We start from the raw sequence: 144179 nt of genomic DNA, 5'->3' as shown, positions 1-144179 counted from the left end.
TTTAGTATAGTTACAGTTTTTATATATATCATAAAATAATAAATCAAGCCTTCTGAAACATGGAGTCAGATCCTCGTCTCTTCCCTCATCCTGGGACCCCTGTGAACATGGTCACAACATATCTGATAGCAGAATTTTTGGGTGCCTATGTTCAAACACACTATTCTGCCTCTTGGTACTGCCCAGTAACTGAAAACTTAGCTCACACTCAAATTACGTAAAGATTGAAGAATTAGATGTTTTCCATTGGCTTGATCAACAGAACCTGATCAAATACATATCAACTGGTTGTATGTTAAACAAGAAAAAAATGGACATCAGAGAGGAAAAAATAGTAAAAAGAGGTGGCAAGATCATAGTACTGTTCTTTCAACAGAGCACTCACCTTCCAAAGAAGAGTTCTGCTCTTCTATGAGCAGAACATACTCCCAAGGAGCTCACATACTCCCAGGAGTATGTCCATTCTGTGAGGAAAGGGCATTCTCTGGGATGGGTGTTTGCACTTTCCCTACGTGTTTGCACATAGGGAAAAGGGGAAAAAACTCTGTGGTGAAGGTGTTCAATTTTCTACAAAATAAATATTTTGTGTACATTATGTCTTTCATTTATACAGATGTGCATATAGATATGTATTTAAATTCTGTAGATATCCTCACACCCTTGCTCCCTCTCTCTGTCCCAGTGAACTTCGAATTAAAGGGGAAGTGTTTCATCAGAAGAGACTTACAACACCTTGGAGATAGAGTACTCTTAAGCTGTATCTACATTAGTAAATTAAACAGTTCCTAGGAACATTCCTGGGCATGGAACACAATTTCTCTCATAGGGTCAAGTCCTTTCAAAGAAATTAAACCAAATTCTCTCACATCTTAAGATAGTGACTACTATTATATATATTTTACTCTATCACAGTGTTAATTCAGCAGATAAAAGAAACATTAATTCTGAAATGTTATTTATGTAATTATGTCATTCATGAGCAAAGTACAGGTCTGTAACATCTTTGCATATTGCATACAGAAAAAGAAGAAATACAATTCAAAGCATATACTCTTACAATATGCTTTCTTTTTTAAAAGAGGGATTCTCTACTACAAATGGTGCAGCAGAAGGTGAATTACCTTATACACACAGAAGAGGTTCTACTTCTCATGGGATTTCAATTGTCTCATTTATGTTTCACAGGTCTCAATTAACTTTTAATTTGTCTCTCTTCCTGCTTTAGTGACACTGGAACTAAACCTCCTGAGAGCGGCGTCTTTGGTTTTATGATTAATATTTCAGCACTTCTAGGTATGTATAAGGTATTTGGGTTGAACAGAATGAAGAAATGAGAATTAGTGAAAAATTAGTGCCTGCTTTAATTACAGAACTGTATTTAATATTCTGCAGAAAAACTTCTCTGCAGTCAAACAGTAATATCAGATGGATGTAAGTAATACCTGGAGTGTTGGGTCCTTAGGACCAGTTAGTGCAGGCTCAGAGGCACTTGTGTCTCTTCAGAGCACCTTATCAAAGTAGTCAGCACACTGGAAATAAAAGTGAGCAAAGGTGCCATAATTACTCTTCAAAAACTCTGCTGCAGGGAAACTTCAGGTTCTGAGATGCTGCAGTAAAGGGAAGCACAGTGTTGAAGCAACACCTGGTTTTCTCCTCAGTGTGCCTCCTTCTCTACAAAATAACTGATGTGAATCATGAAGTTTGACATTTTCTATTACCTTTCAGAGGATGGAGGATCAAGAGCTGTGTATCTCTGTATGATGGCCTTAAGGCAAAGTAAACATATTTTACCTTTTACGAGAGCCTCGTTCAGTCACAGTCTTGTAGTGTTTCATGTAACCTCATAGTGCCTGGGCAAAGTTACCTGATTTCTTTTTCCAGCTGTTGATAGGCTGAAACTGTGTCCTGTGTTATGGAACTGTGGAATTCAGTCTACAGCTTATTACATCCTGAAGAACCATGATGTCCTAATTCAGTACAGGTGTTTGCCAGGAACAAAAAGGAACTAATTCTTCAGACCATCCATCAGGAGATGTAGTTCTGGCACAAGACTGCATCTCAGAGCAGAATAAGGCCTCCCACTTGCAGTTTATGGTTCTTATCTCCCTGTATCATCTGTTCCTAATGTGGAATGGCAATGCCTCTGTGCCCAAAACACCCAGAGGATTGGGATTTAAATTTGTGCTTTTCTTGAACTGATGTGCATTCAGTTCTAGATAGAAATAATATGCAATTTTAAGACAAAAATAATGAAGTTCCACCTGAAAGTTCATCTGAATTAACTTCTTCATTCCAGCAGAGTTAAAGGTGGTATTATTTATTGTGTTATGTTTATAATTTTGTTCTGCATGTCATGTATTACAAGAAAAGTTTGTTAAAATGTAATCAGTATGTGATCATTGAACAAAACTTTTTTTTGTTTTGCTTTTTTCAGCTTCAATTACAATGTACATCAGATATTTATTGATAGAGAAGCAAAATGAATCATCACACTTTGTTAGGTCTTCATGCAATATGTTTACATTATGTGTGGGATTGATGGGCTGCACTGGAATGGGCATAGTTGCAACTTTTCAGGTATGATCATAAATTTCATAACAAAAATGAAAATAAAATAAGATTGCTTTACCATTAAAATTTAAACTAGATAACAGTGATTAACATTTTCCCCATGTGGACCCTTGGAAAATGGAATAAGAATGCCTTTCCTGCTCTTGCCTTTTTTCAGTAACTTTTCAGAAATAGACTTGTTTCCTCCCTATACAACAGAATTTTTGCTTGTGCAGTTATGCCATTAAGGAGTTTTCTGTGTGCTTGTCTTGGAACATGTCTGTACTATATGGATTTTTCTGCTGTAAATTTTTTTCTGTGAGAACTTGAATGTAAAAAACTTTGCTATTCCAAGTTTAGTTTGCTTATAATCAGGTAGGGCAGAATAAATCAGACTAACAAAAGCATCAGCATTTTTGGCTGAATGATGGCATACTCACCAGGAGAATTTTCTACAAAATAAATTAATCTTATCTGACAGGTTAGAAAATTGGGCACAATATCAGCCTGTTAAACTTTTGAGTCTGTAGGAAATGGCATAACAACATGTTTTATCTTTTGATAGAGACATGTAGAACTACTTCTTACTTTGCCAGAAGTAAGGATCTCATTACAAACCAAAGTTCCCCCACTCAATGTCTGAAAGAAAATTCAATAGGGAGAAAAAATACTGAAGAAAAATATTAATTTCACCTTTTCTAGTGAGGAAGTATAATAAGGTAGATTCTGACACAAATATTAGGGCAATTGCACTGAAAGCTTCAGCCTAGAATCAAGTTAAATTTAATTGGCAGGTGGCTTGAGAGGTGGCCTTAAAATCTGGAAACAGCTGCATTATTTCTTTTAAAGGATGGTCTACCTTGAAGCATTTTGTTAAATACAATTGTGCTTATATAGTGACATGATGACATACACAGAAATTGAAAATAAAAATTGTTGGGCCTTCAACAGCCAGTACAGATTTACATGCAATGGAAACAGTGTTTTCAGACAAAAAACCCCTTGCCTTAGGATGATAACTCACCCTTTTTAGCTTTGCATCCAGGCAGTGTGTGTGGATTGCAAACACCAGAGGTACTGTAGTCTATTCTAATCATATTTTACTTTAAAATATCCCTGTTCTTATTGATAAGATTTATAGGTGGCACAAAAAATTGTTGGATGATGCCTGACTGAAATAGAAACCAAATTCAGCTTCCACAGGGAGAAGACAAATCAGTAATGCAAAATAATTTATGAATGGTGTAGTCTCTGTATGTTGCTTCTATAGAATATCTCAAAAGTTGTGTCAGTGCTTTGTGTTTTCAGTAGTCTTCCTTTTAGGCATCTCCTTCCTAAAAGGAAGATGATGGATGGGATGCAGAAACTATGATCCTAATGTTTCCAAAGGGATTCCTTGACAGTTATAACACTGGTTCTTATCTAATCTCTGTTGTGTCTCATTGCCAGTCCATAAACTCCTTCCTCACTTAATTTCTATTTCCTCTGCTTTGAGCCTGCTTTCCATGTTAAGGGCAGTTTGTAGAAAGGGTTCTGAGCATAATAAGGATCTAATCTAGCTAATAAGCATCTGATCTAGCAGATTTTCAAGCATCCTTAATTGCCTAAGAAGCTGGAAATGGTGGCTTGCAAGCCTTCAATCTTTTCACTGTATATGCAGTGAACAGTTCATTCTGATCCCTATTTCCCGATAGAATAACTGAAACATGAACAGGATGTGAGATTTGCTCATGGTCAGGTGATGTTTCAAGTCAGGAGACCAAACCAAAGCTGGAATTAGAAATTATTCCCTTAGTACTCAGTCTAGTTCCTCCAATCAGTGTGTCATGCAGAGAATTTACATTCATGTGCACTACCTGCCAGTTTCTTCAGGTCACAGCAGCTAACCATTGTGCTGATTCCCTTTCCAGGAGCTGGCTGTTCCCAGTGTCCATGACATAGGAGCTCTGGTGGCCTTTGGCTCGGGTGTTGTGTACATCACACTTCAGTCTATAATCTCCTACAAGTCCTGCCCACGATGGAACACTTACTTTGTGTGCCACATAAGGATGGCCATTTCTGCCATATCATGCATTGCTTTCATTCCCAGTATCCTTTACGGTGCATCACGTGGTTTTCCCTTTATGTGTTCATGGCTTTCCTTTCAAATTAAATCACTGCTGATAAAAAATAAAAACGAGGTCACACTCTTTACTTAGGGCTCTCTAAAGTGTATAATACAGCACGTTGAGACACCATCAATAGCATAAAGATGAGTTTTGGGAGCTTCTAAAAAGTTTTATCTCCTATGTCAGTGGTAGTTTTAAAATCAATGTCCCAGTGTTTTTCACAGAATCACGTGAAACCTAAGTTTGGAGTGTCTCCCTTACTGTCTATACTTTAAAAGAACCTACAGAAACCTTAATTTGTACAGAAATGTGTTTTGATTGCTATTACCACCTGCCTTGTAATAAGGTGACTCATTTAATTATGTTCTTAATACCTTGATTTGATATTCTGGCTGTTCAGGGTCTCCTGTGCTACAGAAGGGGTAGATTGCCTGAGTTTTGGTTGTTGTTTTTTTTTTAAGCAGACATTTTCATTTTTACTCACTGATATTGCATAGATTCCTTTACACTGTGTTTCCCAGTGATTGTGTTTGCTTCAAAAATTTCCATGACAAAAATTGATTGGACTCCAGGCGAAAAGGTAAAAATCTTACTAGGTAGCCAACTTACCTTGTGTGATATTATTTGGGAAATGCTGTTGTATTTATCTTAAAGCACTACAAACATGCCAGAGACTTCAAATAGCACATTATCATGAACAGATCTGTGCAATGCTGATTTCCAGTCACTTCTTCATTAGGAAGATGTCTGCGGTGTGGGTAAGAAAATTTGTCATAGTTGATCAATTTTGAAAGAGTTAGACTTTCATTTTGACCAGCAACTTGAGAGTTTCCCATAGAAAAAACTACCAAAAAAAATTTCTGGTAATTAGTTCTACTTCCTTTTATAGTCAATTTTCTTGAAAATTAACTTTTCACATGAAACAAAAAGTGGACCAATTTAATTCTGTAGTTTTTGAGGTTTTTTTCTCAGCTTTTTTATTATTCTTTATTAAATAATCTTTGATACTGTCATAAATATTTGGACTCTGAGCTAAAATATCCTAAAGTTAATTTTAGGTATTTGAATTCATTTCAGTGTTTTCAGAATGGCAACTGTTAAAACTAATTTTGCTTTTTGGGCCAATTTTGCTAAAAGGAGGCATTGAAATAAAAGAAGGTTAAATAATGCAGAGAGTATACCCTGCTTGAAGTGCTTAATAAGAGCACAATTAGCAAATGTACCACAACCAAACAGTGGCAAGGCAGCTTTGAGATAAATCTTTGCAAATTAGACAATCTTAGTCATATCTTTGGGGGTTTTGTGGTTTTTTATGTGATGCAAAGATGAAAAAATAATGTTACTGAAACAGATGGCATATTTGGTGATGGCATGTTAAGAAACACTTTGCTTTCTGTTTGTGTCATGTGACACTGGTTTACAATAACAGTTTAAAACAAAAGTCTTGTCAGGAACTGTCACTGAGGGTGGCCCTCTATTTCAAAACATGGTAAGGACTTGGTCAGAATTACTGAGCTCATTGGCTCTGAGTGAAGGCTTGGAGCATGGGCACATCAGTAATCCTAACATAATAACAATGTTTTCAGGTTTATATTACATTCAATCTCTCTTTATACTGTGCAATTGTAGTTTTCTTTTACTGCCTTTGATGGTACTGCACAAGACTTAATGTAACACATGCACCTTGATAAATTTACTCACCATTCTGGAAAAACAAAATGTGAATTGACTTCTATACAACAGGGATGAGCAGTCATAAATCTTACTTGTTGAATTTACTGAAGGAAATGTCTAGATCATTTCACCCACATTTTATTTATATAAAACAATAAATTAATAAATTTATTAATTAATTTAATTTAATTTAATAATTCTTTAATTATTATTAAAATACTGATAAATAATATATAAATATATAAATGTATTTATAAATAATATAATAGTTTTATTTGTTTATTTATTTAATTAATTTATTAATTTATTAATCTGAAAATTTGTTATCTATCTCATTCCATCAGGATTATACTTACCATTTTATGAGTGCAATCTGTGAATGGACAGTGGCCTTTGGTTTCATCTTCTTCTTTTTAACATTCATTAGAGATTTTCAGGTTGGTATCTACGTATTTTAGCAGTGACTAAGTGCTGTGAATTATATAACAATGTAATAGAAAATTACCATTCTTTACCTAGATAGATGCATCAAAACTAATCAGAAACAAATATTACCAAGCACAGAAATGATCTCTGTCTACATAAGGAATATTCTCCCCCTTGATTGTTAAACATAAAATTCAGTTTAATAGTTCAATGTGTTTGATCTTGAAAATTAATAGCAATTATTACCACTCTTTTTGTAGAAAGAGGCCCTCTAAAGGTGACATAATAACAAATTAAGTGATGCAACTCAAAACTTAATTTCTTTCTGCCTGAGGGATTTTATATAATAATCCAATCATTGATGTTTTGCACATTTTGCTCTATGTTTCCTCACAGTGCAAAAAAATATGAAATAATTTTTGGAAAAGTATTGACACAAAACCCTCTTGGTTTGAGTAGCTGGATTCAGAGTTAATATATATTTTGCTAACCAATAGCAAACATTTCCATGTCTGTTTAGTTTTGACTTAGTACTGAATAGACCATGGCTATAGGGCGTCTCCTTAATTAAAAACAAAAAATAAAAATAATAAAATAAAATAAACTAGGTTCACCAGAAAAAAACACTTCTTTCAGAAAAAAAATTTGTTCCAAATTACATAACACATGATCTTAAAGGTTTGTAATTGCCTTCTATAACTGATAGAATTATTGAAGAACCATTCCAAAATGTCTGTATCACTTAATGCATGATTTCTGGGGGGAGGTATTTATTGCCAGTCCAACACTCTCTGAATATCTGCCTATATGATGGCATCTCTTTCATCAAAGGTCAGACTCTTCCCTTGGAGACAGAGATTTGCAGGACAATGCAGTAATTCTCAGCATATTTATCAACAATCCTTAGTTGAGAATTCTGCTTCAGACACATAAAAAACTTTTACTAAATATAAATATTATGAAAATAAGAGAAAGTTATTAAATTAAACAAAATGGAATTGTGGCCATTTTAAATTACAGGCTATGAAATTAATCCAATGTTAGTGTTTTACAATGACAGAAAGATTTTTTAGATTCTTTTTGTCATAACCAGTGCTCAGAGAAAACCAAATTATTAATTTGGTAAAACAGTCCTGCCACACTCAAAGAAAAATAAGATTTTTTCCTAATTTTCCCCCAGTATTTATTTCACTTTAACACTTTTTTCTTTTGTGTTGTTTCATCTCCTTGTACTTTATATCACAGAACTGTAAAACTAAATTATCCTAAGCTGATCTTGCTTTGTTTTTCTTTTAGAGATTTTCTTTAAGGATATCAACAGAAATACATGAAGAATCCTGATAGTGAAAGAACAATATTTTATATCTATAAATATTCTAGGTTTCTTTTTACTTATAGAAAAAGTAAAAGATGCACAAGGATTGATGAGGTTGTATTAAGAGTCCATGCCATTAACTCTGCACCAGCAACCACTAAAAGATTTTAAAAACTTGGAGCAAGGTTCCTCCTGACTTTTTGCAATATTTTGTAATTTTTATATGGTTTGGTATATTAAAAATACTGTAATAAAAGCAATATCTAGAAGCACCAGAAAATCACTCAAGGACTTGATCTCCTCAGCTCTTCCATTTAGGACATATCTGTACTTTTTAATTTGCTTTAGTGTGATCAGTGGCATTAGTTTTAAACTTGAGAAAGTACATTTTGCAAAGAGAGAAGTGTAAAGGAAATGAATTGGACTGTGACTGAATTCCTACTCTGCTAAGTTGCAAGGGCTGGAGAAGATGGTGAGAGCAAGAGTGGGCATCTTTGTTTGAAGAAATTTTAGTAGATGGCAACACTATGCTACATATTTCTGATACTGGGCACTGCAATGCAAATGCAAATCCTAAGAGAAATTTAAACTATATTGCTTGAAAAATGTTTTCTAATCATCACTGCAGTACATGTTGTAAAAATCCACCCCTTTTTCCCTTTTATGCACTGATGGCCACAGAAAACAAAAGATGGAAGTGGGAATAGAAAGTAGATTTACATTTAAGCATGATGTAATAAACAGAACTCGTATTGCATTTTCGTTAATATAAAGCAGAATTTTCCAGCCTGTGGTTTAATCTACAATGGAGTGAAGAGGGTGTCAAAAAAAGTATTGGGAATGAATGGAAAATAAGAAGAGGCAGTAGTTTTCAGGTACTTAGAAATAAATGTATTAGTATTAGATACATAAAAGTAAATTTAAAAACAAACCTGGAGAGCATCTGGAATGAGGATATTTGCTGCTATAGACTTTCTTCTGTAATGAAAGACATGGAAAGGAACTAGTTGAGAAGTCAGATGTTACAAGTATCTGCAGGCAAAATGTTCCTTCATGTACTGATTCACCACCTCTATTCAGTGCATTAATCACTTGGTTGTGAGTTACGTTCTCTGAAAATGACATTTTCCACACTCTATCACAGTTTATGCAGAAATATTGATGATTTTCAGTTGCTAATATCCACTAACTAATGTGTGTTTGGAGAGTGATGTTTTAAAATTAGTCATCTGTTAATATTTCTTTTAATGTGTATTTTAAACTATTAAATTCAGCTGTTTCACAACTTTAAGAGTTGATGTTTTGTTTATAAATTCTTCCAGATAAAAACAGTAAAAGTGTTTGTTCTTCACTGGAAGATTTGCTTTCCATATTATTCAGGTTATCTTGCAGAGGTTTATAGCTACAACCAAGTTTAAAATCAAATCTAGTACTGATTAAAGGAAGGACCTTATGTCTTGCTGCTTTGCTATCTTGTAAGGGACGCATATTCCTTCAAGTGAAGATCATAAAGGAAATGTGTATCAACCACAAAAAGTGACATCATTTTATTTTCAAGGCTCTGTTAAGAAAAGACTATGTTTCCTAGTGCATTGTGTATTGATTCTTTTATTGCTTTTTATTCTTAGCTTTCATAAAGTAAAGTATAAGAAGCAAGAAGTTGTTATTTTAAATGATAGCCAGCCTTTACAGTGCTTACAGTATCCTACAGGGAAGAAAAAAAAATTCAGAGAAAGTGGCTGAATCAGGATCAACTTAGCCCCTGAAGTCAAGAGGTAAATTCAACTACTGAATTAAATCATTCCCATTTTCTTGAGCTTTATTGTGATACATTTTTAATATGTGTTATATTCATGACCAAAAGAATGCACCAATAGTGCACTTTTTATTAAATCTGTTAGGCCTAGGACCTCAACTTGCATTGACATGCAGACAGAAGTACTGCACATTTTATTTGTGCAGTGAAGAACTATTGAAAACACTTTGATTATTCTCTGGTTCCAAGCAGATTTTCAGTCAATTATTTTTTTCAGCTGAAACGTGTGTTGAAAAGTTGCAAGCAATTGCCAAAATAATATTCTAGCAAGGTATAATTTAGCTGTGGCTGACTCTTGTTAAATACTGCATTTTAAGATTTACAGGCAAGTGATCTCTAGAGGTTAGCACAGATAATGTCACAGCACATTTCTATTGCTTTGCTATGGGTCCTTTTTACCATATTTTTATATTTCTTAGCAACAAGAAATAGCTTTTTTTTGTTGGAAGCTATGCTAGAAATATTTTCATCATCTACTCTGCATGATGTTCTCTATTTGTCAGCCCATCAGGAGTGATTGAGAAATTCCTTTTGCATAAACTCCAGTAAATCACATGATACTTGCTGTTATTTTTAGTGGTTATGCTAAATCATTCTACTGCTTCCAGAAGTGCAAAAGCTGATTTTTCTAGGTTGTGCAGCTTGATCTGCAGATGAAATACCACTGTTGTGGTATATCTGCAGATATACCACTGTTGTGGTCTCTGTCACAGTTCCAGATCATGTAAGGATTAAATTCTACCAACTCAAAATACCTAAAACCCCCTTTTTCTTAGGACACTGTTACTTGCTCTGCTTTGCCTTCAAGTGTGCACTAAGCTAGTGATGACCTTATCACTGGCTCTTCTCATAAGTCAAACTAAATTTTCATTTCTGGCCTGCTCAGTTTGCATGCTGCCTTACCTGTGACAGCAACATCTGTTTGACAGTAGTACGATAATCTTGATGGCAAGGCATTTATTTCTTGATCTTAACACTGGTAGCAAAACTTCCAAGCAGATTAGAGGGATTATGGCAACACTTCAGAGAATTTTGGACATTCCAGCATGAATTTTATAAAGAGGTTCAAGAGCTTGGTGTTTTAAACTCCTCTGCAAATACAGTTTTAGCCTCAATATTGACCACATTCTCACAAGCCTTCAGGCTTTAGAGCATCTGTTTGAAGATTGCAGTGGTGTCAGGTTGGTTCCCAATGGTTTGCAATGTCCACTGGAAATATTGTCTCTGGAAGAGGTTGGAAGAGCTGCTCTCCTCCAAGAAGCAGTGAAAGGCATCATGGTCCATGTATTTTAAGAAGGGATAATATGTGTTTCCTTGGAAGATGAGTTAATATCCATTTATTTGGGAGAAATGTGGGCAAGTAGCAATAGGCTTTAATGTATAAAATCTCTGTAGTTTTGACTAAAAACTGTCAGAGCTGGGTCTCTCTTTCACTGCATTTGTGTGAGTGCCAGTGCCCATATGGTCACACCTGCAGACACAAGCAGTCCTGTCATGATGAGGCCTGGCAGTAGTTGCAATACACAGAAATAAAAATACATGTTACATTTTATAAACAATCACAGTTATTTAATGAGCTTTGGCTATATCTTGGATTGGTAATAAAATTTAGAAAGTGTGTTTCTCCCATCTTAAGGAGAAATTAGGCAAGTCCTACATGTGGTATCTGTATTTTTCCCCATACACAATAGATGGCACTAGCAGCCCACATGATTTGGGTTTATTTCCCACGTTCAGGCAAGCAAGTGCAGTAGTTTTGTAGGTAGCTTCAGCTGATTTTAATAGTCGTCTGGAGGCCCAGTTAAATGAGTTTTGTATTGTGCCTTTGTGGAAAACAAGTCAGATCTGAGTTTCTTTGCCATCCCTTCCTGCCTTCATCTAAGTAAATATGTTTTGCTACTGCCATGTGTAGTCTCACAATTTGTCTAAGTCAAAGGAGCCACTTGCTGCAGTTGTCTCTGGCACATGCTGACATCCAGCTCTCATTGCCACACCACTTCTCCTGGGAAGCTTTTCCTACCCTATCACAAAGAAGGTACATTTCACTCAGTTGCTTCAGTAGAATCCTGTTAGTTTGCAGTTGGGCTTCAGAAAACAATATAGACTTTGTTTTCATGAGACAACAATATAGAAAGAACAAGAGTTTAACATTTCAAAATTGCAGCCAGTCTGCATCCAGAAAAAGTGACATGCCTGGTTGTAAAAAAATTCAAAAGTAGCTTCTATATCTATTTTAAAATGCACTTTGTATGTAAAATGTCTTTTTTCCAGTTATTTCCATGCCTGACAAAATAGTTAGCTTTGTCTTCTAGGAAGTGTAGCAATAATGCAGGCTTTAAAACATTATCTTACCTGGAATGATATAAGTTTAGCATTCACAGTCCTAAATAAACCATGCTGAGCAGCATGGATGTTTCTCTAGAAACTCCCACCAAATTTTGTATGGATTTAAAAAAAAAAGTATAGAAAGTACTCTGACAAAGTATGGGTGATTCATTATTGATAGAAATTTTTAGAAGAACATACTCCACCACCACTCTCCCAAAGCACACTCATAAAATTCATTATAGGTACATTTCAAAGAAGATTTCTCTGATGAACATTTAGACTTCCATCATGAGACCTGCAGGAACATTCTCTGTAGCTCTGCTTCTATTAGAGATGTTAACAGCTGATGGATCTCCATGCAAAGAGGCGTCTTTCCTTCCTCTCACACTGCATCAGGTGGCTGAAACATTAGATGGTTTGCAGGGAGGTTTTTCTTCTGGTTTGAATAATTCAAGAGGATTTTTTTGATAATAAAATAATTTGTGGGCATTTTTCCATTTAAAAATTATAAACAGAACTTTGCGCTCATTTGAAATTTCAACAGGATTACACATAAAATCTTGTCTACTACTTAGAAAGGATTTTGACATAGGTCTTGCTCATCAGGAAAAATGTAATGTTCAGAAATTCCAACAGATGAAATATCCCTCTTTTCTTATCTATTAGCCTTTCAGATCTATTTAGTCTTTGATGATACAAATTCAAAAGGAGATAAGAACCTTCACTTGAAGGAAAAGTGATCTTGATTTTAACCAACTAAAATCAAATTACAAGACTTCTACTGACTGTAAATGTTGGTATTTCTTCCTCTGCTGAGCAAGTGCATATGTTGTTCACAGAGCCTGGGGATGTTTCCTGGATAGATTCTGGTGTCAGCAGAATAATCTCAGGGATGAATTTGGAAAACAAGTTATCTCCCTGCAAGCAGCTTAAAGGAGACATCAAGCTCTAAGAGTCTGCTTGCTCTGCCTCTGCTCCTTAAACCCAGCTTGTTTTTTTACTGAAGAAACACAAATTGAGAGTTCAAAGTGAAGCATTTAGACCTGAGTTCTCAGAACCAATATCACAAGTACAACAGGATATAGTTCTGATTAAGCCTCCAAGGACATCTAATTTGAAATTCAGTGCAACTGTGTGAAGATGGAACTGTGACAAGGTCTGAGACATCCCCAACTAGCTGTAAGAGTCTTAGAAGCAAGTGAGGAAGCAGGATCCAAGCTTCAGCAAGCACTTGTTTTCTCAGGATTGTGGAAGCTTTCCATTGGCTTGGCTTCCTCTGGGTTTTGGGGGCACGGAGATGGCGCCATTTCTTATTTCTCCCTTTGTCCTCTGTCCTTCTGTGTTACCTAATACTCAATTCACACAAATTGTGTTGGCAAACAGCTCTCCCAGCATGTTAGTATTAGGATGTGGTTTCTGTGATTCTGTTCCAGAAATCATCTTTCTTCATGACAGTCAACAAATTAGCCTTGCTTTCCTCCATTTTGTGGTCTCAATTTGATGTCTGGGGAATTTGAATGTATGCAGGTAGTAACTCATGGGTGCTCTCTGACCTGACTGCAGACCAAAATCAACCCTCAACTGAGATCCTGCCTACAGCTGGCATGGCTGGTTAGCTTAAAAGTGTTTAAACCAAATATTTGGGGTAATTATAGTATTATAGCAGATTTTAAAGGGTGATTGCCAGTGCTGTCAAAGGGTGAAGCTGACATTTTTTCAGTACCCCTCCTTGCCAAACAGCTTTAAAATTTGAAGGCTATTACTGTATCAGCATAGTTCTTTAGTCTTGAACTGAATTTAAAACATGCTTACTGTTTAGGGTATGCAATACAAAATCCTGATCGCTACTTTCCTGGAATTTCAACCAAAAGGAATGGTACAACATTATATAATCATGTTTTTTAAAAATCAACTTGCAGTTTTACATGGCATCTTGTGTCTGCTCGTGGCAGCCAGAACTGAGCGTTGCCATTGAAAACAGAGAGTCATGGCAGTATATTCACTCCAAAAATACCTTCTGGTTGCAAAAATATTTAACAATGTTAAGACTAAAGAGGAGCGAGAGGAAACTAAAGAAAGACAGGATTGGAAACTGTTCATTGCACTGTCAGATAAAAATTCAGCATGGAAAAATGCACAAACAGACAAACAAAAAACAATTTCTGGAGTAAAAATGCAATCCAGCAGATGACCGAGTCTTCTTGAGTAGGGTCGAAGGATGAAAGGGGGTTGACCCTCAAACCACCCATTTAAATTCAAGACTGGGGACAGATAAGTCTCTCATGGATTTCTAGGAAGAGCAGAAACTCTGCCTTTGCGCGTAACTCTTTTGGAAAAGAGGTTTAGGAAAAACCAGAAGTCTCGGAAACCAAAATCCTCGCAATACCGTGGATGGGTTATTGAAACTATCCCATAAATCACAGTAGCAGCTAGGCAGCAAGGCAAAATGGGAATTAGTGATTCTTTTACTTCGAGGGCAGCTGGAGATGGGTCTTCATCTGGATTGTGTAATGGTGTTGCAGAAGCAGCAGTTCCTGTGTGTTTGGGGCAGTTTTGGCACACAGACTCAGAAACAGGGCAAAAGAATGGAAGCTGAGAGAAAGGGTAAGATGAGAGGAGTCCCTGCATAACAAAAGAGGGGAAGGAAAAGGCAGGATTTTGCCTCAAAGTCTGTGGAAAAAAACATGACACTTATCTCTGGTCTCAGTGGAAATAAAGAAACACAGAGAGAGACCCCTTTATTACCCCATAAAGAATTACATTAAATGACATCAAATTACACAGAGGAATCAGGAAGCACTTTTCTGCCATTTTCTGGACACTAAGGATCAATACTTTGATAGGTTTCTTGGGAGTCAAGTCATATTGAAACCACAGTCCCAGGACCTGGAGAAGAGGTTCCTGCTCACAGAATGCAGCATGAGGAGTTCCCCTTTCTGTGGATTTTCAGTGTGGAATTTGGAATAACAGGAGGTTGTTCTTGCTTGTAAAGGTCCCCACATAGCTTCTGGTGGGAAGACACCAGATTGTTTGGCAGTCCCAGAGGGAACACAGGGGAGAATTTTTGCCAGCAAAATCACAGACTAGAAGAGGAACAGAGTCTCTGTAATGAAACAGGGAGGGGTGAGCTACACAAGATGGTTGTGGTTATCTGCTTTTGTCCCCAGGGTGTCACTGTGGGTGCAAGGAGGGTTTGCTTGATTGAGATGGGTTCTCCATTCCCAGCAGCTAAGTGATGGCTGAAATACATGTCAAATAAGCATGGGAAGACTGAAACCTAAGTGAGGAGCCCTGTGCTTGTCACTGAGATAAAAAAAAAAAAATAAAGAAAAAAAAAGAAAACCAGTGAAATCGGAAATACAGCAGATGCAGATCTACAAACCTCTGGTCAGTCCAATGGACAGGTACTGATCTGGGGACACATAAAGGGAAGAGGACCATGCTGATGCAACAGGAAGAGCCTCAAGCTAAATGATCACCCACCAAATAATATGTAATGCAGTCTTAAAACATCTGTTGATGATCAGGAGGACAGAGATTCCAGCAGAAAAGGGTGAAGACAGCTCTTCTTACCAGTGTTTATACTGGCCTGCGTTAGGATCAATCAAATGTGCAGTGATACTTCACCCAACCAAGCCTATGGATTTAATGCTCATCTATGAAATATTCCACACAGGAGACTGTTCTGTTGGTCTACTGCTAAACCACTGTTTAACAGAAAATATTGCTAATCTGAACCCACTCCCTAGCGTATGTTTGTTGCTGCCCTTATAATTTCTTTTTGGGTTGTTGTGAATTTTCAGCATCATTTTCTTTAAACAACAGAACACATTATTCAGAAAGTGCCAAACAACATCTTTATAATGATTATGAAATCTCCTATAGAGAGTTTCCTGTTAATTTTCATAGTGTTTTGAAGAAAATTCTTTTGAAGGCTTTTATAGGCTCTTGTCCAACATATCTGGGGAGTCTGTTTTTCAACATCTAGTTTTACTCTTTAACATTTATTTATGGCCACTTCAGTGCCTTTAACTTCCTAGGATTGTAAAATATTTTTTTAACCACCTTACTGATCTTAGATTTGCACAAATTTGGACAAAGGCCAGCTGATTCACTGGTAATTAAGGTATTGTTCCTAAAACAACTTCATTTACTGCTGGTGTTCTGCTTTGCAATGCTGAGTGTGAAGAGGCACACAGAGCTGGCTTTGTCTGGGCTGCCTACAGCTACACCAGATATTCTTTGTGCAGGGTACAGGCAGGAAGCTATAGAGGCTGAACTTCACAGCAGAAATTGCAAACAGGATGTGAATTCCAGTGCAAGTTCCTTTCATAAACCTAGTCATTTTTGTCACCTTTTTCCTCACCATTTTTTTAAACTTTGTTTTCATACCTGCTTATTTTTAAAGAATTCCATTTGGTGTCATCTTTTTCCCCACACCCTTAGATGTGAGCACTTATTAGGGCTGCAATGTAAGATTTAGAACAAACTGGAATGATTTAGGTAGTTCTGGTACTTCTTGGCTGCTTATAAAAGTCAAAGTAACTGGGAATTACTTCTATCTGTATTTACAGTGATGGGAGCAACTTTTTTTATAATGGATCCTCTTAAACTTGAAATACAAATGGAAGTGTCTATTCCCTTGAGATTATGTCCTGTTTGCTGCTTTTCATTCTACATATTGTTCATGATAATTCTTCTGCTGGTGCAGTGAAAACTAGTTCTCCTTTGCCTTTCAACTCTGCCCATGACACACTTGCTTTGTGCACAGCTCATTATTTCTTCACATCTACTTCTACAAAGGGACAGTGCTGTTTCAAATAGGGCAGGGATGGCTAAGCCCATCATCCTACTGCCCAGGTGTCCCCAATACAGTGTGTCTTTCTGCAGCTGACATCTGGCATCCCACACAGAAAGAGAGGATTCTTTGGGTGAAATGTTCTCAAATCAGTAAATACTTAAAGGTAGCTGGAAATTGGAGGAATATGAGGGGTGTCCTGCTAAGCAGGACATCTGTCTGTGGGACATTCCAAAATAAGGCCCTAAGAAAGAAAATTATGAAGTGAGAAACTGTTTGTGTAAAGGATGAATTGTTCAAAAATTAGGTTTTGTTATTAGTTCTGAATTAGCTCCTCTGATGTTACATCAAGCCTTATTAGCCTTCTTTTAGCAAAAAACTGAGGCTGTTGCTTAACTTTCTGGAACAAGACATGAATTCCTGAATTCCATTGTTTTTCAGAGGCTGTGGTTTGATTCCCAGAACCAAAATGAATCTGATTCTTGAGCTGGCATATACCCTGAAAGCATTCCTAGATCAGGGCTCTGAAAAGAGAGGCTTTGGCTTCAAAACCCCTTCCACATTAATGGGTTCCTTATGCATGATAATGGTGCAATTATGAGAGATGGAGAACCAGACTGAGCAGTTGCCTTTTTCATGTTCATTGGAGGGGAAGGAGTAGACATTGGGGGTCATGGGGGAGGGAAATTTGGCCTAAGGAGGAAAACAAAAACTTCTGACCATGTTACATGGCATCTACCATGTTAAGAAGGTTGTTTACAAGAGGACGCATTCAACAACATCAAAATCTTGTGGAATCTTCCCATGCTGCTTGAATTTAAACCACATTCTGTTCCTGTCATGCTCATCTGCTCAATGCCTTAGAGGGACATTTGCAGAAAAAGCCCTAATTCTTACTGGTTTGGGTTGAGAGCCACTTGTGAGGCAGGTAATCAGTCGTCACCAACCCTACTTTTATCTGCTGAGGACTGGAGTTCTCAATGCACCTGTAATTTCTGTTTCCTCTTCGTCATCACCTGTCAAGCAGTTGAATGCATCAATGAAAATTTGGCTCCAGTTGTACAAATTTATGTGGGTTTATCACTGCCCCTGCATGTGTTTGAATGGCTGGCCATGAGTTCTGTACTTGGCTGTGAAACACAAATAAACATGAGCTTCTCCTGGAAAGAATAAACTACCTGTACTATACAATGACATAACAGTGAGGGTATCAGAGATCAGCTTAGTTGGCACCATCTCCCTGAGCTATTCACCCTGACACACTGGGTTAATTAGCAAATTACAACTGGCACTTCATTTATCATTGTATCCAACCTCTTATCCAGAAATGGTGCTCCAGGTACAGCAAGACCAATGACAAGTATTCATGTGCAAGAAGACCCAGAGCCAAAGCCAAAAAATGTTTTGTGTTCATTTACACTCTGCCAAAAACTATAGGCTTCCCTAAAGAGCTTGCTGATATCTTCATGGCAACAGTGTGGAAATGCCCAGCAAAGCTGGCAGGACAAGGGTTCAGCATTCATAAAGTTGCAGATTTGTTAGTCTGGGACAGCTCTCTTTGCCATTCCAGCTGCACATGTGACTCCTTATTTGGCTTGGCTGTTGGAGCAGTGTCAAAAAACATATCTTACCTCATAGGTACCTATCAGAACTATGTAAATATGGGCTGGACCACGTATCCAGATTCAACAGTAAGGACTCCTGGATGGAAAATTTCAAAGCTATATAATGAATCCTCTTAAACTGGAAATATAAATGGAAGGGTCTATCCGCTTGAGATCATGTCCTGTTTGCTGCTGCTTTTCATTCTACATATTGTTCATTGTAATTCTTCTGCTGGTGCAGTAAAAACTGGTTGTCCTTTGCCTTTCTGCTCATGACACACTGCTTTGTACACAGCTCATTACTTCTTTACATCTACTTCTACTTTTTGTGAGTGATACTGCTCCATCACATGTAATCTAATTAGTAGAAGCTTGTCTTGGTTTCATAAACTGAAATCTCCAAATGGTTGTTTTCTCCCTTTTTAATTTTTTTTTAAATCAGCCCTGTGTTTAAAATTATACTGGATGGAGGCAGAAAACTAGAGAACAGATAGCGAAAATCCAGTGTATATCAGCTTTGATGGCATACCCGAACTCCACAGACCAACACTGTGATTGCATTAGATTGGGAAAATTCTTTTATCTGGCGGGATGAAAACTGCTAAGTTCCTGTCTTCTGAAGCTGTTTGGGGCAGCAAGTCTTCAATATTCTTCTGGAAGAAGCCTTGGAAGGTTGCTAAGCAGGTGGGCTTCAAATCTTGTCTTTTTTTAGGGGGAATCCTGAAAAGTAGAGCTGCCTTTCTCCTTTACCCAGCACTTAAGCTTTCTTGCAGTCTCAGAAGAGAGTCATGAGGCACAGGTATCCCCTGTGAACAGAGTAACTCATGCCCCCATTCACAAAACAGATCTTGCAGTCTTCTTGCACAAGGGTGGAAGTAGAAGAGAAAAAATTCTCAATGTTGTTGTGTTTCATGTTGTTATGTTGCAATGCCATTCAGTGCCAAACCTTCTGTTCTTTCACAAAGAAGCAAAATAATGCAGACTTTTCTGATGGAAATCTGCACCATCAGCCACCAGCATTTTATTTCCCTAGAATAGAAAAGTACTGCATATGAGTTTTTAATAAAGCCAAGGAAAGTCTTCCCTTGGCATGAGGGAGGATTTTTTGGGGTGATAACACAAGGATACACCTCATGAGATGAAAAAGGAAAGATGTCCTTGCAGGAATCACTTTGGGCTTTTTGAGGAACAAGTGGCACCAATCTGGGCAGAAACATCAATTAATTCTGAGAGAATACACCTAAACCCAAGAACTTTTCTGGAGACAGGCCAGCCAAATGAAGAAAATCGAACTATAAACTCTGTGAACTCTGTATGATGCTGAGATTTGTTTATTTATAACAAAATGGAGAAAAAAGAGGCAGGAACACCTATCTGGTAACATGAACTTCAAAGTGCAAACTAAATATAAAGCTAAGAATCAGTCAAGCCCAGGAATCCAAAACAAAGTTTGTTCAAAACGTGAGCAGAGGCACAGCTGTCACAATGCTGACTTAGCATTCTTCAGGTTTCAAAGGAAAGCCAAGCCCATCAATATTTCCATATCCAAGTAAATCCATACCTAGTCTTAGCTGCAGACACTGCTCTCATTCACCAGAGAAAAACACAGAATGTCAGTTGTCCTCAGAGATAAAAAAACCCCAACAAAGCCAAATCAACCAAACAACATGTGAATAATTGCACAGTGATATCATATTTCTGCCTGCTATATAGAAAGCAAATTGGACATAAAAGTTGTCACAATTTCATTTATGATTTGCAAAAGTGATTCCCAAGGAGAATTTGTGAAGCACCAGTCATCACAGCAATCCTCAGAACCACTGATAGTCCAGGCTCCTGACAAGATCTGCAGTTTGGCAATAATTCATTGCTTACTTTTTAAAACTATTAATGACTTGGAAAATTTTTTTCTCTCAATTTTTTTTTCATAAGAGCAAATTTTTTTCTGCAGTCAGTTAAGTTTTGTGTTCATTTACACTGAGTATTTCACTGAGTTTGATCCACAGCATGCAGTTCAGGGATCGCATTCTTTTGTCCTTGCTGCCTAATTGACTGCTGCAAATTACCTGCAGGAAACTTACAGAAATAACACAGGTTTTTCATAGGTGAGTAATGCTTTACCTGGAGAAAACAGGGGGTTTTTTTGCACTGTGTATGTAATTTCTTTTAAAAAATGGGTGAAAGTCTACAGAGTGTATTCCCAAAATGTTAATATGCTGACAGATCAGCAAATACAAGAGTTGAGAAATGGGAATTTGAGCGATTCACTCCATTTAACTGGAAAGAGAATTTGGTCCCTGAGTCTCTTTGAAGTTAGAGGTCAGCGGGGTTGTTTTCCACAGGCTTGCTGACACATGGAGCAGGACAGGTGTTTCCATGGCTGGCCAGGCCGGCAGCGGCAGGAAGGATGGAACCACGCTACATTGACTTCATCTTAGCTCACCCAAACAAGGCTTCAGCTGCGGTTTTGGAGAAGCAGAAAACCTGAATGGCCAGTGTGTTTTGCAGAGATAGCCAAAAACTCCACAACTTTGTGAAAGTTGTAAAACCAGTGTGTTTATTACAGCACTGGACGCATGCGGAGATTGCCCTCCTTAAAAGGCATACGTACCTCTGGGAACTTCAGGTCTCTTTTTATCCCCCTCTCAAATACCTATGCATACAGTTTCACAATAGGTTCATACATACTCATTTTTGTGAATTTCACGTGACATTTGCCATTAGTTCTTCTTTATCAGAATGAATTCCTAGGTCAGGCTGACCTGCTTTCACAGCAGTCTCTGTCTCTCTTTATCACACTCTCTGTCGCTCTTTATCACACTCTGTCTCCTGTCCCTTATCTCTGTCCTTCATTGAAGCAGTTTCTTTTGAGCCTAGGCCTTGCAGTCAGGCTACACAGACTTAAAGATGTACATTTCACCTAAATCAAAATGGATTTCTACTCTGGAGAATTTCTGCTCTGTCTCAAGTGGCAGCAGCAGAGCAGAGAGCAGCCTGCTGTGAGATGGATGGATGAATGGATGGATGGATGAATGGATGGATGGATGGATGGATGGATGGATATGTATACATGGATATGTGGGGCTGTCTCCAGTGGAATCTCATAAAGCTGTGGCTGGGACAGACACCTGTGGGCTCCCAGCTGTCAGAAAGGTTCATGCCACTTGGGAAAGCTGAGCACAGGAAGGACAAAACTCCAAAGGGGGGCCACTCTTGGGCACCATGAATAAATAGCCATTCTCCCTCACTGCTGCCTCCATCCTCACTTCAGTTCACCACCATAGCAGTCCTGGCATGGGAGGCTGTTACAAGACTTGGCATTAATTCCCCTCTCAACTCCCATTCTTGCCCCTTATTGCTGTTTCCAGTGTCTTCCTGACAACACTCAGTAAACTTGCACAACTGCTCTATAAATCTCAGGTACAGCTCTGCTGTCTGCAAGCTAGACCAAATGGCAGCTCAAAATCTGGCAATTCCCTGCAGCCTGCTTGCAGGAGGACTCCAACTTCTCCTGCCTTTGGTGGATTAAAATCAGTGGGAGGTAATTATTGTTATTTTTAGCAGAAGGCTGAAGTACAGGAACCATAAACTGGCTGGAAAAGTCTGAAATGTGGAAAATCTGAAATTATTCAAAGGCTTGTTTCCAGTCTCCAGTTATTATCATAAAGCAGCAAAATCTGATTCTCTATCACTAAAGTTTCCCTACTGACTTGTCTGCCACATTTCTGCTGGCCCCTCTCAGCACACGTGTCCTTGATCCAGCATTTGTATCTCTGATTCAAAGAGTAACAAAGGAATGCAAGTATTTAAAATTCGAATTAGTTTGGATTGAATGTGAATTTTTGAATACTTTTGGACAGATTGCCCTCTAAAAGAAACAACATAGAAAAAAGGAGAGAAAAAACCCCAGAAAAACATCTTTTAAATTTAGTTTTCTGAGGTGGTTGCCTATCTTCCATCCCACTCCCCCAGTCACCCTGTGTATTCACTCTAGTATTTGTAGCACACTTTGAGAGTGAGTTCCTTATGATTTTGCTTTGTGGAAAACTCCATGCCAGCTTTAAAGCTTCTACAGTAAGTTTTTATTTATGAGTCATTTGTACCAAAACCAGACACTTTTGGAACTGAATGCTGCCCAGTTAGAACATTTAAGGAAAACAAAAATGAATATTTAATATTATAACTTTTTAAAGTTCCTTATAATGATCTGACAGCAGGAAAGCCCCTGCCTCACATGACATCTAGAATTTCATATTTTGTCATATACTCACCTAACTATATTGAAGCTGCCAGACGTGGTAATTTCTATTTAGGCAGCATATCTGCACTTCTGCCGCAGCTCAGGCATTATTATACTTGCTATTTTAAAACAGGTGATACAAAGAACATTGTTGGAGCAGTCACAGGTGATACCAAAAACATTTTTGGCCACAGGTCCACAGGTGCTGGTGTAGGACAAAGGTTTGGTCAGCTGGATCTCACACTTTCTGCTCCACCCTTACCTACTGGGGACCTCACAGAACTTTTATCCTGCTGGTCTGGGTTTCTCTCTCTCCTCCTCTCTTGCCATGATGGGTATATGACCAGAGCAAGTGATGGAAAGGATGAAAAGGTTCATACCTGCAACACACAGGGCTCCAATTTTTTCTGGAGCCTTTCTCTCCACATGGCAAAAAATCTTTTACGTAGATGAGAAAAGGAATGAACAGGATTATCAGCAGAACTTTGTCACTCAGAAATGCCTTCCATGTACAATCCAAGCCATCCTTTTGCAAGTACATGCTTTTTTTTTACTGTGAAGGTGCTGGGGAAGTCAATAAGCAGATATTGGAGATCTTGGGCTGATGGTGTTAACAAAGATTAGAAAGACTTGCAGCTTTTAGAACAGGGAAAATCACATGAGATGAATGGCACAGCAATTCCATCTCTGGCAGAGTTCAAGGCCAGGCTGGATGGGGCTCTCAGCAACCTGGTCTGGTGAAAGGCATCCCTAACCACAGCAGGGACAGTGGAACTGGGTGATCTTAAAGGTTCCTTGCAGCACAAACCATTCTGTGATTCTGTGACTAGATATTTCCTACATGCATGTTTTAAATACGAGATGAAGTATGGGCTCTCTTCATCATTCAGTTCCTCTTTGGTAATAAGATGCTTCTGGATTAAGTGTGAATTATTACAAAAAGTTACATATGTAGAACAAATATGAGCATCTCTACTCCTATTTTTGAATTTAAGACAGGATTGGGATGAAAAAGAAAGCCAAACCAACTCACGGTATAGAATAAAGAGAATAAAAGACATGTTATCTTAATTAAAATGCTATTAACAGCTTTACATAAATATTTCTGACTGACCATAAAGATTTTCAAAAGGGAATGTGACAAAAATATTCTAAAGAGAATATGACAAAAAAAATTGTTTTAAAGTTTCATATATATCAGTTACACCTCCTTGCAAGTAGCTTTAAGTCTTTCAAACCCAGAAGACTGGTTAAAAATTGGGGTTTTTTTCCAGAGCTTTCCATTAATTTTTTCCATCAAATCTTTGAAACTCACTATACACAAAATAGCTGCACAAACATAAATGAACATCTTCACAGTTGTGGAACTCAGGCTATTCCCCCCATAGTGCTCAGACAAATGATGCAGAATCATGCTGAGTTTTGGTAGACCTCTTGTTTGTTTGTTTGTGTGTTTTGTTATAAGGGAAACACTAATTTCTCATATCTCCATGGTTCCACCTAACCAATTGGAGAAAACTTTCTACCATATAGGGCATATGTCACCATTTCTGTGTTTAATTATTTGCTACTATCTCTTTTTCCTCATCAGGAATCCAAGTCACTAACCATGTCAGATGGAAAAGTACAAGTTTACTGACGGCTGCAACTGAGTTTTGCCTCTGAGGAAATGCAGTTCTAACACATTGCCTCAAATGCCTGCCTATATGTTTGGAGATGGCCAAGATACACAATTTATACCATTCAGGCACTCTCCAGACATTCAGAATGGAATAGAATTTTCTTTAATCCTAAATTTGCCCATTTTTCCACTTCACCAGCCAAAAACATGCGTTTAGAGGATGCTCTGTAGGTGCCTGTGGTAACTGGGTATATTTATCAGGGCACCTTTTTACTGCTCTGTCAGAAAAATATTTCCTTTTATTACAATTGGAGTTTTCAGTTTTCTGTCAAGAAACCCCTCCAATACTCAGACAGCCTTTTGGGGTGTACTACTGGTGCCAGAAAATAAAGTTTTACCAGACCTCTTCCCAACATCTAGTTTATATGCATCACTGCCTATTTTTATTAGGTGCTATTTGGTGTCTTTTCCACACTATCCCTGCTCACACAAGAAGAGTGAGTCAACCCTTTTCTCTCAGTCTCTGCTGCATATACGTATTACACTTTCAAGCCAAAACTGGGCTTTGAGACCATTATGTGTTTTTTCCCCTAAAATGCAAGCTGGAAATTGTCAGTTTTAAAGCTACCTGTGCAACATTATAATCTGAGATTCCTCTGCAAGTGCAGTGCCATTTGTGCTTTGATTTTGCAGTTATGCTCTATATTCCATAGGGAAGCTCCAATTTTGTTATCTTTTTGGGTGGCGGTGCAGGGCAGCTATTACTTCCACAATTCTTGGACATGGCATTTTGATGTTTTTAAGCTGAGAGGAGCTCAGCAGAAAATGCTGTACCAGAAATGGACAGAGAAATCCCTGCTGTGGGCAGGTCCTGTCCCCCTCTCACCCTTGCTGCTGTGGGGCTACCAGGGGCACCCTGCTCACTGCACAATGGGAAAAGTTGAGTTTACAAAGATTTTACCAAATGTTGTAAAGTCCTGGTGGGGCTGGACCTCTCTGGGAGGAGAGATATAGCTGAGAGGCCAATCACCAGTCTTGAAATTCTTTGAGAAAACCCTCTGGTCTGGTTTTCTAGCTCTGCTCCCTCCACACAACAAGAATGCATGGTGATCAGAGTGCAATGGCCGGGTGTTCTCTGGGCTGGAATGTGAATTGCAAAGTCAACTTCACTTCAAACCTTCCTCACCACTATGGATCTGGACTTTTGGCTCAACTTGGGCAGGTCTAAAAATCTGCTTTAAGTGGATCTGAATTTTTTATAAGTACTTTTCTGACCTTTTGCAGGAAATGGATGCAGGGATTGAGGAGAAGCATAGAAAGAGGGGAATAAGCAAGTCAGAGGCAAGTCAGTGGGGCATCAAGAAGGAGCTGGAGGAAGCAAAAGGAGCAGGTCAGTCTTTCCTCTCCAGAGGCCTCCAGTCATTCCTGGGATAGAAAAAATAATTGAAAATTGAGTAAAGCTGCTGCAACCAGCTCAGATTCACCACCACAGTGTAAGGGCTGGCAGGAACCACAAGTGGCATCTTGACCAGCTGTGCTCAGAGCTGACATGCTTTTGGGAAGTATGGACAAAAGCTCTGGTTTAGAGACCTAAATATTATTCCTGCTATTGCCATGGGACTGTTTATGCAAATTAAAGTCATGCTGAAAGGGTTTAGAAGGAATGAAAAATGTGACAGCCTGTAAGACAAAACACTAGGAGTAGTAGAAATGAAAGAGACTCTTAAGTAAGACCCCTGAACTTTAGCCTTTGTTTCGTCTCAGTGACCCATTTAATTATGGGGAAAATGAAGCATTTGCTCATGATGTATTCTTTATCTTTTACTGAAAAAGCTTCTACAAATAAGACACAAAAACCATAGAGAAACACTGAGAAATAGTAGCACTGGTGTTTCTCATATTTGCAGTCAACTATAAATTCAATTTTTAAGTGTGTCATCTTGGGAGTAAAATGGAGCTGATGGTGGTTAAAGCAGCTGTAACTTTCCCCTCCTCATGCACTAGAGGACCAAGAACTGGAGATGTCCCTCCTTGAAAATCAAACATTTTCAAAAGTACTGACTTTATTGGGTCTTGTTCAACAATTTTTGTTGTTGTTTTATTTTTTTCCCCCATTTCTTGCTTCCTTGTTTCACATGCAGCACAGGCAATTTACAAGGATAATTACAGGTGGCTTCTTGAGAATAATGATCCAGGAGAAGAGGAAAGGGACAGCAGCCCTAGGATACTTTATATTTACAAATCCTAACCAAGAGGCTTCTGTTCCCTCTCATGCAACTTTACAAAGATGTCTTGTCTTGAAAACAACAACCAAACCACAAAATTGTTCTGCTACTGCTTTCCCAACACTACCATGCAATAATTCAGATATGGAACACCCTAGTGCTTTGGGTCTTGTTTTGTTCTTTTTACTTGTGTTTTGTTAAAGAACAATTTTTGTAAGGCTGACCTAACATATCTGTGATTTCTTCTGGGAATCTTCAATGGAGGAGAAAAGCTTTTAAGTGGTTTCTTCCCCATTTCTTCTTTCCTGATCTAGAACCATCTATTCTTGGCTTGTGCCTTAAGGCGAATAGACCAAAGCTGTAACTGCAGTGGGATGCTGTCAGTGATTTTACAGAAGGTTTCATCACAATGTACCCCCTTCTTCCCAAATCTTGAGTAAAAAACCAAAGGAAAAACCGCTTCAGAGCAAGGTGAGGAGAAGCCAGAAAATGGTTTGTGATGGCAGGAATTATGAAGAATAGTAATGTGTATTGCCATCACTGCCTGACTTAATGAACTTCAACTCAGTATTGTTAAAGACCCTTGGGAAGGCAGCAAGAAATTTTCTGATCTCTGAAAACGCCAAAGAAGTTTACTGGGGATGGTTTCCATTAAATTATCAGCTGCTATTGTTAAAAACCAAACCTGCCATAATCTATTTTGTTAATTCTTTGTTTTTAAAGAAAAAGAGTAGTCCTTGTGGACAAAAAACCTCATGTAGGTCACTAAGGTTGCAAAAAAATACTGTGTAAATGCTGCCATAAAACCAAAAAAAGCAAAATTATTCTGCTGTGAATAACATGTGGTTACCATTTGTTTACAATTTAGTCCAGCTATCAAAACAAGCTAAACATTTTGCTGAACAGTTCACAGTCATTTTTACAAGGAACACAGATTAGGGGAGGTAAATGCAGGGTTTGCTCTGCTGAAGCTCTGGTCCCTGAGCCTGGGCATCAGAGGAGGTGCACGGGCTGATTGAGTTTGCTGCTCACTGCGCTGTCCACCGAGCTGCAGCCACCCCAGCATCTTAAAGCAAAAGAAAGAAGTGCAAAGAATTCATTCCCTCTTCTTTTAATTCCATTCTTTACGAAAGAAAGGGTCTAGAAAGATGAGTGGGGTCTGGGGTTGACAACACATCATTTTTTTCTTAGTACACAGATGACTTAAGAGCAGCAATTGTAATTTGTCTGGAGGATAAATGGGGAAATGTTTTGCATGAAAGAGCTGTTGGAAGAGATGTGCAGAAGGGGAATGTCTGGTTGCCTGTGGAGGCTGAAGGGAGGCCTGCTTCAAAGCCAAGTTTCAAATATCATCTGTTTTCACTATAACACCATGTAACAAAACAAGCCTCAGTAAAATTTTCATATAAATGGGGGACAATTTAATTGTTTTGCTTTTTTTCACTGTCATTCCTTCTCTGATTCAGAAAGATGTTCGAAGGAATTTTGTTTGCTTGGATCTTGAACATAAATAGAGAATGTGCACTGCTCAAGAACAGATGAAGTGTTGCAAATTGGAACTGAAAATATAGACATGTTGGGAAGTTAGGAGTGTGCATGTGAGAATGCACATGTGTGGATGCATTTTCTTTGTGACATGAAAGAGCTCATGTAATAAAAACTTTCAAAATCTGACTATAAATATTCTGTCCATAATGAAGTTAAGCATCAATTAATGTTTATTTTTCTCCCCAGTTCACTCTGTTTGCTTATGTAAGCTAGAGAGAAAAAGACCAAGCAAAACTATTAAGTGAAGGCTGCCTGCCACTAAAGTGAATTTGCTATGAAATCTAAAATCAGAAATGCTGAGGTGCATTGAAGAAAGGACATGAAATGCACTGGTGAGGACTGCTTGCAACTGACAGATACAAAACCTGGACCAGATAAGCAAATGACTGCTGATCCTAAATTTCTCTTGTATGACAGGGCATTCCTCTTGGCAGGTGATTCCTGTGTGATAAGGAAGATATCTGCTGGAAAATGGCCAAAGTATGGCATCCAAAATGGCATGGCTCAGCTGATTGTGTGGCATTAATTGTGGCACACACACAAACCATAACCTCTTTTCAGAAAGGAAGCCCTTTCAGGGGAAGGTGGGGCTCACAGCTCCTGAAGTGAAGATTTTGGGTCAGCAGAGCCCCATTGTGTGTCATCTGGCACAGCCTGCTCCTGACAGCCTGTCCATTCCCTACTTATCACACTGTCCCGGCAAAGGCATCTGACAAAAGAATCCAGTGTCAAATACTTGGGCAAGATTGAGCAATTCAGCCCCCAGGAGCGGTGAGATTAGCAACACAGGGAGCAGCAGCCAGCTGGGGCCAGCCATGGGTAGCTGTGCTTGGTGCTGCTGCTGGCTGAGGCTCACTGCAATGCCAGGACATCCTGCCGAGAGTCACAGCATGGCATGGAGCAAAGGGATGGATGCCCAGGAGGGTCAAGTCCTGGAAAAAACAGCCAGTGCAGGGTGGGCTGCTGTGTGTGACGATATAGACACATAACTGAAATGGAAAAATCATCCCTAAGAACAGAAAGACAAGTTCAGTTATGCAACACACTCTGTTTATACGGCACAGGGAAAGTTTGTACTCCCACCTGATTTCCTGAGGATTGCCTTACACAACACCAGCACAACATGGCCCACTTGTGAGCACAATATAAATAAGTCCCAAAAAGAACTGTCCTATTGTTCCTGCCCTCCCTGCCAAGGCTTCAGTCACCACAAAAGCATGGCATCTCTCCTGATCCAAGCTGGTCACATTTTGAAATGTTTTCTGGTAACTTAGAGCAAGAAGTTCAGGGAAACGAACAGAATTTGACTTCCTAGGAAGCTTAAGCATGTGCCTGGCTGGCTTTGGTCTCTAAGAGGCAAGTTCACCTGTGCATTTCCTACAGCAGGGCAACAGTCCACACAGACTAATGCTCATAAAACGTTACTGGAAAAAAGGAAGCTCTGTTTGCTGCGCCTCAGGTTCCACCTGCTAGTCAGACCTCACTGAGGATGAATCAGTGTTGTGGTGTTCTGCTGATTGAAACATGGCTTGAATAAAGAAAATCTAGGTGACAATCCTATAGTTGGGTTTAGGGCTGTAACCAGAGGGGGTTAAAGGCCCAGTCTCAGGGGAAAAGCATGAATGGGGTGCTGGGTAACACCTCTTGTGGCAAGGACCACTCGGGGTATAAGAAAGCTTCAGCTAGGGATGTTTCAGCTCAAATGCTGTTACACAATCTCTCCTTTTTACTTGGTTATTTTTTATCAAATCCATAAGAACCCCACTCTTTGGGATGCCTTCCTCTCATCCCTACCCAAATGTGACTGAAATTAGCCAACAGGTTCTGAAAGTTGAGGGAAACTAAGGACAGATGTGTATAAAGTGATGGTTTTTCCACAGTAAATCAAGCTAAACACTTTTCACAATTGAAATATGCAGAAAGCATCACAGAGTTATCCTGTAAAATGGGAGAGCTCAAAAGACAGCTTGGTTACAAATATGGCAATAGGCCAGCTCAACAATTATTGAAGAGCAAGGATGCCAGGAGGCTGAAAGAACAGCAACAAAACCTCACACTTACAACAGAAGAGGAAACAAATACAAAGGCCAAGTAAGAGGCAGGGAGAAGCTACAGTAATAAAAATACTACTAATAAACTCCCACCCTTGATAATCTAACTGAATTCAGCTGTTTTGAAATTATCTTCTTGACATATATTTTTGTGCAGGCAGTCAAGCTTCTAACATCAGTTTCCTAAATCACAACAAACACATGATAAAGCATTATGAACCATTTTTCACCTAATCCATTTTTTACAAAAATACTGGCTGTCCTCTGAGGGAAAAGCAAATGATGAAACAGCTGAGAAAAAGACAACTCATTTGCTTTGTTTATTTCCCTCACTACTTCTGATCTACTTTAAAAATAGGTGAACTGGATCCAGAAGACCAAAGGATTGTCCCAGCATGCAGAACTGTTCTTTTTCAAAGAGTTGTTGGGAAGTTGTAAAGAGAAATCAATACAATCAATTGTGAACAGTTTGGTTCTCACTGAGGAAGGATTCCCCAGGTCCTGGATTGTGATATAGGAAATCACACCAGGATTATGCAACCTGCTGGGAGCATGGACTGAACACTAGAGATAGTTTGCTCGAAAGCAAAAAGGATCATCACAGTTTTTAGGAGAGCTATTATTTAAAACAGGCCTTGGAAGTTTATTTCCACTGTCCAATTCTTCACAGCAGGTTGGTTCACATGTACTCAACTTTTCACCACTACAAGTGACTTTAAGGATGAGGTTTACCAAAAAATTGATGGTAATATAAAAATAACTGGTAATATAAAAATAATTATTCATATAAATGTAAAAAGTTACTCTCAGATCCCTTTGTTCTGCCTTGTATTTTCAGCACTTGGATACATGCTCCTTCCAGTGAAAGACTGGGCTAGCATTTTACTACAGCTTCTGATTTCATAGACCAGGGCATGAGGCCATATTGAAACCCAGGAAGGGATTTCTAGTCCATATTTTAGAATATACAAGAGCTTGAGAGGCAAAGGGTGTGCTATCTAAATACTATTATTCACCATTTCATTCCTTCAGGGAGAGGGCACCAGTTTTGAAATCTGAAGCAAAGAAAACCAACTGTCTGCAAAGTGAATGTTTATTCAGAATTTTCCTTTCCACCCATTAACCTGAAAATGGGAAATATAATGAATGAGAAAACAATCCATTAGTTTAAGGTCAAAACACAGACCTATTTCTTAAAAAAAAAGTAAATAAAAGGGGAGTGCTTTGTGCTGCATCTGTCCTTGCCCAATGATGTGCATTTTAATTTATGGCTATTCAGACTTGTTTCTTCAGAATGTGACATATCCAATGCTAAGCTTGTTTTTGTCACTCATTTTTTGTATGGCATGAGGAATATTATTTTAATTTTTTGCTTCATTACCCTCATAATGAACAAGTCCATGGAACTCCCTTAAAACAATATTGTATTAGCAACGTTAGTGAGTCAAACACTAGGCAGGAATACCCACAGCTTCCCAAATTAATGAAATTATATTTGGAAGCACCAACAAACTTGAAATTTTGTACTGAACATCAATCTCTGCTTGTGACTGGAGTGAAGTCTTGGTGGCAGGAGAAGGGACTGCAGGAACACTGTGGTGCTCCTCACTCCTTCCCTTAAGGCACTCAGAACTGACTTTGAGCACAGACTGGGTGCTGCACAATTAGACAAGCCACGGGCCCCAGTTAATGTGGCAGTTCCTGTTTGGCCTGTGCTTTGCAAAGTGCCCTGAATGGAGACACCAGCACATGAAGCATCAGGAGAGTAACACTCTGGATGCCAGTGCAGGCATTTCAGACAGCGGGATGCCAAATTTTCAGAAGCATAAGAAAATACATGTCCCGTTCTGCAGACAAACCCATTGTAAGACTGTTTCCTCTGTTTGGCTTTCAGAGAGAAAACTGGATCTCCAGACAGACTGAGCCCACGATGAATTTAAGCTTCTTGCTATGTATGGAAAGCAAAACTGACCTGATCACACACAGCTCAAAGTGCTGATCTTAGTGATATTCTCTTTTTCCAAGTACAGGCTATAGTTTGTTACATTTTTTTTTTTCACAGAACGTCAAACTGTACACTTACTCACTGGTGTAAATAACACACACTGGAAAGAAAAACAAGAGAGAGGAAGAGACTCAGCTTGGAAAAAGAACCACCAATTTTCGTTTCAAATGTAGCTGAACAGAAGACTTGAGAGGGAACAGATTAATGATTACAACTGCTAAACCAGGACTTCACTGTAAAGTTATCATGTCCAGATGTTCTTTTTGCCTTTGACAGGTTTTGAGGTTTTACTTACAAAAATACAGACATGCATCTATTCTGAGGGCATCTACATGCATTTAAAATGCCTGTAATACCATTAAGAAACTGACCTTTATGTATTCTGCACTCCCATTTGCCTGCAAAATGAGGAATATGGTGATGGGGCTAAAAATGTTTGTTTAAACAAAGAATATATAGTTTACCAGTAGTATTAACATATGCATTCTGTTTATGCATTATAGTTTACAAGTAGTATTAACAGATGCATTCAGTGGTTATTCCAGCAACACTGCAGTAGTTTTTTTGCCTACAAGTTGTAATACTGTCCCAGATGATGAGTTGAAATCCACACAAAATTTGTGCATATTAGATGTGTATTATTGACACTTCTTAATGTACACCGTATCTTTTAAAAGTTCATTGCTGTTGGAAGCTTTTAAAAATAAAAGTCTTAAAAATGGACTTCTTCCCTTGAAAGTATTACATATATCTGATTACTGTGCTGCCAAGCTGAAATAGTCCCTCCATTTTCTGTTCCAAAACAGATGGCAAATAATGAGCACCTTGGAATATTCTCCGCTCGCGGTATTCAGCTTGCGGTTCAGGACTTTCCAGCCTTCTGGGTTAGCACACATCTCTAGAAAACTGCTGCACATCAAGGAGCACCAGCACAGCTGACATAATTCAGCCTCAAACCAACCTTCCCACACTTAAAAGCTCCTCGTGTCAGCTGAAGCATCTGGGATTTGACTTTGGCTTAAGAGTAAAGGGATGTGTTTAGGAGTAGAAGAGCCTAAAGTGTTCAGAGGTTCAAAGGCAGCAGAAGCACTATGGGTGCTGAGATACTGAATGTAAAAAGGGATGGTTTTAGCTTTTTTCCCCCCAGTTCCTCACAATTCAGACATTTAGATTTAGTTACCACTCAACTGGGAGAGGAGACAAAGTGGCAAGATTTTTCTTAATGTTTCTGCAAGTTTACCAACACTGCAGTGCTCCACAGTAAACAGCGATCCTGAAAAGATCATCCAATTCCTAAGCAGTTAAACTCATAATTAATGAAACTGTTATTCTGTGACATAATTACTGACTAATTATCCCTTATTTTAGCAAGTGTCTGTAGGTCAGAGGCTTTCTTTTCCATTCCACATAAAAGTGCATCTGCAGTGGTGTAAAAGACAATTGATATTAGAATTTTTTTTCAAAGTTTCTTCAGAATGCTAAACAACTGACGCTATACCTTCTTTAATGTCTTTTGTTAACCCTGCTCGTTTCTTTAGAAAAACAATAAACTACTATGTCTCAATTCAACTCTTTAAATCATGCTACTTCCTTACATAGGTCTCTTTCAGTTCAAATGTATCAAACATACAATTCACATTAATTTCAGCCTTCTTTAGATTTGCTTCTTAGAACAGTGGCTATGGGGTACTCAGTTCTCCTGTAGTCACAGTGCCACCATGGGTTAACTTTAACTCCAAACCTCAATTTCCAAAACTCTCCCCTTAGGCTAGCAGGGTGATACAACTTCAGCAAAGTTAGTTCTGGAGAAAACATGAATTGCAGAGGCTTTGAAAGAATTTTCATTTTGTTTAGGACAAGATATAGGAATAAAATGAAACCATAACTTTGGTTTACAAAGTATAGCTTTTATTTTACAGACTGCTTAAATGAGTTTTCAAATATAGATTTTAAAAAGTCATGAGTCTTTCAATATATACATTCTGAAATAACATTATCACATTTACATTTGAAATACTTATTGCTAATATGTTAATATTTTTGTATTTTACCAAGTGTTACCTATGAAGAACATTTTTAAGTGTTCAATAGTAATTAACCCATCATTGAAATACCATCTCTCAACATTCTCTAGTGCATAAATGCTTTTGTAGGGATTCAGGAATTATTCTGATTTACAGGTTATGGAGAGCATAAATATGTCTGCTAGGCTGAAATGGGAGCCACGTTTAAGTCACAGGAAAAAAAAAAGCATTAACCTAATTAACCTACTGAAGTGGCACAAATAACTAAGAGAGAAGGTATTGATTCAGTCATAAAGGCTAACAAACTTACACATTTGGAGATTCAGTTTTAGTCTTCTCTTGGTCACAGCAAGAATGTGAAACACCAGAAAGTTAATGACTGCATGGCTCACAGCATTCTGGTATAATCACAACAATCTGGGGAATTCAAACAGATTGCAAAGGATTTCATGTGGAACAAACGGCATTAAAGAAGATTCTTTAATGAAATGTAATTTTTGAGTCACAGAGTACATCAAGTAATTTTGAGGGGAATCTTCAGGGCACATCTTCAGGCATTTTTTTATATTGTTCTCAATGAGTGCCTCAAGAGGTGCCAAGGTAGTTTTATCCTTATACAACCTGAATTTCAGCTTCTTTGCTGAAATTATCAGCAAAGGCACCAAACTGGAGGCGATTTCTCACCCTAAGCAAACTGTTCAGCCACAGCTTCTTTCGAGTAAGGCCAATGAAGTCAGAAAATGGTTTCAACTGACCCACATAGCAGAATCTCACAATCTCATACTCCATTAATGATCTCCCAGTCCCTTGCCTTTTTCTTTTCCCAGTGTCATTTTCAAACCAGCCTTGTCACGTTTGTACCTTTCTACAACACTGCAACCTGAACTGGATAAATCAACCCTTCAAGAGTAGGAGTTCCTTTAACAGCTTCATACAGACTCTAATGTGGCACTGAATAGCAGTATATGCTTTGAAAATAGATTCAAAATGGGGTTTAATATATTTTACACTTGTATTTTAGTTCTTCTCAAATCTGAGTATCACTGATTTGCAATCACCATAAGAGAGCTGACTTATTTGTAATTCTTGTTGCACCACTGCAAACACAGGATATTGCCAAAAAGGTACAGTTTATCAGTGAAACGCTTTCATTTTCCAAAGTTAATTTACCTTTAAGTTATGAGGCAGAAAGAAGGCAATGTAGGTTAAATGTGTTACTCAGAAAATATAACAATGACCAGAAAGGAGTTTTAGAGAAATGGAGGTTTAGAGTTGTGGAATTCTTAGAGCCCTATGGAATAATTTCAGCAGAACCAGAAATGAATCCGACATGATGCAGCATAAAAACTGCAAGGATCTCATGATTCATTTTCATGGGGGAAGGGTTCAGGTCAAAATATGCTGCCTGTTCAAACTTTCCAGATCAGAACATGGAGGATCTTAGTTCTTAAAAACGCCATCAGACAAACCATGTCATCCGTGTGATCCACACAAAACTATTGTCTGCCAAAGCTCCAAACACATGAGCACTTAACAAAGGTTTCCAAAGGCTGGAATCAGTCTCTTCAGTCACTGAATGAAGATTCACTATCAGAACTCTCTTCTGCTTTGCCATCATCTCCCCAGGCAGGCACAGGGGCATCTGGGGTCCTGCAGGAACAAAAACATTCTGTGCTGTAAATCCAGCTGACAGCACAAGCGGCTCAGCACGTAATACGGCCGTCCTTGCACGACAACCGCAGGCACTTTATTGCCACAACATTTAACACATCAACTGTTTATGGCTCACAAACTCACACCTTGGTGGTATTGCTTCACCTACAACTGGAAGGCAAACACTAGAAACTGTAACTCACTGGACATCAAAACTCTGCAGACACCAGAGTGAATGCACGCCTTTGATGCCATCAGAAATGATGACAGATCGTTAAGAAGTGGCAAACACTTGTAGAAAGAGTTGAAAGCAGGCAATAATGATTAATTCAATTTTTTTTTCAATCTTCAGAGGTTGTTGGGCTGAAAGGAACATTCTGTACACTACTGAGCAGTGTAAATAGTACATGAAAAAAATAAGACAGGAAATGAACAATATTGTATCCAACTAAAACTGCAGGGATAATTTAGTGAAGCAAAAAAGAATTACTCAGAGTGGAATTTGGCTAGAACATTGGGTTAAATTTGACATGCAAGAGCAGCCATGGGATTTTTATTGACTACAAATGATCAGACCTCTTGTATTTAGTTTTAAAGAAATTGTTTAGGATGGATCTTAACACTGTGGCAAAATGTTTGCTTGGGGAATCTACTGGAAATGAAGTTGAGAGAGCAAGCCATCTAAAGACTAACTAACATTACTGTCTGAAGATGCTGGCTCTCCATGGACTCTCCCTCCAAGTATGTAATGAATTTGACATTCAAGCAATACAGAGCCTGATAAAGGCTGAAAGAGAGGTATAAAATACAAACATAATTATACTTGGGGGAAAATGACATTCAGAGAACCTCACTTCCTGTATGATAGTTAACATCTCTTGGATAAAATATTGCATTTTAAAGTAAGCTGACAGTTGTATTAATCATACTCTTCTTATTTATCTTGGGAGTATAGAATTTCTTTTCCAATATTAGTTCTGTTTAGTGTAATTTCTCTGTTGGGAATCCCTTAGGTAACTTTAAAGTGTTCCTAAACATTTTTGGTGCAAAGATGAGAAGTGTGTGAAAGAGCTGCAGAAGAGCCTTCTCCCTCCCCACTGCACACCTCTAAAACAAGTGAAGAAAGCATTTGCTTTCTCATGCAAATACCACTTCACAATATTATTCCTTGTTGCTGTGGTAATGACAAAACAGAAGAGCTGTGCAAAGACGTGATTTGCAGAGACCAGTGCAAAACCTCTCATTTGTCAAGAAGAGGAAGATGATGCTGAATTCCTTTAGCTCATGAGAGCAGGACAAACTCTTCTGGAACTGAAGATAGGCAAGAGAGGAAGAAACAAAGTAAGAAATAACAAAATAAGAAACAAAATACGAAACAAAAATTGAAGATAGGTAAATTGGGAGCTTGATAGAACAGGCAGTTACAAATGCTGTAGAAAGTTGAGAGGTGGAAAAGCCAAGAGGAGAGTGTAGAAACAATACTGTAATCATTAGAATTAGCACACCCACAGCCACAAATAACCCATGCTCAGCCAATGGCAAGGAGCTGGGGCAGTCTGCAGTGAGTGACTGAGCACACAGCCATGTGCACATTTTCCTAATTTTCTCTGGGACTGAGTGAGCAGGCCCAAGGAAGCTGAAGACCCAAGAAATGCAGTGTGGATGGCAAGACACATATAAAAGAAGGCCACAGAAGAAGCCTACAATCAAGAATATTGAAAAGTCACCTCTGATACCTTAACATGTTCCACATTATGCACCTTGCCAAATAATTAGCTTTCTGTAACTAGTTTTCAAACCAGTAACATTTTAAAGAAAATTTGACTAAGCGTTACTGTTGCACAGATCTTTGAAGATGGATTTTGAGATCTAACCCCAAATATATTCTGTGAGCCTCAATCCACAATAATAATGTTTCTGTCTTAACACAAAATAGGCAATCCAAAAGCAGACACTTTTTAAAAACAGCTTTTCAAATTTTAACATATTATCTTTTTGTTTTATCTACTATAAAAATCCACCCAAACATGAAGAAATAGCAGCATTTATAGAAAGGTATGGACAGCAAAAAATACAATACATTTAACACACATATAGAAAACCCACATTTGCTAAACTTATCTCCAACTTGCACTGGGTCTTTTTTTTATTTCTCATTCAATCAGTAAAGAAAACAACTGAGGAATAACTAATTTAGGCTTATCTAGACCAGGAAATAACTGGGAGCTAAAGTGACTCATGATATGATGATACTTCAGGTTTATTTTATTTAACAAGTAGCTAGTTTCAGAATAAATAAATGTATAAAATGTATAAATAAATTTATAAAATGTAAAAGGACTTAATTGGAAATGAAAAATGGACTTTTTAATACCTTGACAGTTTCTGAAAATAATGCAAAAATACTTCACACATTTTGGTGTCTATAATGTAAGAATGAAAGTTAATACTTTAATCAGTTTAACAAATTCTGTGAAATAATACAGTAGAGCTAAATTAAATGTCAACTGCAAAGTAAGACTGAAATTAACGTTTATGGTCAGACAAGAAGCTTGGGAAGTTACTATCTATTCTTAGTATAGCATTCTTCACATCAGATTAACTCAATCACAGCCAAAATGATGAACTGCTGACGTCAATTTACGCTGCCAATTTTGAAGTCAAGGTGTACACTACTCTGCTGAGGGAATCTGGAAACAATTGTGCTGTCCCTCAAGCATTCCACAAAATAAGACTGAGTTTGTTCTTACTACTCTACAATAATGACATTTTCTTATTGGAGTGTTGAAAGCAAGTATTTGGGAAAAATCTCATAGTCTACACAGGGCACTGCAAATGGCTGCTGACCTTTTATTTGAGTCCTCATTGCTAAATGCACACTGTCAGATGCTAGATTGTCACTGCTATAGCCCAGAACACCATGAACAACCTTTTCTAAGCACGTTTTTCCAAGTTTTTTAAACACACAGTTGCACTGCAGCCCTACTGGGAGTCACAAATTACTTACTCAAGAAGATCTGGATTCAGCCCCTCGGAAATCATTTTGTTTCTTATTGCCATTACAGGAACACCCTGTGTAGCAGGAGGAAGAATAATATAAAACTACTGGACACAAACAGGTGAGATAAATAACACAGGTACTTTTAAACCACACTTTCATATAAATGTATGCATGTCACTTGTCAAACAACAGCATGGAATGTTCATCTCAGTTCCCATCATAATGAACCTAGAAGCAAGAAATGATTGAGATTAAAAGCCTGTTTAAACCATCTTATATTTATGGCAAAACATCTAGAGCAAGTTGCAGGGAGAGAAAAATTAAGACTGGATAGATATACTTTCAATTTATGCACACAAAATTATGAAGCTGACATTATCTGAATGGGTAAGAACGTGGAGAAAGCACAAAGTAGCACAAAGACAGCAGAGAAATTGTGCTAGGAAAGACTTGGGCATGCTGAAGGTATATCCAAGAGAGAGGAGAAAACCAGGGAAGTGCATCTGCTACCCCTCCAGAAGGATCTTGTAAGGCAGTGCTAAAAGCTGGAGAAGTCTAAAAAGCATGGAGAAAAAGGCAAACAGGACATGAGAACAGAAGCACAATTTAAAAGTGAATTCTCTGAATACTGCTTGAGCAGTCAGGCCTGAATCTTCTGCGACTTGTGGACAGATTTCAGCCAAATATGTACATGTTAAAAAAAATTCCCTCCAATCACTACAAGTCCTTCCACAGCTTCTGCACTTTATTTTATTCATCAACACCTAAACATCCTCTTATCTTGGATCACATATCCAAGACCCACGTCCTCTCAGGAGAACCATTCCAACAAACTGCTCCTATGTTTCCACTATAGCTGCTCAAAGGCAACTTGTTGCTTTGCCATCTCCTGTTGGAAACCATCAGAAAGACCATCTGGATCACTCCATGCCAATATAGGATATGGGAAAAAAACCCAAACCAAACGAGGATACAATTTCTGATTCAAAAGGAACAAAGTTACTGGTGGTCTAAGAAATTCTAAATCAAAAGTGGGGCAGGGCTAGTGTCTTTTGTCCAAAAGCAAGTAAAATAGTGCTACAATAAAGGGCAGGCATGACTAATGTTCCAGAGAAAGATGTGATTCTAGTGACAGCTCCAAGGTAAGAACCACAATTAAGGATTGTGCATGAGCACTGTGGAACAGCACACACACAGGTACATAGCTGTAGCAATTTATCAGAAATGATGTCAAAAAGGTCATTCCAGCAGCTGCAATGTAATACCTTGAAATAAAAGAATATCTCATTACTTCACAACTAATGTGCATTACACAGGTGAATATTTTGAATATTTATTTGAGTATTTCATGACGGTTTAAAAATTGAGTTATTCTAGTATAGATCTGGACACCAGGGATTGTGTGTCTACACACCATCTTGTACTAATGCACTAACTTTTCCCCTGCTTCACTGCTCTTAGGGTACTTTTCCCCACCTCAGAAGTCACTGATGAGTTGTTTATCCATCAATTCAAACTACGTGAAAACAGAATTGAGTCAGATCAGGCAAGGCAGAATTCATATTTGATTTCAATCAAAGGGAATTTGGTATAGGACTTCTAAGAATGGGTTGTTTTTATGTTCACACTTGGTGTGCATTAAAATCTGTGAGAAAAAAATCCTCTCAGTACCCTCATATATCACAGATCCACAAAACTAATCTGAAGTTTAATCAAAATGCTCTTTTAGACTTCTTACCTGAAGGAAAACAATTAAGACTGTATCTTTATCTATTTATAATACAATCAGGGAAATACAATTACTTTACCTTTCATGCTTCCTAAATTTTAATCTGCAAATATGCTACTGCTTTTGTGTGATTTCTTGGAATATTGTTGTAAATTTTAAAAAGAAAGAATTTAGTATCCTCAATTGCACTCCACCAAATGAGTTTGTCACAATTTCATGGAAGAGCTACTTTTAGTTTAGAATGGTGCTCTTTTATACAACAAACATTGTGAGTAATAAATAATTTATCAGTTCAAACAAATCTTCACCTAGAAACTTAATTTGGGCAAATAAATGACACTAACTGAAATACTTGACCGGACAAGGAGACAAGTTTGGCAAATACAAAAACACACATTAATTTGTAGTATGTTAGTTTGACTTTCCTACCACACTGTTTACAACTGGCAGAAGAGTCACCAGGAACTGCCAGTACACAGGAGAAATGTGGAAAGTGAGATCTCACTCCTCTAGCAGTCATAAAAAAAAATAAAAATTCAAAGTAATTAGACCATCCAGCACTTTCAAATCCACTTTGAAGTCTGGCATTAAATCAATACAGTAACATAGTGTTCTACTCTCTGCTACTATCCCACTGCTACGTTTTCCAAATGGTTTGTAATGAGCTACCCATAAAGTTCCAATTTGTGATTCAAGTGAAAAATAAGGTTTGGAACACCATTCAAGGGATGAAGCAGACCAATTGTAATAATTTCTCTGAAGACTGAGTGAAACCATGAAGTTAGTTTTCACATAAGCAACATTTTATTAATACTATGACACAGTCATACTTTCCAGAATTATAGTATGTATTTTAGAGGAAAATTTTCCCTGACAAATTGAAAATAAATTGAAATAAACTCTTTGTTTCCAATCTCATTTTTAAGTTTGTGGATGCGAAACGACCTCTTAAAAATATCACAAACAGTCTCCCATTCAACTTCTCATTTCTTCATTAGATTTCACACTTGTTAATATTGAGATTATAATAATTTATTTCCTATTTATCTGTAGCACAGACCACAGATAAAGATGTAAACAAAACCTGCATCATGAATAACAGGAAACTGGAGTGGAACCAGATAATGAAGTAATCCTTGTATCTCTATTTTGGTCCTTACAGAGATATCAAGTACTCCTGTTCTGGACTATACTTGCAAAGCTGTATTTAGTACCCTCCAGTAAAATCAGGCTGCAATCAGTCTGTATGCAGGGAATGACTCCAATTTGCCAGGACAACTCCACTTTCAGTGGCATCTTCTGTGCCTCCGGCTAATATCACTTTGCCTTTACACATTTCACACTTCACTTCACAAGTCTACCAGCAGAATTTTGTAGAAAGATCTTGCCAGAAGCTGTCTGAGGGAATATATTACATTAATTCAGTTATTAGAGAAGATGTGCTAGAATATTATGATATTAACCTACCTTAAAGATTACTGTTGCAATGTATGTTTTCAGACATTTAAGGTTCACTTACAGCTGTGTGGTGCATTCCACCAAAAAATAACATGCTAGCCAAAGAATGACATGAGAACTGACTTACCACTTGCACCATTTTGAGGTATCTGGCATATCTTGGATCCTTGGCCACAGTTGTGACATTTTCTGTTACCACCTCTGTTTTCTGCAACCCTTCTTCTTGTGTATTGTTCTGCTGAATGTGAAGAACAAACCCTTTAATGGTTAGGTGCACACACCACAGCCACGGAGAGATTCCAAACAATAAAACTGGGTATTTCAGGGTAAAGAGCAACTCTTCCTCATCAAGATTATTCTGAAATTCTTCAACTCTTCCTCATCAAGATTATTCTGATCTACACTCACAAAATTAGAGGTTTCCTAGATGTAAGAAATCACAAATCCAGCTCTTTTGCTGTTCACTGTTACAAGAGTGTCTTTCTACTTTTAGATACAATTTAAAGTTATTGAACAACACATAAAAAACCAGAAAGACCCTAATAACCCTGTTAAGTTGCATTTAATAAATATCACAGTATTAAATGCAAATGGTCTTTTAATAAAAAATATTTATAAGTATATCAATAAATCTCCCCCTGTAGTCCAATGCCTTTTTTCCTCAAAGTATTTGATTCCCTGACAAAGGTTTCATACATATCATGTAACTTCTAAACTGTACTTTTGAGTATAAATCATTACTCAAAGGACAATATAACGAAATCAAAGATTCCTTGAAAGTATTTAATTTAAATTAAATGAAAGATGACGAGAAGTTCCAGTAGTTTTAAAAGAACACAGAAAACTGTAATTTTTCTACAAAACTAACCACCTGAAAGTGTGAAATATATGAACTTTATATACTTAAATATACTTTATATACTTCCATATCTGAGAGGAGGAACATTTTAAGGAAAATGAACTCATGGTGAGTCATTCTCCAATGTGGCTGGAACATGCAATGCTGTCCAGAGTCTCCCCTGCTGTAAATCAGAGTTACAATCTTTGACAGGCAGGCAAAAGCAGCAGCGTGCTCCAGCTACTGCTTTTCCACAGCAACTTCCACCAAATAAGAGAATGAGCAGAGATCAGAATTGAGGATTCCATGAGAAGAAACTGTAAGGGGAAACCAGGAGAAGAACTCCATCTACAAAAGGGGCTGAAAGCCTGACTTAGTTAAGTGGTGATCATGGGATTCAAATGTCTGGGTTAAAAAATCAACAAACCACACACATTAAATTCCCCAAAATGACAAGAAGTTAGTTGCAGGGGTAGTATTTTAATGCTGATTGCTAGTAATAAGCTGGCATTTACTGTAAGTGGAGGATAATATACAGAAAACCTTCAATGTAATAAACTCTTTAGAATTAAGCATGCTAGAAATTCCAATTTGAGCTAAAAGCTCACATTCTGAAGAAAGGAGAAAAGAGTTGCAATGATGTGATTTGAACTGGTATTTTCATTCATGACCGTCCCAGCACCCTGATGCAATTCCTGTTCATAATTTAGTGTGATTAAAGAAAAGGAAGGAGAAATTTAGCACTAGATTTGAGTTAGTTCTAATTATTTAAGTCACACAGTTAATAAAGGGTATTGCCTTTTTTGTTTTAAGTCACTTTTTAAAACAGTGCCAATAGAGAAAAGCCTACTCTTAGACTTTTACAGCTGATCGCTCACTTCCAATAGAATTGCTCCTTCTATCTACTGCAAATGACATTTAAAACTTGACCTGGAGAGCTCTGTTCCTCCAAGGTATGAGTTATGCCTCATTACTTACTCCAGGCTGAGGTGATCCAGCTGTCTGCGGATCTGCAGCAGCCTGTGCCACAGGACCATTTGTAACACTGTTCACATTTGCACTGGACACTTCAAATTTGACATCTTCTAGGCCAGGAATTGAGGATAACTGAATGCAAAAAACATCATCAAATAACCAATGAGCACTTCATAAGACTACATGTACAAAATCTGCAGCACCCTGCTTACCACTTACTATCCAGGTAGGTTTTACGTTAGTAAAATTGTAACTTTCTGCCCTTTGTTTTGGTATTTTGACTGGGGGGAAAAATCTTTCTATCCAGCTGCCTTCTACAATAAAAACTTTCACTGTTAACACAGGGCTGCAGAGCAGGAAAGGCTTCCACACCTTCCCAGCATTTTGCTACTGCATTTATCAACCACATGAGAGCCATGCAATCTCTGCTACTTCTCCTACAGTGAAAGAAATCATGGCAAGAACAGCTCTATCACCTAACAGATGGGAGACTGGTTACAAATTTTTTGGATTTTCTACATCTTTCACTTTTTTAAAGGAAATGATGTGAAAGGATATTAAACACACCACAAATCTATTTGAAGGAAATTCTGTTTAACATGATTATGAAGAATTCTGCAAAAATTCGTCATCAATGCAGATCATTCCTAAACATTTTGAAATAAATAAGAGTTAGTAAGCTCTGTTTGTATTATTACACTATTTTTTTCCCCACAAAGATCTTAATGAATGCTTTCAAAATATTCCCCCCCTTGCTCCCAGAAAAGCCAGCTGAAATTGCCTCCACCATTATTGAAAGAAGAACTTGCTAAAATTTTATGGTGGGTGATTGATTGACTTTGGGATCTTGTTGGGGTTTTTTTTTCCTAGTAAATGATATACTGTATTTTCTATCTAAGACCACAGATTGTATCTTTTTGTCGTTTCAGCTAAAGAAGATAAACTAATTTACATTAGCTTAGATCCAGTTCAGGTCACATTTCAATATCAAAAGGATTTCCAAGGCTTCTCCCTAGTTACTTATATCAGCTGAAGTCCTTAGAGTCCAGTAACATACAAAGATACTTTTGTTTTACAAAGGGGGAAAGAATTTCCTTATTACCGTTTGTATGGCAAAAAAGTGTTCCTTTCCTGTTACACATGCTTAACAAACTCAAATTTTCCACTAGGTATTGTTGTTTCCTTTCTTCTGTATGAACTACCTATTCAAATGTTACACAGTATAAGTAGTAAGACATTAACTAGGGAAGAGAGTTAAAGAATTTTTGGTATCAGGATTTGATATCAAGATTTTGACATCAGACTCCTTCAAATCATTATGAAAACTTATTTGCTCAATTCAGACTCTAGAAAGGAAGCTATTTCACATAATCTGGGAGGCTGTCACTCTTAGAAGATGAAGTCTCTATCCATACAAACCTTTGCATCCAGAATATTGAGCGTGGTTTCAATTTGTTGGATACGGAGAGACAGTGCTGACAATTTCTACAACAGAAAACAATTAGGATGTGAAAACACTCTCCTGTGCACTTGGACATATAAAAGAGTTTGCAGCTAGTTTAAAAAAATCACTTTTTTTTAGCTTCTCCCTGCTGAAGGCAGAGTGCAGTGTAAATGAGATTATCACATTATGAAATGAATGAAGCAATGACAACCCTTTGTAGAACAGTAGCTACAGCGGTACAAATTTTAAATAATTTTACTCTGCAGTTGGTTTTCCCCTATAATGACAGAAATGAAGACAGACTATTTACAAAAGAAAGCCAAAGTAAATAGGGTATTACTTTGGGCAACTGGAGAATAATGGTAGACACATTGTACTCTCCCAGTTACTGAAAGATCTTTCTTCAAAGCTTTTTCCAAATGTGGAAGATGAAAAGAGATGATGTGTGTGTATGTAACTGCCCAAATACAAAGAGAAAATCTGATAATTAATACAGCAGGTGATTCAATAGTCCTATACAGTCAAAATCCACAATCAATCAGAACTAACCTGACACTTTATATGCTCCAGGTGCACCTCAATCAAATTTTGAGTTTTTTTTTTTTAAATACAACTTAAGTTTTTCTAAATTACTCCATAAGAACTGCCAGTCTTTTAACTAATCACTACCATACTCCACCAGACCTGTCCAAGTGAAGTTGGCTAGAGTGCTGGCTGGCAGATACGTACCATTCTGACAGCTTTCTGGCACCTTGGCAAGATTCTGCCTGGCTCTGAAGCAGAACTTTAACACCCTAAGAAAATGGCAGTTCTGCCAATATGCTAGAAAAAGCAGGAGACTGACAGGAGTTAGTCTTTTTGGATAGAGCACTGACTTGTTTACAGATGGTCCTTTGTTCACGAAGAGGAGTCAGCTCCTATTGGAAGGAACTATGTGTTCTACATTTAACTGGATAAGGGGGAGGAAAGATGTACAAAAGACAATTATGCAATTTTATGGGTCTATTTGACTAGACAAGAGCCAGGAAATTTAGAGTTAAGGATGGTGTCAGCTCTGATTTTGAGTTTCTTGGCTTCTGTTGACTTACACTGCGACCTTTCACATTAAAAACACTTCTGTACTTCATGAATACGAAAAACTTCTCAAGGAGTATATAAAGCAACTACTTGAGTCTCTTGAGTAACAGCACATTTTGGTTAACTAATAACTGTTTTATTAGGCAGACTTCACAGTGCTGCTGTGTGCTCAAGGTGGCTTTAAATATACGTGTTCTGATTTCCAGAGGGCCCGTGGAAGAGGGAATTCTGGTATCAGTTGACAACTGACTCTTGGACAACTGACAACAGCATCATCAGGCGGTCACACTGTCCCACCTATCAAGTTACAAGAAGTTCAAAAACCTAGGAAAAATGACTTTTTTTCCTCTAAAGCTCCATATATTCTTGTAATATCCAAATCTTATACTTGTCACGCGTCTGGCTCTAAACTCCACCAACAAATAACAGAATTTCTCAGATTACATGGCTTAGGCTAATTGGATTTGACTGCTGCTCTGGCTCAGCTGGCTAGAGCTGTATGGCATTCTTTTTTGAATAAACTAATGAAAAAGTACAAAAAACCTCTAAAGACAAAAAGGTTACCCTCAAAGCCATGTTAGAAAACACCCTTTTTACAAGGAGGACTCTTGTCCTGTTCAGTGGACAATTCTGATCTTCTTGGTCTGGTGTATTTCCATTGACTCTAAAGTCACATAAACTTACTAATCCCAAATATTTTTATTTTTCTCTCTTTTTGCAGGAAACTGAAGTTAAAGACTTCATGTTCTATACTAATCACTTGCCAAAAATGTCCTTTTTCCAACAAAAAAACTATTTGCATTCAGTAATTTGCATTTGCTTAGCGTACAACTCTCTTAAATTAAAGGTGATAAAATCTGAAAGTAAGTCTTGATGGACCACAAAAACATGGCATCCTTCTTTCATAACAACATCAGAGCCAGAGATGAAGCTGCTCAGAATAAATTCCCTGTATCAAGAAGTTCAAAGACTGTTAGAAATGCAAAAGTTTAAGAAAACAGGAGAGTGTGGCACAACAGGAGTTCATGTGGGTCCCTTGGGGAAAAATTCTGTCTTGAGCACTTACTAAAGAGAAACCTTCAACAGAAAGCAGACTACATTTTTGGTTTAGGCTACCAGTATTACTGCATCAAAAACGTTTAAATGAATGGTTCCCATTTTTTGAATTTCTTTTAATTGTATCAAGGGCCAGCTGGGAAAATAATAAACATACCTCTTCACAAACAGTAGAAAAGCGGTTGAGAAACTGCACTGTGTGAACCACAAACTGGTTTAGAAATGCTACAGTTCTTTTCTGCTGAATAGCAGGAACCTGCATTAAAAAAGGTAAGGAAATTAGGTTACACATCAATATCAAGTTTCACATTTGAATTGAAGTATCTGTTCAAATGCAGATTTTTTAGAAGAAATGATTTGGAAATCTGTCTTAAGTGTGCCTGCTATGAATGCATACATACACACACCATTTTCTAATACACATATGCATTCATACAAAACCTTTGCCACTAAAAGCCTACTAGCATGACAGCTGAGAATTTACAGGACACATAGAAAAGGCAACAAGACCCAAGAAATGAAGGATTGTTATCTTAAAGAAAACACCTCCAGATGAAATTGTGAATATTCCTGAAAATCAGAAGGAAAAACAAACTTGGCCAGCCATACTAATACTCATTTACAACTAATGCCATGATGAAAACTGAAGTGTAGTAATGTTTCTGTCTGAGTATTTGAACACCCAGACTATCCTAAAATGACCAAAAGTTATCCTCCAAATCAGTTTTGATGCTCACATCCTTTCCAGACTAAAATGTAGAATGTTATGTTTGCCAAAAAGAATAGTAGTCATATTGTAACACAGAGTTGGGATTTTTATTTAAACCATTACAGAAGACTGGATTCAGGAATTTGCACACAAAAGTTTATGTATAAAATTTTAGTTTATGTATAAAAATTTAGTGCCAATGTTAATAACCTTGGACAACTGGTTTAAGTTTTAACATTCCCAATGGAAATCAGCCTATGAAATTGTCATTGATTTATATGGAAGATTTACAAGGAATATTATTGGCAGCCAAGATTCTGCTGCACTTTTTTGGTGAATAGAGCGACCCTCTGGTCTTCACCTCTTCTTTAGCCGCTGATTTATCGGTGCATTCAATACACAATCCACTATGGCCATCTTAAAATATCCTGACTTTTTGTGAGACTTTTGTTGCCACTATCTCGAGCCTTCATCCTGTGCACTGTACAACAGCATCTGCTGAAGTTCAGTTCTGTGGTTCCAAAATTTGCCAAGCAGAAATTTGCATTTGCTTATGACTTCAGCAGAAATCTGTGGGGTGGCACAGAGCACGGAAGACTCACTGGGTGAACTCGAACTGTCCTGTCTTTGCGCTGCCTTTTGAGGAAACTAAGTTTAAAAAGAAAGTTTCTGCAACATTTAAAGAAATGAACACACAGCTTTGCACAGGATTTGCCTCGCAGATCGATGTCTGAGACGGCTTAGTCTTTAAATACGAAGTTATCGCAGAACTTGCAGGAGAACAGCTGGAGACAGAGGTAAGGACCAGAGGCCGCTCGTTCCCGGTGCGAGGGCGGCAGCGTCCCCGCACGGGGAGCTCCCCTCGCCCGCTGCCACCGGGCCAGGCCGGGCCGGGCCGGGGGGACGCGGGGCTCGCCCAGCACCAGGGCCAGCGCAGCCGGGCAGCAGCAGCGGCAGCCGCGGAGCGCCGGGCGAGCGCAGCCCGTACCTTGGTGAGGTCAATGCCGGAGCCCACGATGGGCAGCCCGTCCTCGTCCATGGTGCTGGGCCGAGCCGGGCCGGGCCGGGTGCGGCCCCGCTCCACAGCTCGGCCGCGCTCCGCAGCCTCGGCCCGGAAACAAACGCCGAGCGCCGCGGGGCGGGGCGCGCCCGCTGCCCGCGCTTCCTCCTGGGAAACGCAGTCCCGGAACGGAGCCCTGTGCCCCGGGATAAACCCCGGCGATAAACTCCGAGCTCCTGGGCTGCCTTCTTTGGCACCCGCTTTTTTGCATTTTTTTTTTTGCATTTTGCGATGCAAGTGTTGCCAGCCGCTGAGGGGCCCGGCCATGCCCCTCACTGCCCCACACTGATACCCAGCCCTCCACAGGCCTCAGGAAAGGGCCCTGCATGGTGGTGTTTGGGAAGTGTCGTCCTCTGCAGTAAAATGTCAAGGAAATAATGAGAAAAGCCAGTGAAGGAACTGTTCCTGTGCTCACACGCATAATTTGGGTGCGGAAGTGCCACACTTTGGATGTGGGGAGTCAAAATTAGGAGCGCTGAATGCCTCTGGGTTCTTCCGAAATAGACAAATTTGGGGTGATCTGGAGTCCTTGTTTACATCAGTAAATCCAAAGAGACTGTAGTGGATTTCCATATTAGTGGAAATTCTTCATGGTTACATCTAAATACTGCTGCATTTAATGAACCCTCCTAAATTCAGGCCAGTTAAGAAACCGTCTCAGTCTGAGGATGTCAGGTGGAAACTTCTTTTGTGATGAGATGAATAAAGACTCACTAATTACTGCAAAACTTTGAAGACTAGATCCTAAATGTAATATACTAATTTTGGTTTAAAATTTACCAAAATTCTCATTTTACTTCCAAATCATCAGTTTGCCAAAACATTCTACAAATCCATATACAGAATCAATGGTAGCTTACTCCAGTTACCATAAAATTGTCAATTATTAACTGAAACAGCTTTTTTGGCTTTATTACTTTCACAATGTATTTATGACTAACCTGCTGTCATATGCATATCATTATTACATTATTACAAGATAGTATAGCAAAGTTTTTCTTGTCCATGCTAATTGAATTATTGAACATCTTCTGATTCATACTCAGCTTTGGAGCACTGATGTTGTTGGCTCAATTTCTCACCTCTCCGAAAGGATGCACTGCAGACTAGCCTACAAAATTCAGTGGGTTTAGCTTTCAATCCATAGCTTACAGGAATTGTTCAAATTTGTGTCGGGCAATAGAGCTGTTTATTTAACTAAGAGTTATTTTGCACTAACTTGAGTTATTTGTTTATAATTACCTTAAAATTCCAACTAAATATATTCGAGAAGAATTAATCTTGTTTATCATTAAGTGTCTATAATAAATGTTTTCCAGGCAATGGCACTTAAAATTAATGTAAATGCATAGCCAGATCTTATCTGAATGTCTTGGTCTGGATAAGAAATCTCCCAAGAATATGCTATTTTATGAACTTTCTGGTACTTCCTGCTTTTAATTTGCCCAAAAATACTACATAGAAAAGTGCAACACAGCACTTTTTCCTCCCAGCTGGAGTTAGGAAATGCAGGGTATGAAAAGTGAAAAACAGAGAGGAGGAAGTGATCCAAATTTTCCAAAACCTCTTAAAAAAGTTTAAATTGAACTATCTTTTTAGCTGTAAATATAAATGCCTGAACTTCCAAGGAGAGGATTTATAAAAAATATAAATATAAATTGAGTGATAACATCCAGATTTAGAGTGTGTACAATTTGAAAATGTATTTTTTACCAGCACCCATGCTGGATGATAAATGTCAGACTGAGGAATAAGTGCTGTACAGGATGTGACTGCTGGCAGTTTATACCCTATGCATGTGTACATAATATATTGCCATAAAGGCCCTGTTCTGTAGCTCCACCTTCCAGTGAAGGAAAAGAGATTAAAGAGTGTTTAAGAGTTACCAAAATGAAGTTTGGTTGAACATTAGTATTTTGAAGATGTCAGCTTTCCAGATGCTGAGGCTAGCTTGGAGTGGAAAAGCTGTGTGTATAGAAAACTGATCAGAGCTCTATCTTCATCATTGGTAAAAAATACCTGACTTGTGATTAGGGTACATAGAAAAGTAAAAGCAAAAATATGGGTTTCAAAGCACTGAAACTGATCTGCTCCATATATTGCACAGAATCAGAGCCTCAGATCAACAGCAAAACAAAACTGCACAAGCTGAGAAAAACTGGCAAGTGCTACTGAAGCTTACAATGTTCATATGCATCTTTTGTGCTTATATTCCGTTACAGGTCCCAGGACACCACATTCAGGTTAGAATCACCCCAAAACTCAAATAGCTCTACAACTGAGAGAGACAAGTTAAACAGAAACAAAAAGCTGATCCAAAAAAATTTCCAGACACGGTGTCACCTGATCCTCCACAAGGGGCAATAGTTGTTTTTAATAAGGTGGCCCAATGAACAGCTGAAAAGATCAGTGTGGATTAACATTTGTTTGATTTCCCATGGAGTCTTCTAAATCCATGCTTACAAAGGGTATTCTAGTAAAATTTTCTCTATGAAACCAATATTGCATCAATGATTTTTCTCTATGGTGAATTTAAGCAATGTCCCCTCCAATCTCAATAATCTAAGTGTGCCAGAATTTGTACAATCCTTGCAAACAGTTCAGAAAATTATCAACCCTTCACAGTTAAATAGACTGAGAAATACAAATGTTAGGTATTATGTAGGTTTCTTAAAAAAAAAAAAAAAAGAAAATGGAAACTAAATGATAAATGTTTTTCAGTTCTCTGAAAATGGTTTGTCACGTTTCAGTTTTCCAAGTACTGTGCTGAGGCAACATGAGAGGATTAACTAATTATTTTGTTCTGTACAAAAGAGCATGGAGAACATGCAAAAGACATTAGCTGCTTTCTTATTTATTTATTAATTTAAATATCCATAGTACTTCTTTCCAGTTTAAAATGAAGAGCCTTGAACTTGGCAAGATCATTCCTGGGTAAACAGTTTTAAGTAGTCCTTAAAAACAGAGTATGAAAAGCAAACATCCTGGTTTCTGAATTAACTACAGAACAAAAGAATTTCTGTTCTTTGGTCTCCTGGGTCTTAAGCAATTCTAAACCCAAAAAGTCTGACTCAAGAGTGCACCTGCACATACCCTTGCATATTGCCCTTGTTTGTATGGGTCCTGAGTATAGTGGATATATTCTGCACAGACAGGAGCTGTGTGAAGTTTGCTCTGAGGACAGAAAATCTCACATCTGTTTCAATTCCATTACACACCAGAAGGATAACAGTGCCTCAGGCCAATCCTTCCTCCCAGAGCCACAAAGAGTTTTAGCTACAAGTGAAGTAAACTTCCCCTTAAGGCTGCTATCTGCTCAGACAACAGATACAAGATAAACAGAGCACTGTTACCTTGCAATACCTGCTTATTTTACAGTTTAGGCACACACCAGTCCACTGGAACTTATAAGGAATTTCATATTTGTTTTAGGTAAATTTTGGTGCCAGCTGGAAAGCAAAAGTTCTCAAGGATAAAGGATTATGAGAAATATAATTTGGTCTTAGATTTCAAAAGGTGACTGTAATTTCACTTATTGATGTCCTACTTCTGGTTTTATGTGTCCCACATAAATAGGAACAATCAAATGGATATTTTAAAATCTAACTACAACTAATGAGGAGGGCTACAATGCTGTAAGGAGCTGTTACACTAGTGAAACATCCTGACATCCCTTCACTTGCAAAAGTATGCAAAAAAGATACTTAAGACAGGAGTTGTCTTCTTCTTTTACTTCTGTTCTGGGTCTTGTGTGGGAATGACAGGAAAAATATGTTTCTAGAAAGCAGAATGCCTTTGATTTTCCTGTAAAGACTGGAAGTAAAAGGCTGTAAGCAGAAAAAAAAGCCTCACTATCCTGTTTGACAGGCCTAAAGTAAATCCCTCTGTTGTCTTTAGAGAATAAAACTGCTTCAAATTATCATTCTGATTTTACCATAAGCTTCTTCACTGGTAGTGGTAACTAGTTTATTCAAAAACATCCAGGAACAACATTTTATCACGGTACACTTCTGCTTTTTTTTTTCTTATAAGATAGTCATGGTTGGCAAAGTTAATATAAAGAGGTGTTCTTTCTGCAGGTACTCTGCACAATATCAGGTATTTGAGCTCTATTAACTGAGTGAGATTATCAGAATGACATGCTGGGACACAAAATCTCTTTAAAACTCCTGAAAAAAAATTCACACCAAATGCCATGTTTAAAAAGTACATTTTATTCGAATAGAAATAACCAAGATGTATGATAACCAATTTTTCAAAAGCTCTTGTACTTGCAAGCTAAAAATCAAACAAAAGTGATTTATATCTTGCTTTCTTCCTTCTGTTGTCCAAGTGAAAACCATCACAAAGAGTAAATTTCTTCATTTTACTAGAAAAAAGGCATTATGCTGTCAAGCTTCATGTTGAAGGCAAATGCTTATTTTACATTTCAGTAACCCAGAAGAAAATTTTATGGTCTCCTCCAACTGCACATAATGGAAGAGTTCTGTGCCACGTCAAACCAGATCCTACAGCTGCAGTTCCAGTAAGAATGGGCTGTAAAAAACAAAGAGAGAGATAGAAAAATATCAATTCAACTTTCCTTATTAATGATTGCTAAACTGCAGATACCAAGTTGCATAGACAAATACCACAGATTAAATACTCCTTAACAAATGTAGTTAAAATTCAACAGAAATTCTACTGAAAAATGTGAATCCCTGCTACATAGTTCCAGTAGCTGCTTACTTAAGTAATACAGCAAAATATTCCATAATAACAAATAGTTTCAACTCTTTACATTAGCATAAACATCATTATTATAAAGGCATGATATCAAACTTAGAAACCTTTTAAAATGAAATTACTTCTGTTATTTCAATGCATTCATAACCAGTATGTTTGGAAGTAATATTTTTACTGTAAGCATTGCAAATATATACTGACTCCAGCAAAACCAAAATATTTCCTATGCTTTGCATTTTCATTAATGATTTAAAATATAATTATAAAATTATATATAAAAATATACCACTAGGTGTTTTTAGCCTCCTAAGAACTAGAAATATTGCCAGATTAATTAAATATCAGGTTAAAGGTGTTTTTCTTCCCCTCAGAACAGATATGGCAAATCAAGCTAAAACATCTAGATCAAGCAGCTTCTAAACTAGGAGTTTAAGTATGCACCAATTTTTTTTTCCTTAGCATGAATGCCACAAACCAAAATAAAACAAAATGGGTACACCAAGCAGCAGTTCTGAATGGTTTGGGCTAGTTTTTAATTGTAGCTTTTAAGTAAAATGAGTCTGATCTGAGGAGAACAGATGCAACTCCAGTCAAAAATTTACCTGGGGGTGTCCTAAATGATGAACCAGCAATTGAGTAGTTGTCTTTCCTGGATATCCAGTGGTTGCAAACAGATTTTCATTCACTCGGGACCACCTATGAATAAAATGAATTACACCTATGAATAAAATGTATGTTCTTTCCAAATACCCCTGTCATAGCAGCAGAAGTGCACACAAAGTGGACTTCACTCCCTTGAGACTAACTGTGAAGATGTCATGTACTCTACTAACAGCAGAGTAGCAGATTCAGTGAATTAGCTTGTATATTATTCCCTACCCACTGCCCCACATGCACAGTGTTTAAAAACAAACAAAAAAAAAAGTATCACATGAATGCTACACATATATACTAAATGTGAGTCATTCACAAATTTCACTAAGTTTATACACCCAGTCCCCTAAAAATTACTTAAGTGAGATCCAACCAGGTTGCTAAACTCACAACTGTTTGCACAGATATAGACTTAAATAAATAAACCCCATAAAATCAAGACAACTTTTATACCTGAATAATCTGGCTCGGTCAACATGGACAGGTCTCTTATCCTGTGGATAACTAAAAGAGACATTCAGAGTAAAAAACTGTTCTGCAAACAACTACAGCTCATACTGTAAGTAGTAAAAGTACAGTGAAATACACATTGTTTACTCTCTGTGAAGCAGCTGAGGGAAAACCAGAGCATCCCTGCAGCTTTGATCTCAATTTGGAGTAGGAAAACTGAAGTAGTTGCCCAGTTCATTATGGATCAATAGTTATCTACTGATGACTTGGAATGAAATTTTAACAAACACATACAAGTGAGAGGCAAACAGTAGTGAGATACTATCTCGAATGGACAAAAAGACAATGTTACATTTTTAACATAAAATATTGATAAAAATGAAACAAATAAAAGGAGTGGTTTGTATCAATATCATAATTCCTGATAATCGTTTATTTATTTAGCTTATGCATTGGGCCTGCAAAGATGAGTAAGGGGCTGGAGCATCTCTAACAAGGAAAGGCTGGAGAAGCTGAGCCTGTTCAGCCTCGAGAAGAGATGATTGAGAGGGGACCTCATCAATGTCCATCAGTATCTGGAGAGGGTGTCAAGGGGATGGAGCCAGGCTCTGCTCTGTGCTGCAAGCAATGGGCTGAAAGGCAGTGGGCACAAACTGATGCACAGGAAGTTCCTGAACATGAGGAAGAAATTCTTTACTCTGCATGTGACCAAGCACTGGAACAGTGCCCAGAGAGGGTGTGGAGTGTCCCAAACTGAAGATATTCACAATCCTGTGCCTTGTGCTCTAGGATGACCCTGCTTGAGCAGGGAGGTCAGACCAGCTGACACACTGTGGTCCCTTCCAGCCTGACCCATATGTGATTCTGTGACTGCCATGCTTTATTATCCAAGTACCTGCATTTCCTCATGAGGAGAATAAAGACATCTATGCCATGGGAATAAAAATACCTGGAGCGAGTGATATCCCAGATCAGCCAATCACTTCCAGCAACTGCTCCAATTTTGAAGGTATTTTTTAAACACCAGTCTGCTGACATCAGTGGTGTTTGTTCACACTCCAGGGAGAGAATGGCCTGCTGTGTAATCAGGTCATAGAACCGTATTGTCCCATTCTTCTCTGCCACCATCAGCTGTTAAAAGAAATTCATAGAATGTGGTAAACTTACAATGTAATAGAAAATAATTTTTTTCTACTCTATGAAAACCTAGAATACATTCAAATAAATATTAATAATACTAAATGAAGTACAGTTCTTCACTTCATACCTGAAAACTTTCTCTTGGACACTCTGTAGCCAATGAGTAAAAACCACTTTATACTATTGCTACACCATTACACATAATGATTACATTATTTCATTTCTACATGTCTATAGATATCTATGTGTATAATTTTGGTGGTTAGAAATACCAGCTCACAACCACCAAATCACTGTGCTTTCACACAGCAAGAAGTTATTATTTTAACATTCAGCAGCTTCTGTTCTGAGCACAAAGAACCAACTGACACTTAGTGCTGTTAAAAATAAAGGGTTATCAAACACTGGAACAGAGCCGCCTGGAGAAGTGGTGGAGTCACCATCCCTGAAGGTGTTCAAGAAATTACTGTATATGGCAATTAGTGCCGTGGTTTATTTGATATGGTGGTGTTCAATCAAAGGTTGGACTTGAGTATCTTAGAGGTCTTTTCCAACCTAAATGATTCTAGCATTCTCAGCAAATTATTAATTAGTGTGGCTGTAGAATCTGTAGAACCACTCTTACTGATTTTATATAACAACTCTTACTTCATCCTATAACAGTCTGCAACATATTTTATTTAAACTTTTTCCATTACAGCAGTACACTCAAGCAGTTGTTTTTTAAGTACTGCAGAAAGAGCTTCCTGATTCAATTATAGAATCATAGAAGGATTGGGTTGGAAGGGAGATTAAAAATCCTCTAGTTCCAATCCTCTGCCATGGGCAGGGACACTCTCTGCTAGGCCAGATCACTCAGGGCTCCATCCAACCTGGTCTTGAACACTTTGGGCAACCCGTTCCAATGCCCAGATGATGACATGAGATTTTTCTTAATGAGGAGAAATGGTTTTCAGACAGTCATGAACAATAATTAAGAAATGCAAAGAAGCAAAAAAAAAATACTCCAGTTATACCAGTTTGTTTGGAAAAACAGAACTGTCACCCAAACATGCTTTCCTGCAATCTAAAGGTCATGGTGAGTAAGCATTTTGACCTGCAATAAGCTTTTCAGCAAGAACTAAATCTAGCAAGTTTTATGAGCATTTGGAATGGACTTTTCTTTAAAAGAAACCAAAAAAACCCCAAAAAACCCTGTGCCTGTCTCTGACAATGGTCAAAGAAAAGACATGCTAATAATATCTAAGCATACTGGCATACTATTGCAGTATTTTTGGGAAAATCTATTAATTTTGTTGTGCTAACAAAGTTGCCCAGTAGCAAACAGCAGCTAGCCCATTAAATTCTGACACCACCTGAATCAACAGCATTCCTAGTTAACAGTTTCCTTTCTTAGTAAGAACGGATATTGATATTGGTGGAAAGTGTGATGAGATTAGAGATCCTCCTTCCCTGCTGCTGTGTAAATATTTTGATATCTTATTTGACTGCATTTCTCTGTTTTAAGTATGTGTTTTTGTGGTAACCCAAACAACCATTTGTAGCTGCTTAAGGCAGTTATTGATAGGCACAATAGGAATAATAAATCCAAGACTGCAGGGACTAGACCATTAATGAAACTGGATATTTGGGTACTTACCAGCTGATTAATCCTCCTTAGTACAATAACGAGATAAGTATAAAATCACAGTCTATTGATTTGATTTTTCAGAACATATTTCATACACTTTAAGCAAGAACAACAACAAAAATGTCCCTTGTTAACTTCAAACAGATACTTTTCAAAGCTTGGCATGTTCTATAAAGAGTCTGTATTATTGGTGAACTGTGTTACCATGACTGAGGAAACTCGAGCTCTTCTCTGGTGTCAGTTAATAAGCAATCAGCAGAATAGTTATCAACAACTGATGTGCCTAATCAAGAAGGAATATTTCTGATGGGAGGAGTAAGGGACCGAGGGTAAAATGACAAGAATGGCAATGAGAATTCATTCACAGTCTCTTCACATTAGCAGATCCAACCAATATCCAGTTACAGTGTAAACTAGGTCCTCAAACTTTAATGTTACTGCAACATCAAAGATTCACACTTTAGGTGTGTCCCCCCTCCTGTTATTTTAAAGGTGGCGAGGGAGAAAACCACAACCTTAAAAGCCTCCTCAGGATGCCAGCAAACACTCATTCCAGAAGAACGTAAAACAAAATGGGCCTTCTCATTTCCTTCCAAATCCCAGACCCTGGGGAGAAAAGAAAGAAAGAAAAAAAAAAGTAAAGTACTAAACTATTGCCATTTGACTGCAAATACATTAACTTTCAGTGCCTCAATGTGTTCACAGAGGAAGTGACCAAGTGAAATAGTGTTCATGCTGTATCATTTGAAGAAGTCATTGGAAGTGGCCAGTGCTGCAGATAATGTATTTTAACATTGATGAGTGAGGCAGAGCCTCTCTTTAACTATTCAAATGATTTGCCATTTTAAGTTATCTAGACATGAAATCTCAGTGAGATGTTCCCATTTTTTCATAAGACAACACTACAGCCTTTGTGCTGCTATACCATAAATAGCAGTGGGGCAGTACAAAGCAGCAATGTCAGTGTTGGCCCAGTTGATACAAGAAACCTAAAATGAGGTACCAAACAAATCATTCATGTTGCCATATAAAGGGCAAGACCCTTTATTAAAGTATTTTGGCTGCCTAATCTAAGAGTTTCCAGTATTTCCTGGTAAGACAAGATTGAGTAATGGAAATGTAAGAAACCAGAAATGAAGCTAAGGCAAACAGAAGGATCAGTGGCAGAGGTAACACTAACCAAGAAAGGGTCTTGGAGAGTTTTCAACAGGTAAATTGCATGTGCCAGTTTTACCTTTTCCTTTAAAAACACCTAAAATACATATCTGGCAGCTGTAAAAAAAAAAATTAAATAATCAACAGTATTTGGTCAATATGGATGGACAGCAAAGTGTAATGCTGAAACACCAAAACTAGGTTAGGTGATGGGTGAGTTTTCTTTGGATGTGTTCAATCAGAGTGGTAATGAGCCATGGAGCTACTTTGTTTCTAAAATGCAACAAAACCAAAACTGAGACTATTTTACCTCACAGCCACTGCTCACTTCCCTCTTTTCCTACCAAATCCATAGCTCTTTTATAGGACAAAGACATCACAGTTGTGAACATCAGTCTGAACCACAAGGCTACATGTTATTTATATACATTTGGACACTGAAACATACACATATATCCATCCTCTCTGACATGCAAAACTTGAGAAACAGCCAATTTTTAAAGTAGTGTTCTGCCCAGTCTTTTGAGCTAGATGAGTGGCTACGTACTATTATTGTTTATTCTAGAGGATTTTTGCTGACTTCCTCCAGACTTTTTCAGTTTATATCTCACCAGGGTGCTTAGAGGCTTATATTTAAGAGATTTAAAAAAACTCTTAACCAATACATCATAAGTCTAGACAAAATATATGGGAATAAAGTAAATATATTTAATGAACAATGTTGTTTTCTTATGCCAAACCACAACAGATCAAATATTTGTTCTCCCTGTAGAAAACACAGGGTCTCTAATCTTGAAGAATCAGTGTGCTTACTAAAAAAAGTCAAAACAAAAACCTGACAAGTGTTTAAAAAATGAAATATCTACTTGATTAGGTAATTTAGAAACATACAATACTTTCTTCTACTGCCAAAAATTTTGCCTTGTAGATTTGTCCAAGTCAAATCAACACTCCCCATGTGTATTTACTGTGCAGGGAGAAAATTATGATACAAGAGAAGATGGTGAATCATTTTGGCAAAAGGAATATGCCATTATGTTTCCTTCCCTGAAGTGAGTGATGTTATTAGGTGTTGAGACAGAAATTTATGGTTTTTACCTTCATAACTTTGCTATTTATAAAGTTACCAAATTTGTAGTTTTTACTTTGTAAGAATGGCAGGAGTGTTAGTAACAAACAGTATGGGGAGGAGAAGGTCTAAAAGCCTCTTTTATATTTTCTTTATCGATACCAAAGAAAATATTATTTAGTTTTGGGGGAAAAAACCCCATAACCCCCAAAACACAAACCAAGCAATACATATCAAGATAGATCCTTGTCTGAATGCATCATGTCTATACAATTACATATGTGTTCAATTAACTCTTTTCACTATTTCTTTGTGAAAAAACCCAAGTAAAAAACATGCAAACCCCAACAATTTAGCCAAACTGATTTTCAACTCCTAAATTACTCAGTAATCACAACCAAATCAGCTACAGATGCTGTCTCCCCATTTTGTCCACATTCCTATCACATAAATCAATCCAAAAAGACTGAAGATTTTGTCTCCCATTCAAAGCTCTTGAAACTTTACTAACACTACCATGATTTTATACCAAACTAACATAACTGTCTGTTTTTCTCCAAACATCTTTTTTAACCCTGCAATGTGTCACTCTCTTACTTCTTCTCTTCCAACCAGCTATCGTGGCATAGACTTGTCACTGAGCTTATGGCATTTTTTTTCTGGTATTTAAACAAAAATCCACAAAAATTTATTGGAAAAAAGTTTGAATAAGCACAGTTGAAATAAGTTTGATTAATGTATAGTCTCAAAAATAACATCTAATCTTCTCAGTAAAATAATTATTTTTTGAGTAACTAAGGACTGAGAAATTATTTACTGCAGTACTCAGAAAACTTAAACCAACTCAAATCCAGACAGTTGCTAATGCTGTTAAAGAAAATTCTTGAGATACTAATACCTTTCTTTTGTCACTCAAATCCTGTAACTAACAAACCAATGAAAACTGCACTTATCTAATAGCTTTAAGATATTCAAATTCCATTGACTCAACTATATTATATCTTGTATGCATGAAAATGGATGCATATGTGCAGCAATGTCATCATACAGTGGACTTTTATTACAGCTGGCAAAGTACCTCATTAGAACTCTGAAAACTTGTGGCAATGATCCTTATTTTATCTTATAATTTTCTGAATTATGAATAATTCTAACTAGTAGAACTAACTGCTAATTGTTGCAATAGTGAATGAACTAAACCAGATTGCAATCTTCAGTCATTTCTCAAATCCCCAGAAGATGGAAGTGAAAATGGGAACTCTTCCAACAAAAGATTTCTAACAATTTTAGTGAGTGGTGGGGGCTAGAAGAAACCTTGACATCTGATTTCCAACCACAAAGCATGATCAACTATAGTTGATCCATTACTCAAAGATTACTCCTGTCCAACATGGTTTTGTTGTTTGTTTTTTTTTTTAAATATCCAACTTTAATGCATTTCTTTATATCTCCATCAGACATATTCCATGTGTGAGTAAAATCCTATCACTCTTGAAAAGCCTAGAGGACTATGGAGGAGGGCAAGTTTCCTGTTCCTGAGATCACACAGAGGTGAAGTTGAGCACAAGGAGTGAGGAGAAGATCTCAGAAAAGGAACATGAAAGTGCAGAGATTGGGAAATACTGCAGAGAATACAAACAACACTGGCTTTCTCTAAGGTCTTCTGCCAACTCCATATGGATTTGGCTATCACAGATCTGGAGGGCACCAGGCAGGACATTAAAGGCTGAAGTGGAACTGTAGAGATTCCTCTGTCTGGTCAGAACAAGAGAAAGGTGTAATATTAAAGTTTTTATGAAGTCTTCTAACAGAGGAAATGTACAAATATTCCTTCAGAAAGCTGACCCATGTTCACTATTTTCTTTTGATGATCAAAGGAAATGTCACTGTTTCTAAAGAATTAGTGATTAGAGTATTTCAGATCTTGGCATGAAAAAACATGTTATCTCTAGCTTGTAATATCTACTTGGATATGCAATCAATAGATTGGTATATTTCTCACTGCTGACTGTGGGCTGCAATTACACCCTGCAGTGTTGGTAGAGGCAGGAGAAGCAGTGCAGTATCTCCACTTCACTAATACACATTTCAGGCCATGAACACTTAGAACTAAGTCCAAGGAACACACATTTCTACTACTACTACTGAAATACCTTTAAAGTTATCTAAAGCAAAACCAGAGACCACGCAGCATTTTTGAAAAAAAAAGAGTGACACTTCAGTCCTTTCAACCAGAGCAAAAAATCCCTGTTGAGAGCTACCAGCTAATTGTTCCCCATGTGGATATATAACATAAATGCTTCTCTGGCATGACTGCTACTGAGAAACTCCACTAACAATTCTGCTGATGGCTTTCTAAAATATAAAAAAACTTCTAAGCAAATCTAAGGCAATGATTTCTATTTAAAAACAATTTATAGACTAGACTACATTCTAGGGCTGTGTTACTCTTAACATAAGCCATAATGTGTCACAAAGGAAATTACTCCATCATTCTCATATTTTGAAGACTTCCTAATGAAAAGTTTATTAAGATAACCCTGAAATAATGTTCCAAACATTTGATCCAGAAAGCTTTTGGTTGTTTTTTTTTAAGCTGACAGGAGACCAGTTAATTCTTGCACTGTCCAAAACCAGTTGGTTAATGCATTGTGGCTGTACAATGTAACAGAATTGTGTAAGACTACATACAGGGATGCATACAAGTGTGCAAAATCAAAGACTGGACTCTGAAAACAATTCAAGACTTGTTTATTTTCATAAATTATCATGCAGAACTAGCTTGATAAAATGTAACCAGCATACCTCAGAAAGAAGAAGTATTTTGGTATGACAACTTTCATAAAAATGTTGACAGAAATCCATATTTGACTGCACTAGGAATGGGAAAATGCAAATAGAACATGGTTTTGGAGGCAGAAATAAGTGATAATGACCACTTTTCAACATAGCCAAAACCTGAAATATTTATTGAATAATCAAGGTAAGATTCAAGTGCATCGTGTGCTGGCAATACATTAAAGAAAAGAACAAAAAAACCCCCCAAACAAACAAGCCCTTCAGGAGTTACCATTAACTTTCCTTCATATTGTCTAGAGAAAAATCTACACAAAATACCTAGGGCATGAGAGTACCCTGTAAAAATATGCTACAGATAAACCCCTTAAAACCAGATGAAACACTACAAAGCATTCTAAAACTAAAGTTAATTTACCTTTCAGTGACATCAAACCTTGCCCCCTAATCCCTGATTAGAGAACAAAACTAATCCTCTCATGATCTGGCATTTATTCTACATGCAACAGAGAAGGCTGAACTTCAGAGTGACTGATGAATTCACAAAGTTCTCTATGCAGTGATGTGAGCCATGGCCTAAGGAAATGAACAGAACTCAGAAAGGAATCAAAAAGCAAGTATGGTCACAGATAATGTGGAAGATAATTCAACTGTAATCTCTTTTGCACTCAAAAAGAGAGGAAAAGGATGTAGTTTAAGAATAAGAGAGAGTGAGGGAGAGAAAGGGATGGATGAGTCTTTTCAGCTTTTCTAAATACAAGCCATTCCAGCACTCCATGACCAGAAGAAATTGCCATGCCAGTATTTTTAAGGGTCTAACACTGTCAGACCTTTCAGTTCTACCTGAGGAGGGAGTATGAGGTGATTACCAATCAGACTGAATTAACCTTTTGAGAGTCAAGAGGTTCATTTTTAGCATGGATATGAGATTAGTGGGTTTTGAGAGGATGGTATTTTGCATTAAGTAATTCCAGAAACACCAGGTCTTTAACCACCAATAGTGAGTGGAGTGTGTCAGTTGAACTCGTGGCGTTTTCCAAACATTCCCCAGAAATTTTTGGTTTCATTAAGTATCAGAACGAAATCATTTGCACATCTGAATCTGTGCAGGCTACTAGACTGTTGGGAAGGATGAAATTTTGATAAGGAAATTTAACAGATATGTATGGTTGGCAGAAAGATTTTTGAATGTAGAATCTCAAGGAGGAATAGAAATGAAAGCAAGTTTTGATATAGAAGAATTGCTGAGCCAGTCTTACTAGATAACTAAGAAGGCAAAGGGTTTGTTAGTTAGAAGGGGTTGTTATGACTTAGAGCAAAGGATAAACCCACCTCAAACAAGAAGATGTTTTTACCAAGCAGAAAGACAGCACAGGCAAACAAGCCTGCCGATGTGGCAAGTAGAAAAAAGGTCTCAGAATTTTCTACTGCAATAAAACTGAAAAACAATTTCTAGCTTAAACTGTAATGTACTAACTTTTACTGATTGGAGAATAGTAACATGAATATGGTAAATATAGTAGTTATGATAGGCTATAGATAATAGTTAAGGTATACATTGGTTTGTCTGTATTAAGATGCTCAGCAAAGAAAAGTATATACTGTAATGTAACCAAAACCAAAGGGTCTCCAGGGCTGCCTGCAGCTGGAGCTGACAGTGGTCTGTCACCCATGACCCTGGACTGCTGTAACCTCTTGGATGTAATAAATTGCATTTTGAAGAGCAGCCTGGAGTCCCACATCCCTCATTCAGGCTCTTACTCTAGACTGTGTTTCTGAATCATTATGAAAAAGCCAGTAGTAATTTTTTTTGAAGAGTGGTGCACGGGGAGTTGCACACACACACAAACAGAGATCTCATTAACAAAGTGGGATGCATACATTCCTACACTTGATGCAAATGTTCAAAGAAGTGTATACTGCCTTACTATTTCAAGGCATTAAATGAAATATTCCTTAGAGCTATCCTAACACAGGTGACCACTGCAATTATTTTTAGTGCAGTTCTACTTCACAGCTGCAAAAAAGTTTTGAGTTGTGAGACCAAGGCCATTAAAGACCATGTGCAAGAAACAAGAATTCCTGAGTGACACAGCAGCAACCTAAAGGTAAGAACTTTGGATATAACCAGTATCCAACTTGCACTGTCTGTCCTCCAGCCAAAATGACTGAACTCCACTCAGAGATGTCACAGTTGCACCAGCTTGTGGCAAGACTATTTAGTGGGTAAAAACTGAAAATCTTACTTCCCCAGAGGGTTCTGATGAACTTAAACCTAAAATTTCTCTTGAGTGAAAACCAGGGAAGACCTAACCGTGCTTGTATATAGTCAGTATATATTGAGAAGTTGTTTTAAAAATTTATTCAGACTTAAAAGTGGAACTCAAGACTTGTACTAATTGTTCTAGAACTTTATTCCACAAGCATTAGCAGATTTTGTTTCCTAAGAACAATTTCAGGAGAGAAATTCAGTTCAGACAGAAGAATTATTCCTCTTCTTACATTACAACTGAAGCAAATTACAGAGTAAGTAAAGAATGATTTTGGTAAGTCCCAAGGAATGCATTTTCCATTAGTTTTGAAAGTGTAACCTTTAAATTCAATAGAAAAACTCTTCATGCCCCACATGCATGAATGGAAAAAATAAGAACTCAAGTAGCCAAAAAAAATCCTACTTATTTCCCATGGCTTTTAACCAAAGACTTTATGGTTTATGGCATAAAATGTCTTTCATAGGTACTAAGCTGCAATCTTGTTAGCATATATTAATTACATACATTTTAATTCCCTTTAAATTAGTATCAATTAGACAAGTGGTTTTAAAACACTTTTCTTTCAACCCACGAAAGCTGAGCATTTCCTAAAAGAAACAGGAAAAGGCCACAGAGTCAAACAGTTTTTTACTGAATAAGCCAAATATGAGTTTAGATTTAACAAAGAAATCAAGGAGAGGAAATCAATGAGAAGATACAGCTAAGTCATACATTTCTACTATTCATTCCTAATGATTTTGTTGGAAATACTGACCAGCCATCCATGGAAAAACTGCCTACTCATCAGAGTAAAGAAAGTCAAAGATGATGACGCTTTCCCAACTCTCTTGCTGCCCTACAGCAATGACCTGAAAGCCTGCACAGCCCTCCTGACCTCTCCAGCTGCACTGGAGGGGTAAGAGGAGCAGCTTAACAGATTCATACCCACCACTAGAACATGGGTGACCTTCTGACAAGGACAAACTCCTGCATCAAAAACCTTTACCCAGCAGGATTCAAAGCATTCAGCCATGCTACCCTCCTACTTCCAGTTATAAGTATCCAAACACCTGGGTTTGAAGCAGCTGTAATCATGGTATTTTGAGCTGCCAGTACCACTGCGTTAGGATGGTGCTGTCTTCAGGCAATGTCATCCCACCCCCTGGTAAGGCTAATACGTTTGGGTAGATGGACAAGTTCACATTCTGACTCTCACTGACTTTAAACTTGACCCACCTGATGACAGAATACATAGAGAAGGTCTGTAAAATTCAGCACTGAGCTGTATGTGTCTGATCTCTCCTATTCTCATTTTATTCCTATCCCAGAAGGGGGAAAATAGTGTATGCAAATCCAAGACAAAGGTTTTCTTCATTTTGAATCTAGCTCATTTAAAATATTGCTTTGAAAAAAGACAACCCACAAATCACAACAAAAAGCCAGCCTACAATTTAAGTTAACAAGAATAGTCCATTTCTTATCTTGTTAATGGACTAGTCTTGTTAGAGGGCCATGAAGGCACACTAAAAATAAAATATAAGTACTTATTTATTTAAGTGGACATATAAAACATTCACAGATAGAAAAAGTCCAATACTAGTTTTTCAATAGTGTTTTGAACAAAATGCATACCTGCAGGTGTGATCATCACTTACACTTGCAATTTCTTGACCTTCGTTGGGAGCAAAGACCAGATCATTAATGTAATCTGTGTGGCCATCAAATGTCTGCCAAGCAGAAAAGAGAAATACTTTTATCTTAGAGCTGACTGTTCCACCAATATATTTAACAGACCTGCTAGTGGAAAGGTGTGTGTTGAGATAAAACAATAATTTTAATACAAAGTAAAATAGTTTTTATCAATAACTGGATTTCTTTAAAGTATCTAACTCGTGTAGATTCATACTGCAGGCGAAAAGATTCCTCCCACTACTCCTTGTATTAGCACAGAGGTCAGTTTGATGCTTTTGCTTGACAGAGATCTGTGAATCACACTAGAGCTTTTTATCATTTTTTCAACCACTGAATTTAGAAGGCAGAAGATAGTAAATCTCAGAATGGAAGAGGAGAATGACCAGGCAATGAATGCATTACTACCTGCACTCTGATTACTGGTTAAGTAACTCTGATCTCTGAATCTCTCATTAAATACACCTATGGTGTTTTTGAAAGAAATCTCAAAAAATTCTAAGCCAGGCAAATTTCCATGTGTAGATGTATCTGTTCCACCCTCTTCTATTCAGCCTCACTGATTAAGTCCCAAGGCACAGCTGCTTTTGTTTTGCCCAGCAAGGTATCATAAAAGTGAGACAAAAATATCCTCCTGATAACAGCATGAGACTGAGAGATTGCAGAGGAAAACAAGGTGGAATGAAAACAAGCTCCACGGTTTTCTCAAAGAAAAACACACCATCTTTAAGTGTAGCTATTCTGAGGAACAAATGCAGAACAGATTAAAAAAAAAAGAAAATCTCAAGCACGCACAATAACTAAATCCCCCTCTCTAAAAGTTTTAAGAATGCCTCATCAATTCAATACAGAAACATTTTCAGCAGCCAACTTATTTTTTCCAATATTTTTTTCCATTATTTTATTAAAGCCTAATGGATTATACTAGAACTAATAGGCCCTAAGATGATGTTAAACTATTTAGACAGAATGCCAAGTCTTTTGACAATTTTCAGCATTCTGAATTCAAATATCCTGCCTCATTTTACTTCTACAGTTCTGATGAAATATGCTTTTTATTAAGCAAAATTTGAAACAGGACAAGGAAGCCATAATTCATTTCCAAATGAAAACCTCAAAAGAAGAAAAAGGTTTCACGAAGATCCATCAGTCATATTTTACCTTTTGTTTTTTTGTTCTGGGCTTGATCCAACCCATAAATTTTGGATTAGTTGTGTCGACAGAGTAATGGAAAACTCAAGTGTGCTTCAAGTTCCTTGTTGATAATTACATCAAGACAGTTTTTCCATGGGGAAAACAGAGTAAGGTTACTCTGTCTATCCCTCCAGAAGCAACACGTACTAATTGTTTACTATAAAAGACAAAATGTTCAGAGATTACATCCTGAACGTAGTCACATACTTCCTTCAGCTGTGTTTCCATGGTCTGGACCTCTCCTGAAGATCCCATGTGTCACAAGTGTGCACCATATAATAGATCAAAATTTTCCACATGTTTGTCATGAGTTCAACCTCAGGTTTATGAAATAGGTTTTCTGAGGTATCAGTTAACTGTTAATAAGAAGCCACTGTATCAAACTTTATTGGAAGCCAGATCAGCATAGCTCACCCAGAATTTGTCAACATCTGGGATTTTGCATGTGCTTTAAATCAGAGTTAGGTGTTACTTTTCCTGACAAGAAATCTAGAGTACAATAATTGTCCAGATATAAGAAATTAATTGGTTACCAGAAATGGTTTTCCACACTTTATATCAAAAAACCCCAGAAGAGAGTCTCAAAGACAACTTTTACTGACATAAACACACAGGTCCACATTCTTTTTGTTAATGAGTTCCTCACTAATAGGTAAAAATATGTATTCTTAGCTGTTTTCTGATTATTTTTAACATTAGACCAAGCCTGACCCATAAAAAATAAGTATGTATTTTTACTTTTTCCTCAGCCAGAGTACATCCTTACTAAAGTTCTTGGACAGCTAATTTCAGTGGTGGAGCTGGCATAAACAAAGCTAACAGCTTTACTGTTAAATTCAAGCCAACACTTCTCATTTGTATTGCATATGCGCCACACAATCATAGAATCATTAAGGTTGGAAAAGACCTCTGAGATCTTTCTGAGATCACTGAGTCCAAACACGAATTTAACACTGCCAGGTCCATCCCTAAGCACCAAATCTCTAAGGTGAACACAGAGATCACACTGCTTCCATGGGCAGCCTGTTCCAATGCTAGACCACCCTTTTACAGAAGAATTTTTTACTAATACCCAATCTGAACTCCTCTGGCATGACTTGGGGCCATTTCCTCTTGTCCTATCACTTGTTGGCTGGGAGACTTGTTGGCTGACCCCCACCTGGCTACAGCCTCCTTTCAGGTGGTTGTAGAGGATGTATGGTTCCTCCCAAGCCTTCTTGTCTCCATGTTGAACAACCCCAACTGGACTTTCCCTCAAAGAATTTTTGCTCCAGGCCCCTCACCAGCTCCACTGCCTTCTCTGGACATGCTCCAGCACCTCAATGTCTTCCTTGTCCTGAGTGGCACAAAACTGAAAAGAGGATTCAAGGTGCCAGGTACAGAAGGATAAACACTTCCTTCCTCCTGCTGACCACATTATTTCTTGTGGCCTTAATAACCCAAAATAAATTAAGAAATTAGAACTCAGATGTTGAATTTAGCTCACTAGAGTCTGTAGCACCAAATTTATCCCATTGTTTCATTATTTCAGCTTATTATCAATCCATTAACTAATATTAAAGAAAATTTACATTCTGCTAAGTTAAATCCTTTAACTCACAGCTAACATTAAAGCTTCTTGTCTGAAATTCACAAAACTGTAGATATTACACAAATAGATAACTTTCATATGGAATGACAGACATCAACTCACAAGCAAAGAGCATAAAGAACTTTTAGAACTATTTTGTCAGAAATCCCACCAAGCTATGTGAGTTATGTCACTGCTCAGTGGCAAAATCACGTATGACCAACACTAAAAGAAGGAAATTAAAAGTATGTGCATGCATGAAGCAACACAAAAAGCATTTTCTTTAAAGACATTTAGTAGCATCATCTTATGCCTTGCCTTTATTAATTCTATTATCAGTATGGCCACATAACTGACATCCACAATTCCCTTAATTTCTGAATGACAAATCTCTCTCAAATTATATTGTCTTACCAATATAAATTAACACACCAAAAATAAAAATCTGGTTTTTTTTCCTTTATACCCAATAAGCCACTCTCATCAAAGAGGGATTATCATATTCTAAAGCAGTAAAAGCAAAGGAATACTCTCTCACATTTTTTTAAATTAATTAGCTTTGCTTATTGTTAGCTAAGACCTCACCAAAAATCTTTACACTGGATAGCACAAACAGCTAATTAACAGTAGTACCTGTATCTATTGTTTCAAAGGAAGAATTTTGAAGAAAATCAGAAGATCATGTAGGTGATAATTACAGAAATTCCCACTTTGAAGACAGAAAGGTACTTACAATACAATTATTACCTTAGAGATGATGGTCCTAAGATCTCTCACAAGTGGAGTAGAAGGATAGTTAAAGATTAGACTTTACTAAAAATGGAATAATCTTTTAAAAATCACATCAGCTGCCCTTACCTTAAATTCATTCTTGTCCTGCAGGTCTGAAGTAAACAGCCTTAACTTCCTATCAGAAGCTGCAGTACAAAACCTACACTCAACAGACAAAAAAAAGGCTTGTCAGTCAATCAACATTGCAATGGTTGCCTATTAATCAATCAAAGATGCCTTTTCCTTCATCTTAAAAATGCAAAGAAAAAAAAAAAAAGATTTTGAAACAACCAAAAGCATCTATCTTAACTTTTCTGCTTTGGCAACAAGCAGAGTTACAACTGGAGCTTATCTGTAAAATAGTGTGCATCAAGTGTCAAGAATACTTATTCAGATATTTTTACAAAGCCAAATCTGGATCAATTATCAATTACCTGAAATATCTCTCATAAATGCAGCTGAAACTTTCCTTGGAAGAAGTTAAGTGGTAAGGCAAAAAAACCAACCCTCATTATCAGTGTTCTAAAATACTGAAATATAAAATTCAGAAACCAATTTCTATTTAACATATTTTAATCTAAAAGACTGTATGAAAATTGAGCAGTAAGCAAATATGGTAATTTTGAAGAATCAAACAAAGTACTGAGTACATTTTAACTCAGAAGTTTACACTTAACAGCTAACTATCTTTCTAGATTTTCTAGATTTACACCTCAAAGGCTTTCACAAATAGTATCTACCCACACTGAAACACAGCACATGTGATGCAAATCAGTGCAAATAGCTTTATAAATGGGGCCATTCAAACGATCTCACATTTACTAAAGCTCTTAAAAGAAATGGTTTCTCTGAGATGTACAAAGAAACTATGTCTGAGGTCCATAAAAATAATTAAAAAGATATTGTTTACAGCTTGTTCAGTAGGGAGAGGGTCAAGTGGCACAACAAGGAGGACAAAAACCAAGCAAATGAACAAAGAAAAGGCTATAAGAACAAATACTCTACTGAAGAATTCAGAGATTCATCAGTGATTTCTAAGGAATTAGATTTCATTCATAAGCTTAGAACAGTCCAATAGCAAGGATTTAGGGAAAACAGGTAAGAGACAAGGATTCACTGTGGTTGTTTATTGTCAAGTACCTTATCTGGGGAGGTATAGCATCAAGTCTAGTTTCAGGGCTCCATGCTATGGCATCAACTCTGATTCCATGGTGAAACGTTCTTAGTGTCTTATATTGCATGCCTTCCACTTCTGCATCCTCCTCCTACAGAAATATTGCAGTTAGCTGATTCAGAACAAGGTCTTGGTGACTTCTAACAAATCAGATTGCCACAAAATGAAAGGGCTTTCAAAATTACATGTATTGGGATCATTTCAGATCATAACACCTTCAAAGAGAAAACCTGGAACATACAGAGAGCATTAACTTGAAATATTTAAGTACTTAGAAATACATTAAAGTATGAGTAAATTATGACAGATTGCAGTCTCAAGCCAGAGGCCAATGAAGAGCAGAAAAATCAGAACTGAGCTATGAAGATGCTGAGCTCATTCTCTGTACAAGCAGTGTCTTCACAGATACAACTAAGGCCACTTAGAACAGCATGGCAATTTAATTTAGCACACACTGCGGTGAGAAGAAGCAATGCGAACAAAAGCAAACATGTAATTTCATCTGTCTTCTTTCTGAGTTGTTTTTACACCATGGAAAAATGCTGTCACTTCCAGAGCATCTCTTTTCAAACAGCAGGAGATAAAAAGGTGCCCTCTGTCATCTAATCCTAAATACAAGCTTGCTTATTCTTACCACTGGTGTCAGAGCACCAGATAACAGGAAAAATGAAACAAGAGTTGGGATTATGGACTCTGTCAATAAGCTGACCTCTAAAAAGCTTTTAAAAGTTTTCAGAACATCCAATGGAGCACCTCAAAGGATATTCCTACACAATTTTCTCTATGTCACAATTCTGCTTTAAGATAAAGAACCTCTCTACATAATGTAGAGGCCAAGCAGAACCCAGCTGAGGATGCATGAAATTACCCACAGTTTTTCAATGCTTCTCAACAGGAAGAAAGAATAACATTTTCCTCTCCTACTCTGAAATACTCACTGACTCCACATGTGGAAGGGAAGGGAGGAAAATGATAGAAAAACACCTTGTGTCAGTGCTTGTCAAAATGTTAATTACTTCCTTTTCAAGGCCTACACCAGAAACAAGGTAGTGAACAACACAAATGTCAGTATGTTTTTGTGGTTAGCACTAGGTGCTCTTCAGAATATTTCCAACAGTAAGACCATGGGGAATAACAACAACAATAATAAAAATATCAACTACACTATTAATCATAGTAGACAATTTACAAAAATAATATTGTATAATAAAGAAGCAAGATGGAAGAAAAAAAGCTTAGAAATTCCAAGCAATTGTCATGGATTGCCAAGCATCTAGGCAAAAAAACCCCCATCTAATGAAAAACATTTTATCCAGTATAAAAATATACAATACTCAGTGTTTTCCATTTAAAAATTTTTCACAATATAACGGTAAATAACTGAAGGTAAGAAATTTTACTGTTTCCAACAGTCTGTGAGGGAGATCCAACAAAAAAAAATTGTGAGAAAAAAAAAAAAATTAGGTAAGTATTTCTACAGTTCATCCCTAAAAAGAAATACCTACAAAATTAGCACAGATATATTAGCGTGTATTTTACACACACACACACACATATATATATATTTTTTTTTTTCCCTGAAAAACAAGTATCCTAGACTTGTTAGTGTAATAAACAAGTAAAATTCTCCCTTGTTTACCACAGGGAGAGGAGAAAACAGGAAAGTGACCAGTCTTCCTGCAATAGAGATGCTGGCAAAGTCAGTTTCAGGGACATGTTAGTTTCATCTGACAAAATTAACGAACCTGAAATCTGCAAGTCCCAATAACCACGTAGTTGTTGCCACCATAAGCAATGAGGGAACATGAATCTCCACTGTCAAATGGATTGAATTTTACCACGTGCACATAATCCTCACAATCCACAGTGTAAGAAGTGTTTCTTGTAGAATCTTGCTTCATTTTCAGTCAACTAAGTCAAGGTATCACGGAAGCGATGTCTTCTCCAGGATGAAAATCCACATTCCTACACAAAAATTTTAAAAAGGACAGATATCTCATGGCATGAATAAAAATCGTAAAGTATTTGTGGCAGAGCAAATGAACATTTCCTACAACATGTTCAAGAACACAAAAGCTGTATTTAAGCTTATTAGATATAGCCTGTTTGTTTCATCAATCAAAATATTTACTACGCTAACATACATTCAGAACTCTCTTACAGACTTCAGCAATAACTGCAAATCTTGTGCTAGCCCTGGCAACCCAACATCAATAAAAAAATCAAGTAACTGCACATACTCCAGAAGAGTCACACACAGCATTTTAGCATTTTCAACCAAATGAGAAGAAACAATATGTCGCTACCTTCAAATTCTCTTTACTGGTCTACCTCTTTACAGACAGTGAGTCTAACTAAAAACTAAATTAACCAAAGTTGCAAAACTGTAAATGAAAATACTGTTGTGCATTCAACCAGTTTTCATGAAAACCAGGTTTCTGTGCTAGAACACAAGAGACCAAGATACACAATTGATTTCAGAATCAATTCCTTTTAGTCCCAGTACAGATTTAACACTAGTTTATGTCTTTTTGGTAAATCAGATCTCTAACTACACACCACGTGGAAAACCAGCTTGAAATCTCAGACCTTTGACAGATTTTGGTGTGTAAATGATCGGAAGATCTCAGCATCCAAGACTGGATGTTTTGCTTGGGAGCCAGCCAGCTCTGACAGAGGCATCCCTCAAACACAGAGAGGCTCTCCATAGTTGTGTTTTTGTGTATTAATTCATACAACAGTCCACTATATTACTGTAAATACTTCAGCCATATAATCTGCATAGCTTTGCTCCTAAAGCCAAATGCAAGTTTTAATTCTATCAAAAGTTTTCTTCCTCCAAGGCTTCCCATGAACACAAGCCATTATAGAATCTTACAATGTTAAGGGGTTGGAATGGACTTTAAAACCATGTAGTCCCAAATCCTGCTGCCATGGGTAGGGATATCTTCCATCAGACAAGGCTGTCAATGCCTCATCCAACCTGGCCCTGAACACTGCCAAGCCTGGGACATTCACATCCTCCCCAGGCAACCTGTTCCAGTGGCTAACCATTCTCACCGGAAAGAATTTCTTCCTCTCACGTAAATAAAGTTTCCAGTCTTTCAGTTTGTACCCATTGCTCCTCGTCCTACCACTACAGTTCCTGACAAAGTCTCACTCCAGCTTTCCTGCAGTGCCGCTTGAGATGATGGAAGGTGCCCCACTCAAACTCTTCTCCAAGCTTTCTCAGCCTGAATTATCGGCCACCAGACCAGCTTGAAAACATCAAGAGTATCATTACCTTCATTTCTTTAGGAAGCACGATTAGGGCAAACAGACCGCGTGGATGCGCTTTACCTCCCCCCATCCCTGCGCATCCTTTGCCCTCCTACTCCCTCCTTTTCCCTCCGGGGCCCAGCCAGGCCGGCCGAGTTCCCCCGGGCCGGGAGTACCCCAACCCCGCTCCACACGCACCTCGGGGTCCCCGGCTCCCGTTCCCGCACGCTTCCCCAGCAGCGCCCGCCCCGGCCGGCGGCAGCGGCAGCGGCGCGGCTGCTTCCGGGGCAGCGGCCCCGCGCCCATTGGGCCGCGCGGCGGATTTGAACGGGGCCGCCGCGCCCCAGCCCGGCCCGGCCCCAGCGGCAGCGGCAGCGCTGAGGGTACGGCAGCGCTCCGGGCACGGTTGCGGGGCCCGGGATGGCCCAGCCGGACCACTAGGCCGCAATGGTAATGCCCATTCCGGCTCCTGGGTGTTAGGGACGGCTCCGCAGGGGTTTGGGCTTGTTCGGGCTGTTTCGGTGTAAGCGACAGGTATGGTCCCCCTCGGAAAGCTCGCAGGGTGGTGAGAAAAAAAAGCCTTCTGAGAGGTTTTACTCTGCCCCACGCTGACTTTCTCTGTGACCCCCGTGTCGTTTTCGCACTGTTAAGTCAAGTGTCCCCTTAAAGCGTTTTGGAGAGTGAGAAGTTGCTGTTGAAGTCGTGCTTGTTTCCCGATGTCTCCTGTCCTCCTTGCCACTTCCTCATTTTGGTACATTTCATGCCAATAACAAAAAACAAACGCGCTGTGGGCACTGCCTCAGCTGTATGGGAAAAGGTCAAAGGTTGAATTTTGTCTTCTGGAAGTAAATGGGATGGGTATTGCTCCTGGCTGTAGTGTTATGAAACTTTGTTTCAGAAAAGAACAAGTTTAAAGGCAAACTTCTGCTACATTGTCATCTACCTTATCTTGACAAATGTGAGAGACCAAAGCATGAAGTATTCCAATTATTGCTAGAGAAAATAATGGCTTATAGAATTAAAAAAAACAATTTTTTTTTAAGAAGGATAAGACTATATTGGTAACAAAAGTGTTTAGAGTCATCTGTGTTAGTAACTCTTACAAATATTAAATCTCTTTTTTTCCAGGTTTAAAATATCCTCGTAGACACTCATCTATATGTATAGCAAATGCAGAAAGTACTGAAGACGCTCTGAGGCTGCTTTTGGAGACAAAGAGTTGTATTTGCGATAACATTCCTTTATGTTGGCATAATGTACAAGGAAAGTAAGGGCTTTGTGAAGGCATGACATACATAAGCACTTTTAACCCCTTACCTTCATAGTTGCTCTGTCACAGTGAGGCAAGTCTGGTTTAGTTGGAAGAGTTTATTCTAGGAACTTGGCCTTTAAGAAGATACAAAAGGGTTTGCACAGCTTGTAGGGAAGTGAAGACCTGCATATTCCTCTGGCATAGTTATATTTGTTTTTTTCTTAATTATATCAGTCTTCTAGTCTAGACAATGATTACTTTCCAGCAAAAAATTTTACATTTGGTGAAGTGCTTCAGAAGACAATGGCCTTTATTTTCCAACTCTGAAAGGACTACTGTATGTGGAGCAGACTGCATGTTGATGGCGTTACAACTGTCCATGGCTGAAGTCAATAAACAGGTTTGCATTCTCTTCAGTATGTTTCAACCATAGGCACCAACTTGAAATGACATTTTGGTTGTTTCCTTGATGTTTGTTAAAACAAGGTGTGTCTGAGGGCCAGATGCAACAAGGCAAGAAAATGAATATGATTAAGGGCACTATTGTAGCAGGGTTTAGAAAAAGGAACTGTGAGACAGATGGGAGGATGGAAGTGCTTTATGTGTGTACTTGAGCTCCAACTTTAAACACTAGGGTACTTCTGCTGGCCATGTCACTTCTGTTTATTTCCATCCTATGTTTCTTTTGTGCTATAGACCAGCATGGGAGAACAGTGGCATTTGGGGTGCATTTTTTTTCCTGGGTGCTCCAAAAATATTTCTGAATGAATTTCTGTATGTACCTGTAAGTTGTGAGTGTGTGCCCAGTACTAGTAGGGATTTTGTGGCTTTCTTTGTGTGTGTACATGAAGTGTCAAATGGTGAAGAGGAGTTGTAACCCTAAAGTGTCTCTGAAAGAAGCATTATGACTTGTCAGAAGTGGAGGATGTCTGAAACATACCAGAAACAGTTGCAATATACAATGAGGCCTTTGCCTGTGTCTCATCTAAGGAGAACTATTGCAATACTTGTTTTAATAACTTAAAGATACCTTTTTAGGTTAATTAACCTAATTATTGGTGAAAACAATACTGACTGTTTTTGGAAGACTTACTCCAGTGGTGCGTAGTAAGTCAAATGCATAGCACAAAGCTTTAGTGTAAGAAAACCAAAACAAACATACCAAATCAACAAACATACCAGAAACAAGAGAACCACCTCAAAGTGAAATCCCTAAGCCAATAAAAAACCCAAACAAACAGAAAACCTGCTTCAGTTTGTGCATCAGAAAAACATTTGGAGTCCAAAATGTGCAGACTGGGGGTATCTCCTGTCTAAACATTAAGTATAAAACTGGTTAAGTATTCCCCCATTGTTAGAAACATTATAGGAAGGATACTAGAATGCCAAGAAACTACATTTATACTTGTTGGAATGTAACATATTCCAGCCAGGAGCCTGGTGTCCTCACAATACTTGTGTAGGTTAAAATGAGAAAATCAGTGCGCATCAAAATTAACTCTTGGAAAACTGGTAAAAGACATTAATGCAAAACTACATGTGGAGGTGATTGCTGTTTGTCATATTTGTTGTGATTCTCAAGGGAAAACTGCAAACAGTTTTCCAAAGCCACCTCTAAAATAGGAGTTAAAATGTGTTGTTCTACTGTATGCCAAAACTTACAGACATGAAAAGGTTATGGTTCATTGCTCCCTGTTTTCCTTACAGTAAGTTTTCTTCTTCCAATAGAGGTAATTACTTTATTCTACTTTATCCTTTTTTTTGGCTCTTCCAGATAATATTCCCCTCTTCCAGAAATATCTTTTCTTTCAGAGATGCTCTAACAAAAATTATAGCAGTTATTTTCAACTAATTGAATTTTGAAATGTTTAGCCTCTCCTTCAGATCTGGAGAAAGAGCAAGTTTTCAAAGCCCTGATATGTTTTTTTTCTGATTATACTAGTTGGTCTAATAAGACAAACCTTGGCTTACATATGTGGATTAAAATTATTTTAGCATTTGGATGTTCTGCCTCTGAAGCACAATTTCTTTAGATGGTATCCATTTTGAAGTTCACAATCTTAAAGCAAAATCTGTCTGGTTTATTTTGTCCAGCACTGAAACTTCAAACTAACATGAAGAGTATTACAGTTGTGGGCATGTCCCTTGTTAGGTTTCTGATTTTGATTTAAATACAATAATTTTGAATTGTTAGCACCTGTAGAATGGAAATCTATCTTGGTAAAGTCAATTACTGCAATAAAAATAACTTCATTAACAGGTGATTGCGGGGCTATATTGAGAAAAACCCAACACATCCAACATATCACAAACAACCAAATTACACTTCTCTTCCTTTAGGAGCCTGGACAATTTTAATGGATTTTGTGTTTTAACTAGCACCTGTATTCAGAGTGGAAATGAAAAATAACAAAGCTTTTAGGAGAACTTGAAGTTTAAAAGCTTTATAATCTATTAATCTTAAATTTCACCAGAATAAGGGTAGCAAAAAGTGTGATAAACCCTGATCAAACAGCAGGGATGAAGGAAAAAAAAGAATCTGTGCTCTGAATCCCTCTGAAAATACTTTGGTTTGTGGCACAGTTGTAGCCATGTGGCATAAAGACAAGTGGCATAAGGTCTGTGATGGAAACAAGTACCTTTCACCTAGATTGATTAGTATAGATCTAAAATCTAGGAACATTTTCAAGAAGAACCTTCCTCAAGGTTTGAAATAGTAATAACAATTTTCAAGATGAAATTCAGCTGAGAGCAATTGCTTTAAGTTGATTGTTTGTACCTGTGGATCAGCAGGGGTAGAAGATTAGTTGTTAGGTCAAATAATCACCTGTCATTTTCAGACTATGGCTGTTGTAGCTACTGGGATGGGGAACTGAAGTGTATAAAACAATTGTTTTTCCAGAATCTGTGAGTTTAAGTTCTTAGACTTAAATGTGTTGTAAATCTCTTCTAGAATGAAAACTTTGATACTGGAGGAAAAAACTGCTTCATTGTTGATTTTAGAAATATCTCTTCCCTTTTGAAATTTGTATTTCTCTATTTCTGATTTTGCATAAATGCAGTTTTGGTATGTGGTTTAGTTCTGTTCTGTGCTTCCATGAGTGCATTTTGCATGCTGACTGAAGAAGATTGTGTTCTGTTTGATGTCTTGTATTTCTTAAAATAATTTCCCTCATTATCCTGTTTCCATGTTGGCAAATGCAGAAAAATGTGGAATTTTGAAGTGTTACTCCCTTAAACTGTTCTATCTGTCTCCCTTTTGGTAATGAGATAGTCCTAACTAACTTTGTAGCAATTTTATGCGACATGTTGCTTGTAATATGTTGTGATGAGGCTGCTAAGAGTGGAAAGCCAGGTGTCTGCTAAGGAAGGCAGGAGCCTCCCCTGAATGGAAACTGTAAACCTCCTCCCTCCAAATTGTTATAAATTTGAAATTAAGTGGGGCTCTCAGGCAGAGATATGGGAGCAGGAATAACAGATCTTTATTAGGGAAGAAAATAAAATAAATGATGCAGTAAACTAAAACAACACTGACAGAGTCAGAACACAACCTGACACCCTGTGGGTCATGGTGTTGGTAGCAGTCCAATTGGAATTGTGGCTGCAGTCCTCCTGGAGTGCCAGGTTTGGTTCTGCTGGAGCAGGGATCCTGTAGAAAAGGGTGTAGTCTTCTTTTGAAGATCCAGTGGAAGGGGCAGCTGCTGTTCCTCTGGGAAATCCAGTGGAGAAGCCGTGCTGGTGTTCCCGAATCTCCAGATTATATCCAGTTAGGAATGCTTGGCTCCTCCCTCTGGGCTCACATCTCCCAATGGGATGCTGTAGCTCTTATCAGCCATGCAGTGACATTCAGTGGCCTGTTATCAGCAGATGGCTCCCCAAAGGGAGGAGTCCTTGTGGAAGACATAAGGAAAAACTACCCACTTAATAGAAGACAACTGTCATACCTCTAACAGAGGGTAAATAGAATACATATTGCTTGGCAATCAAAGACACCAAACTCAAGGACAAAGCCAGAAAATAACGCTGCAGTCTAGGAGTATGTCTGGAAAGAATAGACCCAACACAGAGGTGGTGCTTAAAGCAGTCTTTTACACATGTATTCCTAAAAGAGTTGGTGAGCCTTTGTCTGGAGAAGGTGGAAGCCAAAATTTTGGTGCTGAAATGCACAACTTTCTGGTTTTTGAAACAATTTGCTGTCAAAATAGATATTGATTTGCTATGTAGTTAGCTCTAGAAAAGTTACAATACCTTCAAAATAGTAAAAAATGGTGTCTTGAAGCACGAAATGTTGCTACTGGATTTCAGACATTCTAAAACCAGAGTCCCCAGGTAACTTAATATGATGTATTACCAGGAAGTGGGGATACTTTATAATACTGTATTGGTTCTATTCCTATGAAATGAAATACTTTTTCTGCCTATAATAGAATGAAAACATGGGACTTTCTGAACTTCCTTAAGCTATTAGCCAGTTGACAAATGCTTACTGCAAAACACCACAGTATTTTTAAAATTAATTTTAAAACCAGAGACTTGACAAAATGACTGTGTAAGTAATGGAATATGCCATCACAGTAAATGCTTGATCACAAAGGTTAATATCTGGAATGCAATATTTGGATTTAAAATATTTTTGCAGCACTAACATAAACTTTGCTAATCTCTGCAGGCCCTTGATCTGGTGAGGAAAGGTTTTGATTTATTAGATACCTTATGAAGTTGTACTTTAACTTGGTACTCCTGAAGGATTTTGATTCAAAATAAAGTGAGAAAACAACATTTTTCCCCCATCTACTGCTGCTTTGATCTGTTTAAATTGAGTTATAATATGATTGTGTGTTTAATTTTTTGAGGGGCTGAAATGAAAATCAGGTGCTTTTCAGAAAACACATATGCAGTTTTAACATTCTGGTAATATGTAAGTTCATAGTGCTGACTTGTCATAACCCATGCTCAAATAAGAAGGCAGAAAAGTGCTCTGAAGCTAATGTGTGAGTGTTCTTTAATTTACTCTCCCTGTTCTTCACCTAGGCAATATCAAAATAGTTGACTTTCAGGATTTTGGAATTGGCTATTTAATGAGGTCTATTGAGAAAGTTGTGCTAAATGTGTTAGAACCCAAAGGAGGGATCATTTGGGCTGGAACAACATAAATTATTAGAATTCCTCATGTTTTCATATTTAATGTGTTCTGTTGCTAATGGTGTTTATAAGTAATTAATTAATTTGCTTAATGTGGAAATGTCATGAAATAGAATTAAACCTTTGCTGTAGGAGCCATCTGCCACTATGGACAGTTCAAAGCAGGGCTTGTTACTTGGTCACAGGCCATTTCTCTCACATTACGTGGTGAAAACCACCTTTTTTTGCTGCCACATATTGAGGAGTGCTTTAGATACCTGAAGTGTGGACAAAAGTTTACCAGCAGGAGCTGGGAGCTGGTACTCAGTTTGAAGAGCAGGGTGTGGACAAAAATGAGAAGGACAAGTTGTGAAAGAGAAGGTGGTAAAAGCAAGTGGTTGGAGGAGACTGCAGATGGGCACATGGAACAAAATCTGATATTTTTCACCAAAAGAATGTAGTCTATACTGCATAGCTAATATTAATTATAGTAGTAGCAACAGGGATGTGCATGGCTTTAATGTATTTATTAGAACTGTGTAGCAGCACTGTCAATGTTATGATAAAGTATAACTGAATTAGCACAAGAAAGAAAAGCTCCTTTTTTTAAAATTGATGTGTGTTTTCCCAGTTTACTGCTTAAAGCAAAGTAAGAGCCATATTTACTCTCTTTGGAAAGTAAATGCCTCCTATGCTGAAAACTACTTCTGCAAATAAAGAACTTTATGCAAGAAGTAATCCTGCAACATTCACTGTATTTTTCTCATACATGCCTGGTACTTTAAAGATCAGGAACAAATACTGACAGAATATAACAAAATTCAGCTGTCGATGCAAAGCTGTGAGACTTTGTTTCTGATCAATTTAAATTATAATGATTTTCAAATATATGTTTGTTGTTTATATATTTGCAGTTCGCTTTAAATTTGTTTTCAAAACTATGTTGAATATGAAACTTTTTTTTGCTTTTTTTTTTTTTTGTTCTGTTAGCACCATGGAGACTTCTCAGTATCACTTAGTGATGTGTTGGAAACATGGAACTATTTGTTACATGACAAACTGGGATTGTATGAAAACATGAAAGAACCTGAAAATTATGCTGATGTGACGAAAGCCTATCATGCCTTCTTAGCAAGAAGCAATATGTTAGATTTAATAGATATATATCAGAAGTGCTGTAGTCTTGGACTTTTAGCTGAAGATGAAAGCATATACCCTGTGAGTATTATGTTTGTTTTAGCTCTTATGTTGTTTTGACATATTTTTGGTTCCAGTTATGGATTTATGATACTTCTAATTATTCACAGGAGCTCTGGATTATTCACTTTGGGGTAGCCTTTGAGTTTAAATTAATTAATTTACTTTTGTAAAGGGATTTTAAATTCACTCAAAAATGATTTCTCTATGGTCCTGCTGGATAGTGAGGTACCACAACTCTTCTATGAATAAATGAATCCTTGCCATAAATTGGAATGAGAAATAAACTGTAGAGATTTGATAAAACTGGAACAAAGCTTAATAATTAACATGCCATGGAGTTTTGGTTGTATGTTGATGTGCAGGCAAACTATTTTCAATGATTACTGTTTTGAAAACACCATGCTCTTTAAAAGAACTTCTGTATAATGTATGTATTTGCATGTAAGGGTTTTTTTTCAGAAGTTCCAGTTCAGCCACTCAGTTACAGCTCTATTGTAGTTTATTGCAGGTCTTTTGTTTATTTGGGAGTTTTAATGTGTTTTTCTTTTCCTCCTGGTTTTCATGGGGAAGATAGAGAGCTTAGATGGGTTAATGAGCTATTCCTGAACTTGGCATAACATATTAATGTTCTCCAAAATGCAAGCAGTGGGTTTTAGTGCAAGTGTATAACATAACTGTTTGAGATAATTTTTAAGTTAATTTTGATCTTACACTTCATTTCTGTACTAGAACAGTTGTACTTCAAAAGACTAAAGCTAAAAGTAGACTGTAAGGGCTGTGCTGACCTCAAACACTAGCAAAGTGACAGGTTTACACCAGGTTTTAAACCCACTTTTGCTCTCTAGTCATCTTCATATTTAAGTTTATTATCATCTTTTTATTAAAGGTTCAACTGTTGGAATTTATTTCTGGTGTAACGAATGCACAAGAAAATAATGGTTCAGTTCTTTCTACTCCTACACGAATCAACAGACAAGGCCAGGAGCATGTGAAGGTAAAAATTATTTGTCTCTTGTGATGATCTGTATCTATTGAAAAGATGAAATATAACATAGCTTTCTTTTCCAATGATTGTTATTCACATATGGCTGGCTTGAAAAAAGATCAACCTGCATATCCAAATTCTGTATCGCTTGAGTATATTGTAGGTGTGTATGGGGCTGTGTGCTGAAATTTATACTGGAGGGCAGTCCAGCGTGACAGGCACTTGTAGAAAAATTTGTTCTACAAATACACCATCACTAAAACATTGCTTTGACTGCACATTAAATAACTGAAGTACTCTCCTTTGATTTCATTTTTTTAGCTTGTAGTCCCTTACATATAGAAGAAATCTGAGCAGCCACTGTAGTGGTAGCTGGAGCACAGCAAACAAGTTTTGGCTGTCCCAACAGAGGACTTGAGGACTCTCTCCCTTTACCCTTTCAACCACCAAAATGAGAATCTCTGGGTACTTTCTGGCAGTGTTTGAAATGCTGGAGCTTTAGTCATTTCCAAACTTGCTTTTCTCATAATAAATGGCAATTTCAAATCAATCTTTGGGTACAACTCAAAATATTTCTGGACAAGAAAATATTTTCTGAACTGAGGTTCTCCCCTAAACATCACTTCTACCACTAACACATGGCTTTCTTACTGCTTTGACTTGTGCAGTAAAAATATTCTTTGCTCTTTTTTCCTCCTCTGGGGACTGTCTTTGCAGACTGTCGCATGTACATGCTTGGTTTTGTAACTATTTTTTGTTGTTTATGTACTGTGGTATGAGAAGATATTCCATAGCAGGTATAACTTTTCTTGTTATGTGTTCTTCTGTTAATGGCCCCTTTTTCAGATTTTTTTTTTCTTTCCTTGCAACAAAACTGCAAATTCTTCTATTCTGGGGCTGTTCTCACAGGGTCTCGAACAGTGCTGCAATATTAGCAATTACAGTGTTATATATTGGTTATGTGGGTGGGGCTGGATCACAAATTATGCCCAAACTCAGTGGAGTTTCTTTGATTGAAATCCCCTGGAACCCAAAAGAAAAAAAATTACTGAATCTGTTTCAGAGCTGGCAAGTAGTTTAAAATCTTAGTCTTTTTGAAGTTAATGACAAACTTACGTGGTTTAATGGTGCTAATATTTGCTTTGAGATAGAAAAGGGATGTCTGTGAGGAGATTTCTAAACAGAAATTTATAACCAATTTTAATAACCCTCAAACATCTTGTGAATATTCAAGTACCATCTATGCAATTCTAACTTATCATGTTTGTTCTCATCAAGACTCCCAGAATCCTCATGCATAAAGTAGCCTTTTGAAATTATGCAAGCTGAATTAATAGTTTTCCAAAAGCTACATCAGTACATGTCTAATTAACTTTAAAATAAAATGAAACATTATTTTCAGCAGCAGGAGGACCAATTTGTATGGTGTTTTCTCATGCAGGTGGCAGTCCTGGCAAAGAAGTCTGTCTGTTCATATTTAAGCCTTTTGGTGAATTCTAAGGATGATCTGGCATTGGCTCATATTCTAAATGTTCCTGACAGAGGACTTGGTAGAGAAGCCTTCACTAACCTTAAACATGCCTCACAGGAGAGGAAAATGTCCATTTTTCTGGTATGTGTGTCAAAGGAATCTTCCTGGAAGTCAGGGCCAATAAATTAGATCTCTCAGCAGAGAATATGGCTTTAATCTAATAAGCAGCACTGATGTTTGCAAACTGAGTCAAGTACCATTAAGAACAGGATTTTAAAGCTAAAAAGACCATGAACAGGATTTTAAAGCCAAAAGGACAATAGATTTTGTGGGGAGAAATGGTTTCTTGTTTGGTCATGGGATCTCAGGGTGGACAGTAAAAGAAGTTTGTGTGTATCTCAGGAGTTCTAAAATGGGATCCTGCTTTAGTTGTGAGCAAACAACCATCTCAAAAATAGTTGAAATAAGGCAAATAAGAGTTCTTTCTCCAAAGAACCACTGTAGTCCCTCATACTCAAAATAGTCATTAAATTTTGCATGCAGTGTAACCCCAGTGCACACAACAGCAGTTTGAGTTAAAAACAGTATGTAGTCACTGAAGCGGCTGCATTCTCAAACTTTTATGGTTGAATAAATATGGAAAAGTTGTGAAATCTCAGTTGCAGGTTTAATTATTTTAGCTCCTAATGCTCTGTGAACATTGTATAAAAAGCTGTATGTGTTTGGACTGGATTTACTGTGTCTTCACAGTTGCCAGAGGGGAAACTGCTCTACTGTGTAAAAAGTCACCTTTTCTGTCATCTGTGTCATGAAAAAATCCTGAAAATGAGAGTATTTTCCATTGGGAAGGCAAAGTCCTATGAATTGTGTGCTTGATCCATAGGAAATCTTGAGCACAAAGACAGGAATACTGGCAGGTTTACTTTCTGTGCTAGAGTTATTCCAGTTTTTCTCTTTCCTGCCCTAAGAGCTTTATGATTTAGCTCTGTACTCTGAAATTAAAATTTGTGTGTAGAATTAACATTACTGCATCTGTGTGAAATGCATTGGATTATTATCCTTACTTTCACCTTCCTGGACAACTGCTAGGGGTTTGTTCTTACTGTTGCCTTAAAATTTTGGGGGTTGTACTCTAAGGTATGATTTTGGCGAATCTTCATTATCTTACAGCATATAAAAATATATTGACACTTTCAGAATGACAGAAGCCTTAGCTGTCATTATTTCTGATAAGATTTAAATATACATTATTTGCATCTCTGAAAATTGTTATAAGCTGAAGCCAATGTTTACATGCTTATTTTAAATTGTCCTTGGGTCATAGAGAGCCCTCTGAATATAAGAGCAGTTCTTGTGAGGCCAGCAGGAGCATTTGAACAGCCACAACAACAAAACAGTTTTGTTTGGTGATTTAATAAGTTTTTTGTCCTAAGCTTTCAAAAGGCCTATGTAAACATCAAATTAGTTTGAGGTTTTTTTTTACTTTAGCTTGTGGGTTTTTTTTTAAATATTATTATTCATTTTAAGTTTTGACCTTGCAAATATTGAGATGTACAGAGCTTGCAATTAGGAGCTGTTGTTTTATTTCAGGCAAGTTATTTCTTCCCTGAAATCAAACTTCAAGTTATCAGCCACTGTAACTTCTAGTTATATCTTCTAGTTATCAGCCAGTTTTTACATAATTTACAGACCTGTAGGAAAGGCTCATTTCAATGTATGTTCAGTCCATGTTTGTCTGTAGTTTGATATTTCTGGCTATTTCTCCTAATAGATGGCAACATCTTTTATCCGGACCATAGAACTTGGAGGAAGAGACTCTGCATCTTCTTTGTATGATCCTTTAAGACCCCATGTAAAAGGGCTTTCCAGCTTTGTTAATTTTATTGACAAGCTGCAGGAAATTGTTGGTGAAATCTTAAATACAAGGTAATAGATTTTTGTCTTGGTGAGCCCCTCCTTTTCTTGTGCTTGAACAAAATTTTTAAATTAAGAGTAAATTTAAAAAAAAATTAATAACCTATTTGAAAATATAATTGAAAAACAATTGGGGTAAGCTTATGAATTTCTGAGGGGTTTTTTGTATTAAATTTTTATCAAATCTATGTATGTATGGTGGTTTGGTTACTTCCCTAGTTGTAAATGAAGTTACACACTTTCCAACTTGTGAGTCTGGTAAGTACATAAACTGATATGTGCTTTACTTCTTGCTGCTTAATTCCTTCCTTTTGGTCATTTCATTCTGTTTACCCTTCTGTAAAGGAGTCTTTATTGCTGCTAACAAATGACAGTGTTGGTTATTTAGCCTCTTCTGTCTTTCATTTTAGCTATATAAATGAAGCATAAGAATTATTTCTTAGGGAGCCTGTGGTGGAGTTGCTGATTTTGATTTGTGTTTGAAGAACTGAAGTTAGTGTTTTGGGCAGACTTATAAATCTGTGATTAATTAGAGAAGTGTAGATGTAATACAGGGGTTTGAATTGGTAAGTACTGGCATTCTTACAGGGAGAAGAGCTATCTTCTTAAGCTTCATAGAAATTAATAATTTTGTCATTTATAATCAGTAATTTTTCCATACAAAACTTTGGCAAATCAGCTATAATAGTTCTGTCCTTGATACTAAACAATCTTTTTTTTTCAAGTTTGAATTGAGTCTAATCCTCACAGTGGAAAACAAAATATTACAAGTAAGCATTATTTAAGTTAATGCTCAGTTTCCATTGAAGCTGGAAGTGGGAAGTATTTCTGAAGTTGTTTTGCAGTTTTGTCTTACTTTTTTATTCTGCTTTTTATTCTTTCATTTCAATATCCTGGATGCCAGAGACATACTGTCTGTGCTGGTGGTTAAAGAGAACTATTTGCTCAACATATAGTGTATGCTATTTTTCCTTTCTTTAAATCATATCTGGCACTGTATATTGATAAAAAATGAGAAATGGAAAAATATGTATATACATGAACTTTTTAGGATGAAAAGACTGTATCAGGTGAATACAGTTCAGAAAAGTGTAGCATAAAATGCTGTCTCTTGTTAATTACTCCTCTGTTTAAAAGAGAATGTTTAAATGTGAGAAAAATCATAGTGGGATAGTTGCTGGGAGTTATCAGCTTCTCACTGGGTGAATTCTCTAGAGCCTGGAAATGCTTTTTAGCACTTAGATATTTATTGTGTAGCTTTCCCTGCTGCACCTGCTGTGTCATTTATTGTAAATCTTGTTAAATTGGCTGTACACATTTAAGTATTGCTGTTTGTCTTGCTGACCAGGAGTGGAAGGTGGCTGTACTATGCTGTTTGTAGCACCTCTTGTACTCCCCATGGCCTTTGTGTCCTGGCAATGTAAAATATGTTTTTCATCTGTATCTATAGATGTTTTCAAGTGTTTGCTGTATCACATGGATGAGGACTGTCTGTGTGTCCTGCTTGTCGTGGGCCAGTTGTTGGGAGTTCCAGAGAATCCAGTTCTGTGCAAAAAAATTTCTCTAGTTCTGTTACTGCTGCAAAGTAAGGACCAGAGGGAGTAAAAAGGCAGCAATGCAGCAGAATCCTGAGTTACTTAATCTATAGAAACCCACTGAGAAATCCAAGGGCAAACTAGACAACCTGTCAGCAGCATTGCTCTTTGATGTGGAGGTTGGCCAACCTGCATTAACCAGGTCTCTGTATTGGCTATGCCACAAGAAAAATGCTGTGTTTTTTACTTAATTGTTAGAAATCTGTTATTTAGGTTTAATTCTGTTACAGTGGACATCTTATGAAACTTGTAATTGCACAAAATACAAAGTAGACAAATAAATGGTGGGTCACTGTGGGGATGCATGTTGAAAAGAGGCTTTCTTCATCTGCCTGATTCCTTTGCTTTGGGAATCTAGAAACCAAATTGAAGATCTTGGACAGTGGTGGGAAGTGCTTAAGAATATTTTGAACTTAGGAGATACTGTGCAACCAAGTATCTGCTAACCTATGGAGAGTAACAAAAAAGTGTTTCTCATCTCCCCATCATTCAGCTAAGAAAGTGAATGGTAGATTGGATGAACAAAGGGAAATCTGTCAAATAGAGTGGAAGTTTAATGAAACTATGATGGTTTGGTTCAAATATGGCACTCCTGATAGCAGGAGAAATGGAAAGACAAAATGAAATTTGGTAGTTTCAAGGTGTATTCACTGAAGCCAACATTCCTAAAAATCTCTGGCATGTTGAAACTGTTTGCCTCTCCTCATTCTCTAGATGTCTACTATTAGAAGACATCACTAATCTTTCAAGAATCAGTAGCATGAGTATTCGTAACGTTTGAGGTGCTGTGAAACTTGCAATGCTAAAACTTTATAGATTTGTGCATATAAGACTTGGGCAATGGAAAACTTGGATATTCTACTTTTTTACACCTGCTTCTTGACAAGGAGCATATCAGTGTTGTATTTGTCAGCGAAATGGATGATTATTATACACTTTAAGATCTGAAAACTCTTTCCTGCTGGTATAAATGAGAAGCTACACTTCTAATCCATCATTCTGGAAACCCTTTTTTTTAGAACTCCAGAAGAACTCCTGAAATGACTTTTCCCAAGTTTGTTTAAAAATCGTGACTTAAAATTGGAGGACAGAAGCTGTCATGCTGGTTACTGTGCTTGATGGTTGGTATGGGGGGATGTGTGTACATATACATACACGTTAAAATCCTCATTAATTTTGTAGAGCGGCAGAGTTGGGAGGTTGGCAGCATGTTTTCCCCTCAGCTGGGCGCTGCCCTCGGCGCAGGCAGCGGCCGCTGGGTGTCACCATCGCCCAGCTCACACCGGAGCCGGGGCCCGCTCGCCCCGGAGCGGCTCCGCATCCCGGGCCCGGCAGCCTCCGCAGCCCGCCGGAGCATCGCACAGCTCGCCTCCACCGTGAGGGTTTGTGCTCTCTGCTTCCCCTCGACAGGGAAAATGCTGTTCCTTATCTGCTTCCTTTGGGAAGGTGGTTGCATCTCGAGGTGCGGTAGTGTTCGGGGAGAGAAAACAAATTGAACTCTATCTAGGCTTGTGCTGAATGTTTGAGTTAATTGGACAGTGTTCACACAGCCCTGGAGGTTTGTGGTCTAAAGTTGCTGGAAAGTTGTGCAAGCATATGCAAAACATTGTATATAGGATTGCTTAAACTTAGGATTATAGAATAATTCAGGTTGGAAGGAACATCAGAAAGTTTTTGGTCCAACATCCCGCTCAAAGCAGGGTCAATTATGGAGTCAGCTCAGGTTAATCAGGGCTTTGTCCAGACAAGTTTTGTACTGTCTCTATCCTTGGAGGTTTTTAATCTCCCTTTTGGCAGCCTATTCCAACTGCTTTTGTCCTCACGGTGAAAAGTTGTGGGTTTTTTTTTTCTTATATTGAGTTGGGACCTCTCTTGTTTCAGTTTATGCCTATTGTCTTTTTTCACTGTCTGTCAACATGAGTCTGGCTCCATGTTCTTGCTTGCCACCCTGTAGGTATTGGAAAGCTGTTAGTAAATCCCCCTGAAGCCTTCTCTTCTGCAGCCTGAACAAGCTGTTCCCGAAGCTGCTTCACACAGGGCATGTCTGCCTGACCAGCTTGGCAGCCCTCTGCTGAACTTGCTCCAGTTTATCAGTGTCTTTCCTGGACTGGGGGCCCAAAACTGGACACAGTATTCTAAATTTGGTCCAACGAGTGCTGATTAGAGAGGGATAATCACATTCCTCAGACTACTGGCTACGCTACTGTTGACGCAGCCAAGGATACTGTAGGCCTTCTTTGCTGCCAAGGCATGCTCCTGGCTTGCAGCTTGCTTGCTGAACATGCACCAAGGTTTTTTACACAGAGCTGCTCCCCAGCCTATATCATTGCAAGGGGTTATTCCTTTCCAAGGCTTTGCATGTCTTGTTGAATTTCATATGGTTCCTGTCAGCCTGTTCCTCTTGTCTGTTCAGGTATGTCTTTGCGTGGCAGCTCTGCCCTCAAGAGCGTTGACTGTTCCATCCAATTTGGTGTCATCTGCAAACTTGATGAGCATGTAATTTTAGAGAGTCACTGCCAAAGATAATAGGAAAAAAACAGGTTTCAGGATAGGCTCTCATATTACTCCATTGTTACAATATGTTTGATACCTTCTGAGCATGATGATCCAACCAGTTGTTAACTCCTCTAATTGTCCATCCATCCAGAGTGTAACATCAATAGTCCTATGCTGAGAGTATTCTCTGACAGTATTGATAAACCTTGCTACAGTCGAGGGAAATGGCACCCACCATTCTCCCCTGGTCTGCAAATTCAGTCATTTTGTTAAAGGGAAAAACAGATTGGTCAGGCATAATTTACACTTGGTAACTGCATGTTTATAGTTACTGGCTACCACCTAATCCTTCATATGCTCAGATATGTGTTCTTAGAAGACTTTGCATTATTTTCTTGAGGAACAAAGTGAGTCTGATGAACTTGTGTTCTCCCAAGCTGTCCTTATGGGGTTTTTTAAGTGGTTTTTGTGTGGTTTTTTTTTTTTTTTGTTGGTTTTTTTGCAATTATTTTCTTTTCTCCATTTGTCACCCTGGTCACCCTGACTTTTCAAAGATGATATAAAGTTCTCTTGTGAGGGCATTTGCCAGTTCTATTAAGGCTGTTGGGTGCAGTCCATTTGGTTCAATGTTCTTGAACATAGTACTGTCAAGTGAAGTCTGATTTGTTCTTTTTCCAGTGCTGGCAGCTCTTTTCTGAAAAAATTTCTCTAATCAGAGTATTGGTAAAGACTGAGGTGAAGAAGGCACAGAGTACTTCTGTTTTATCTGTGCCCACAGTTGCAAAATCTGCCTTTCAGCAAAGGTCCCTCATTTTCTTTGTTCAGCAGGTGAAGCTCCTTTATCATTCCTTGTAATTGTCAACTCCAGCTAAGCTTTGGTTTTCCTGATAAAATCCCTAAATGCCCAGGTGATGTTTCTAGATCATTTATCATATGTCCCTTCTTCACCATTCTTTGTGAAGCCCTTTTGCATTCAAGCTCTGTCATCAGTTCACTGTTTAGCCAAGCTGTCTGCTGATATTTCTGCATATTTTCCTAAGTGTTGTGATGGAATGGTCCTGTGCTCGTAATATTATTATAGTATAATATAATTTATGTTATTATGATTAATAACAGCTTGCCTGAGCGCCTTTGCCTTTTAGAACTTTCTCACAGGGAATTCAATGGCTGCTCATCAAGACTTATTCTAGGAAGAAAACTGTTTACTTTTATAGCAACTTTGTCACCAGACTTGGGTAGCAAAGCTTGGGATGGAGAATATGAAGAGTCGCTCTAATTTCTTCCAACGAGCTGAACGAGAAATTTTAGCCAATGCAGCAAAAGTAGCAGCAGCAAGATGGAAAAATACTCTGCAACAGGTTTCTTTTTTTGCTGTGTTTTTGTTATAGATATAATGATCTGTGAAGCTCCAAAGGCTCTAAGGAAGAGTCCTCACTTAATTTTGATATCTGTTGGAAAATTAGATTAATAATCATACATACATTTTTGGAAGTGGAATTTTTAAGTACTGTGAGTGCTTTGATATAGTTTTTTCCTTTACAGATACATTTAAAATCTATGATTTTATGTTGATAAACATAAAATCATATTTGTGATAGGATTTTATTGTTGAAATTTTGAAATCTAAATGAACATGAACTACTAATTTTTAAAAAAATTATGCTTATAAGAAATAAGCCTTTAGATTTGCTTTAAAAGCACAGTTAGTGCTCCTTTAGAAACATTTGTATAGTATTTCTTCCTAGACACATTTTGTCCCATTCTTCTACCTAGGTAGATGGAGCTCTAGTTGGTATCTTGCTGCTTTGTGTTTGAGAATGGAATTACTGCTGTTCTCTTTCTATAGCTCTAAATTAAAAAATTGGAGAACTGAGCAGTTGCTGTCAAGTTCTAAAGCATCTTTTAAATCCGTAACAAAGGAAAAAGGCTGTGATCTCCTCCAACCCTGTGATTACTGGGTGTTTGTGATTTCTTTTAAGACACTTGTTCCCACTACCTAAATCAGATTGCTGTGTATATGTTATCTAGTTTTTACCTGTGTTGAAGTTGAAATGAATGAATAACAATGTTGACCTTAGTATAATAGAATTTTGAAATATTCTTTTCTGTTCTTGGAATAGACTTCAGGACTCTGCTTTTTATCAGGTTTTGAATATTGTCCATATCCTCAACATTTTTTTCCTTGTTTTTGCTATTTTAATCTTTTCCAAAAAAGATGTATTTTCAAAAAGTAAATAAAAGTGCTCCTGCATCATAACTTTTCACACTAAGGCCTGAGTTCTGGAGGGAGAGCTCTTGCCATTGTAATTTAGATTTTTGGTCAGCAGAGGAGCTTGTTTATATGACAAGCTCAGTAAGAACAAAATAGACAAAGTGTGCTATTAGTTTCTTATAAATTAGTTACTTCTACATAAGGAAAGATGGTTTGATAAGAAAAATGAGATAGAGAAAGGTAAGGTTGAGACTCAGATAATGTAAGGCAAAAAGGGTTCTAGGGGGCACAAGAAATGTCAATATTTTTGGTAGAAGAAACCAGTGACACAAGATCAGATTTGCCAGTGCCTGTGTAACAAGTGGCGTTTTTACACTGCACTATTTTTTTAAACTCTTTAGAAGCCCTGGTGCAAATAATGGATTTTTAACATATGATTCATTATATCTATGTGTAGACATTTTTTGTTCTCTAGCTATGAGATAGGTGAATTCTGCTTGAGCTGTCTACTGTTTTAGTGCTCAAAAAGCTGAAGAAGGTAAGCCACTCCTGTCAGTTGGTCAAAAATAGTTGTGAATTTTCATGCTATGCTAATGGTCACATTTGAACTTGACTGGATGCATTCATTTGACAACTGCCACTGTACTACTGACTTGAGGCATCTGTGTTTAAACATTCTGTTGGATGGTGGAAGGTGGTTGCTTCTAAAGTATTTGGGTTTTTCTTCCATTTATAATAACACTGATGAATTTCCTTTGGTTATTTTTATAATAGAAAAAGAATTTGATTTTCTGGTTGAGTTTTCTTTCAGTTCATACCTTTTGAACAAAGAAATGTTGCATGTGACTTTGAACAGAATCATATTACTAGCTCTTAAGAAAATGCTCTTTTACAACCTCTGCCATAGTGGCAACTGATGACTGGATTTGATGAGAGTCCTCCTTCAGTTTAGACTGTGGATGGGATGATACTGAAGCACTTTATCCTAGAGTAGCTTATCTCAGTAACCTGTGATCTGAATGGAACATCACAAAAAACATTTTGGCAGGAGCACTGACTAGAAGGGATAAGGTCTTTCCAATTGCCTTAGACAAATGGCATTGCTTTGTTTAATATATCAAGTTCATTCTTGAATTCAAATAATTTTTTTCCTTCTCTGTCAGAATTAAAAAGAACAAAAGTTCTCTTTCTGCTGTAAAAATTATCTTAAGAGATGCCATGTAATTCCATATTTAAAACAAACCTTTGGGGTCCTTCTAGCTGTTAGGAGCTGCGAAGTGGATAGCAGTTTCCAACTTTATTTCATTCCTATAAAAATTTTTTTATATCAGTTATTTTAAAGTTCATTCAAGTTCAACTGTTCTTCTGAGTAATATAAATCTATGAAAGAGTAATAACAGAGCAATCTATAATAGGGTGTTATCTTTGTAAAATGAACAAAATCCCAAACACCCCAGGTGCTTTTTTACCACATTGTCCTTTTATCATCATCCTTTTAATCTTTTTGAACCTCACTAGAAATGGATCTAATAACTAGATTCAGCATTTTATAGTTATATCTATATGAATATATATATATAAACATATATGTGTCTAATGACACAACACAACTTGTGTTCTGGTGTAAATTGGCATAATCTGTGGCAGGGCATTTCGGTGCTAATCCACACACATTGAATCAGCCTTTCATGTCTTGGCCCGTTGATATAAATTCTAGTTGAAGTATAAATAAACTTTTCCTTGCTCCAGTTAGTACTCTGTATATCTGATAGGAGACTGGAGCTCTTTTCTGGAAAAGAAGGACTATGGGGAGAAGAAGAGATTAAATGAACTTTGTTTCTACTAGCCAATATCTTTAGTTGGCATTGGGCAATAGAGGCAAAAAAATAAACAAAATATTTTTGTGAAAGGTTATTTTTTCCCATTGAAAATCTATGAATCTATAATTGAGTTACATGCAGAGCAAAGCATTTAAATTAAGGGCATGCTTATGTTAATTAACTGTGCTAGTGCCCAGTACTAGTTGTATAATAATATTTTTTTCTTCCAGGATACATATGGGTATAAATGTATACCCATGGAATATGGGTAATGTGGAAATGATAAATTTATTACTTATTTACAAGTATGTTCAACAGATCTGTAGACAGATAACTGAACCAGATTTTAACAGGGAATTTAAGTCAATCCCTTCACCTGCTCATTTGTCTTGAAGTTCTAAGTTTAGTTCTCATTTAATACTTTTCTCATTTGAGGATATGATTTTGGAAAATATAAGTTTAGGATTGAGGGAAACAGATCAGTCTGGCAAGAATCATCAGGAGACTTGGCTGCAGTTCCTATATGCATCTCTGAAACAGAGCTCTTCTTCAACATTTCTCTCCCCTTACCTCTTGACAACTAGAAGTGGATTTTTTTCCCTCCCTTTGATCTTTTAATTCTTTTGTGGTTGAATTGTGGGGTTTGGAGAAGTGGTACAATAGATTTTTTAATATTTTTTAAACTGTCGTTTCCAAGATCTGGATGGGTCTTGACATGCCTACAGAGAGACTGGACATGGTGATTTTTCTTCTGGCCAAGTGCATACACAGAGCTTAAATTTCTTCAAAGCATAAGTTTTTCTGTTTAATGAAGCCTGCAAATCTAATGTGAATTGTATAATCTTTAGTCTGTAAAAGCTGAAGTTGAGAATTGTGTGGGAATATTTGTTTTTTTCCTGTTAAAAAAACCCAACAACAATTCCCCCCAAAAGTTTCATGTTAATGTCAGGTTTTTCAAGTTTTTAGAGAAGTCTTTTTCAGCCAGAATAAGCCAAAACAGTAAGATCTCTGGCTCAGTTCCCTCCATGTATTTTAAGTGGAAACAATATAAACAAACTATTTTTCCTCTGACTCAATTCCTATTTTTATCTACTTCTGCCCAATTATTTTGTATTTTATATGAATGTAGACATGAAGAGTTTCGTTTGATGAAAGTTCTCCCAACTGGAATTCTAAAATTTCTCTTCAGAATGTCATGTGTACAAAATAAATCTTCATTTGCAGTTGCAAGTTCCCCTTTTTGGGCAAATTGGCAGGAGCATGAAGGAAACCAGTAAGGATGGAGGAAGCTGAAAATGGAGTCATGTCACTCTTGGTTATATGGCCTGAAGTAATGAAGCCATTGCTTTGGGGTATTGACAGAACTGTTTGAAGTATCATAAATGTATTAATGTACATAAATGTACTAAAAATTCTACTGTAGGTGCCAATAACAGCTCAAAACAGCTCATTTCTGCTTTGATGTGAACTGCAAACCTTATTTAGGAAAAAAAAAACCTTTGGGGAAGAGATGCATTATTATATAGGAGAGCTGAGTGGTTCTTGTAATGCTTTATTTTCTTTGCCCAAGACAAAGCAATGGTAGAACATACATAGTGTTTTGTTTAGGTACTGGAAAAAATTGTTAAGCTTTTAACTCAAGGAGCTTATTCTCTTTTTCACAAAATCTTAATTAAAGTGGTAAGACACATGTGCTGAAGAAAGAGATTAATGGAGTGTGTCTTTATCACTAATAGGGAAGTTCATGTCGTCTAATCACTGTCTATTTAAATAAAACTGAAAGAAGATTGGGATTTTGAAGCACCTTCACAAAGCACAGAAACTCAAATATAATGGGATATTAAACAGGAATGCATATTTGAGTGAAAAATTTTGTTTACACTTAACAGTTTGAGCAAAACTGTACATACAGGTTTAAAGAAAGTACTTTTCTTTGAACCTCTAAGGAGGATCATTAGTTTTGTATTGCAGCTCAGAGTATTACTAAATGCTGAATTCATTACCTTATAATTATTTTTTTTTAGCAAACTATTGTGTTGGACAATACATCTATGCTGCTGTTTGATTTGCAAGATCAAAGCTGCTCTCTGTGATGAGCAGGGAAGGCTGGCAACGTTCAGCATTTATAGGTGTACTCAAGTGTTGCCAAGATTAATGTAGAGATGACCCTGTGCCTATTTTCAGAATTGCAGGGGGGCGAATTCTGTCAACAGTGAAGATGCATTTGATAAAAGGCCGAAGCAATGGGGATCCTTTCTGTCAGGCAGTAGAGGAAGCTGTACAAGACTTGGATTTGAAGATTAAAAATATTATCGATTCACAACAGGAAACCTCGACTGCTAGCACTACTGGAGTCAGTCCAGCACGGGTAATGGGACTTCTTTTGTTCTTTTTGCTGTTGAGCTTTATAAGAAACCAAAAATCTTTTGCCTGGGGTTTTTTTTTTTTTTTCTTTTTACATTTTTAAAAGACTATCTATAGAGTATAATCTTTTTCTTAACTGTATAAAAGTAGTCATTTTCTCTACACTGTGATTTTGAAAGACTTATACTTGAGGATTACACTGTGGATATCAAAGAACTGATTTACATAAACGAAATTTCTTACCTTAAAATTGCAAGTAAAATACTCTTCAAAGCTTAATTTGGTTGTGCAGTTATTATAAATTTAGATACTTAGAAGTGTCAGATTTGCCAATAATTTCAAAGCAGTAAGTCTATAACAAATTTCCAAACAAAAGAACCTCATGAAAGTAGAATTAAGATTTGAGAACGTGTATCAGTAATTTTTATAAAAATACACAGTTTTTAATTAGCACAGCATGAAGTATTTCAAAGGGTAAGGCCTTCAAAGTGTAAGGTTAAATATGTAAGAAATCTAAAGCATGGTAGAATGTGGAGTGGGAAGGGAATTAAAGCCCCAAACAATGATGTGTAAGCTTTTCTCTTTTAGTGTTTCAAGACAGCAATGAAACTATTAATGACTTTGTTTTCATGGAAGGAATCAGGATATTTAAAGTTCTGTAAGTAAGGTGTTAAAGGCATAATACAAGATTTCTATTTGTGGTTCATGTACAGTGAATCTACTCAGGTTTAGATTATTATCTTTTTGTGATGAAAAAATCAACCAACTTTTATTATTTTATTTTACATAATTGATGTATAAGGTTTCTAATGTCATTTGTTTTTCTAGCAAATTAAAAAAAATTATAGACACCTTCAATGTGTTTAGAATTGTTAGGATGCTTTGTTTTGTGAAGTCATTGGATTTATGCCGTGGTAGCAAAAGATTTTTAACAAATTTTAATCAAACCTTCAGTATCCTTTTTCTTTTTTAAGACAGGTAAAACCAGCCAGACCCTATTGGCTAGTTAATTTGGTTTAAATGTGTGTTTCCACTGAGTAGGTTGGATATATATTTCATCCTCATTTTCCTCTTTGCTATGAATATTTATTCAGTGTATTGCTGTGTTTTTCTTTCATGCCCTTCTATTTGTTTCTCTTTCCCGTATGAGAAAATTATAACTATCATCAGGTCTGTCTTTATTTAGCTACTTGTGTTACCAACAAAATTTAAAAAAAATCATGTAGATCATTATAAGCCAGGTAAAAGCATTTTATTAAAACTTCATTCTTCAGAGAAATGCACTGTTGCTTTTCCAAAATATTTATTTCTTACTGTTCTCCAGAAATTCATAGTCTGATGACTCTATAGGAATGTTTAGCAGATCCTTGTTGAGGCAGAAGATGGCAAAGATGGTTGTATCCTGATGATGTGGGGAGGGCCTGCAGTGGAGAAGTTCATGAAGGGCTGAATCCCCAGAGAGGTATTCCACATAGAGGAGAAGAGGAAGAGTCTGAGGAAGAAGCAGCAGAAAAGACCAAGTGTTAGAAACTGGCTGCAATCCTCATTCCCCATCCCCCTGTGCCATTTGAGGGAAGGAGTTAGAAAAGTTAAGAGTGAAGTTGAGTCTGGGAAGAAGAAAGGGATCCCATTATGATTAAATGTCAATAAATTAGATTAATTTCATAAAGTCAAATCTCTTTTGTTTATGATTTGTAAGTGAACAATCTGTCCTCATCTTACTTCCATTGGATGTTTTCAAGAGTTTTTCACTTCCTATTCTGTTTAGGAGGAGGAAGGATAGAGCAGCTTGGTGAGCACCTGGCAGCTAACCAGGGTCAGCCAGCGCAGTCCTTTGTGGGGCCTGAGGAATTAGAAATAAGGACAGTAGTTGAGAGAGGTAATGGGCAAATGTGGATTGAACATTGGTAGAGAACAGAATAACTGTGGGGAGACTTATTTTTTTGTAATTGTGGAGGGATGAGGGGTAGCATGTGTGTAAATTGTTTGCCTTTGTCAGCATCGTGTTTGTTATTTTGGTGTGGGGAGTTCTTTTTGTTGATTTAAGTGAAGTCTGTGAAAATTGTGACGAATTTCTGTTTTAACAATTGTCCTTAAGCATATGATTCAGAGAGCTGAAGAGTAAAAAACGGAGCTTAGACAAATGCTAAGATAGTGATACCAAATGGCATACCACACCAAGTGGAACTTGGTGTGGAGAAACCACTTGGTGTGGATATTACTAAACATATGGAGGGGCAGGTTACCTTTTGTAATGAAGAGAGAAAGCAAAATTTAGAAAGTCCAATAAGTTTTCCAAATTAATTCAAACTCTATTAGAAGTTAGAGCATCTGTATTGTTCTATTAAGATCTCGGGATAGCAAAGATTAATGCTTTGTTCTGATTCTTACATAGAACTTGGGGGTTTTGTTTTAATTTCACTTAATAAGAAATCCCCCTGATGCTGTAGTTTTTCAGAAAAAATGATCTATACTCAATTAAAGTTGGTTTGATAGGATGTTAGACTGTTTTTCTTATGCCAGAGATTAAATAATTTCTTTGAGTGCAAATTTAAAATACGATCTTAAGTGTAGAGGTGAAAATTATGCCTCCACTAGCTCCTGGTAAAGCTGCTTCCTCATAAAATGTACCTGAAAAGTGTAACTTTGTTAGAAAAATATTTGCATTTCTCCTGGCAGTGGCAATTTTCTTCCATCATTGCTCAGTTTTCCTCCAAATACCTGGATTATAAGAATCTAGAGCTCCAGGAGAAGTTATTACTTTATGCAGCAGGAAGCGCTATTTTGTGTTGAAGACTGCACAAGTGATTAATAGGAATTATGATTTATTTCTTCCTAAGAAAATTACTACTGGAATCTGGCTGTAACTGTGTTATTTAAAAAAATAATTTGATTCATGATTAGACTCATTTATAAGCATGATTTCTTTTTGTCTTACTGAGATCTTTTTGTTGTCTTACCTAGAATTCTTATTTTGCCTTGGACTTTTATCCATGGTTAGTATAGAGTGAGCCTCTGGTGTTGTAGTACTTGAGATTTCTGAAATTTATTTCTAAAGATTTTTTTTTCTTTGTGTATCATCAGTCAAGATGATGCCAAATTTGTACTTCTTTCATTAAGACAAATTCACAATGGCACACGTGACATTTAATAAAAATCTGTTATGGTGATGTAATGACTGAAGAGGTTCAGAATACATTTTGAGGAAATGAAATGGTACTGAAATAGGCCAATTCTGTAAAGCCAAGTAACATCCATTTCTGTAATTCCTATTTCTAGCTATTGATTATAACTTATAGTAGCTGACTGACATGTGTTGCTATGGTTTCTTGAAAGTTACATACACTAATTGATGTAATCAAATAGAGAGAAAAATAGAATTTGATCTTTTCAAGACTGTGTTTAAAAGCAGTTAACTGATTAGATAAATGCAGTTCATTGCTTGTCTTGCCCTTCAGAATAAAGTCAGAGTATTCAGTGTTTCTGTGTATTAGTGAATAAGAGAGCCTATAGTTTTTAAATAACTACCACTGTGTATTAAGCCCTAAATTTCTCTGTGGAAATCCTAGTACCTTTAAAGAAAAATATAGCAACTTTCAAGATATTTTAAGTCCCACAGTGGCTATGGATTTCTCCATCTGTACTGCTGACTGTTGCATTGAGCACTTCCAGATGCGGATTGGGTTTTTCTGTAAGGAATTCTTCTAGTGGAAAATTATGGGGAATTCACCCAAACAACAGGAAATTGTGCCACGTACCTCTATTGTCAAATCTTGATGGAAATCTCGCTTTTAACCAACTGCTTTAGCAGATTGTTAGTCAGAGTGGTTGGACTTCACCAAGATGTGTTTGTGTACCAGAAAATAGGAGGTTCATTTCTGCTGCACAGTTTCATCATAGATTTATATATTTTTGTGTGACTTACTCATAAGTGCATACATGTAGCTGTCAGTGATCTAAACTTCACTAACTACTTGGGATGAGAAAAATTTTCCCATGGAGAAATTCTGCATAAATTCCACTTACTGTAAAAGGGAAGGAGGGGATTCTCACACCTTATGCTGATGTAGATTGATTTTGGAGCTGAGCTATTGGTCTGGCTTGATGAACTTTGCTGTTTTATGTTCCTTTTTTGTTTACTTACAGCCAAAATTACATTCCATAAATCATGGCACTGCTTATTGTGGCAGGGATACTATAAAAGTCTTGCTAGTTCTTCTGGATGAAGAAGCTGTCAGTCCTCCTACCCAGAACAAAGCAGACCTGTTGTGTGACAATGAAAACTTAAATTTGTGTGGCATCACCTCTGTTTTGACACTCTTCAGGTAAGTATTAGGAGGTTTCTTTTGTTGTGTTATTTTGTTTGTGCTTTTTTTTAAGGATCTGAGTCTGACAAAGCATTGATGTTACTTACACGAAGCAAATAACCAACATGCAGTCTGCTGTGAGATTAGGTGTAAAGGGAAAGCAATTTTAGAACAGTTTTGAGTTTTCAAAAGTTTTCTGAATCTTCATTAGTATTTTCTGTATTTTCAAGATACTTTTGTAACATGGATTTTTTGATATAGTGCATTTCTGGGCTGCACAAACTCTATGAAGGATGCTCAAACCTATTTCTGTGGGCACTGACATAGAAACTCACCTATCCATGCATCCTGAGGAATCATCAGCTGTTGAAAAAACAGGATGCTGAGAATTGGGTTACAAAGAATTATTGGTTACAAAGAGGAGTCATGAACCAGAACAATGGTGTAGACAGTAACATGATGAAGCTATTTTGAAGCTACGTATTTTGGCAATTAAGATAGGAGAACCATTGCAAGGATGGCAGAAATTTTGCACCAGAGACAACTAGAAATAAATAAAATAAAGAACAAGATAAACTAAATTTTATTTGTGAAAAATTGGACAAAATGAGCTAGATAAATAGTGAATTATTGTTGAAGAACCTGTGCTCATATACACATTGATGTGCCATGACCTTAAACAGAGAAGTAATTACTTACAAATGCACAGATTAGTTCCTATTTCAAGACCAAAAAATTTCCCTTTATATGCATCATTAATTTTTTTCATTTTAGGCATCAAGTTTTTTCCTTGATGTATATAACTACTTACATAATGATGTGTAAGAGAGTGGAAACATTTTGTGTGAAATATGTGGAAAACTATATTGCATGTCAACCAGATGCTATTCAGGAGGATGGAAGTGGAATGGTGGCTTACAAGATCATCACTAGCATTACAAATAATAATAATAATACTGTGTCTGCAGAGCTTCAATATTGGAAACACACTGCAAAATGAGTACCAGAAACTGGAACTATAGGTTTGCTTTCTTTGTGCTCTTTTGAGGTGTCACAGTGTATGTTGTTCCTTAAGAAAGCAGAAAATTAGGTAAAGCTTGGAGAGTAAAGGTATTTGCCTTTCTGTTTCTGAGGAACTTTGCATGGCAACAGTTTTTATTTATTAATTGCTTTTACATATCCTAAATACTTTTCTTTTTAATATAGATCTCCAGCACAATCCAGTGGCTCTTCTCCAAAACCTCTCAGACAACGTATTCTGAAATCTATGGATGAAAAAGTAATTAAGGTACTCTGTAGGAATTGCTATGCAAATCTAGAGGCATTGTAATAATAGTGATAAAATAATAGTAGCAGTGTTACAATTCAGCCAGGTTTCTGAGATTTTCATCCCACAGCTAAAGAAATGTAATTGTGATGAGCCTGTGGAAATGGCCCAACTACAGCAGTATTGTAATGTGAATAGAAATATCTAAAGCTCCAGAAGAGAGAGGCTTTAAACTTAGAAGTACTTCTTAATCACGATTTCTTAGTGAAGGTGTACTGAATTAATCTCTCTTCATTTACCAATCTGTGTATTTCAGGACCATAGAAATAAACCAAGCTATCTGAAAACAGAGATTAAACTGAATACAGGCACCTGATTTTAGTTCTGATGAAATAGACATTGAAAAAGTGTAATAGTGATGGTTTCATTGCTTTTTTTCTTTGGATGCTTTTTATTTGTACCACTCTGAGGACATTTCTATAACATTGCTTTGTGAACAGTAAAATAAAGCTGCTAATGTTTGCTTTTGTAGATGAAAAGGAACTTTACAAGAGCACATTGATATTGTGAGGGGTTCTATTCAAAAGAACAGTGTTTCTGAAAATTGCTGTCTTTCAGTGCACTGCATTTTACAAAGTCTTTTTCCTTAAAGTTGGCAAACTTGAGTGTTGGGACTATGGATGGAGGTAGAGGTTGTCTTCTGCAGTATTTCAACAGAAAGCTAAATAAAAGTAGTGGCATAATATTTTTACAGATTTAGTCCTGACAATATGTAAAAACACAAATCTAATTAGCATGTTAGGAAGAGGTGTTCTAAGCCATCAGTACTGGTTTTAGAACATCACAATGGAAAAATATCTTTCACTGGACATTAGATAAACTTGAACACATAGTACATGTCTAAGAAGTAGAAAGACATCAAAATGAAAAGCACTGTCAGTATTTTCAGCATGCATTTTAAATATGCTCTGACTTCATACTGAGTCCTTTTTTGTGTATTGGATCAAGGACAAGCATTTTGGATACATGCACTAATTAGGACGAAATTTAGTTTAAAACTTATAGGCAAATTATGAAAAATTGATTAAGTATCTTTATTTTATGTAAACAACATATTTAAATTGCAGCTGTACTCATCAAATAGAAAAAATATAATGATGTTTGTATAAAATGTTGAAATACTTAATTCTCTTATCCTAATGAAACCTTTGTAATTGGATACATGAACAGTTGTGTTCAATATCAAAGTGCAAAAATTATTATCTAAAAGTAATTACCTGTCACATTTGAGACATTTGCTGGTTTGACATGTTTTTAGCAGAAACAAGCAAAAATGAGTCAACTAAAATGGTTGTTGCTGATCAACTAATGACTTTTATAACTAAGACTCACTTCTCTGCCATCCATTTTGATTTCCACCCTCTCATATCAAATCCTACTTCTTTCTTAAAATGTTGATATTTCGTTTTATTTTTTTCTCTCTACGTCTCTAACAACTTCTACAGTTTCTTTTGCATGTTTCTACTTCTCCATATTCTAAGTCCATATCTTTCTCCTCTTTTCTCTTTCTGTACCTTCTTTGTGGCTGCATATATCTACAAACAAAACTTCAGCTGTCACCAATTCGCAGATTGAGTGACCTAAGTGTCCCTCTTGCCAAAATTGCTGTCTTCTGTTAATTCTACACTATCCTGTGGATACCCAGCTCTTGATCTTGAGGTGGTAGGTCTGTCTTTCCTGGTGTATTTGTGTAATACTGAAGAAAATATTCTACATGCTTTATTTTCATTCCATGGCATTTCTGGAATATTTTTTTCTATTTCTACTCAAGTGTAATTCACTAGGTGTTGGTTTTACTTTTTGATGTGCTGCTGTATGTTTTTCTTGGCCTTGATAGTTGCAACTTTAGCCCATGTTTCTTCACTGAGATTACTGTTCAAAAGATTGTTATCAAAGTGATTAGACACTAGATGCCATCCCATTGTTTCCATCTCAGTCTGTTCCTTTAAATTGTGGTACATATAAGCTGTATGAATCCATTCATTATTTGATTTGTTGCTTTGGTCTGCCCTTGCTTATATTCAGCCTGCAGTACCAGTCTTTGTTGTTCATTTGTTAATTTTCAGCTGAACCCTTTTAGCTTTTATACTGTTGCTTAATGCTGAAGGGATTTCCTATAGATATCTGCAGAACTCATTATACTCCTTTCAAACCTCTTTCAGTACCTTTAAATCAACCTCTCCCCACATCTTAGTCGTGCTTTTTGTTGAGATAAATGCCCATTACAGTGACTAATTTCAGTTCCTTTTGCTGTGAATCCATATATTTCTTGTCTAGGATTGTAATGTCTCTTGGTAGAAGTAAATTTTACTCTGTCCTTTCTGTAGAGCACATAGCAGAGAGAATTCCTTCTCAAAAGCTGTAGATCTCAAGTGCTGCAGTAATATTTACCATCTTACACTGGGTGTCAGTCTCTGTTATTATTCCATGCAAACATCTTGAAATGTGTACAGGTTGCTTGTAAAATTCACAGTTACAAATTTTGTTATGCATAGTGCTAGTAATTGATTCAGGAGATACTAGATTTTTTTTTTTTTTTAAGTAAGGGAGTAGCAATGCAATGTTTCTTCTCAATATCTGTGATCCTTCAGAGGGGTTTCTTTTGCCATGTATGTGATGGTAACTTTAGTTCCAAAAGACTGTCCTTTTTAAAAAGTGCCTTTTTACCATGCTGCCTCTGATTAGGTGGTTAGTCTACATTATAAGTTTAAGATGTCTCATTAGGACTTATCCCATAAAAGTTACCTTTTCCATGACATTTGAGAAGGGAAGAAAAACACAGTAGTAGTGTTTAGTTTGGTTGTTTTCTCAGTCCCTATATCTAAATGAAGAAAGAAAAAAGAGAAACACCTTAATTAAAAATAAAATTTTAAAGAAGTAAGAGATAAAAAGTTGTTTTCTCCTCTTAAGAGGATCTGAGTTCTCAACTTCTGTGGAATTATATAGAGGAATGCAGATTGATAATATTTAGACCTAGGGCACATCATCACTATGTGTTTTAGTATCTAAAAATAAGGAGAGTGGATAAAATAAACAGGTAGCTATGAACTGGAAATGGTGTTCAGAAATAAAATAAATCTTGTGGATGTTTCCATTGTGCCAAAACAAATTCCTGGCAACAGTGAATGACAAAGAAATATTTTTCGTCTTTCAATCCTCATTAAATACTGGAAGAAACACAGAAATATCACCCAACTATATTGGCATTTGTTCGGAAGCAAAGCTGTTGCTCTTATTGCTTGATGAGAAGGAAGTCTGGGGAACAAGCATGTTGCATTGTTTCATTCCTCTAGCAGAAGTAGGTAAGAATAAGAATATGAAACTTGGTTTTTCCTTTGGGAGCCAATTTAGTTTCTAGTTTATCTGTTGTTTCAGTGAAGTGTCTTCTGGTGAATGGTGTTTTGTAGAAGGAGTCTCTAATTCAGAAAGGTCTGTGGAACATGTATTGAGTTATGTCTCTTATCAGCTGTCCTTGTTATGTCACTTGTCTGCTTTACTGAAATGCATAAGCAGCCTAATTGGACAGGAGAGAATTGTTTTATCTGAAAAGGATTCATCCAGCCTTATGTCTGCTTTTTTGACTCATATTTCTATTTATGTGAAATGAGTAGAAACCCTGTTAGTGACTAGTTATTTTGTAGATTTCTATGGGTTATTAAAGCTCTGCTTAGTGGTGTGAGAGGGGAATGAACAGGCTGTTACAATAACCTGCTTTGTTTAGCCTGAGGAGCAATTTAGGACAAAAAAAAGATGCATAATAAGATTTTCGTTTGTGTTCTGCACTGCAAAATATTGAGATCTTCAAGTTGTAGGTGAAATCTGTTCCTGAACTAATGGGATTGAGTGGAACTGAGAACTTCAGAACTGAAAACTGAAGAATCAAAGTTATTAGGCTGTAAGCATGCAATATATGAGAGTGTAACAGATCTTTTTTTGCAAAGTTAAGATTGTTTTGGCCTTTTGATATATTGTTTTAGAAAGCCTGCTGCACTGTTAGCAGACTTTGCCTGAAACAGCTGCAAGGACTTTCAGTAGTTTGGTGTGGTTTTTTTCTTAATGTAACCGGAGACAACCTTTCCTATATGAGGCACTATTTCCCTCCAGTTGGGAACATAGCTGCAGATCTAGTTTTAAGAAGAATTTGTGGCTTAAGAACTCTAACAAATCTTGGCATGCTTGAAGTTCATTGTAATTTTACTGTGTACAGAAATCCTTCCAAGAAAAAAGCAAAAATCTTGGTTTGCTTTTCTCATGTGACTTTTTCATGTCTCTATAAAATGACTTAATATCTAGCTTCATGCACTGCTGTTATTTTTCATAGCTTAGTTCTCTAAATGCTGTTACTTGAGAGAATTGTTTTGCCTATTTGTGATTCCAGTACAAATAAACTGTGACTTGGAAAACTATTAACAGGAAGTTATCAAGAGTTTTCCTGTATGCCCACTGTAATTGTGAGCAGAAGAGTCATAGTAATAGAGAAAACAATCTTCACGTAGTAGTCTCATCTATTGTTGCAAGAAATGTTTGTTTCCTAAATGCAATATAATTATGGAGAACAGCAAAGTTGATTGGTAGTTTAGTAGAGGAGGGAAGTAAATAGAATGAAAAGGTTACATGTTCAGCACAAAATCTGAGGAAAGACTTGGTGTCAGTTGATAAACCACATTTGTGTAGAAAATACCACTTTCATTTCTACAAGACCCCTGAACTACTTTGTTTAGTATCTATAGCTGTGAGTTTTGTTTGAAAGCCAATAATGAGGTGATTTGGGGTTATGTTCTCAAAACAGTAGCAGGTTATTTTGGGATAGCAAAAGGCTGGTACAATATTGTGCTAAAAAAAATAGATTGTTGCAGAACAATAAAAGCTTTCTACTACCTGAGATATCCAGGATATTTTTTAGTAATATACCTTTGTTTGGCAAAGATATAATTTATTATTTTGTTACTTGTCCTTTTTTACTCCTTTCCCTTTTTCAACTTCCTCTTTCAAGTTACCTTGAATATCTTTTTCTCAAAGGACAAGGGTAAGGATGGAGAAAATAAATTTTCTTTTTATCTCTTTTTCCCTTCCAAATAGTACTCTAGTTGTTTGGCTAGAAAATAAAAACATGTGTTTGTTGTTACTGATGTAGGTTTTCAAATTCTATTATGCCATTCCAGTGCATAAAAACCAAATCTCAACATTCTTAGTGACTAAATATTGGCAGTACTGTCTGTATGCAGATGCTGGAAGGAGATCTGGAACAGATTATAATCTAACTTTTAGAAATAAATAGAGCATGCACCATTAATATTTCACATAAAAGCAAATGTTTTATATGGGCATCTTGAACAACTGAAAGCTTTCTCTAGATACAGATGTTAAGGTGGGAGAATCTACTGCTTTATCTGCTTATTAGGATTTCTAATTGGCCTACCTGTGCTGAAACAGTTGTAAATTCTATCCTACTTTCTCCCAGCTGAAGAAGGGTAACAGTGAACCTTTTTTTCTGAAATGCAGCAGAACTTTTCTTTTTATGGGGATAAGAGTAACATCTGACTTGCTTGTGAAGAGGAGAAGGAATAGTAAGGCTGAGTTCATTGTGTGCCATTTGTGTGCAGCAAACTGATCTCCCAACATTTTTTCTCTCCCAGAGCTGTGGGTCGTTGGAGTGGTGCTCTTAAAGTAGTGAGTTTTAGGGAATTTAATATAAAAACTCTAAGAGCTTTTTTTCTGTGAGCTTTTTCAAGCTGTTGATAGGTTTCATTGTGTGCTTCAAGTAAATTTTAGGTTGATCTTTCTTCTTAAAAACATTCCAGGGAAGCTCTACTTGGTAATTCAATGCAAGACTTGTGCTCCTTTCTGCTGCCTTCAGGCTGTTAAAACGTGCTTATTGCTACTTCAACCAATGTAATACAGTATGGAACTGTAGCACAGTTCTTTATACTAGTGAATATATGTTCCTAGACTATTTGAAAAGTTTGACTACTTCAACAAAGGTGTCTTACACTCTATATGCACCCTCTGGATTAGTTCTAGCATCCAGTCTGATTTGGTAGAGCTTTGTGTGTCCTGTTTGCAAATGCCTGACTGGTATGTGTTGCAATAGACATATTTCTAGCTTCAGTGAAGTTGAAACACAGATGGGTTTATGTTGTGAGTTTTCCAGTGTTTGAGCTTGACTTCTGTCTGTTGACTCCACATATTTTATCCCTACAAACTGAATTAGTGAAGTGAGAGATGGGCGTGGTAAAAAGAAATGCTGTTTGTAAAAAAAATAATTGCTGGTTATAGAATGGTAACTGTCAGACTTTCTTGCTCAAATTTTATGTTCTTCATGCTGTATTTATTATAGATTAATCAACTTTGCAAAATTGTAGTTTATTTGCTTCTTGCAATATGAATGTGATAGAAAGCCATTCAAGTTGTATAATTTTTATGTGTGTCATTTACTTAACAGTAATTCAGAATTGAGGAATTTGTAAAGGGCTATGATGAAGTTTTTTCAAAAACACATCAAGTACTGGAAAATATTTTTCATTAATATTACAGTAACCTGGATCTGAGAGGAAATGCAAGTCCTGTATCTCCTTAATATTGTAATTGTACAATATGATGGTCACTAAATTTAAATTAGGCAGCTGCTCTATCCTTCAAAACACTTTCTGAAAAGAAAATAATGACATATACAGTCTAGAGCTTCCTCACAAGAGGAAGAGGAGGTGCAGACTGATCTCTACTCTCAAGTGGCCAGCAATAGGACACAAGGGAATGCCTTGAAGCTTTTTGAGGGGCTTAGGTTGGATATCAGGAAAAAGATGTTCACCTGAATGTTGATTGGGCACTGGAACAGGCTCACTAGGGTAATGGTTGCACTACCAAGCCTGACAGAATTCACGTGTTTGGACAATGCTCTCTGGCACGTGGTGTCATTCTTGGGGTGTCCTGTGCAGGGCCAGGAGCTGGACTTGATGGTTGTTGTGGGTCCCTCCCAACTCAGCATATTCTATAATTCTACTTACAGTCAGTGAGCTGAGGCATAATCTTGAAGCATATGAACCTTGTAAATATCTCTGTATGTAGTCTTATTTTGTGGTAAATATTTTAAAATACAAAGAAGATTAACTCTAGAAAGAGATCTGAGTTTTTGAGAGTCAGGCTTGCTAGCTTGCCCTGTTAAATCTCCTTTTCTTTCCCAGTCTGTTATGTGGCCCAAACAAATTGCAGTGATAGTCAGCAGAGAAGACTTGTTGTTTTTGACTCTTGAAGGGAATACTGAGGACTAAATTAAAACTATCTATGTCCAGCCTTATTGAACCAGAAAGAACAACTGTTTCTTTAAATGAATGTGTTTTTTTTTTTTTTTTTCCAAATACTTAGTGTATTCACTTGGCCAATAGCAGTACCATGAGTAGATATCTAGGTTGCTTCTCAGTGATAAGCTCCAGTCTGTTACCCTATATGTAGGAAAGCAGGATCTGATCAAAGTGGCATCAATTGCGACTGAATTTTGTGGATGACTTCCTCTGGGAAAGGATGTTTCTGGCAACATTATTATCTTTCTTTCTGTCTAAATCTGAGAATTTAAATTAGAAGAAAAGTGTATCTCTAAGGGTCAAATCTGAACTGCAGGTTTAATCTTGCTTGTACTAAGAAGAAAAGTAGACTTGCATAATGCAAACCTTTTAATCAGAAAAGTGTCTGTAAACCTCTTATTCAACAAATCACTCCTGCTATCTATGTAGTAATATTTCTTTTGTAACAGTGCTTATTACTTGTTCTTTTCTCTGATGCTTTTACTGAAGCACTTGTTCAGCTCAAATGAATTTAAATTTGCCTGTGCTGTTGTGATGCAATTATTAGCTAAAAATCCAGTTGTACTGTAGTTATCTGCTCTGTGCTATGTTTTTCAATATAATTTATATAATCCAGTGCACTTTCAAATGGAAGTGAGGGTAGAATTTTTCTTGCAGAACCTATACCATTTATGGTCAATTGTACAGAAAGTACAATGCTTGACCCAAAATTCTTAGCTGATCTGAAGCTGTAACTTAAGAATAAGCTGAGGAAATTTTACCTGGGACTTGAACTAAATGGGCATGTTCTGGCAAATGAGGAGTTAGACATTGGCATTCAATGGTGAAGTGGCTTTGTTTGAAGATCTAAGAGTTAATGTATACCTTTCTGAATGAGCTGAAAACATAGTTTGGAATTATTTTAGTACTTTTAATAGAATAATAAATGATTATTCTCGAAAGCCCTTATGCTTTGTAAATTAATATCTAATTTTCCTTTTTAATGTGAGCGTATCCATTTTTCTGGTATTTTATGTGAAAAGAATGGTAAAGCTCATTATTATACAAGTCTTGCTGGTGTTGTCTTTCACTTTTTTAAAATATAGAAGCTAATAGCAGATTGGTATTTGCAGATGAAGCAATCTTCAATTAAATCCCAGTTTGCCTGTACATATAAAAATGATTTGAGTGAAATGAGTGGCCAGCGTTCCCATGCAATTCCAACCTGCAAACATCCCGTACCAAAGCAACATTTAAAAGCTGGAAAGCCCACAGGTAAGCTGTGGTAGGATTGAATAAATAAATGTGATGGGTAATACTTTAAATGCATCCAAAAAGCCTTTAGTATAACTCAAATATTTTCAAGAAAAGGAACAAAAATGTCTCATTGTTCTCCATGTCTCATATGCCAGTTAAATCTTTTTGCAATAAAATTGTAGTGCCAATTCTTTGAAAATATAAATGTTTGAAAAGTGTGTTGATGCTATCTTGTAGTAAAAAAGTGATATATGTTGCATATATGACATATCTGTTCTTATTCTACAAAAGTAAGCCATGTGCAATTTATATTTTTGCCGTTAAAAGGGGGGAAAATTTGTTTTACTGCAGTACAAACTATATAATATATAAAATTTTTATGCCCTTTAACCCTCTCTTCCAATATCTTAAAGTTATAAATCCACTTCCCTAAGTTAGTTCTTACATGTTTTTGAGCAATGTAATTTTAAATTGGCAATGCACTTATGAGCACATAGCAGATTTAATAGCAGTGACAAGCATAGCTTTGTTTTATTGGTAGTACATTATTTTTGATTAAAAAAAATAACATGGCAGTCCTTATAGAAAAAGGATGTGTGTTTCCAGGTAACTTTTTATTTCCTCACATATGTTTTTGATATTCTTACATGACAGAAGGTCCAAATTCATGTCTTGATGTACCAGGGCTTGGAACTATTTCTGAAAGTGTTCACCAGACTAGAAGTTATACAGAGATGGGAAAGCTGAGTTGTCAGCCAAGGAACAAGAACTCTGAGAATGAACAGATGGATTTGAATAATGACAAAATAATCTGTGACAAGGAAAGTGAACCATCTTTGCAAAAAAATACTAAAAGACTTAAGACTTCAAGCAGCTCTAAGAAGGAATTGGACAGCAAAATTGGTGGAAAAAGAAAACAGACCAAAAGTGCAAGTAAGAATAAGTTGATTGCTGGTCAGGCGAAATTAACTCGCTTTTTTCAACTCTAAGTTTTTGTTTTCACATACATGGGATCTTGATAGTTGTAAAATTTTGCAAGAAAAGAGATGAAATTTATGAATTACTTCCTTTCATATGTAAATAATTGAAAGTAGCTTGTGTATTATAGTAGACAGTTACAAGTCTGGATTATGCTGAAGTATTTTATTTTTTAATAACAGTACATTGTTAACAATTACACTGTTATTTTTGGTAATGAATTATGTATCCCTCTACAATGCAATGGGAAATTAAGTTTGGATGTGTATGTACAGTTACACTAACACTCAGTAACTTCAAATTACATTAAATTCAGAATAAAATGTTTAATCTTCAGAGAAGGTGGTGGAGATAAGTAGTTTTCACACTTGCCAACAAGGTCGATAGACTCTTCCCAGCATACACCTGAGGACTGCAGGAGAGAAAAAGAGCTTGAAAATTTAAATCATCAAAGAATCAGAATTCTTATGGCTCCTGGAAATATTAATTTAACAAATGCTCCCTCCCCGTGCACCAAATCATAACAGCCATGTAGTCTCTAAATGAACATTTAACAAATTGCTATATTGACATTGCAGTGTACTTTACCAAAATGAAATAATTTTCTGTGCAAAAATAAAATATATTTACTGTCAAAATCTCTTCTTCCAATAGGTAATTTAGCTGAATTTTTTTCATCTGTGGTCTCTCTTTCCTGTATTGACTCAATATTTTGAATTTCAGTGTCAGCTGGAAAAGTCATGGCTCCCTTCAGTGCAGGATAAGGTAGTTGCTTTCCACCTAAGTTGATTGGCATAACATGATTGAAGAAATCATGCCTGGAACCTCTGTCCTGTTTTGCGGGAAGACAAGAGGTTTATCTTTATTTGAAGTCAGTTGTATCACATTTTGTTCTTTGTATTCCAACAGTGCAGTTATTTTATGTTTCAAAATCATACCTTAATAGTTATGACCTGTATTGCATCCTTGGCCAAAATGGTGTAATGGACATAATTAAATAATGAGTTCCATGTTTGGCAAAGTTAAAAACCTGTTGCTGCATATAGGGACATCATCAAATATAAATATAGATTTCTTCTTATCCCCCTCACCCCAACCCACATCCTCCAAGTTTTGGCTACTGTCTGTGAAAATCAGATTTAATTCAACTCTCAGAGTTACACATTTAGAATCTTGGCATTAGATATATAGAGTTGTATTTTTTTTCTTGACTATGTTATGTTGAACTGGTGTTTTTATATATTTACCTGGTTATTGCTTTAAATTGTTGCACTTGTTTTCTAAAGGGGTATAAATGAATTTCAATTTTACAATTAAGCCAAAATTTAAAACTGAAAACTCACCAAAAACTTTGTGTTTCCAGCATTCTTATCATTGAAAACACTGCTGTCTTCAGTCTTGTAGTACTTCAGCAAAGGTATAACTCCTCTGTTCATACTTTTATCTCCATTTTGTAGAGTTTTTCCTAGATTTAATGCAGCAAGCAACATATCTTCATCTTCTACCTCTTGCAGAGACTTTGAAACTGAGAGCAGACAACCTTGAGAAAAAAGAGAGAGAAGGGAGAGAATTAGGAGATATGATGAGATGCACATTTTTTAGTCATTTAATGCTTGCATAAAGGTTTGGCACTTCTCAAATTCTAAGAAATCTTTTCCAGTGGTAAATAATTGTGTTTTCCATTTCTGGAATGGCACACTTTATATATTTTACAGGTTGAATGGAAACTACTTCAAAGGCTGATGAGTTCATGCTTTTAAAATGACTCATATCAAGGAGTAACCTTTTCTATAATCCTTCTAATCCCATCTGTTTACAACTAAAACATTTCTTTGTCATAGCTAATTTGTTTCTTTGTATGTTTTTAGAAGAGATTAGTTTCTTTTGGTGGATCAACATGGCAAAGTTCACAGAAAAAGTGATGTCCATTTGAGTTGTTTATAAAGCCTTACCTCTGATTAAGGCAATTTAAGAAGAGTAACTAATCTACATAAGTAAGAGGGATTGCTGTGTGATGCATCATAATTGTGAATCTGGATTCACAAAAGAGCTGAAATTCTGGAAATTTGAGAATGGCTTAGACTGCTACCATGTTAAAGCTGAAATAATTAATTTGTGTTCTGATGTCTGTTATGTCAGGTTGCATTATACCAAAGAGCTAATGGCTAGAAATATTTGTTAGTACCTAATTAACTATGTTTGTGTTTTCTTACTGAAAGTGGACCTTTCTCTGCTACAAATATAACATAGTCAAATATGCTAAGAATGTAGAAAGAAAACTTCAGTTTTTCATTTAAAATTTCTTTGAAATGTATTTTTTACCTTGTGGAAGAAAATATAAACATTTCTGCACACTACTGTTGCATTGTTGTTGTGTGGGGCTGGTTTTTGTTGTTATTGTTGGCTGTTTTTGTTTGGCTTGGGGTTTTCTGCCTTATCTGGAAAGCAAATAGGGCCGGCTGAAATTTAGCTAATCTGTTAGTGTTGGTGACAGAAACCACACATCCATTGGCCGTGTGCCTCTTAGCTAGTGCTTCATGTTTCATCCTTTAGCTTAGTGCAGGGGACCATGCTGCTATTCAAGGCAAAGCACCAGGAAATTGGCCACTGTTCCCTGCTGAACTTCCTGGAAAACCACTTGCCTTGCCAAAGTAACTTCTTGGTAAGACATTTCATGGGAAAATATGTCATGCTGGACTAAGCAGATTTTGACTAAGAAACATTTTTGGTGTCCTCTCTTTCTCCAAATGAGAAAAGTGCATTTCTGGGCAAAGCATCTCTCACAAACAGAATTGTTGCTTCTCATTATTTTCATTTCCTTGCTGTAGAGCCTGTACTTGCCTTTGGCTAATTGAAGTGTTTTCTTTCCTTTGACTTTAACTGCCTGTCTACAGAGGAGACAAATTTGAGAGTTGATTGTACGGGGTTTAATACTCATCATCCAATAATTTTTATTTTTCCCTCACATTAAGTATTTGTACAGTTTTGTTCAGTTAATAAAGCAAAAGCCATATATGCTCTCTTGCCGGTACTTTTCATTTAGCTCAGCCTCGACAGAACAGGAGTGCTCTGGAGCTGTGGTGGCAGAAAGCTGTTCTTTTTCATATGTTGGTCTAAGAGTTGGAAAACAAGCTATCAACCCAGTAATTTGGGTAGGGGGCAGGAGCTTCTGCTTCTCTGGAGCTCTGGCACCCCCAGGTGTGCAGCATCTCACACAAGGCTCACTTTTTAATGCTTCTATCATTTAATACAAAACACAGCTGACCTGGATCATTCAGTTTGTCTGTCTACAGCATCTGGCTAGTTTTCTACTATGAGACACAAGCTGATGTCAGTGAAGGAATATGTTTGTCGGGGCAAAATTATGGTACTTGCCCCAGGATCTTCTACTGCTTCTTGAAGTAGTTGTTAATTTTTAAGGTTTGTTGAAGATCCAAGGTGATTGTGAGTGATAATGAGTCGAAGCTTCTAACTAGGCTGCCAAGAAATCCAGAGCACATGTCTGTAGATTCAATGACTTATCAACTGCTCTGAACAAGCAGAAAACATTTGTACACCTGCAGATATGCAATGTGTGTGTTGTGTACAGCTCTTCATAATGCCTTGGAAATCCTAGCACTCTGACATCTACATTTTTATTTATTCCTCCTGCAACTAGAATTTTAGTAAAAATCTAAAATGTTTTAATGCATCTTTTTCTGTGTTTTACCATTATTTTGACTTAAAGTTATAAATAGTATTATTAACCCAGTAGTGCTTTCAGAACAATAACCATTACTTTGAGAAATTCTTCTTGCTTCTACTTTGTTACAACAAAATATGAACTCTTAACATCAGAAATCTCATGTGGTGTATATATAAGTAAATAAAATCTAGATGATAACATACCTGGACTTTCTCTGTACTCATTTTGAATTCTAGGAATGGGTTACAAAACAATTGGAGTAATTTCATTTGGTCTTGTAACTGCTGTGTACAAGTGCTCAATTCCTAATTCCTAATCCTATTGAGTGAAGAATAAATGAAGCAGTATGTATTGTTTAAAATCAATTATTTTCTATTATCAGAATTGAAAAACTTCACAATACAGGAGATACTATTTAATTAACCTTAATAAATCATTTTAGTCAATCTTAAAATAGCACAAAACCAATTGGTCAATGTTAATTTGCCCAGTGGCTTACTACTTCTGATTTTAAAAGGTGATTTGTTTGTTTTATTTTTAGTTTGGATCTTGCACATTTTATACAAACAGCTGTATTTTGGTCTGATTTGTGGATATACTAATCCCTTCTTGTGTGTTCTGTCTAAATACCTCAGTGTTTTAGTTCCAAACCCTTCCCACCAAACCAAACAAGCAGGTGTTAAAGTGGAGATTCTCTGTGCTAAAAATGGACAGAGCGTGTCAGCAGTTCACAGGGCAGATAAGAGGTAATTAGCACACTTCATTATTGACTGTAGGAAATTAAGACTCTTGCTTAGCACTGTTTTGTTGTTCCTCCTGCTGAATTGGTAGTCACCTGGAATCAGTAAATTGATTTAGCAGGAAATAGGCACAATGCTGCAATGAGAGATCAGCTCTGGACTTGTGCAGTAGCACAGCTCTAAATATTTGGAGAACCTAAAAGTCATCTTCTATAAATGTGTCAGGAGAATGTACAAGAAAAGGGTGGGGGTGAAACCCCACAAACTAAATTATTTTTACCAAATTTCTGCCCAAGATCCGAGGTATCCATTTCAGCCCTCTGTTGAATTCCAGTCTGTGTATTTATAGAATGAAATGTTACATTTGTTTGCGTTACAAATTAATTTCACAGTTGGAGAGACTTTAAAAATATTTTCTGCTGTTTGTTTTGAAAGGCATTTCTGAATTTCATTTGAAGCAAGTACATAAAAATGTGATTATTTCTTAAGGAGTTGTGCAGCATCAGCAGAGAACAATTTATGCATAGTTTCTTCTAGCAAAGTTAGTGATAAACATATTGGTCACTGTGTCTGGCCTTTTTTAGAATTATTTCTATTATATAAAATGGTCTGTTCTTGTAGGAAAGATTTGCCAATAAACTACGTTTAGAATTAACTGATTCACTGTTTAAAAACAAATTAACCCCCCCGAAATATATCCCTGCCTCCCTAAGTTTCTTCTTCTCAAGAACCTTTTGCAAAGCAATCCATGTGTAAGTCTATTAAGGGTGCCCAATTAATCAATGAAGTGGAAAGAGGAAAAGAGGGAGATTGCTCAAGCCATAGTAGTTTCTTAATTAAGAAAAAACCAGTGGTGATAGTGAAATATTCTGTTTTCATGTAAAAACAAGGCACACTCAATTATTCTGTAACCAACAGCAGGAACTTCCTTATGAGGACAATAAAGAGGATAAAAAAGACTGGGCCCCTTTGCTTTGCAGGCATATGAGAGGATTTCAGCCAAGAAAAAAATACAGGAAAAAGCAGGAGGTGCAACTGCAATTTTGAGCTTCATTTGAGCACAGGATGTCTGTGAGAGGCTTTGAAGCTGGCTATCCAGTGCAAGCCTGCTAAAATTCCTGTGATTTCTACACTTCACCATTACTGTTCATATGGTTTTGATAGTGCTGAGGGGAGTAATTTATTTTGCATAACTGACATGAAGGCAGGAAAACTTTTTTAGGAATGTTGATTATTGTCAGCTCTTTACCAATGGTGCAGGAACCATTGTTGGATTAAGCCCCTTAAAGGGCAGTGAATGCTCTTGCTGGTACACAGTGATGGTAAGACTAACTACAGCTGGTGTTTCAGAGGAGCAGAGCAGCAGTTCTTCTCTTTGCTATTATCTGAAAGGGGTCTGGGTAAGGTAAATGAATGTTGCTATCAATATTGTTCCTATTATCCATGAATCCTATTGATCATGTAGCTGTGTCCTATACATGTCAGTCCAGGTTCTCTTACTGAGCTGGATCCTCTGAGTCAGTTTGTGTGATAAGATGCAGCTCTCATGTAGAAAGAGGAATGAATCCAACTCTGCTCTATTTCTTTTTAGCAGAGCAATTGTTCAGTAAATTGGCACTTCATCAAAATCATTTACTGGTTTTCACCTGGGTTTTTTTTTTACCAAAAATGTCAAATTTTCTGTTTGTTTAAGTATAGTTCTTTGTTTTTGTTTATTTTTATTTTTACATTTCAGTCTCATTTAAACACAATTGCATTTTCATCTGAATTTTTTCTACTAATGCTTTTTTCTTATGACAGAGTATAAACCTCAGTTGTTTGGAATCTTGGTAGTTATGGAATAACAATGCTGCATTATGAGTCCATGGAATATTTTTATACTGTTTTGGATGTCAGGTACATTTTTGAGATATGCTATTTTGTGACATATTCCTTAAATAAACACAGAAGTCAGAGGTGTTTACACACAGAAGTGCTCTATTTTCACATGGTAAGCTGGGCCACATACCTAAGGTGTGGGTCTGGGTTTCTCCTCATGAATTCTGCAAAAAGAATCAGTTATTTTTTAATTCTGTTATTATGAAGTAAAATTTAAAACCTACAAGGACCCACCAGGTATTCTCTCGCTGGTGTGCCCTACCAGTCTGTGATTTTGGCTCTTTACTGTTTACTCTAGCAACAAGGGGTTGGAACCAGATAATCTTTGAGGTCCTTTCCAAGCCAAACCATTGTTTGATGCTACTCCTGCCATTCATATGGCATTAGCACAATGGTGAGGACAATGGGACAGTATGTGTGTTCCCTTAATTGTTGCAATGCTTGTGGTTGTTATCCAAGGACTGGGAGTCACGTTATGATTTAGTGACTCTCGTATCCTTGAACGTATTTTCTTTATTATCTATGCTAACAATCTAACCAAATTGTACCTGCTTCTGTTATATCAATTCCAGTCATGTCTTTTTCATCCCAAGTATGTGAACTTTGTGTATGATTGAAACATCTGTCTCGCAGACTCTGAGGAAGAGGAATTGCAGGCTGTTAATCATACAGTTTCTACTGTGTGTTACCTTTGTCTGCAGAAGAGACTGTGCTACCACTGATACTCAAAAGTACAGCCAGATACTTATAAAAGCTCTCAAGAGTTCCTGCACAGAATGGCAGTCACACTGGAGATTCTGATGGAAGCTGTCCAGGAGAAATCAACTAAGTTTCTGGACATACCATGTCGCTCTATGCCAGCATGCCTGGTAATTCCCATAAATGAGGGCCTGTTGGAGTCAGCCAAATTACTCTGGCAGATGTCAGCTTCTTTGGTGTTGACAATCCAGATGGGTGGATTGTTGTTATCCAGCCTTTCTGCAGGCTTTGAACAAGTCTGTGTACACTGGTGCCAGGACTGCTAGCCATGGCAGCAGTCCACTGGACAGATGAGCATCAAGGTCTACAAAGAACAATGCCACAAGGTAAAGAATTACACCAGATGTTATTTAATTAGAAGCAAAATCAGCCTGCTTTAAATTATCTTATTCTATCTATGATCTGGTGCTCTGTTTTAATCAGAGATGTCTTTTATGGAAGATAGCACTGCTGTCAGTGAAATATCAATCAGTATTTGCATTGATGTAGGATCGTGAAAGGTTTACCTTAGCCAGAGTTTCGTATTTTACAAGACTCAGTTATTTCCAAGCAAAAAATTAAAATGATTAGACTAGGATATCCCTATGTTTAGCACTTGTTTTACATGCCCCATATCTTGAATATTAAGTGTTATTTTCCCAAAGGTAATCAACAAGAACTGTGGAGGGATAGAATGAAAGAAATTAAAGATAGTGCAGAAGGCAATCTCACACCTGAGGAGTTGCTGCTGTGCTAATCACCAAAGATTAGGAACAGGCCTGCCCTTAACAGGCCACAGCTGCGTCCAATAATGGTGAGTGCTACAAAAGAGTGGGTTAGCTGGGTGAGGAGAGGTTTGCAGTTTGTTGGTTGTGCTGTGAAGAGAGATGGAGTTTGTTAGCTGTGCTGTGAAGCAGAAGTCAGTGCTATGAGGAGCAGCACATGAGAATTCACTGAGAAGGTATGGAACTTCTGCAATAAGATGATGACAAAAAACTGCCTTCTTTGATAAGTGTAGTGCTACAATGACCTTTTCCAAACTTTGACTTCAAGGACTTCATCTTGGTCATTCATTTTGTAGCTAGGTTTTGGTTAGAAGTATTATTTGCAGCTGAAATTATTCTGTCTCAGCATTTTGGTGGATGCTGTCTGCTATTCATCCTTGCATCCACATTGACTCATGTTCAAAGAAAAGTCATTTGCTGACAGCATGACTGATCCTCTGACATATTATCAGCACACCTCCCATATCATTCTCGCTTCTGCTGGCACTGCCTGCTGTGGACATTGAGTTGTGGGTGATAAAGTGAGCAAGGGTTCCTTCCCTTTATGCTCTACCTACCAGTATGAGGCAGCTGAGTACTTATGATAGTTCCATGCAAGATGATGATTTTTATAGGTGGAAGTGCTACATGTATGCAAAGAATTAATGAGGCTTACAGTTTCAGCCAGAAGACTTCTTGCTACTTTGCATGGAACCTTCTAGATCTATTGTGATTTGCCAGTGTTGTACTTAGGATCTGAATGTTCCTTAGCATGTATTGAAGACTTGTCTACAGTATCACACTGCAAACCAACTAGCCCTTCAAAATAATGGGACTATTGAGGGGAAAAACCCCACCTCACCATTGTCTTAATTATGTAGGGATATATTATGTAGTTACAGTCTTGAAATCTCATGTTTATTTTTGACAAATGTTTTTCTTGACCAAAGCATGAGGCAAAGATTACATTTACCCATTGCTTACCCATACCAAAGTAAAAATGTGTAAACTTGAGCTACTAATAATTATAAATTTTGTGCATAAATATTGGTGTATATTGGATCTTCAGCTGTTAGCTATTTTTCTGAACTGCTAAGATTTGATTCATTTGAGCTAGTTTACAACTTGTAAGATATTACTAATATGCAGTCACAATCAAGTTTGGTGACCACTACCTGTTGGTAGTACCTTACAGATGTTTGCCATCTGTAATTGCAAACATTCATTTTAAATAAACATGTTAGGCAATTTCTGGCAAGGAACAATCAGGTTTTAAGATTGGATTTTATGTAAAATTATATATTTCTTCCTACTGGAAGGACAACAGAGCAAGTCACACACATTCCAGGAGACATTGGGAGTGCAGTGATGATGACTTGACACAAGTTGACTCAAGCCCTGATGAGGCAAAGAACTCCTCTAATGGACTTGGTGCCAAAAATTAGGAACTGGGTATGAAGATTGTGATAGCTTTGTCTGCAGTGACCATAAAATGGTGTTCAGGACCCTGGAAGAAAAGAGCCGGGCAAATAAGATCGCAACTTTGAATTTCTGAGGAATAAACTTTGCTCTGGTTAGAGTTCTGCTTGGGACAAACTCATGTGATAGTCTGGGTGAGAAGAGGAATCCAGAATTGCTGAATTCACTTTTACACCACAGGGGAGTATGTTTGCTAAATTTAGATTTTCCTAAACATTAGTATGCCCTTAGTTTAACTTTCATTTATATCTCCTCTTTCAGCAGATATCTATTTAGCCTGCATTGTCTATCTGATTTATTACTTCATCTAGCAAATAATCTATAATATTCAACAAAAACACTTTAGAGTGTAAAAGTGAGTAGAAACAAGTTTAATAACATTATCTGTAAGTGATCAGAATGAATTGGTTTTATTTCTGATCTTTTATATGAAAATTATTCTAGTTTATTTAATGAATGTCTGAGTTTAACATTTAGAATAAGTATTTTTAACCTGAAGTGATAAACTTACTTTGTCTTGCAAGTAAAACAATCTGTCTTGCACTATCACCACTTTCTGCACAAATAGTTTTAACCATTAACTTTTCTCAGTATTTATTTGTGGGTTCTAATTAATACACATTTATCATGTTTATTTTAAAATGTAATTGCATTAACATACTTTATGTTAGTATATTTAATAAAGCCATAGAACATTCCAGAAAATGTAGCATAAGGCTTTTGACTGTGGAAACATTATATTTGTTAGTGGGAAATGCAGTGCCACACATTTAGCCATATATTCATTGGTGGAAAGAGGTGAAGAGAGTTTTTAAAATTTATTTCATATTTAGTGAATGTACAGCAAGTTCGTATTTATTACATTCTGTGGAGCTGTTGAGTATGAATAGAAACAGAAGTTGAAGAAAATAAAGAGAAATTAATTCATATGATATAGTTCTATGCTTCTGGGCAATTTTGTATGAAGACTATGCCACAATTGACTTCTGAATCTGACTTTATTTCTTATTTATGTATAATATGTAATTTTGTCTATAAACTGAATATTTTTGTTCTCAAAGTCATGGGGCAATATGTTAAAAACCTTTTTTTAAGATATTAAATTGTCCAGGTTCAATGCCAAGCTGTTTTGTTTATGTCCCTCCTTGCATATGTAAGTTGAAAGAGGAAAAAAGGTTTTTAAGCATTATTGTGGTACTTTGATAGTAAGCTGCTGCTCAAGCACAATTACGTATTAGTCCTTTTCTGGCCCTCTCCTTGCACTATTATTTCTGATTACATAATCTCTTGAGTATTTTTGTAGATGAAGTCACAGATAATCCAAAAAACCAACAGTGTTTTTATGTTAGGAAAATGTGTCAGTTGCAATCATCTAGATTTTTTCCTGTTGTCGAGTTTTCTTTCATAAACAGTCAAACATTTCTAGAATGGTAAGGAAATTGTTTATCATCAGCATCCTAAAATGGGTACAAAAGCTAAACAGTTACATATGACATTGATTATATTGAATAAGATAATCCCTGCAGTATTTTCCACATGATGATTATGCAAAATCATGCTTCCGATGACTTAATTGCAGTTCTTTACATAATTTTTCATTAGAAATAATCAAGCTCTACATTTTGCTAGGTATTGTCATTAACTTTACATATTTTTGTGAGAGCTGTAGTGCTTAATGAAAAATTGTTTTTAATTATCAAGAGAAGCTGAGTAACGTATCCTTCCAATTTTAAACACTAGCTTCTTTCTTCTTATAATAATTTAGAGATGAAGCTTGTCAAATCAGTTTGCATTTTATCAACCAGAAGAGATGACTGAAGTTAAACTCACAATTAGACCTAGACATATACCTGTTCTAGGGAACAGTAGAATTTGACCATCAGTTATTGAACTAGAATAGTGAAAAGGTAGAGAAATAGTAGGGGCTATTAATGTTAAAAGTAATTGTGAATTATAGTTTAAAATACCAATATAAGAAGTTCATGTGGATGATGTATTTCATGGTTTACTTTGAAAAGTATGATAAATATTTAATTAAGTCTGCAAATGAAAATGCAGTGTTTTCTAACCTGTGTGTCCGTGCCAAGATTTACAATAATTTGCAAACATAGGGGGTCTCTGTCATATAGAAATTTCATGTGTTGGAGGCTGAGGTCTTAGGGTCTCACAAATGTCAAATCCATGCCATACATAAGTGGGGTTATAGAACGCATTCCCTATACACCATTTGCCATAGAACAATTGTTTTAAGAATTAAAAGATCTGAATGCATCTTTCTTCTATTCCTTGGTCAAAAAGCCAGCAGAATATTTAATTAGTAGTAGTCTGAAAGACTTCATAGGTAGAAAATAAATATAAATTCAAAATACTTCTTGTACTGATCAGCAATAGCTTTTCATTAAAGTAGAACCATCTGTGTAAAAGTACATGTACTAAAAAACATAATAACATTAGTTTTCTTTGAGTATTCTGGGACTGAAAAATGAGTCTCATTGAGGTTTTTTGCCCTGACATTTGTAGCTTAGTCAGACAATGAAATATCTCATCTTGCATGTTAAAATGTCACAGGCTTAATAAACAAATATTGTTGGCATGTGATGGACTAGAACTCAGGCTAGAGTCAGAGTGTTTGGGGGGGGAATTCACATGGAGAAATGTCATGTAGTTTATGAAATTAGGAACAGCAGTTATTGGAATCCCCAAATGCTGAGCACATTAGTGTTGACAAAGTGCGTCCAAAAATAGATAATGCAATCAAAGGTCAGTAATAAATTTTGTTATGTTACATCTCCTGTGTCTGGCAATATTGGGTCTTGGAGACAGCTGGCCACTTTTCTAAAAGGCAGGTAAGATACCAGGTAAATGTGTAAGTGTTGATTGTAATTGTGAGCACTCTAGTTTGTAGGAAAGGGTTGTGTTCACTACTCTGGGCACAAGAGCACAAGTCCTTGGGGAATTCCAAAGGGAAGGCCTAGAAGATCATTTCTGCCAGCTGCTGCTAAGTGAGAGCATCAAGGCAGGAGCTTGTAAGGTTACTTTGTGATTTAGAGAGGTTTGCAGACCTTGCTGATGAGGAAAGGCTTTACTGTGAAGTAAGGTAGCTTTTTTCCTTTCAAGCTGGTCATATGCTTTGTCCTATTTGTAGAAGAGTGCTTATATTTTTTTCTTGTTTGACTAAGAGTGTTTCTTTTAATTTCTGCTAATTTTTTTCTGTTCATCTCTAAGTCCTTTCTTAATGGGACCCTTGCATGCTGAGAAAACAGAACCTCTCTGTACTTACTGATAGTATTTTGTGCCTGCATATCTGACATTATTTTTGTAGGTTTAAAGAGGACCATTGCTTCTTTGTTCTTCACATTCATAAAAATTGTCCTCCTTAATTTTTATATGAACTTTTCTTATGAACACAGCTTGCTTTTAAATGGTGTGCTTTTCCCTAATATTTCTGGTTAGTCTTTAAATTAAAATAGAGTGCTGGAACTGTATCTTCTTTAATGATATTTTGTTTGCAGAACCTAGGAAAGAAATACGCTTTTCAAATTGACATTGAGTTGAAAATGCAAGATAAGTCTGGAAGTTCATGGAATTGAACTCAGGAAGTTCATGGCCCTGTGCTTTTGGGAATAAGTGAGGTATCAATGCTTTCTTTGATAGATAAATCAAAGTTTAATCAGAGGTCCATATAAACACCTATGGTAAATGGCATGCTTTCTGTTCCTGTAGATTTTCCAATTAGGAAGGAGATTTCATTTGCAAATCATTTTTAGCATCAAAAGTAAAAGTAAATGCAGATTTTTTTTTTTTCTCTATTTTGCCATATAAAGCTTGGGTCAGCATGAAGTATGTTGCATACTTTTTCATGTGGTGCTTGATATTCACAAAACTAATGAAAATCAATCCTCTGCAGTTAGTGCAGTCCCTGTATTTGTCGGGTGAGGTGTCCCAATGGCTGCACTAAGGCAAGAAGCTGAACTGCACAGTCAGTGCCCAACAATCCTCTTTTAGCAGCACTGTCTGCATATTCACCCACTGGAAAATGTCCTGTAAACAGAGAAATACCTGCAAAGGCAATTAGGTCCATGCACAACATATCTGAGAGTGTGTCTGCAGCCCACTATTTGATTTTTTTGTATATAGGCAAAACTCCTTGGAGTGAATAGAGGCTATATTTTTAAATTTTAGCAGTAATAACTAGAACTCTGCTGTTTTTTCATTTGCCATAGGTAGGTATGCAAGAGGTATTACATTTGATTTTGTTTCTGGCATACAACATACAAAATTATGTTTCCAGATGCTAAGAACCATTCTTTCACTTCTACAGCCTAGTCTTTCTTAATGTCTATTGTTATTTTTTCATTAGTGTAACATGTTCCACTACTTGTGTATTGTTTATTCCTAGAATTGAGATGTTCTCTTCAATAGAACATTCTTGCATTTTTTATAAGAAGTATTATAGTCTTAAGGTTTCCTGATAATTTCTGGCAGTTTTGTTTGGGTTTTTTCTCTGTATGTGTAATAAAGCTTGTAAATTCTCTGTGTAGTTTCTGTATCTGTTCTAGTAATTTGCCATTATTCTACCATATTTCAAATTCATTTTCAAAAGTCTTAAAATAGGGGTTAGGTTGTTTTAATTTTAGGCTAGTGAAGAAACACTGGGTTTTATAGTTGCCCATATATAAAATACCTATTTTTAAGTTAAATAGGTTACAAATACTAAGATAGTTTTAAAATTATGAATTAAAAGGTTAAAAAGGGATACGTGGGGATAAATTTGTAAAGAAGAAATGCTAGGAAATTATAAAATGGATTTTATTCTTTTGAAGTTCATTTTTCTATCACGTAATGTATCTAAAGTCCTTGAAAATATTATTAGTTTGGAGAATTATTCCTTCTAAACTAATAAGGCAATGAGTAATTCATTAGTAGGATTTTAAACTATGAGTGGCAAAGTTTAAAAGAGGAGCTGTGCCTGCATTTAGCTAGTAAGAGAAGCTTTGAGGTAAATAATGTAATTTAATTCTTTTTATTCTTTACTTCCCTGATGTGTACATTGGCTTGGGTGAGGTAAATAAGGTAACTGGATTTTGTGTAATTTATTCATGGGGTTCACTTGTCACTTTGAGAGGTGAAATGTGTTAGTTAAGCACTAAATAAAATAATCAAAATCAGGTCTGTCTGAAGCATTCACAGATGTACAATTATCACTTTTTGAACTAGAACACTTACTGTAGTGTGATCTTTCATGTAAAATACATGTAAACACATCCATAAAAATAATTTGTTAAGAATTTTTTCTGTATTTGTGCTAAGTGCTTCTGAAAGTGAGAAACTACAGTAGCAGAAATACTATTTATGAAAGGAGTGACAAAGAACTGCTGCAAATGAGATTGTAAATAATCACATTTGCTTCATCCTGTTTAGAGAATAAAAAGTGAAGCGGATTTATAACAACAGAACACTTAACCCCATTTCTAACACTCCTGGCAACGGTAGAACCAGTGATTAACTCTGGTAACTCCTGCCTTTTGCAGCAGTGCTGCTGTGTTAACACTCCATGTTACAAGGATTACACTGTTCTATTGTGATCAAGGCCCCTAAAAATGGTTTTTAATGTCAGTGTGCATCTGCTCATCAACTGTTGTTTTGTGGCTGGGACAGGTAATATAGTACAGTGGTATTGACAGCAGAATTATAACAGGCCTTTTTCTATTCCAGTTTAATAATTTCATTATTATGAAATAATAAGGGAAATTTAGTAGAGTGAGGGTGAATGGTAGTTCTTGTCACTGGCATTTAATTTTACCCGCAAAAGAAAAAAATTGCATTAATGTAATTCTACTTAACATTGATTTGAAAAAGCCACTATTATTTAGCAGAAGGCTGGGAAGCAAGTACTTCTTTCTGGCACCCACCATCCTGTTCAGTTCTTAGGTTTATATCTGTCTGGCTCCAAAAACTGATGAGAAGTGAGCACATTTGCACTGCATATTTTACATGTGCCTCACTAGACTTAAGTCATTTATTCACCTGCGGATTATTCACTGAGAAATGTACTTGTGGTGTGACATTGTATCTAAATAGAAACTGAATGCATTACCTAACCTTGTCTGATCTGAAAATAGTGGGGAAAAGGCAGAAAATTAGTGGGATGCTAGTCTTTCACCTGTGGTCTAAGGGTGAGGTGATCTGCATGCTGTTTAGTCTTGTTGGAATGTCTTTTACTTTTCACTGAGTGAAAATAGTACCCCTGATCAGAGTTCTTGTTCTAGGTGTCAGCAGATCTCATGTGCTTGTTTTTCCTTGCCAGGTGGCCTGGAGCAGACATCCAGTGTAAGGTCACCCAGACTGGGCTGCCCTTTAATGCTCTCAGTGGCCTCCGTGCATTCCAAATGTTCTGTCACATAAAGGACATCTCCACTGCCTCATCTTCATGGCTTGTCCTTTGTAAAGAGCCTGTTTCCATCTGTTTTGACACTGTATGAAACACCATACCATGTCTCCATGAGCATAGCAACATCAAGGTCCTGCAACTACACACAGAGCTCTTAATTCCTCATGTTCATTCCCAATTCAACAGGTATCGGGTATTCTGGCTGATTTCCCAGAAATTGTTGCTCACAATAAGGCAAATACTTTAAAATGGTTGAGTCTTAAAAATAATAGAAATCTATTTAGAAAGGGAAAGAATTTGTTGTGTTGTGTTCTTCTGATACTCATTCAAGTATATAAAAGGTATGTTAACTCTGTGAAGCAGTGTGCCTTATGAAAGAATGCTAATGCTCTTTTCCAAAGATTATATCTTAGCTATTCAATATGACAATAGCTTTAGGCATAAGATAAAACTTTGAGTGCCATTAGCTTAAACTATTGTGCAAAGATGTTTACGGCACTGCTTGAAATACTGCATTGAATTGCACTTGTTTCCTAGGTTTATATTGGGCTAAAAGAAGTCATTAGCAATTTGCATTTTGAGAGCATTGTTGGTACAATATGGTGGTGTGAGTCACCAGAAGCTTAGTGGCATAAAGAATTGCAGCCTGAAGGCAAAAATAATAATAGTTGGCCTAGAGTACTGCCTCTCATTTAGCATATTATAGTCATTGCCTTTTTATGTCTTGTTTTTTCCAAATATGAATTTAGTGCTGGTAAAAGGTACTGAGTCAGTTCTGAAACTTTTCCTCTGTCCTTGAACAGACACAGCACAGGCAGCAGAACTGTGGCCTTCCCCCCACATTTCAGTCCTATACCTTGAATATGGCTTTAGGTTGGTGATAAATGCACATTTGCCTCTAGGCTGGATTACAAGTCAGAGTTGTCATGTGTAAATAGGATCAATGGATGCCTCTGCTGCTGCTGTGTCAGAGTCCACTTTTCCATTTTCTGTTGCTTTAATGGGCTAAATGGACTGGTATGATCATGGTGGCAATGCTGTTAGGTGGTTAAATAAAGTTAGTCCTCAGTTAACCCTGAGTTCCTTCATGTGGCAAGGTACCATTTTAAGGAGACTGGGCATACCTCCCTTTCTGACTTAGTGTTTGCTTTTTTAGGCAGCCTTAACTGGGAATATGAGAAGTGTAACCTCGGCTTTCTGATATACACAGGTCTTTCCCTAGAGTTCACTATGTATCTAGTTTTTCACATGAGATTATTTAAAAGAAAGCAAGCATTAATTTGGAAGTGAAGAAGAAAGACTGTGATTTCATTTATAGGGAGCAAATAAAAAAAAAATTAGAGTCCATCCCAAGGAAATATAGATTTTGTAAATTGAGTAAGTTCCAATACTTTGGCCAAATACAGGTAAAAATTCTTTTGGCAAAGTTATAAGCTTTGATTATCCTACCCTGAAATTGATGCAACAGCCCCATATATTATGAATTTTTTTTCTAGATTGGAAATATTCAATATAAATATATTTCTTATATATATATATTTACATATACTTATATAAAATATTTATATTATATAGAGTATATATAATAATAATTATAAATAGGCGTGAACCTGATTTAGCAGCTGATAGTTCAGGATCTTGAATCTAGATAAAGTTGCATCTAGAGTTTTGTTTACTGAAAATTGTTACATATGAATGTATTTCAGATTCATGTCTTGTGAAAAACTGAAAGGCTATCCCCCACACTGATTTCAACCTCTCAGTTCTTTTTACTCTAAACTTCATAAACTCTTATTCTGCCCAGTGTTCATAACACTATCATGGGTAGTTCTTCTTTTCCTGAAGACTTCTTGTGCTTGCAGCCAAATAGAGCATGAAATAAGGAATGTGTCAGCCTTTTTACCTTAGCCTAAACACTTTAAAACATGTAATTCTAACATCTCTTATAACATGCTTATGTTCTGATTTCTTTTGAAAACTATTTTAATTTGTTAAAACAGGAAACCCCCCAAAACACATCCTTTACTACATCAGCCTGAATCAGTGTAGCTTGGGTAGGCCAGAGCTGCTTGAATCTAAATTTAGACTGGATCAAAACTGGGCTCCAAATCTTGTTTAAAAGTGCTCAAGTATAGTCCAAAAATGTCTTTGGAACTTGAGTAAACTCACAGAACTTGGAAGCATAAATAATTACTCCTACTGAATTTACTATGACTTTTAAATATATTATTTTTACAAGAAAGGATACGAATGTCTCTGTAGCTACTTGCTGCTGCTATGTACTGGTGAGTTTGGATGACTGTCAAAAATCTAGAAAGTTACTAGAAGTCTAAGGAAGAAGAAAGCATTCTTAAAATATTGAGTTTTTCAGATGAATAGCTGCTGAAACAGAAAATCCACACCAGTTTTTTTGTAGGTTCTAAATGTGACTTATGAGTGTGAGACTTCTTGATCTCAGTGATGAAAGTACTTTTTTTCATGGACTGTTTTTTTGCTTCTTATCACTTAACTTTATTTGTCATGGTAGCATGATAGCAAAAAAAAAAAAAAGAGCATTTTATTTATTTGATGATGATGAGAAATGTATTTAATTTGGTAATTGAGAGTAAGAGGTTTATTTTCTTTCCCCCTTTTTTTTTTGTTGAGAGCTAAATTTTTTTCCTGTTTAACAATAAAGAGCTACTCAGAAGAGCTGACATTTGCACTGAGTATGGCTATTTTGTACTTAGTAGAATAATATATTTGTTTTCTTGCAGTTATGTGGACTTCAGTGTGATGGAAAAACACTGAAAAAGATTGTAGGGGAAAGATTGTCTGAGATTTTTGAATTTTTTGTGCCAGAGACATTAATATCTCTTTTCCAGATGAATGCCTAGTTATGAAAAATAATAAATAATATATTTAGCCATATTTTGTGCCAAAATAATTCAAATAACTCTACTTAGAATGTAGACCCAACTACTAGATTTAGTTTCTTGCATTATCTAATAATTCTGACTCATTACATCCTCCTTTTTTAAATTTTGCATGCAGGCATTAGAGGTCTATCTTGTCTGCCCATAATAAGCAAATGCCTTTGCTAAGCAAATGGCTTAAAATTTAAAGAATCTATTGAAGCAGCAAACAATTCCAGATACAATAAGAATTAAAATTAATCATGTATGTGTATATATATATGTATATATATAATGAGTGAACTTTTGTTATTGAAGTCTTGATTTTTATGAAAATGTACTAAGGAACTTGCAGTTGGGGAAGTATTTGAAAGCATTTTAAAATTGACCATCATAAGGAAGAAAACCTACCTTTGAAAGTTTCTTTTAGAGTTGCTGTGTGGGACTTTGTCAGAGCAGTTCTTTGTTTCTGCTGAGAGCCAGCTGCTTCTACTTCATGGTCTGGTTTTGGATGGTAGCATGAGAATTTGGATCCCCAGGCACGAGGCAGGATCTGCAGTTATAATACATGCAAAAAAGAATTCTATGGAAATGCCAATTAAATAATGGAAAGCAGGTAATGGGTTTGAAAAACAGAGTTCATTTTTTTTTAAATCAGCCTGTTTTCCTTTTAGAATTTAGGAACCAACTTCCCCCTGTGAACAGCTAAGTCAACAAGAAGGAGCTCGTGCTTTGGAACCCTTCAGCTGGTGGGTGTATGTAGCTACCAAGGTGGAATTTTCCTGACAGAAGCAAAATTATTTAAGGTCACTGAAGTTTTGTTGCATCTCATATACAATCAGCAAATGGAAAAAAAACCAGTTTGTCAGGAAAAGAGGATTATAAGGTCAAATGACCTTATAAGAGTATCTAGTACAGTGTGACAGCCAAGTACAGTCCTTGCTACCAAGAGGCAGAAGAAAGTTAAAAGACTTTAAGTCAAGCCTCAGATTCTGTCTGCATCTGCCAAGGTCTTTAGAAACTCTGGCAGCGCCTTTGGGCTTGGTGATAATGGAAATATACCTGCAGAACCACCAAAACTGATCTAATTTTGGGAGGTTCATATAATATTGACCTATCCAAAACCAAGCACAGAGAGGTGATGTTTCTCTCATGAAGAGTAGAGTTTTACCCCAAAGGTTCACCCTGATCTTTACCTATTGTCAGAGTCAGTGAATTAAGCATTAAGAGATTGAAACTGCCCCAGCTGTGACATAACTCAGTCACAACAAGGTTGATGAGTTCTTTTCTTGATTTGGCATTCAACTACTACAATAATGGCATCTTGGACTCCAATAAGTTCTAAAAAGACAACCTGTCAGGTTTGACACTAATCTCAATTTTTTTTTTTTTTTAAGAAAATGTTGCTCTTCCCTTCTTATCAGATTGATTCCTCTTGAATAGATTAGACCCAGTGAGGATGTTGCTCAGTCATGCAGCTGATTCCATCAGGTTTGTGCAATATCAACTGCATTAAATATACATTCAAAAATGAAAAATTCCAATTGTAGCTTGTATTAGTGTTCTAGGAGCCCAATAAATAGGCAGATAAATTCTTTACATGCCCTTTGGTGGCATGATTTTGTTCTTGGTATTTGAGTTTGTCTGAAATAAGTGTTCACTTATTCTCACTTTTTGCCCTCCCATTTTGTTATTAAATGTGTTTCTTTGTAGTTTAGCCAATGGCCCTTGACTGTTCAGAGATGGTACAAACTTTGTTGTCATCTATCATCAAGGAAAGTGAATTTCTCTTCTATAAAATGATTTACCTACCCACTCTATCAATTCCAAAAGTTCATTTTCCTTTTTACAGAATATAAGATCTATGTTTGTTAAAAACTCACCATTCCCAGTTTGTTATATAATTCTTCAGAGAGCTCTCTCTTAGGTAGTAACCCTTTCTATGTTTACCTTTGTTATAAAAATGTAATACATTTTGAAAGGCTTCACAAAGGAGACAGTGTAAATAATGCTTTTTAAAAGATGTTAATTGTTATCGTCACTGTTAGTATTTCCAAGTGTGTAAAATTTGACACAGAGATTAAATTACTTGGTTCTCCTAAAATGGCTAACATCTTGTATTTCCTCCAAGGTTTTAGGATGACTTCATTCTTCACCATGTCAAATTATGTTTTTAGTCTGGGCAGACAAACAGTCTGTAAGAACACTTTTTTCTTTACTGAAAAACTGAAATACAGTGTAATTAATTCTTGATTGGTATTTATATTGGTCTTACCTGGATTTGTATTTTCCTGGGTTTTTTGGTTTGGTGGTTTGGTTTTTTGGTTTTTTTTTGTTTTGGAATTTGTTTTTTGATGCTAGCATTTTCTGGGCAGCAGAAAACCTCCGGTTTTCAATCAAATATCCTTGTATGTTTTAATGTTTTAAGAGAAATTAATATATCTTTTAAGACACAGAAAAGTAAGATTTGTAGCTGTCAGTAGAAAAGAATATCAAGCAAAAGTTAAGGAAAATAAAATAACTTTAGTAAATTAACTTAAATTTAAGAAATCTGTACTTGGATGTTGTCTGATTGCAATTCCCATGTCCTACTAGCTAACTGAAAGCTTTATATAATTTCCACTAACACTGGAGTCTCAGCTCATATTGTTTGGCCCTTAGCTGGATTTCTAATTTCTTTTCAATTTTAGTCAGAAACCCTGTTGGCTTTTTAAGAGATTTGCAATCTGTAGCAGTCATATTGTACAGAACAAGAGGAAGAGTCTGTGCTTGGTCTTCTGTTTAACAGGAAGGCTGTCTTCAACAGAAGTGCTCCACTGCTATTGCTTTTGCAACATATCATTACAATCAGTATCATTTGTTCCATGCTTTTTCAGCATCTGTGAAGCAGCAGCTGGTTACTGCTTTCTTCATCACCAAAGTGCTTTCAAGGACATTGGACTAGAAACTTGCAGGAGAATTTTATTAATTTGCAAACACGGGAATATGAGCATTGCAATGTTGGTTTTAAATGTAGGTCAAGTAAGATGTTAAAAACTATTGGGAAAGGCTCATCCACAGTGGGAATGTGTATGTTAATCCAAATATGAAGCACCCTCTTGGAAGCAATGGAATATTCTTCTTGTCATTTTGATGATTCTCCATTACATTGATAGTTTTAATTTTCTTCTTTATAATTACTTTTTATTTTGCTAGGGATACCAGAAATAATACTGGTTCCTTTAAATCTTTGTGTTGACATAAGATGTCTACATTTGATATACTTCACTCTGGGGATTTACATGGATCTAACATAAGTAAATGTTCTTTAAAGAGACATCTTCGCACATTGCAGCCACCTATAATTCTTCTGCAATATTGAACACCCACAAATCATGCTTAATTGTTAGCTACCCATCTACATATCTGTGAAGTTTGACAATAAATCTAAAAAGATGTGGACGTTCCCATGTAGAAGGCATCATACTGTTGGCATTTTCTTTGCTTATTTGTTCTTATGTTAGAATGGGATCCCATTTTTATGGCAAGGACATCAAGATATGTATCATGAAGAGGCAGTTGCTGTCTTAGCTAATCAGCAACCTTTTTTTAATAATCCAGCATAAACTTGGGGAAGTTCAGATACAAAATGGTCAAAAGTTAATGCTTTAAAATAGGTAAGAAACTGTAATAGAGACATTATGGGATGGAGGAATGTCAGATTATTTCAATGCTCTGTCATATTCTTCATTTAGCTAAGGCAAACCCATTGCAGATAGTGTTGAATAACACCATCAAATGTAGTAAAATTGCTTTGAACGTACTGTAAGATGACATCTCTGTGCAAATTTTTAGACCGAGAAATTAAAAATAGTTCTTGCTTGCATAGTTTTTTTACAATAAGTGGGGCTGGTCATTTTGGAAAGAGGCACAGCAAACTTTGCTGTTGGGTTTGTCCGCCTATCCACTTCTTGCTAAAGTATCAATACTTCTACTGCACTTCATTTGGTAAACATAAATTCACATCATTAATTAGTTACTATAATTTTTAAAGAAACCTAATTTATTCTATTCTGTTGTTACAAAAGCATAGATTCATTGAGGTGGGATGGGATGAACTTTCTTCCTCAAAGCAGAATCAACTGCAGCACAGTGTTTTGGAGACCAAGCCCATTTGCAGGTGGGCTTCAACATCTCCAAGGGCAAAGACTTTACAGCTTCTCTGGGCAACCTGTTCTGGTGTTCAACTCTGACATTTAAAAAGGGGTTTTGCTACATATGAGACCAATTTCCTTTATTTTATGTTCCCTCTTTAACTTTCAGTTCTTACTATTGAAAATTTCCTGGCTCAGTCTTCTGTAGTGCCTTGCATCTGAGATTTATGCACATTCTCCCTTGAATCTTTCTTCTCATGGATAACTGATCCTAGCTCTCTCACTCTTTCTTCCCACGTCAAAAATTGGAAATTATTTTTATTTAGGTGAGGAAACTATGTTTTAAATACAATTCTAAAGTTTATCCCAAATTCTTATTGATGTATTTCTGATAATTTTATTATAGATATGCTGGTTATAATTTTATTATAGATATGCTTATCCTAAAATCATCACATTCTTCCCTCTCCCCATTAAAATATTTCCTAAGACTTCTGCATGTTATTTTAGTGCCTAAAGTGTGCATAATAATCAAATATTTCACATTACAGATTAAAAAATGAAAAAAATTACAGTAAGTGTCTGCAGTTGTGTAATATTTAAGGTGCAGTGGTTTAATTAATACTGTGGAATACCAAAGTACATTTATTTCAAAGGTATTTCAATTTCTGCCATCAGGAGGTGTGAGTCCTTTCACATAAGCAACACTAGAAAAACCTTATCTGAACTCACCGTGTACCTATGATCATTTCCTTTTGGTTGACAGACTGTCCTTCACTCCCTGAAAAAGGCCAAAAAGCATTTTCTCTCTCTGCCCTTTCCAGCATGTCAGCATTATCTTGGAAAATAAATAATAAAAATCTCCAATTTAACCTTTCTGAACTGCAAAACCCCTGACAGTAGCTACCTATGTTTTTTCCTAACTTCTTTTTTCAGTAACACAAGATTCCTAATTAGACTTCCTTCTTCAAAATTTCTTTCCCCTGAATTAATTTGTAACTTCTAAGGATAAATATTTTCCAGTTGCAAATTTGCACTAATATCTAGTCCTCTCCGTGCACTGTCTTTCAGTGAAGGTCAGTGAGGGACAAGAAATGTGACTTCAAATAAAACAGATCAGTAAAATTCTTTTCATGGAGCTTACATAGAGTAACAAGTGCTAAATGTTAAGGTTTTTTTACTCTAGTTCAGGTTCTTTCTTACTTGGAGGCATCTCACTCTGGTCAAGCATCTTAGAATCCCATCCTGCAGAAATGTGTGGAAGGCTTTGAGTTTCTTTCTTGCAAAATTTTACACAAATGAAAACAGCAAAAACAATCATTAGTAGCACACTTTTTTCTCACTGAAGTATGAATTAAAAGAATCATAATTTAATACAAATAGTAGGATATAAAAGTAAGTAATAAAACACCTTACTCTGAAAAATATCAAGGTATCAATCAAGTACTCAGGATGAGGGATACAGCATCCTCACTGTTTTTCCAGATTGATTTGAAAGTGAAGAGACATGAATTCCATTTAGGTGTTAAGAAGAACTTCACTGTGAGAGTAGTGAGGCACTGGAGCAGGTTGTCCAGAGAAATTGTGCATGTCCCATGCCTGGAAGGGGTTCGAGGTCAGGTTGGATTGGGCCCTGATCTACCTGGTTTAGTGGAAGGTATCCCTGCCCTTGGACAGGAACCAGATCATCTTTAAGGTCCCTTCCAACCCAAACCATTCTAAGATCAGCTATGGAAATAGAGGGGTTTTTTTCCTATCATATTTGTTGGTCCCATGTGCTCTTCTTATTATTAACTTTTAGGTAACCTTTTCATTTATCAAATACAGCTTCCCTTAGAAACCCACTTAAGTTAATGGTTAAAGTCCTAAAATCCCTTTTTCTCCCCCCTTCCCTTTTCCCATTCCCTATGTGTTTATGAGCTTAGTGATTATGGGAAATGTTAGGACATCCATATAAAATTTTCATTAACTGCATGATATTACAGGTCTTGTCTTGCACCAATCATATTGAGCCAAAATCTATGATTTATAATCAGTAAATTTCTTGACTGTAGTGAGATTTTTGCTTAGTTTAAGACCTTCAGAATTTGGTCTATAGTTTTCTCTGTACTAAAAGAACTTGATCGTGTTTTCATGAAATAAATCTAGTATTTTTTTTCTATTGGTTTCTCCCTTCCAGGTTCTCATTTCCTCTAAGACATCTGGCATGCAAAATTGGCTGACAGGAATGTTGCCTGGTGCATGAGCCTTGGAATGTTAGCACTCTAAAGCTCAGTGCCATATCATGAGTGTGTTTTTCATAATGTTGGGAAGGATAAGTTTCCAGTTTATTCTTGTGCACAGACTCAGGAATTTTCTTTTGACAGTGCCTTCACCAGTTGTTATATGTAGGAGCTAAACCTGTAGCTGGAATTGTACAGAGAGCCACTATGTGTTTGATTAACCAGTCTCAAAACAAGACATCAAAGCTGAAAAGCTTGATTTCTCTCTGCATTGAATGCCATGAATACATGCACAAGAATTTTAGATGTTTTTTCCCCAACTTGTTTTTTACTTATCTGTTACAAGGTTGATGGACTGTAAAAATATTTGCTTTACAAGAATAGTCATGCTCTATGTCTTTCTAGTAAAACAAACAAAACCAAACACCAGTCAACCTGAAACCATTCTTTGGCTCCACTAATACAAGGGGTTTCAACTGATCATACTTTATTTTGGATGGGGCTTTTGGGCAGGCTTATAGCTGAATTACTGTTAGTTTTTTAATATAAGGAATGTATAATTGAATTATTCTGAGCTGCTCTCATCTACTGCACATAACATATGAGTGGTATTATTCCATTAGTCAGAATTGCATCACATTTGAGCTGTCATACACTCAGCTATACTGAAGTCAGGGAGCTGCAGCTTCTCTCCAAATCTTCTCAAAGTTCTGTTTCTGTCACTTTAAACCATCAGGTGAGTGCCAAATTCAACTAAGCTCATTGAATATGCTGAGGCTAAAATTGCTGCAAGAAGTTAGAGAAGTAAAGCTAAGGAGCAAACTGGGGTGGTGGGAGCTAGAAGAGGAATAAAAAGACAGGACTGAAAGCAAGGAAGCAAAAAAGACTTTGTTAAAATCGAGGGTTAAAGAAACCAAATGTGCACTGCATAAGTTTCTATCCTTAGAGATAGCCTGGTCAGTCATCCCTGGCAAATGTTCCCTATGCTTCAGTTTCTCAATCTGTTGTCTCCTTGGTGTTACTGCTCCTCTTTCTTGCTCACAGCAGGCTGAAGCTTTCTCACTTGTAGGTTTCCATTCAGCATGTTTGATTTTCCTTTCCTGTCTGGTTTTCCTTAATTCTGTATTATACCAAAATTTTCTCTTTTTGGCTGCTTTACAACTGTGGAATTCCAAGGAGAGAAATCAGATTTTTTTTTTCTAGTAAACAACAATATAACAGTGAAATACTCTATTAACTGCCCTACTAACTGTAAATATTTTCACTCTGGCACTGTAATAAATGTGTATAAACTCTTAGGATTTCTATTGCTATGGAGCTAGGGAACTTGCATTGGTTTTGTGTTATTGAAAGATAAGTCACCAAAAACATGCATTTTTTAAGAAAAAATTTCATTTTAGAGAGCCAAACATTTTGCAGGCTGTGCATAGCCCTGAGTCTATGCTGAGAATTTGCTCCAGAGACAGAACCTAAAATAATATAGCCATAAAAAGGTACTGCATGAATCTGAAATCTATGCCTCCTTCAAATTTCAGCTATTGGTCTTGCACAAAGATTTTTGTCTGTTTTGAAGTTTTTGCCATTTTGACAGCATAGTCTCTGTTGTGCAACCCTACTGGCAAAGAAAGGGTTGAGAAACATGTATCCATTGCTTATTTCTCCTAATTCAATATCACTTGATTACTTTCATGATTCAAATTCCTGTTTTGATCCCATCTAGACATGGATTTCTCAAATGATTGTCAGAGAAAAAATCCCTTTACCATTTCTCTTGGTAGCTGAATTTCTATCTATGTTTTTTTCAGGAAACCAATGAGAGACTGTTAGGAAAGAAGAATAATAAAAATAAACCTGTTATTGATAGGTATATAGTTCAGATTGCAGTTGAAACTAGTGCATGGTAAGTGTTGCCATGGTTGTAGAAAACTGTATTTGTTTTAGTTTACAGGCCTGTTCAGAAGGACTCTATCTCAGGATGGTACTAAGTAGTTTCAGTATGATTTCTAGGCTGATGTTAGAAAAGCAGCTTACTGTCCTTCACCTTTTGAATTTGCAGTCTGGTAGATTCCAATGGCTGAGACTTTCATACTTAACTTGTACAGCATTGTAAGTGAGATAAATCTATTTTATATACATATATATGCACATATCTGCTATGTTGATCTAACAATACGTTCAAATGAATGCAAATAGCTCAATTTTTTTTGAAGTTACTCTGAAAAGCCTAGCTTGACTTTATGTAAGTGTTTTAGCATACAGATTAATTTTTTTGGCAAATAAAGAGTTTAAAACAGTGATTAGCAATGATTAAAAGGCAAACCTAAAAACATAAGCAATAGATTTAAATTAGTGAATTGGCATTGTCCCATGATATATAAATATGGATAATCTCTTTGTAACTGGATAAGGACATTGTATAAATGCTTGTATAAGTGCTTGACAGCACTTCTTTGGTGTCAATTTCTTTCTCATCAGGTCTGTTCTACACTTGATGCTCTGTTTTCTGACTCTAGAATAATAGAATGGCTGCAGCAAAGTATTTGGTTTTAACAGTGAGTATAAAACCAGTGCTGGAATTCTTGAGTGCTGCTCTTGATTTTGTTTTGAATTATCTGATTTTTAGCAAATTAGCTAGAATTCATTCTTTTGCTTTTGTTTGATGCAAAAAGAAGATAATTTTGCTTAATTTTCTTCTGAAAAACGCTGTCATATGTTCCAGAAGTAAAAAGAATTATTCCTCCATGATCTCATAACATAATTATCTGTACTAGTTTCTGTCAACTTTTTTATTATGTTCAAATTATATGGCATATCACCTTGATAATGTGTTCAGGCTTCAGTAATCTGAGGTACCACACAACATATTTCTAAACTGAGAGTATTTAGAGGGGCTTTTGTCATAGATTATTATATATTTACTATTATGTATTAGCTTTTATATTTTTGCATTTGTCCTTTCAGTTCCCTGAAACTTTTTAGGTTAAAATTTCACAGATTTATTCTCTTCCTGAGCAATATCTGTAGTTGTATGATCATTCTAAAATTTCGCAATAACAGACATTTTTGGATAAGGGGGAAAGCTGCATAGGAAAGAATCCACTGTATTGTAAATTATCATGGATTCTTTTAGCAAAATATTGAAAAAATTTTTTAGAATAGAAGAGACATTCCAAATAAAAATTGCATTTGTTTGTTCCCCTTTTGCGCTGATAGGTTTGATAACCTTTTCAAATAGTATATCGCACATTAAGTCATCTTTTTGTGCAGCTGGAGAATCTCTCATCTGCACAAGTATGTGCTGCATACATCTAATGATTCTTGCTTTCTCTAAAGCTTGAGAGAGTTTAAGAAACTGATATTACAAGTCAGGAAGAAATCACAAGATACTAGAAAAGCACTGTGTTGTCATGGATTAATTCTGATTTTTTTAATCAAGGTCCCGTAGACAATTTACCTGTATCTGACACTATTGTGCTGATGTATATTGGGAAGTTATTCTGTCCAATCCATAATAAAATAAAACCAGTGTGATTCATTTATCACATTTGGGAATGTAAGAGGTATAATGAAGGAGGTTTGCAAAATATTCTTTGGAAATTTTCAGCTTTAAGTAAATAAGTTACTGTGTTTATTTGCTGCTGGGAAGCTTGAAGAAATAGAAAGCACTGCAAGGATGAGACAAAGTTTCTTGCTCATGGCCTAGGTTTACTCTCACACAAGAAGGCATATAGTGTGAAAAGTATTTTCTGAGAGATTCTCTGGATAGATAATTATTAGAATGTGAGGAGGGATGGATAATTATTCGAATGTGAGGGATGGGGAAGAATGTTTAGCACTTCATTTTGTACATTGATACATTTTGTACCAAGAAACTTGTTTGCACAGAACACAACAGTTGAAAAAGGAGCAGAGAGTAAAGAGGAAAGTCCTTGCAGTACTGATGAATGCTAAAGATAATGCCAGCAAGGATAGTTTTAGGACAGGATATATATTAATTGCCATTTTCTGAAGCAATAGTTTATCAGATACTGGAAAGTTAGTTTCAGATGAAAATTCAATCTCACATTTACAGAATGTTCTTTTCTTACAGTCTACAGCTTCCTCAGGAGGGGAAGAGGAGGGGCAGACACTGACCTCCTCTCTCTGGGCCTGAGGGACCTCCATGAAGTTGTGCCAGGGGAGGTTTGGGCTGGATATCAGGAAAAGTTTATCACCCAGAGGGTGGCTGGGCACTGGTACAGGCTCCCCAGGGAGGTCATTGGAGTTCAAAAGGGTTTTGGACAGTGCTGTCAAGCACATGATGTGATTCTTGGTGCTGTCCTGTGCAGGGCCGGGAGCTGGACTTCAGTGAACCTTCCAATTCAGAATGTTGTATGATTCTGTATTTATTAGCTTAATGTGATTGTATGTACACTTTCTGGGAAGCTGACTCCAACAAATGGTGGAGGTGGCAGCTCCTCAGTCAACAATGTTACCTGAAAAGTAAAGATCTACTTGCATAAAGAAAACAGACGGTGTAAGGAAATTAAAAATCTTCATGGTGCTAGGAGCCACTGAATAACCTTATTCTTTGAGAATGCTCCTTCAAAGATCAAAGAAAAAAATATGTTGATTAGGGTTGGTTATTTTTTGGGGTTTTTTTTGTTTCTTTTTTTGTTTTGTTTTGGTTTTGTTTTTGGTTTTTTTTTTGTTTTTAATCAGACAAAGGAATAGAAGAAGGTAAAGGAAAGGAGAAAAGTAAGACAGCGTAAATGGAAACTAGCCAAACAAAATCTAGTCAAGGGAGCTTTAATCTGGCCAGGGGACAATTTTGAGCTATATGAAATATAAGAAGCCTCAAGTTTATAATTTTTAATTTATCTGAAAGACATATAGTAATTGAAAATCCTTACATGAAATACAGTTTAAATGTACTACATATTAAATATTGTTGAAGAATGTCAGTGAGGGAAGAAAAAAGGAGAGATATTGAAAAAGAATAAAACTCATTGCAAAGCCTTCTGCTGAAGTAGCAAGAGGCATATAATGAGTTCATAAAGGAAAAATATATCTATATTAATAAACTTACAGGGGAAAATATTTCTGGAGTAAGAATTTTAATAATTGTGTCAATATCACTTTCATTTTTGAGAAGGGTTTTTTTTAAATGGACCTCTTTATGGTATATATTTATGTACTGATTAAAATAACTTACTGAGTCTTGGCCCAAGTCTTGGATGGCATTTCATCCTGGTAATTCTGTTACTGCACTGGAGCTTAGAATAAGTAAGTTTAAAGAACCAGTCTGCTTCCTTTTAGAAAGGAAACAGAAATGTAGAAAGACTAAAAGAGAAATAATTCAAACCAGAGAATTTCTTTATTTAGTGCCCAGGAAAGTTCCAGTCTGTCTTAGAATAGAATGGTTAGAAAGAAGATTGACTTCATCCTCAAAATTACAGAAATATTCAGAGCCGGACTTGCTGGACTCTGGCATTCTACAGGGTATAAAAACACAAGCTGTAAACTTGGAAAGTTTAAGAAGGAGAACCTGGATGTCAGTGGTTACCTCTGAGGGCAGTAGAAGTGTCCATACTTGAATGTGAGATCTAAGTTTGTAAGGTGCTTGTGAAATTCCTTGACTCACTGGAGGCCATGGATGCAGTTAGCATGCTGCAAGTTCAGCCTTAAATTATCTTGGTTTTGGGATTCAAAACAGTATGGATGCTGAGATAGTAGGGCAAAAAATGAGATTAAGTATAGGAAGGCATGTTTTAATATTTACTGGTGCAGTGGTTCTGGCTGGCATGGCAGAGAATATGTAATATTTGAATGAAGTTTAAAAGATGGATAAATAAGAGAAATGTTGTTTAAACAAAACACAAGCAGCAGGAAATATGTTTGATAGTAAGATTTATTTGCATAAAAGGTTACTCGAAGTGTTTTGTCTGAAGTCAATTGCTTATTTATTGATTACTAAACAACAATAGAATGTGCTTAAAGCAGTACAGGCTTGTTTTCAGCATGTTAAATTACCAAGAAATTTACTGACTGATTTGGCTCTAGAAGTTATGTGTACAAAAAAATATTTGAAGCTGGGAAATACCAACAATGATAACAATATCCAGATGAAGATCTGCAGGAGAGGCAATGATATAAAGCATTATTTGGAAAGTAAGGGTTTGAAGAATGTGAAATGAAGAAAACTCTCCCCCTTGCACAGTATGAATACCAATTCTGGTGGGGATTCTGCAGGCAGGTAGTTTTAATAAAAACCATATGAATTTGAACACAAGTAAGAGACTGATTCTCTGTAAATTGATTTAGAATAAAAATTATAGATGTGACAGAAAGTTAAATAATTAAAGAAAAATGTATCTGAAATACTAAAGCCTAGACAAAAACTGAAAAAAAATCAGCAGCCTCTCTGTGCTCTGTTAATGGTGGAAATAACTGGTTTTCCCTGCTTTATTTTGAACCCAAAATATCTTCAAGTGATTGCAGTTTTGCTGCGTGCCATGAGAGGCTGAGGGTATGCTTAAAGGTGTAGCACTGGGCACCCCAAAAATTCTGGTATTGTGGCTTTGCCTCCTCCCCCTGCAAATTTTAAACTAATTGAGGTATGTGCAGAATCAATGGGAGATCTGATTTCATTCCATGTTTAGCCTGATGGCATTCAAACCTTTATCTCTCAGCATGCCCAAATCAGTAGACTTTACCAGCTTTTTTTGTTGCAAGGGCTGGGAAGACATCTGCCACTTTTCCTATTACATCAGGTCACCATCTAGCAAGAATAGGTGGCATATGGAACAGAAGGAAAAAGAAAACAAAAAGAGTGAAAAC

At 36.7% G+C, this 144179-nt stretch overlaps 5 protein-coding genes and 1 long non-coding RNA gene across 9 annotated transcripts in view; 3 read left to right on the top strand and 3 right to left on the bottom strand.

The window, feature by feature from the left end:
- Positions 1 to 9359, top strand: part of DRAM1 (DNA damage regulated autophagy modulator 1) — a 15044-nt gene extending 5685 nt beyond the window's left edge. Inside the window, exons 2-7 of the mRNA XM_064730437.1 lie at positions 1226 to 1293; positions 2435 to 2577; positions 4461 to 4638; positions 5180 to 5238; positions 6677 to 6769; positions 8055 to 9359. Of these exons, the coding sequence (XP_064586507.1) occupies positions 1226 to 1293; positions 2435 to 2577; positions 4461 to 4638; positions 5180 to 5238; positions 6677 to 6769; positions 8055 to 8099 (586 nt within the window). The 3' untranslated portion in view covers positions 8100 to 9359. The remainder of the gene's footprint in view (positions 1 to 1225; positions 1294 to 2434; positions 2578 to 4460; positions 4639 to 5179; positions 5239 to 6676; positions 6770 to 8054) is intronic.
- Positions 9360 to 34198: 24839 nt separating this feature from the next.
- Positions 34199 to 49403, bottom strand: WASHC3 (WASH complex subunit 3). 2 transcript variants are annotated; one of them, XM_064737168.1, is made up of 7 exons: positions 49262 to 49403; positions 47722 to 47820; positions 45407 to 45472; positions 43991 to 44119; positions 42302 to 42412; positions 38994 to 39058; positions 34199 to 35983 (listed from the first exon to the last, which is right to left on the bottom strand). In XM_064737168.1, the coding sequence occupies exons 1-7, from the start codon at positions 49310 to 49312 to the stop codon at positions 35899 to 35901; spliced, it is 606 nt and encodes a 201-aa protein (XP_064593238.1). In that variant the 5' UTR covers positions 49313 to 49403; the 3' UTR covers positions 34199 to 35898. The 2 variants fall into 2 exon arrangements, with proteins under 2 accessions (XP_064593238.1, XP_064593235.1); XM_064737165.1 differs by having other exon boundaries at positions 35750 to 35983; positions 42302 to 42409; positions 49262 to 49395.
- A 4125-nt stretch (positions 49404 to 53528) lies between these two features.
- Positions 53529 to 75144, bottom strand: NUP37 (nucleoporin 37). Its single transcript, XM_064737157.1, has 10 exons — positions 75059 to 75144; positions 73348 to 73567; positions 71569 to 71693; positions 70516 to 70588; positions 66837 to 66931; positions 58448 to 58538; positions 56112 to 56293; positions 55166 to 55216; positions 54661 to 54754; positions 53529 to 53869 (listed from the first exon to the last, which is right to left on the bottom strand). Exons 2-10 carry the CDS (start codon positions 73501 to 73503, stop codon positions 53756 to 53758), a joined length of 981 nt encoding a protein of 326 aa, XP_064593227.1. The 5' UTR covers positions 73504 to 73567; positions 75059 to 75144; the 3' UTR covers positions 53529 to 53755.
- A 63-nt stretch (positions 75145 to 75207) lies between these two features.
- On the top strand, positions 75208 to 113269 carry PARPBP (PARP1 binding protein). Of its 3 annotated transcripts, none has more exons than XM_064737137.1 (11): positions 75208 to 75310; positions 75989 to 76512; positions 82224 to 82451; positions 83320 to 83427; positions 84860 to 85030; positions 86661 to 86815; positions 97111 to 97294; positions 101437 to 101615; positions 102804 to 102885; positions 111335 to 111476; positions 112113 to 113269. In XM_064737137.1, the coding sequence occupies exons 2-11, from the start codon at positions 76363 to 76365 to the stop codon at positions 112445 to 112447; spliced, it is 1734 nt and encodes a 577-aa protein (XP_064593207.1). In that variant the 5' UTR covers positions 75208 to 75310; positions 75989 to 76362; the 3' UTR covers positions 112448 to 113269. The 3 variants fall into 3 exon arrangements, with proteins under 3 accessions (XP_064593207.1, XP_064593216.1, XP_064593198.1); XM_064737146.1 differs by having other exon boundaries at positions 75214 to 75394; positions 112143 to 113269; XM_064737128.1 differs by having other exon boundaries at positions 75214 to 75394.
- PMCH (pro-melanin concentrating hormone) lies at positions 112737 to 114109 on the bottom strand. The gene is made up of 3 exons (XM_064737163.1): positions 113780 to 114109; positions 113067 to 113268; positions 112737 to 112848 (listed from the first exon to the last, which is right to left on the bottom strand). Exons 1-3 carry the CDS (start codon positions 114029 to 114031, stop codon positions 112799 to 112801), a joined length of 504 nt encoding a protein of 167 aa, XP_064593233.1. The 5' UTR covers positions 114032 to 114109; the 3' UTR covers positions 112737 to 112798.
- Positions 114110 to 120345: 6236 nt separating this feature from the next.
- On the top strand, positions 120346 to 131856 carry LOC135456529 (uncharacterized). The gene is made up of 3 exons (XR_010442565.1): positions 120346 to 120438; positions 128028 to 128297; positions 131680 to 131856. It is a non-coding gene; the product is annotated as an uncharacterized LOC135456529 (long non-coding RNA).
- Positions 131857 to 144179: the final 12323 nt, after the last annotated feature.

Source organism: Zonotrichia leucophrys, chromosome 1A (assembly GCF_028769735.1).
Source record: "Zonotrichia leucophrys gambelii isolate GWCS_2022_RI chromosome 1A, RI_Zleu_2.0, whole genome shotgun sequence".
Lineage (NCBI taxonomy): Eukaryota > Metazoa > Chordata > Aves > Passeriformes > Passerellidae > Zonotrichia > Zonotrichia leucophrys.
This window is presented reverse-complemented; position numbering and strand designations above follow the sequence as displayed.

Bases quoted from the DNA above. Each gene is read 5' to 3' on its own strand.
- PMCH (XM_064737163.1), bottom strand. From the start codon at position 114,031: ATGTGCATCTCATCATATCTCCTAATTCTCTCCCTTCTCTCTCTTTTT. The intron at 113,269-113,779 runs GTGAGTTTTCAG...CCCGCAAAACAG, and splicing joins CTGGAAACACAAAGTTTTTG to GACAGAGGTTCCAGGCATGA. The intron at 112,849-113,066 runs GTAAATATATTT...TCTCTCCTGCAG, and splicing joins TGGAAGAAGAGATTTTGACA to TCCTCAGGTGTATGCTGGGA.
- PARPBP (XM_064737137.1), top strand. From the start codon at position 76,363: ATGATTACTTTCCAGCAAAAAATTTTACATTTGGTGAAGTGCTTCAGA. The intron at 82,452-83,319 runs GTGAGTATTATG...TTTTTATTAAAG, and splicing joins AAGATGAAAGCATATACCCT to GTTCAACTGTTGGAATTTAT. The intron at 111,477-112,112 runs GTAAGCTGTGGT...CTTACATGACAG, and splicing joins AAAAGCTGGAAAGCCCACAG to AAGGTCCAAATTCATGTCTT.
- NUP37 (XM_064737157.1), bottom strand. From the start codon at position 73,503: ATGAAGCAAGATTCTACAAGAAACACTTCTTACACTGTGGATTGTGAG. The intron at 70,589-71,568 runs GTACTTGACAAT...TGTTGAGTGTAG, and splicing joins GCTATACCTCCCCAGATAAG to GTTTTGTACTGCAGCTTCTG. The intron at 56,294-58,447 runs GTTGTGGTTTTC...TTCTTTTAACAG, and splicing joins ATCCTGAGGAGGCTTTTAAG to CTGATGGTGGCAGAGAAGAA.
- WASHC3 (XM_064737168.1), bottom strand. From the start codon at position 49,312: ATGGACGAGGACGGGCTGCCCATCGTGGGCTCCGGCATTGACCTCACC. The intron at 47,821-49,261 runs GTACGGGCTGCG...TTTTTAATGCAG, and splicing joins CCGGCATTGACCTCACCAAG to GTTCCTGCTATTCAGCAGAA. The intron at 35,984-38,993 runs GTAAGTAATTTG...TTGTTCCTGCAG, and splicing joins CTGAATCCAGATCTTCTTGA to GACCCCAGATGCCCCTGTGC.